Source organism: Pteropus medius, unplaced genomic scaffold, assembly GCF_902729225.1.
Source record: "Pteropus medius unplaced genomic scaffold, Ma_sr-lr_union100, whole genome shotgun sequence".
Taxonomy (NCBI): domain Eukaryota; kingdom Metazoa; phylum Chordata; class Mammalia; order Chiroptera; family Pteropodidae; genus Pteropus; species Pteropus medius.
In genome coordinates, this window is record NW_024349803.1 from 11,129,605 (window position 1) to 11,273,783 (window position 144,179).

A 144,179-nucleotide genomic window follows, 5' to 3' on the forward strand; every position below is an offset into this window, starting at 1 on the left:
GGTATAAGGTTAAGCCAAAGGGCGTGGTGGGTGGGGTGAACTGGGCACCGAGTGGAGAATGATAAATACTTTAGGATCTCAATTATGTGAAAAACAATTAACTGGGAGCGGGGTGGCGTTGGGGGAGACTGAAAGGAAAAATCCCATAAAGTCGATTGCCTTTCTCTGCAATTTTCTGTTTGTACGATTTTCTATAGATTTAGTTCTACTTCTATAGTTGGATAAAACAACCAACCAACCAGCCACAACAATACATAGACGAGAACGTTCCTGGGATTGGTACTTCCAGACTGGGAGGGCCGGGCTGGCCCAGCCTTCTCTGCGCTCAGGGCCCAGGGGAGGGCCGGGCTCAGGGACTGTCAGGGGCACTGATGCTCTCCACTAAGCCGGAAAATGCGGAAAATGCGCTGCCCTGCCCCGGCGGGTGGGAACGCCCCAGCTCACCCTCACTGAGGGAGGAGTGTGGGGCTGAGGGTGGGGCTGGGGTGCCACTTTTCTAGCCAGGTCACTTCTCCATGTAGCCAGCTGAGCTGCCCATTGCTCATAGTTGGCCCCTGGAGGGAGGAGCAGGCCCACTGAGAGTGAGACCCCGCTGGCCAAGAGTTGATATTTCCCTTTATTCCCTCTGCAAAGCCAAACAAAGTCGGTGTTGCTGTGCTTTGAGTGGTAGGAAAAAGCATAGCCTCTGGGCTAGAGCAGTCTGAGTTCAGGTCCTGTTTATGTCCATCAGGATGGCTGGGGGATCGGGGAAACCTCCTGCATGGTCCAGGACACTTGGCAGGATCCAGAGCACTGGGCTTTGGAAAGGCCACCAAATCCAGGCCACAACTCTTCTGGACGCCTATCTGCTGTGGAGCTCAGGGTCCAAATGGCTTATACTCTAGGCAGGCCACTGGCTTGGTAGTGAGTGGACTGAGCCGGTACACAGAAGGCTGTGGCCCCCCTGCCAAATGAGCTCCAGAGAGGCCTGGCCACATTAGCACAATGATGAACCCCCCTCCGTTGAGCACTTGCCTTGCTGTGGCGGGCTCTGGCCCAGTACTACTCAGAGGTCCACACGGATGTCAGTGGATAACAGGCTGGAGCAGCCTCGGAGACCAGCCCCTCCCCCACCCCCCCAGCCTCGGGCTGTAGCCTTCCACCTGGGGCAATCAACCAGAAGCAGTGGGGCAGTGCCCGGAGGAGGAGCTGCCCCCGCCCCCAACTCCCAGGGAAAGCCACAGGGTGCTGAGGAAGGCCCCACAGGAGCCAGCAGGGTGACTACCTTCATGTGGTGGTATTGACAGTGAAGCTCCCAGGTGGAAGCCTGAGCTTTCCGAGGCCCTCCCTTCTCTGTTCCCATGAGTCCTGTGTTCTGCTCACTCCTGAGAGTCCTCCCCATCCACCCACAGACTCATGGGCCAAGGCAGTGTCTCTGACGCTGGAGCGTGCAGATGCACACACGGGTCTCACGCTGGCTCCTGCTCACCCTGGCTGCCTTGCTCTTGGTTCTGGAGTCTGACTCACACCCCTGGAGCAGTCTTGGGTTTCCTCTGCTGGATCTCATCAGGACTCCTCTCTCTCTGTGGTGGCTGGACCGGCCTGCCAAGCTGTGCTTGGCATGTGTATGGTCACAGGGGACAATTACAGAGTTACTTGGTGCTGGTTGTTTTAGTTTTCTGTTTTGTTTGTTTGTTACTGTTTCCTAATGCTTACTTAGATCAGACAGAGATGTGGTTATGCAAAAAAAAAAAAAGTAAGAAATTTTGGCTGTGAATAGCAAGAAAAAGTTCAATGCTGTGGATCGTCCACCTATTTTATCACAGTAGCTACTCTTTACTGAGCACTTACTGTGTGCTCTGCCCCTTCCTCATCGTATTTCCATGAATCCTCAGCACAACCCTCTGAAGTAGGTATTTTTGGATCATTCATTCATCCCACAACTCTCGAATGAGTTTTGCTATACTCCACACATTACCACCCCTGTTCTAAGTTGCAGTGACTGACAATCAGAGAGGTTAAGTAGCTTGCCTAAGCACTCGAGGCGAGCAGTGAAAAGGGGTGAGGGAGGACTGACCGGTGGAAGGGGGTCCAGATCTAGGGAGGGCACAGCACTGGTGCCAGGTAGAAGGCATAGCATAACAAGTGGAGGGGACAGTAATCGGCACGATCGCTACGGGCCAGGGCTTGGCTTGAATGCAGTGGAGAAGGGTGGGCGTTCTCCCGATCCCCACCAGTTTTATTGAGATGTAATTGAAATACAGCAGTGTATACGTTTAAGGTGTACAGCATAAGCCCTTGACTTACATATATTGTGAACTGATTACCACAGTAAGTTTAGTTTATGTTCATCATCTATAAGTACAAAAAAGAAAAAAAATATTTTTTTCTTTGTGACGATAACTGTTAAGATTTACTCTCTTGACAACTTTCAAATACACCACAGAGCAATATTGACTACATTCATTCTGTTGCATGTTACATCCCTAGTACCTAGTTATCTTGTAGGTCGAAGTTTGTACCTTTTGACCATTTTTATCCAGTTCCCCCTTCCCCTACCCACTGTCTCTGGTAACCACAAATCTGATCCCTTCTTCTGTGAGTTTGCTTTTTTCCTTTTTTTAAAGATTCCACATATAAATGAGATCATATAGTATTTGCCTTTCTCTGTCTGACCTTTTTCACTCAGCATAATGCCCTCATGATCCATCATGTTATTGCAAGCGGCAGGATTTCCTTCTTTTTGAGTGGCTGAATTCTTTCTCTCTCTCTCTCTCTCTCTCAGTCTCTCTCTCTCTCTCTCTCCCCCCGCCCCTCCCCCCGTGTGTGTGTGGGGGGGTGAAGTTGAGCACCTTTTCATGCACCCATTGGTCATTTGCATATCTTCTTTAGAAAAATTTCTATTTGAATGCTTTGGGTTATTTGGGGTATGTGTTCTTTGAGAGATTTCACTACTATAAGATGTTCCTGCTCAGAAGGAAAAGCAGTCTCAGGTCCCATGTGGAGAGTGGAAACTACCTGTATTGGATTTTTCACCCACCCACTCCCACATGGAAAATGATACCTGGTACTCCTTTCTAGTGAAATGCCCGTACTCTTCCAGTTAAGAGGTAGCATGGGATAGTGGCTAAGAGGTCAGCCTCTAGGTCAGAGGGAGTTGGGTTCTAGTCCTGGCTCAGCCACGTCTCTGTGCTATGACCTTAGGGATATTTAGATACTCTGCATCTTATTTTTCTCAGCTGTTCAAAGGAGATGATGAGAATTTCTATTTCATGCAATTGTCATGAAGATCAAGTGAGATGCAACCTTTATAAGTTCCGGTGCCCCTGTGGCTCAGACTTGGTGCAGTCAGATTCAAGGAAGCTCAGTCTAAGAGCCAACAGTTACTTCAAAAGTATTTCAACCTTCTTTGCATCTCTTGAAGAACACAGTAGATCCATTTTATAATGATTCTGAAAGTCACTCTCCTCTTTCCCTCAGTCCTCCTGTGACCTGCATCTGCTCCAAAAATCCTTATTTACCAAAGGGCTTTCTGTTCTCTCCTCAACTGATTAGATGAACCACCTCAGTGAAGGGAGCCTTCGAATGTTCCTGCCTTCGTCATTTTTTGCTCTGTTAAAGAAATCGTGTTTATAAAGCACTTAGCACAGAGCTCAATGTATTCTGTTATTCATGAGAAAAACTGAGAGAGCACATAGTGATTGTTCAAAAATTGGAGCTTAAAAATATAATCATCTAATACAAATAGCACTTTTTCTCCTAAAAATATTAAATAGCTGAAGACGGTTATTTAAATCTTGAAAAACTTAATAAAAAAGCTTTCCCCTAATGTTGTAGTTCCATAGATCTGCTTCCTGAAACCTTGTCTGTGGATCAGTGAGGGAAATTACCTCCCTGGTCTGCTCTGGCAGCTTCTCCAGTCCCCACCACCACTCCCCTGTTCCCTGAAACCACAGTGAGCACCACTGACGCTCCAGGGACAGTTGAGAACTCTGAAGCTGGAAGGGATTTCATGGCCCTGTGGCCTCCAGAATAAAAGGAGGGGCTGTGACAGCCACTTGGGTTTGTCAGAGTTGGCTGGAGTCTTAACGGAGAAGAATTGTATGAGGACAGAGGAGAGATGGACAAGACAGAATGCGAATTATTCATTCATTCATTCATTCATTCATTCATTCACTGGCTCTGCATTGAGCACCTCCAGGTAACTGATTGCAGCAGATTGTATTTTTCAAAGATAACCACTCCTTCTCTTACAGTGTGACTATCACTTTCTTCTGCTGAGAAGTGAGGACTTATATTTATTCTCTTTGAATTTGGATGTGTGTGTGACTACCTTGATCAACAGAGTGTGGCAGAAGTAATGCTACATAGTTTTTGATTTTAGGTTATAAAACAATACAGATTCCTCCTGTCTGTCTCTGTCTCTCTTCTGGGATGCGTGCCTTTGGCACCGGGCCACCATGTTGAGAGGAAGCCCAGGCCACATGGAGAGGCCCAGCTGGTCCTTCAGACAGTTCTAGACCCTAGCTGAGGCCCCAGATGCTGTGGACAAGATGTTCCTCCTGTGCTAAATGCCTAACCTCTGGCTGGAAACCTTGGAGGTAATAAGTAACTGGTGTTGTTTTGAGTCACTAAGTTCTGGGATAGTTTGTTATGCAGCAATGAAGAGCTAATACATAGGCCCTGTGGGGCAGCTGGGTCCACAGAAAGCAAGAGATTTCAAGGTCTCTGGGGAGATCTCTAAGTAAACAGATAATGATTCTGTTGTTTGATAAGGCTTCAATAGAGAAGCACTGAGGATGTGCGTCTAACTCCCTTGGGCTCAGAAGCACTTTTTGGCAGAGGTAACATTTCAGCTTGGTCTGGAAAGGCAAGTAAGAGTTAGCTAGAGGAGGATGGAAAATGGGGAAGAGTGTGGGCAGGGAGCACTCCAGGGAGAACCTAGACTGGTATCCAAATCCCTGGGAAGTGGCTGTCAGGCAGCTATGTCGCATTTCTTACTTAGCACGTGAACGGAGGGTCTCTCCAAGAACTGACCGTCATGAGGGGCCTCACAGCTGGCAAAGCTCCTCACATCTGTCCAAGGCAAGTGAAATTAAGACTGCAGCCCTGAAACCCTGTCCCCAGCCACCTCTGGGCCTGGGCAGAGTGTGGAGCCGTGGCCCCCTAGACAGCAGTGGGGAGTTCTCCTGGAGTGCGCCGTTCCTCCATGGGCTGGGCCAGCCTCTGAAGGGACTGGAAGCCAGCAGAGGGAGGGAGGGCCAGCAGCAGGAAGTCCCGAAATGGCTCCTCCTCAGAGGGGCAAGGTGTTTTTAATACACATCACAGCAGCGTCATTGCGTGTAGGCTGAGGCTGATTGGCTGGGGCAGTAAGACCAGGATCTGACTCCCTTCAGATGTTCTCCTTGTGTTCTGGCCACACCGTATGAACTACCCTTCTCTGAACATGGCTTCTCCCAGGTTCTTTGGTCTTGGCCTGGGCTCTTCCTTCTGCCAGGAATGCCCTTCCGGCCATTTTCACCTCATCCCTGGCCTCGGGTGTCCCCTCCTCCAGAAAGACCTCAGAGATACCCAGGGCTTCTCAGGACTCCACAGGCCCCTCTGTCACAGCCCTGAGGTATGGCGATGCTCTGACTTCTTTACCTGTGTGTCTCCCAGACGAGGCTTACAACAGTGGGGTCTTAGGGTAGATGGGCTTGTTGTAGGTAGTTTGGGTCTGCGCATCGTATAGGTATGTATGCTTGTGTGTGTCTGTGACTGGGTGTCCATGTGGATCTCATCCTGGATGTGTCCAGATGTGTCTTTTCTGATTGTGCATGTGTTTTATGTCTGTGTGGGGATGCTCCCTCTGGGCGGAGAGCAGCGGTTATAGCTAGCTGATCACCACCCTGTCAGGAGCCAGCCAACCACATTTTCATGGAGTCCCTTGCCTGCCAGACTCCCAGGACAGCCAGCCCAGCCCAGTGAGACACTCTGTGCTCTCCCTTCCAAGTTCCCACTTGTGGCACACACACAGCCCTCGACACTGCCTGCCCTCTGGCCCCCTTGCCTGGGTGGTGTGCATGTGGATGTGGCCAGCATGTCTTTGCTCTCCTTGTGCTCGGTAAGGAATGGATTATAATTCCTGGGCAGGCTGCATCTGCAACCAACTTGAAGGAAATAATTGCTGAGCGAGTTAAAAGAAAAAAAAATGGAACTTCAATCCAGCCAGCCATCCGTGTCATTAAATTAGGCTAATCTAAATCCTCAGAGCCTAATTTAGCAGCCTCCGAGGCCAACTGAAGTCTTACCCTACATGGCTCGCCGGAGCTCCCATTGCAAAGTCTCTGGCAGAGGTGAACTTCAGGGGACATGGTGGGCAGTGACCTCACAGCCTGAGGACACGCAGAGCCTGTGATGGATACCAGCTGCTCCTCAGGGACCTGACTCTGAGCTGAGTCTGGCAGGCCTGGTTCTTGTGCTGCCCCTGCCCCTTTCTAAGTCACCCAGCTGCCCCAGGCCTCATCTGCTTCCACCTGGCTCACAAGGCCTATTAGACACATGACGAGGGGAGCTGGGGTGAAGGTGAGGCTGCAATTCCTCCAAAGTTGCCCTAGAGTTGCTCCTCCAAGCTGTGTTTGTTGATGCCAACCAATGGGTGAATAGAAGAAACAATGAGATGAATCTGTGCCATAAATCCAACTTTTTAAAGAATCATTAATTCCTTTACCTATTCGGACATTTAGTGACTCATTAATTCATCCATTCTCACCTCCTTTATTCATTCTTAGATCCCTCACTCCCTCATTCTCTCTCTGATTTACTCATTAATTCACTATCCCATCCATTCAGTCCTCCCTCCCTCCCTCCCTTTCTCTATTCCTTCAGTTCCATGCTTTGGAAAATCGCCTGTTAGATGCTCGTCCCAGTGGCTGCCCAGAAATGAATAGAACTTGGGGCCTGCTTCTCTAAGGATTAGTGCACAGGCTGGGCTCCTGAACCTCTTCCTCCCTCCTTGCCTCTGGCTCCCCACTGCCCCCTTACTGGAGCACATTTCCTCTCTGCTCCCCTCCCTCAGGGAGCTGCTGGTGGGTCGGTGGGTGTGCTTTTGCCAGGGGCACTCAGGAGGAAAGGTGCTGAACTGACCTGATAAATGAACCAACAAGGATGTGTGGCCTGGCCCCCCTCCCCCTTTGATCAACAGCCTCTGAACCCCTGATGACATCCCATGGCATATTCCTCTATTAATCAGAAAAGCCTTGACAGATGTAAGCAATTTGTCTTTGGAGAGGACTGGAGGGGGACGAGGGGAGGGATCCCGCTCCAGCCCCGTCAGTGTGGAGAAGATGCCGAGGGTAGGTCTTGAAACAGGGGCTGAATTCATGCATACTAAGAAGGCAGGAGAACCCAGAGCCAGGCAGATCAGAAAGAGAAGTGTTTTCATTTCAAAGCATATTTCTTCCTTGATTGAATAGGGCCCCCCCACTACCACCACCCAACCAGGGTTGCTGGAATGAGGCTGGGATCCCGGGGTTAATCCCACCCAGACCCCTTCAGGGCTCAGATGCTTGAAGCAACAGGGGCTCAGAGAGTGGGGTTCAGGTATGGATTCTCTGACAAAAGAGCAGTCAGTGTTCTCAGTGCTCTGGAGCTGTTTCAGTTCTTGCCAGTGTTAATGGTGAAGCTCAGCTTAAAAACCACACAAAACACTGAATGAACCCGCCATACAGCAGATCCAGAGCTGGCACCAGAAATGCAGAGGGGTGATAATCTTACTCTTCAATACCCCCGCCTGGACCACCAGGCAGATAAATAACTCAGGAAGTGGCTGAGCAAAGGAGAGAGTGTACCAGAGACAGTGTGGTCACGGAGAGGGAGTCACCAACTCAACAAAAGGGGACGCTTCCCAGAAGAGGAGACATAAACTAGATCTTTGAGGATGCGTAGACACAATCATGTGGGAAAGGCCTCTCCTTCTTTGTCGGTTCAGAGAACCGCTCCTCCATCAAGACCCAGCTTGGGCCTCCTCCTCTGTCAGCCTCTTTTCCTCACTAATTTTTGAGGTCAGAAACTGTATGATTCATCTCTGTGTCTCAGTGCCCAGTCCAGGGCCCAACCAGTGCTCCCTGAAGTGAGTGGAACAGTTGCCGATGGTGGGAACAGCATGTGCAGAGGCATGAAGGCAGGCACGAATCAGCATGGGGGTGTACAGAGCACTGCAGCCTGTGTTTGTATCAGTGGAGCTATGTCTAAACAATGTCTGTATCAATCGGAAAACTGAAAACTGAATGGCATTTCTCTGTTTTCACTTGAATATCTGGCGCCATACAAAGGCAGCCTAAAGATTTGACTGCAACAGAGGAGTATACGCGATCTTATTTTCATTGTGGTTTTTTAAAAAAGAGTGTTCCATGAATCTGTTTAGATGCTTCAAACGTAGATTTTAAAACTTGCCCTTGCAAATTTCAGAGACGAGAGCCACAGCCAGTGTTTTGATCATTTTGCCTCCTTTGCCTTCCAATAAACACCTAACATACTTTGCCAAGCTTTCTGTGGTCAGGATTTACAGATCTGTGACTCACCCAAGTGAGCCAGGGAACATGAAAAGATGTCGCTGGGGAGAAATATGCAGAGAAGGATGGGAGAGGTCAGCACCTCCACCAAGCAGGACAGACTCCCACAGCTTTTCCTAATAAACAAGTTTCCAGGCCCTTTGAATTCTTCCGGAGAGGAGAGGAACGTTAGCATCCACAGGGAGAGGAGGGACATCATGGACAGAGACCACGTGGGTCTGGGGCCTCAGGGCGTTAAATGCTAGAGCAGGAAAAAGAGAGCTGGGAGGCAGGCTGGTGCTGGGATGGCGGCTGCCGGACAACCATCATTGAGCACCTGCTGTTTGCATCCCATGAAGGAGGGGAACTGCCTCGTCTAAGGTCATATGGCCAGTAAGTGGGGAGCTGAGATCAAAGCTGGCTTTGTTGGTTCCAGAGCGTCTCTTGTTCCGGATTCTGCTGTGATTTGGGCGGTGTGGGGTCTTTCAATAGGGCTGCGACCTGAGGCCGGGCCTGAGCTGCCTCATCATGCAGATTGCTGCTGGTTTGAACCTACCCAAGGATACTCACTGATACCGAGGCCCTCAAACTAGTTCCATAGGAGTTTGGGAGAAGAGGCGTTTAAACAGGATTTATTCCCTCCAGGCTTAGATCGTGCTCTCAATATCTCCAACCCCCAGGAAAAACCTTCTGCCAACCAGAACTGTGCCTGCATAAGTTCCATGTCCCACACCCACATTGTGTCTACCACCTTTCTGACCCCTCTGTGAGGCCCGTTCGGTGGCCACCCTCGCCATGCAGCCCTCCTTGGTTGTTCTGGCTTTCATTTATTTCCTAGTCTTTTGAGAGCCTGCTATTGATAATAAAAAGCTGTTCTGCGTGTCGAGTGCTTTCCATGTGCCTGCTCTGCGCTCAGCATTTTATATACATTATCTGGATGAATTCTCCCAACTCTGCTCAGAGGTGGGTCCTATTGTTTTCATTTCTCAAGATGAGACTGTGGAAACCCAAGGAGGTTAAGGAACTTGCCAGAGGCCACACAACTGGAAAATGACAGAGCAGCGATTTGAACCCTTTATCTATATGGCTGGAGGGCCGGTGTTTCCAATGGCTATGTTCTTCTGTCTGCAGGCTGCCTCCCAAAGGTCAGCATTCTTTCTCCTGTCCTGCCTCTGTCTCTGTTCCACGTAGCAGATCGCGACTCCCCAGGTGTGAGGGGACTGGCCTCTTCATTGTCTAGTGCCTTTTAAGCCTGGTTTTTCACTGTGTGTTGAAGGCATTTTAGCATGGTCAGACCTCAGCACGGGTTTCTGGAAGGTCACTCCATGCACGAGTGAGCCTGTGGTTATGTCCATCTGTATACACGTACGAGAGCACATATGAATGTGATTGTGCGTGTGAGCATGTGTGCGCATATAAGCGTGTTGATGGGGACAGGTGAGAGACAACAGAGAGATGAGTCGGAAGGAACTTGGGATGGGCAGAAAAGGTCTCTGGGAGATGCTATGTGCTAAGTATATGACATGTATGAATGTATGTAATTCTCAGACCTTGCAAGGAATACATTGTGACTGAGAAAACTGGCCCAGAGAGGTAAAGAGGCTTGTCAAGGCCACACAGCAGATCGATGAATATGGAAACACGAATCAGGACGGGGACGGGCCTGCCTTCCTATGAGTGGAGCTGAGAGCCCTCCTGGGCAGGGCAAGGTCAGTCGACCTGAACCCTGGGGATGAGTTTTAGAGGACCACAGAGAGGCCTTCCGTATTCAGAACCAAGAGGCCAAGCCTACGCTTAAGGGCATCAGCGAAACTGCAGGGTGGACCTGGGGACTGCTGGGTGTAAGCTGGTAGGGTGCCTCTGATCACGGAGGGCCCTTGTTTTCCCCAGAGCTGCCGTGGGGGATGTGTTAGCAATGTTGACAGAACTTTGGAGACCTTTGGATTGAATCTGGGAGGTCAAGGAGGGAGTCACCAAGGAGACTCCTGGGCAAGTGAACGTTCTCACCATACTCATCCTGTGGCTGAGTAAACTGCCCCTGTCCACTCCCCAGTCTGATTCTTACCCACCCACCATGGCTGAGTTCCAGGCCCACCTCCTCCAGGAAGCCTTTCTAGTCCAGCCTTGTTAATCATACCCTCAGAGTTTCCAGACAGGGCCTGTGTGCAGGATGATGTGCCCCAACCTGCTGCACTTGGTGAAAACACCACGGCCTGGAGGCCCTGCAAAAAACAGAGACTGGGTGAAATGGAGAGGGGAGGAAGGGAAAGAGCTGTTGTCATCTGATGAATAAGTCCCTCAGGAGGGAGCTATGGAAGGCTTTGCATTTGAAAATAAATCTAGTCAAAGAGCTGCAACTTAGCAGGTCCATGAAGAGTATGCGGATGCGATTATAACCAAGATGCTATTTTTAAAGTGCACCTCCACATATATTCTAAAATGGGTCAGCTGGCTTGCTTTCTCTGAAACCCCACCTACCCTCTGAGGCAAAGGCATGAGGTTGCGCTTCAGGGGCGGAGAGAGCAGGTGTAGCAGAGAAAGAAGATGGAGATTCCTAGGCAAGGGAAGGAGGAAATGCCTAGAGGAGTCCATCAGGCTGCAGGGCAAGGACAGCCTCTTCCAATATTAGAAGGGAGAAGGGGAAAGGAAGAAGGCAAGGGAAATGGTCGCACTATGTCATCCAGCTTCACCCATAAGCCCTCCCCCCATGAAAGCTGAGAGAAATGTAGTATAAGAAGGTACAGATAAATTTGAGGGTATTTCTGATTTCAAGGCTTATTTATAGTTTCCGTGGAGGTCGACTGAGAAAATTTTGATCCCTCTGAGAGAAACACTGCATCCAACATGGTGCCACTGCCCAGAAGACAGAGTCAGCAATAGCTGGACAGGCTACCACACAAACAGTGGGTGATCTTCTCTGGCTCCTCTAGAAGAATCTGGAGTTATCCATGAGCTCCGACTGACAGATGTGGGAAATAGAGAATGGAGCAGCAAAGGGGGTGAGGGTCACGGTGACCCCAGAGGGGAGGCCAGGCTTGGGGAGGCTGAACGGGGCCAAGCAGAGCATGTGGCAGTGACACAGGGCTTGCAGCATCACTGAGGTTGGCACCAGGGGCTGAGATTGGGGAGCCCGGTGGGCAGTGATTACAGTGAAAGAAAGACCATGAGTTCTCAGCCCGGGGCTCTATCAGAGGAGGTCCGGAGTGGGTCAGGAGAACAACTCCAGGACTTAACTCTTACTTCCTGAGACGCCTCCCTCCACCAAAAAAAGACATATAAGCTCCCCCCACAACTCTTAGAAGCTAATTTGGGAAGATGAAGGGTAAAAGGGAGAAAGACTGACTACCTGAAAGAGATTGGAATCCCTTTCATTGTTAAATGCAGTGCCCCCCACCCCACTTCCCTCCACTATCCCTCTAAAGCAGATCTATTCTAGAAAATAAAGAAAACCTCACTGTGGGCAGAGTCCAGTGCGTAACATGTTAAATTCTAGACTGTGAAACAAGGTTGATCTCAGGTTTGGCCGTAAATTTCTGCTGAGGGCATTGTATTCACATGTGAAGTTGTTCTTTTCTTGCTCTCTTAGAGAATTTACCATTCATCATTTTAAATCATTTTATCATTTACCATTTTAAATACCCAGAAACAGAGGCCTTTGAAGACAGTTATAACCCACTTCCTCACTGGGAAAGTTCTCGCTGTGCTCCTGTACCCGGCCGTTCCAATTCCTGTGGACTCTCTGGTATGTTTCCCATCTTCTGTGGGAGAGAGAGAGAGGAGACGCCAGGGATGGACTGTACGGCCAGCCCAGCATGGTTAGTGTCCCACAGGGAGGGTGCATGGCCACTGGAGTACCGATTGCTGCAAGGAGTGCCAGATAGAGCTTTGTAGATAGCCTGACGTGACATTTGCTATCTTAGCTTTTGGCCGTAACCACTTAACTAAGGGTGACTTAGAAAATATAGATACGTACCGGGAGGACTGAAGAAAGGTGTATCCAAAGTCAGTTGAGTGGCTCAGGGATGTCGCCAGGGAGCAAGGCTCTTTCTAGCTCTCTGCTTTCCTGTCCTCAGCATGTCAGCACTTTTGCCCCTCTGCACGCTGCCTCACAGTCACAATATAGCTGCCGTAGCTTCGGACATCACAGTCTCACACAACTGTATTCAAGTCTAGCTCATGTGCCTCTCTTTTCTGGTAGGAAAACTTCTGCCAGAAGTTTGACCAGGGAGGGCTCATGTGCCCACTCCCCAAACCAGTTTCTTTACTCACCTTTTCTAAGATCGAGGTATCTATTATCAGATACTCAGGGTTTTATTAGCAGGGGGAAAAAGTTGGGATGACTTTGCGCCAGGAAACCAACAGTGTTTGCCCATTGTTCAAGTGACACCAGGCAAGGAGAGAAAGCCAGGGCAAGAAGCCTCGTGTAGCAAAAACTAAGAGGAGACAACAAAGAGGATCAAAGTGAGTTGATGCTGAACCGCAGTGTAGATGATGATAATGGTGGTGATGTTGATGATGATGATGTCCATGAAGCTACAAGTTATGGAGCACTTACTCCTTGATCCTTACACTAGGTGGTACACACTTAATCCTCACAACAATCTTATTATTTCACTTAGAAGGGAAGAACTGAGGCTTATTCTCAGATGCCAGTGGGCGGTGGCCCTGAGTTCAGTATCCACCACCCTGGCTGCTGCTGTGCACTGTTGGGAGCATTTCAAAATAGCTGCTATGCATAGATTCTTTCTTCCCTCTTCCATCACATAGTCAACCCATATTTAATAGGGTCTCCTCTGTTAGACTCATCAAACATCTCACATTCTAAGATCCAGTAGAGAACATACAGTCAAGGTCTCTGCTGTCATGAAGCTGCATTCTAGTGGGAAGTCTCCAAGATCATCCAGAAAGTAGTCAATCAGTAGGAAAGATACTATGGTAAGGGTTAGTAGGGTGTTGTGGCAAGTTGATGTCTCCAGGAGTGGCTGAGGAGAGAGCCTCAGTTACGTGAGATGGTCTGGGAAGGGCTTTCTGAGGAGATGGCGTTTGGGCTGAAACTTCAATGGCGAGGGGCGTAGCTGTGTGACAATCTAGAGGAAGAGAATTCCAGGCAAAGGAACAGCAAGGATGCAGACTTGGGGTGTCATAGGCAGCATTTGAAAAACAAAAGAAAACCACTCTGGCTGGAGCCCGGTGGGGCTGGGACTGGAGTGTCTTGGAGAAGAGTCTGGATATTTTTCCAAGTGATGTGAAACGCAGTAGAGCATCTTCAGCAGGAGAATGCATAATCTGATTTATGCCTTTAGACAGGTACCCCGGTGCACAAAACACCCCCTTTTCTGTGATGCACAGTGACCCTCCCTGCACCATGGGTACCCGTCATGTCTCCCCAGGAAGACTGCATGTTCTTGCAGGTGAGAGCTAAACTCACTTCCTCTTGTACCTGCCCAGAGCTATCAGCAGTGAACTGGTGATGGAGATGCCAAATGTCATGAATAAATATTGAAAGTTCCTGTTTTTACCTGAAGGGACCTGAGAAGCAACCGTCCCAGGTGGGAAGTGGAGCACGAAGACATCTGCTGCTGAAGGGCTGGGCTCCACCACTCCACAGAGCAAAGCAGGCTCAGAAGAGACCATCTTTCTGTCCTAGGAGACAATTCTCCAGGTTGGTGGAGGTTCCTCTCAATCCAGGCTCTGGTACAAGTTTGGGAGCAGCCCTGGGTCTCATTAGGAGGAAGCTGTCAGATGATCTCAGCGTTGGGCAAATCGTTCCTTCAGTGAGATCTGATAGGTAGCAGACGTGTGTGCTGGGGGTGACCTGGTGAGCAGCTACCCCTCTGCCCCCGCCCGCCAGTCAGGGGGCTTCCCCCGCCCACTCAAGGTGCTCTCAGAACTCTGCTCTGAATACGCGAAACATGAGGCCATCCCCCTTAATCAGAGCTGACTTATGGGAAAATTAAACACAGAAGGCTATGCCAGATCCAGGAAGGTTCCTTCCCTGCCTTCCTAGAGGCCCAGTCTGGCTCCGAGCACCTTCGGGGAGAAAGACTGACCCTGCTGTCAGCCGGAGAGCTGTGACCCCAAGGTGGCAGTTGCATCCAGATGATATGTTCATATCGACTAGAACAGGGGGATAATAACAAAAGAAGAATAAAAGGGCGAAATCTTTTTGTTTGGAATGTTCTGTCTACTCTCCAAGTCCTCATGGCTGGATAGCATTGATTTTTCAAAAGTACTGAGTTGAAATTTCATTAAGTTTTTCCAGGTGCATCAGTTACAAATTATCTAACTCCTTCTGGAGCCATTAGAAGGAATGCGGGTCCTGCTGAAGGTGGTTTACAGTGGAGGGCCAAGGGGGCCAGTTCAGAGGGACTGTCAGGAGTCGGGGCACAGGAGACCTGGGAGAAGCATTCAGGAGATTGAACCCTGTGGAGCGGGGAGACTGAGCTGGGCTGTGACTCGACGTCACTGTCACCATATGGACTGAAGGACAGGCCAGGAGTCTCCTCTCTCAAGACACATTGAGCTTGCACGTGGGGCAGCAGGGCAATACAGAGCCAGGGACTTCTTCATACACCCGAATTTGCCCTGAAGCCCTTTGAAGGCTGCTGTGGGCTCCCTCTCCACTCAAAAGACCCTTTCTCATGAGGATTTAAAGCATATGTTTGGCCAAGGCTGTCAAAATGCATCATAGAGATGGTCCCAAACCAACCACTGAGTAGCCCCTCCCCCATCCTGATCAAAGCAGGGGAGGCAGACATCCTGTTGCCAGTGGATGCTGGAGCGGAGCACGGGAGAGCCAGCTGGGGCTGTAGGCTGACAGCCCCACTAGCCATGGGGTGCTGTCCATGAGCTGCTGACCAGTTAGGCACCTGGATGGGCCCTGTGCCCAAGGTGTCAGAGATGAGTCAGTGACTCCTCTTGTCCAAAGCCAGATCACAGTAGCTTGGGCCAAGTCAGGGAATCAGGATCTGGTGCCCTCACTGGCAGGACTAGCCACAGACAAGGGGGAAAGCCTGCCAGGCTGGGTGAGAAATTGGGAAGCATGGCTGGTGCTTATGCCCTAGAGGTGTGTGGAAAGCCAGAAGAGACTGTGGAAACCCCAGATCTGATGCTAACTCTAGTTACAATGGCTACCTCGCTTCAGCACCAGCCGTACACCTGGCACTGTGCTAGAGCTATGCCTAGCCTTGGGTGAGCCTCCTACCAGGCCTTGGGGTGTGCTAGTGTTACCTCGATGTGACAGATTACCCAACGGGTCTCAGAGAGACTGAGTGCTGTGCCCACATTGTGGCACAGTCAGGACTTGAACCCATGGCCGTATGAGCCCAGAGTTGGAACCCCTAATCCTGGGTGTACCGCTGCTCAGCGGTCAGACCAGATGTGTCCTCACAGAACAGAGGTGGTGGTCAGGGGCCTGGCAACTTGGGGTATAGGACTCTCTGGTGGGAGGCTGGCCCACCAGCTGCACATCCAGAGGAGTAGAGCTAATGGTGGGGTCTCTTGCTGGCGACCACCCAGGCCAGGCCTGCCTGGGGAACCACAAGGAGGTTTGGCAGGGCCAGGGAAGAACAACCCACATTCCCCATCTCATAGCTCTTCCCAACACCTTTGAATCTGGGGTGTGGCCCCCTTCTCTGGAAACATGAGAAAAAAGGACTCACGGAGGTCAAGTGAGTAGTAACTGGCTCATGGTCATTACAATGAAGAGACTAGTTTCAGAAGAAAACTTCTAATCTGTTAGCTGTTCCATCTGGGATGCTAATGGCCTTGCCTTGGAAAGACTTCAGCTGAAGAAGAGGCTGCCATCTAGGAGAGAGGCACAGTTATCCAGCTCCATGGACTCCACATTTTTGGTTTCCTGGTGGGAGCCTCTGGCTCAGACAACCCAGATGTTCCAGGCCATCCAAGACCCACGCATGGGTGCAGAGCTTAAATCTAGGACATCAGGCCACTCTGGCTGCCTTACCACCTTATCTGGGCTGCAGTGAGGGCCTAGCTCAGGAGCATGTACTGCGTCTCTCACATACCCTAGCCCCATAGCTGAGCTCCAGCTTGGCTTCCCCAGCGACCCTGGCTCTGTGCTTGAGGACCCACAGCAGGTACCCACCAGGAGCTCTGTAGTGCTGCCTGCCTAGCCCTCTGCCCCAGCTCCAGTGCTTAACACGTCAGACTTTTCAGGCTCTGCTCAGCCCTCCAGGACTGGCACTTGCTAAGTGTTTCCTCTTAAACCCCCAGCCAGGCATTGCCCTCAGAACCAGATTTTCCTGCATAAAAACTCCATCACTTACCAGCTGTATTACCTGGGCAAGTGACTTGATCTGTGGTAGTGCTTTTTAAGCTATTGCCTCTCAGCAACAAACCTGACCTTCTGCACTATTCTGTGGTGCTCTGGGACTTCACAAATCAGGTTTATGCCTGGCCAGTGACACCCCTTTAGGCTCTGCGAAGAGGGGAAACCAAGAGGGAGCCCGGAAGGCAGAAGGAGGGAAAAAGGACTTGCTCTTTCACATCTGCTCCCTGTTTCCATCAGCAGTGGGCCTGCACTTGAGCAGCAGCTACTAGTTCCAGTTGTCCATTCCTTCCACACTCCCAGAGCCAGCCCCATCATGTCCTCTCAGAGGTCTGGGTCCCAGCCTTGCAGGCCCCTTCTCGAAGTGTCTAGGTCTTTATAACCCCAAAGTCTCACCTTTGTTCCCCCAATGCTAGGGGTTATTACTGCCATTGAGCATCTTTTCGTGTGCTTTTTTGCCATCCTTATGTTTTCTTGGAAGTATCTGTTGAAATCACCTGCCCATGTTAAAAAATAGATTGTTTTCTTATTGCCCAGTTATAGGAGTTCTTTACATATCCCTTCTGTTACTACTTCTGCGATATCTGAGCGTTCCCATTGGCCTTTTCAGTTCTGCAATTCCTGGTTAACAATGCTTATATAAAACCGGCTCTGTCAAAACACGTTTTCCTTCTCCTGATTTGCACTTTAGTCTTCATTCATCCAGTAGGGACAATGACTCACACAGGTGGTCATGAGGACGGGGTGAGGAGACGCCTGTGACAGATGTCGTGGCCTGAGGCCTGGCACCCAGGGAAAACTCGGTTGGGGTGGCCGATGACTCAGCACTTTCAACGGAGCCCCATCTGTGAGGCCCCAGTGCACTGTTAAGAAGCAAAAAAGATTTCGATTTTATATACACTTATGAGTGAAATCGTATGCTTTTTTACTTTTTCCATCTGACTTATTTCACTTAGCATGATGTTCTCAAGATCCATTCATGTTGTCAAAAAAGGCAGTATTTCATCTTTTCTTATGGCTGAGTAGTATTCCATTAAATGTGTGTACCACATCTTCTTTATCCAATCATCTATCGAAAGACACTTTGGTTGTCTCCAAGTCTTGAATAATGCTTGAAGCACCATGAATAATGCTACAGTGAACATAGGGTACATATATCTTTACAAATAAATATTTTCAAAATTTTCAGTTAGTCTACAGCCATGCCACCCTGAACAAGCCTGATCTCGTCTGATCTCGGAATCTTAAGCAGGGTCGGGCCTGGTTAGTACTTGGATGGGAGACCATCTAGGAAGACCAGGTGCTGTAGGCATAAAAAATAAAAAACAAGGCATCGTAAGCTGACAAGGTCCTTGCAATCTGTGAGGTCAACCAAGGGTCGCCTTGCCTAAAAAAGTAAAATAAATAAAATAAAATAAAAATAAAAAATGTTCAGGTAGATATCCAGAAGAAGGATTGCTACAAATGAACAAACAAGACAAATAAAAACTCATAGACACAGACAACAGTATGGTGGTTACCAGAGGGAACGAGCGGGTGAGGAGGGAGGTAGAAAAGGGGGTCAAATTAACGGTGACAAAAGGAGATTCGACTTTGGGTGGTGAACATACAGTGCAATATACCAACGATGTATTATAGAATTGAACACTTGAAACCTATATAATTTCATTGACTAATGTTACCCCAATAAATTTAACAAAACTTTTTAAAAATCTAAAAAAGCCTGAAAAAAAGGCAAAAAAAAAAAAAAGCAGGTCATAGATTGGGAGAAACTAAATCAATAATATGTACACAAACAAGTGAAAAAATGAGCAAAAGATTTGAATGACTACTTCACAAAGAAGAAATCTGAGTGGCCAGTAGGTGCATGAAAAGATGCCGAATGTCGTTAGTCATAGAGAAATTAAAACTAAACAATAGTGAGATACTGCTATACCCCAACTAAAATGGCTAAAGTTAAAAAGACGGATGATCCCAAGTGTTGGTGAGGATATGGAGCAACAGGAATCCTCCTACTTTGCTGGTTGGTTGCAAAAAGATACACCCATTTTAGAAAACAGTCTGGCAGTTTCTTATAAACAACACTTACAAAATGATCCAGCAGGAGTCCCACTCACAGGTAGTTACCTGAGAGAAATGAAAACACATCTCTACAAAGTCTTATTTGCAAATGTTTATAGAAGCTTTATTCATAACAGCAAAAACCTAAAAACGACCCAAATGTCCATCAGTAGGTAAAGGAATAAATACCAAATGGGACATATGAATACAATGAAATACTAACCCAGCAGTGAAATCAATGAACAACTAACTAGTATACATGGTAACTTGGATGAACCTCAAAATCGTGCAGAAGGAAAGAAACCAGACACAGAAGATTATGTACTGTAGTATTCCATTTACATTATTCCCCTGGAAAAGACAAGTGGAATCTAAAAGGTAGAAAGCAGAGCGGGGTTGCTTAGAGCCAGAGGCAGAGGTAATATTGACTGGGAAGGGGCACAGAGACTTTAGAGGGGTGAGAGTGTTCTACACGTTCATCATGGTGATGGTTACACTGGTGTGTAAATTTGTCAGCACTCATCAAAACGTGCACTTAACAGATGCATTTTATTGTGTCTTGATTATACCTCTATAATGTTGTTTTCAAAAATATCCCTCAGACACGAAGCAGAGTCTTCACAAGACTGACATGAGGCAGTGACACATCAATAGAGAGAGGCCCCAAATGGATCCTCCTTCAAATGAAAGCCCCTCGCCTGTCCCTGTGCTGGGTATCACTGTACCTCTCTCCCCTTCATCCTGCTCTGTGTCCAGGAGGCTGACAAGACCAGAATGGGCTGCATGGACAGCCCCTTGCCCATTGCCTTGAGGTCAACCAAGGGTCCTGTTAGATTTTTTTTTTTGAGCGTTTAATTCTTTAATTCTTTAATGTCACCACATATTTAACCCCTGTTACCCCATCTCTTCCTTCTCTCCTCCATCCTCCCCGCCCCTACCCTCTGGCCTTCCTGTTAGATTTGGCCAGTGCCGGGCACCAGCAGGAGATCTGAGGAAGGAGAAAAGTTGGTGAGAGTATTTCTTCCTCTAGAGATCCTGCAGGGTTGCTGCAGGCTGCGCGTGCCCCTGCACTGAAGGTCACAGGCATGTCAAAGAAGCCATCTGGACCACTCTCCCTTCCAGGTTCTGGTAACCCTTCCATTGTCCCACCTTTCCAGAATCTGCACTGTCCCTGAGGCTGCACTATACCTGTGCACAATGCTTGAGTATTCCATCACTTACACATTATCTTAATTCGAGTGTGCCATCTCTTGCCTGCTGGGATCTTGACTGATAGAGCATGCAGTCTTTTTGTTGAAACAAAACAGAGCTCTGACACTGATTAAAAAAAAACCAGGGTTCAGGTGGAGGCGGTGGAAGCAGAGCCACACGACCCCTGCATTTCCCAGTAACGGGCAAGCGCTCATGCCATCACCTGTTGGAGCTGGCCACAGGGAGAACCAGTCCTCTGACGAAGCCTTGGCCCAGGTCTTCCCTTGGTTCCCTAAAGGAGCTAATAGTTTAGTTTGTTCTCTTTTAGATTCCATCCACATATAAGTGAAATCATACAATATTTGTCTTTCTCTCTCTGACTTATCTCAGCATAATACCCTCTAGGTCCATCCCTGTTGTTGCAAATGGCAAGATTTCATTCTTTTGTTGTCGTTGCTGGATAGTATTCTATTCTATTATATATGTATTCAATATCTTTATTTATTCATCTTCTGATGGACACCTAGGTGACTTCCACATCTTGGCTATTCCTAGTAGTGCTGCAGTGAACATGGGGGTTCATATATCTTTTTTGAATCAGCGTTTTTGTTTTCTTCAGATAAATACCTAAAAGGAATTGCTGGATCACATGGCAGCTCTATTTTTAATTTTTCGAGGCATCTCCATACTGTTTTCCACGGTGGCTGCGCTAATTTACAATCCCTCCATCAGTATATGAAGGCTCCCTTTTCTCCATTTCCTCACCAGCCCTTGTGATTTGCTGATTTATTCATGACGGCCATTCTGACAGGTGTGAGGTGATATCTCATTGTGGTTTTAATTTGCATTTCTTTGAGGATTAGTGATGGAAATACATCTTTTCATATGTCTCTGGGCCATCTGTTTGTTTTCTTCGGAGAAATAACTATTCAGGTTCTCTGCTCATTTATTAATTGGATTGTTTGGGGGTTTTTGGCATTCAGATGTATGAGTTCCTTATATATTTTGGAGATTAATGCTTTATTGGATGTACCATTGATGAATATTTTCTCCCATTCAGTAAGTCGTCTTTTCATTTTGTTGGTGGTTTCCTTCACTGTCTAAAGCCTTTTTAGTTTGATATAGCCCCATTTGTTTATTGTATTTGTTTCCTTTGCCTGAGGAGACATATCCAAAAAGATATTGCTACGAGCGATGTTTCAAAGACTTTACTTCCTATGTTTTCTTCTAGGAGTTTTATGGTTTCAGGTTTTACATTTAAGTCTTTAATCCACTTCAAGTTTATTTTTGTATATGGTGTGAGAAAGTGGCCCGACTTAATTTTTTGTATGTATCTGTCCAGTTTTCCCACCACTACTTATTGAAGAGACTGTCTTTACTCCATTGTATATCCTTGCCTCCTTTGTTGTAGATTAATTGACCATATAAGGAGGATTTATTTCTGGACTATTTCATTGATCTGTATGTTGTTTTTTATGCCAGTACCATAAAATTATTGTTCGATTATTGTAGCTTTGTAGTATAGTTTGATATCAGGGAGTGTGATACCTTCCATTTTGTTCTTTCTCAAAATATTTTTGGCAATTTGGGGTCTTTTGTGGTTCCATATAATTTTAGGATTAGTTGTGCTAATTCTGAGACGAATGCCATTGGTATTTTAATAGGGATTGCACTGAATCTGTATATTGCTTTAGGTAGTAAGAACATTTTAACAATATTATTTCTTCTAATCCATGAGCAAGGTATATCCTTCGATTTATTTGTATCTTCTTCAGTTTCTTTCTTCAGTGTCATAGTTTTCTGAGTACAGGTCTTTTACCTCTTTGGTTAAATTTATTCCTAGGTATTTTATGCTTTTTGATGCAGTTGTAATGGGATTGTATTCTTAATTTTCTACTTCTGATTTTTTTGTTATTGGTGTATAAAATGCAACAGATTTCTGTATATTCTGTATTCCACAACGTTATTGAATTCATTTATTCTAATAGTTTTTTTTGTGTAGTCTAGGGTTTTCTCAATATAGTATTATGTCATCTGCAAATAATGGCAGTTTTACTTCTTTCCTTCCAATTTGGATTCTTTTTATTTCTTTTTCTTAAGGACCAAAAGGATCTATTTCCTGGCACCCTTCAAAATGCCTAAATGAAGCTTTGGACCCACAGGTCCTCCCAAGCAGAAAGGAGAGGAGGCAGCTGGCCAGGCCATCTCCCTACCTGAGAACTCATGTCACTGGGCAGGGCACTCGTGCTTGGCATGGGGAGCCCATGCTTGTTCTGATTTCTTGGAGGGGTGTAGAGGACACGTGTTGGGCTGCCCAGATCTCTGAAATGCCTTCTGAGGGGTGTCCCAGGAACAGCACCGGTCCCTGGGCTCCCCTTGCAGCCGGAGGCCAAGGCTGACCTCATCTCATGAGTCTCCCTGCTGACCCCCCAAACACTCAATTGCACTCTCTGTAATTATTTTTGGAGTGTATAAAACACTGTATAGAGTTTACAGGATATATATAAAAAATGACAACGTTTATTCATTGCCAGGATCCTAGACGCCCCATGTGAGCAGTTCCCTTATCCCCTAAATCAAGACGTGTCAGAGCAGCGCTATGACATTTGGGAAAGATAATTCCTTAGTGTATGTGGGCATGGTGGGGGGAGCTGTTCTGTGCATTGTACACTGTTCAGCAATGTCCGTGACCAGGAGCACACTCCCCCACCCCCCACAGTCATGACGATGAGATACTTCTCCAGACATTGTCAAATATCCCCTGGGAGCGGGTGGGGGCGTGTGTGTCTGTGTGCAAAATCACCCCACTGGAGAACCTCTGCCATGGATGAAACCACCCTTCTGACTTGGTGACAGTCACCACGTTGACTTTTAGCGTTATAACACCCATGCACATATCTCTAAAGCAGCACAGTTCTGTTTTGTTTTAAAACTTGGTAAAAAAAAAATAGAATCCCACGTGTCCACTTGTGTCTGTGTTTGTGATATTCGTCCCTGCTACTGCATGTAGTTGCCTTGTGTGCATTTCATTGCTGTGTTGTATTCTACCTGTGAACGGGCCACATTCTAGCACTGATGGCCTTGGGGCTGGTTCCATGTGGGGCTGTAGTGAGCAGTGCCACTCTCCTGGCTCACCCATGCGTCTGTTTCTCCAGGGCATGTACTGGAAGTAGCATTTCTCCTGGGGGTCATAGGGAATGGACGTCTCCAGTGTCTCTGGAGTAGTTGTACTAGATTAACCTCTCGGGGCAGGGTACAGACATTCCTATTGTTACACATCTTTGCCAACATTTGAGGTGGCCAGCTTTCAAATAGTTGTCAACCAATGCATATGTACATTTCATATTATTCTCCAGACCCAGTTTGTCTGCACATCATTGAGAGCCTGCCCCCCATGCTATCATTGGTGCCCCAAGCTTCCCTCCATTCCAGCTCTCCCTGCCTGCATTGTATCTGCCTCATTTCTGTCCCTCCCTCTCAGGCGTGGGGGCCCCATAAAAGCAATGGTATGTCCTTCACCCTAATCTTACCAGAAGACTATGTTGGATGTGTGAGTGAATAATTCTGGGGATCAGTCCATTGGTGTTAGTCCCTTTGAAGATACAGAGATCCCACTGGAGAGGGGGCAGAGATTAAAGTAGATGGGGAGCCTTAGGAATTTCACAGCGAAAGACCATTTTGGTTGCTAAAGTTATTGTCAACCATCTTTCCAGAATACCTCCCAACTTGTACTTTCAAAGCATTTACAGTTGAAGCCCTTTCACCCAGATGATCCCTTGTAAAGTCTCCCGAGGGAGAAGGGTTGCCAGATAAAATATAAGGCATACAGTTGAGTTTGAATTTCAGATGAATATAAAATAAATTTTTTAGTATAACTATGTTCCAAGTATTGCATTTATCTGAAATTCAAATTCATCTGGGCATCCTGTATTGTCATTTGCTAAGTTTGGTAACTCTAAGAAGGAGGCCTGTGCTGGTATCAGCCCTATTCTACCTGCAGAGGAGTGGAGGCACTGGTAACTTGCATGGGGCATGGCTGGCACTGCCACAACATACTGATTCCAAGCCCGAAACCTTTCCACTCCACACAGCTGCCACCTCTGAGAGCTAATTGCCAAATGGATTTGGAACCTGACATCTGGGGCATGTGTCAAACCACAACAGAGCCTGTCTTCCCTTTCATCAAGCGTGGCCGAGGGGAGCTGCTGAAGCCCTTGAAGGGAGGGAGAGCCCTTACTTCAAAGGCCTTGTCCTGAGAATTCTAGTCCCACTCTTCCAGGTTTGCTTTTGGCTTCATTTCTTAGATTCACTTGGCTCTGGGGACTGAGGTTTTACTTGTATATAGTGAGAAGGTATTGCTTCTTTTTATCCACTGGGGGGAAAATACCACCTTCACTAAATGATGCGTGGTCCTTTTCCAAATTTTTTTTTATATCTATTCATAAGTCTTCATGGCAACACATCACATGCCTTCATGTACTGTTGTTCCAATATTACAGATGGAATAATCAGACACGAAGCACTTTGGGGGCTGGCCAGGGCACACAGAAGAGGGCTGGCTTCTCAGCCTCTTTTCTGGCTCAAAGGTCTTGCCAGGCTACCACGGGGAGGGGACAGTTATGTGACATGGGGAGTTGCTCCCAGATCTCAGAACATAAATCTCACTAAACCAGAACCCAGCAAACCAAGGCTCCCATCATCCCAGATTGTGCCTTCTTCCTTTTCCTTCTCTGTGAAAGAGGCAGGCTCAGGATGCATGGAAATAAACTTTGAACTTTCCTCCAAAGGGGTAGCCCCCATATCTGTCTTCAGGCCAGCCCAACCCCTCCTGATGTCTAGCCCTCCTGTCTCGCCCTTCTTCTGCGGTCGTTCTGTTGCTGAGATTCAGCATTAACATTCAATGGACAGTCTGTCCAAGGCCACCAGAAATGATGGGAACTGTGAATGCTGGTATTTCAGAAAGATTATCAGCTGCAAGAAGGGAAAGGAAAGAGATTTCAGGTGCTCCCTTTCTCCCTGACAGAAGAGCCCACTGCCCTAGGTCTCTGGTCAGCCAAGGTCTCCTGGCCAGACAGTTCCAAGGCTTGGCGATAAGGTTGCTGTGGAGGGAGATGCTCAGGAAGCAGGTCTCACCAGACTGTGCAGGAGGGGCTGCCGGCTGCAGCACCCTCTGCTCCTGGTGCATGGCAGAGGAGATAAAGCCTGGAGGCACATCGGCGCACCATGTGGCCCTGTGGTCTCTATGGCTTTCCCTCAGAAATGGCCCTGACCTCCATATATTCTGTTGCCCGTGTTGGGGGGTAGGGGGTGGGTGGGTGGTGGTGGTGATGGTGCCACCATGGCTTCTATAACCAGCTTCTCTCCTTGAGACAGGTCAGATAGTCCTCAGCTTGGTTCCTTGCCTCGCTGGGGAGCAGGAGGTGAAGAATCAGGGACAGTATCACAGTGTCAGTGCAGATGGGAATCTGTATGTGAGTAGCCCTGGGTCTTTGTCAAGTGCTGTGGCCTGGCCAGTTCTGTGTCTAGAGACAGAAAAGATTAAGTGAACCTCAACTCTTAAGTCCATTTCAATGGTCAGGAAAAGTTAGAGGAGGAACCAGTGCTTCCAAAATCACAGTTAAGAGCAGGATATATAATGCACACTGATCACAATAGCTGCGAGGCTGGCTTCACATCATTGCCATCTCACTGCTGCCAGAGGGATCTTCCAACGCCTGCCCTTGGGGAGAAGTTCCCTGATGGCTGGAGTGCTGGTTCAGATGCAGTGGCCAGGCACTCAAGTCCCCCTATCTGGCTCTGTCCTCTCCTTCCAGCCTGGGGGCCAGGCCCCACTCACCCCCCACTTTCCAATCCCTGTGCTCCTGTGAACCCGGTCCCCCTCCACCCTTAATCCTAACAGCCTGGCTCAAGGCCCATCCCTCCCTTCCACCCTCCTCTGGCCTCCTGGTCACGCTGCCCACACCCACCATTTCGCACAGGTCCCAAGGCTGTCCAAGTTTGTTATCGTTTTTTGATAACCACATCTCACAGGTGCCCGGAGCTACCCAGCGACAAAGCACTTCCACAAGACATACTCATGTATTCCTTGCTGCAACCCTGTAAGCAGGGGTTACAATCTCCACTTTGCACATGAGCCTTAGAGAAGTTACCTGCTGACTCTGATTCTAAATCACCTGGCTTGTGGAGGCTGAGCTTGCCTTCCAGGTCTGACGTTTCCTGACTCACTCCTGACTCAGGCTCTCTCCTCCACCCCACCCTGAAAGGTCCACAGCAAAAGCCTGCGAGCACCAGCAGGGTTCCTAAGTGCCAGAAGGGAGGAGAGTTGGCCCTCTGGCTCTACTAAACAGACCCTTTTAGAAACACAAGTCTCCCTAAAGACAGGGTTGCAGAGATTTATCACCAGGCTTCCAGAATCAGAAGGAGGGGTTCGCATGCCTGGAGAAAGAGGGGTTTGCATGCTTTGGGCATTTAGGAGGTAGAAAGGGTCTTTGCAGAATGGTCACCCTCCGTCCCAGGACCAGTGCTTCTGTCTGCTTCCCACTGCCTCCTCCATCCTGGGAGACCCCATGCCTCTGGTGGGAAGGAGGGAGAGGTGGAGGTTCTGTCTGTCTTCAGGGCCGATAGAAAAGGAACCAAGAGGCTACATGAAAAGGGAGGACATGCTGTGTCTTCAGGGAAAAGCCAAACATGGAAGTGGCTGCCCAAGCTCCCCCAAGGACCCTGAGGTGAAAGCTCCTCTAGGGCTGAGCTGCTTGGGAGGACTGAACGCCTGGGGTCTGGTTCCCAATAGTGGTCCCACAGCGCCACCTAGTGTCCTTGAAGAACACATGTCCCCTCACTCCACGGAGTTGAGAGCTGGACAGAACCCAGAGCGCCTCTTAAGGGCCAGATGAAAATCTAGAATACACAAATGAATGAAGAGCACTGGAACTGTCATACACTAGAAAATACATAAAATCTTTTCTTATTACTTAATTACCTTTAAGAGATAATTGTCGGGAATGCAAAATGGTATATCCACTTTGGAAGACAATTTGGCAGTTTTTTTCAAAACTAAATGTATTCTCACCATACTCTCCAGCAATTGTGCTAAATATTTAGCTAAATGAGTGAAAACTTACGTCCACACAAAAACATGGATTTTAATGTTTATAGCAGCTTTATTCATAATCAATGACAATTGGACGCAATTAGGATGTCTTTCAATGGCCGAATGGGTAAACAAATGGTGCTACATCCATACAATGGAATATTTTTCAGTGATTAAAAAATAATGAACTGTCAAGCTACAAAAAGACATAGAGGAGTGTTAAATGAGTATTACTAAGTGAAAGAAGCTAGTCTAAAAAGGCTGCATACTTTATGATCCCAACTCTATGACATTCTAGAAAAAGCAGTGGTTGCCAAGGGTTCAGGGGAGTAGGAAGGGATGAATGGGGGCAGAGGGCATTTTTATGGCAGTGAAACTATTCCAAATGATACTGTAATGGTGGATGATCACATTATGCATTTCTCAAAACCCATAAAACTGTATGACACAAAAATTGAACCCTAGTGTAAACTATGAACATTAGTTTTTTAAAAAATATATCAAGATTGGTGCATCAATGGTTACAAGCACAAAATGTTAATAATAGGAGAAAATAGGGGGAGTACATGGGAACTGTCTACTTTCTGCTCAATTTTCCTGTAAACTCCAAACTGCTCTAAAAAATAAAGTCTATTAAAATAAAGAAGATAATTGAGTGTTTAAACAAAAATAATAATCCATCGGGGGGGACATAACATATATATAAGTAAAATGTATGATAAAAATGCATAAGACCTGAGGGAAAAAAGTATACTATTATTAAGTTCTTTTATGTAAAAATAGTCCAATATCACTTGAAAGTATGCCGTGCTGTAGATATATACTATGCCAAAACAACCACTAGAACAAAACTATAAGAAGCCAAAAAAGGATATAAAATAGATTGTAAAAAATACTCAATTAATTTGGAAGAAAGCAGAAAAAGAGGAAAAAGTGACTATGAACAGTTTGGACAAGTAAAACCCAAACAGGTTTTAGCCTAGCATGTAAGGAGCTGAATCCTAACAAATAAAAAGCTAAACAAATGGAAAATCAACAATTCTTAGATTTGTCAGAGAAGTGAGGTCCCAGGGCAAACTGCTACCCACAAAATTGGAGAGACAGATAAGTGAATACACAGAACCACAACTTATAGGAGCAGAAATCTCTGTGGAAACCAGTATAGAGGTAGGAAAATCTGAACTGAAATTGACAAATTGCTGAAAACTCAGTGTGAACAAATGTATGAGGGTTAAAAATTCCAGAGGACCCAGTCATAGGAGAACTCCCGACTTTTGTGAGTTTTACGTCTAGGAGCTGTATGTACCAAGTTCTCACAGTGAAGATCAGAGAAAAATCCCCTGATGCTTCCTGCAGAGAAGCGGGAAAGTAACCATTTTCAGACATTCCAGAGTATGCTGTCCTTAATAAGGCCTGACTCAAGAGAAACTATTTTTGCCAGAGCCTAACCCGCTGGGCTTTTATCAGAGCCTAGGTGACGTAAGGCAAGGAAAATACCCAACTAGCCATCCTGTTACACCTAAGGGGGTAGTAGAGAAACTGAGAAATTCGTAGAGGCATAGGCTCATTAAAAGACTGAGCCCTAATCATTGGACTATAGAATGCTGCTTCTCCCTCCACAGCTCATCACCAAGTTACTAAAGGCCCATTTACTGCAATTCCTTTTACTCAGCATACCATGTCTATCTATCAAAAAAAAAAAAAAATTACATGGCATACTAAAGGGCAAAAACATAGTTTGAAGAGACAAACAAGCATCAGAACCAGACTCAGATATGGAAAGGATGATAGAATTATTAGAAGAGGAATTTAAAACAACTATGATTAAAATGCCAAGGGCTCGAATGGATAACTAGACAGCATGCAGGAGTAGATGGGCAGTGTAAGGAGATGGGAATTCTCAGAAGAAAAAAATACTAGAGATCAAAACATCTGTAGCAGAAATGAAGAATGCCTTTGATGAACTCAATAGACTGGACGTGGCTGAGAAAGAATCATCTGAGCTTGAGGACATGTCAATAGAAACTTCCAAAATGGAAAAGCACAGAGAACAAGGACTGGAAAAAACAGAACGTGATATCCAAGGACCGTGGGACAATTGCAAAAGGTGTAACATATATATATATAAAATGGAAATACCAGAAGCAGAAGAAAAAGAAAGAACTCAAGAAATATTCGAAGCACTAATGACTGAGAATTTCCCCAAATTAGTGTCAGACACCAAACCACAGATCCAGGAAGCTCATGGTACATCAAGCAGGATAAATGTCCAGTAATTTACATGTAGACATATCATACTCAAACTGTAGGAAATTAATCTTCTTTAAAGGTAATCTTGAAAGAAGCCAGAGGAAAAACACCTTACTAATAGAGAAGCAAAGGTAAGAATTACATCAGACTTCTCAGAAACCAAACAAGCAAGAAGAGAGTGAGCGACATATTTGAAGTGTTGAGAGAAAAAAATAATCATTAATCTAGAATTCTCTACTCTGAAAATTTATCCCTCAAAAGTGAAAATGAAATAAAGACTTTCTCAAAGAAACAATAATTGAGGGATTTATTTCGTCAGTAGATCTGCCTTGCAAGTTTCTTAAAAGGAGTTCTTCAGAGAGAAGGACAATGATATAGGTTAGAAACTTGGATCTATGTAAGAAATGAAGCGCTTTTGAGAAGGAGTAAGAGAAAGTAAAAGAAAAACTTATTTTTCTTATTCTTAATTGATCTAACAGGTAGTAGTTTATTCAAAATAATAGCAACAGTAGATTATGTATGCTTATGTATAAATGAAACGAATGACAGCAATAATACAAGGGATGGAAGAATTAAGATTATTTTCTTACTCGCACTACCTATGAAGTGGTATAATGTTATTTGAAAGTGGATTTAGATTAGTGTAAATGTATATTGAAAGCTCTAAGGCGGGCATTAAAAAAGGAAATATAACTGATAGGCTGAGAAAGGAGAGAAAATTGAATCACAAAATACTCAGTTAAAACCACAAAAGGCAGAAAAAGACTAGAAGACAAAAATAGAAACAAAGAACTAGGGCAACAGATAGAAAATAGTAATAAATGTGGTAGATATTAATCCAGCTATATCAATAATTGCTTTAAATGGCAGTGGTCAAAATATACCAATTAAAAGACAGAGATTGTCAGAGTGGATCAACCCAACTATATGTTGTCTAAGAAACCCACTTTATATATAAAGACACATATGGATTAAAAGTAAATGGATGGAGATAGATATACCATGGTAACACCAATCAAAACAAAGTGGGAGTAGCTCTGTCAACTTCAAAATGGACCATAGACCTAAATGCAAAATGTAAAACTATAAACCTTCAAGAAGAAAACATAGGAAAAGAAATCTTTGGGACCTTGGGTTAGGCAAAGCATGACCCATAAAAGAACACAGTGATAAATTGAACTTCATCAAAATTAAAAATTTCTCTTTAAAAAATATTGTTAAGAGAATACTAAGGCAAACCATAAACGGGGAGAAAATATTTGCAAACATTTTTAATATAGGACTTCAATAATAAGCAAACAACCAATTTCAAAAATGGCAAAAGATTTGAATTGACAACTTGTTAAAGAAGGTACGTGAATGCCAAATAAGCACGTGAAAAGGTGCTCAACTTAGTTGTCATGAGGCTGGTAAAAATAAAAATCCATAATGAGATACCACAGCACACCTATGAAAATGGCTAAAATTTTTTAAAAACCTGACCATATCAAGTGTTGCTGAGGATGCTGAGGGGAAAAAAACCTCTCATACACTGTGGAGGTGTTCATAGCAAAATGTTCATAGGAATTTTATTTGTAAGCTAATGATTAGAAACAACCCCAAAGCCCCTCAGTGGGTGAATGGATAACAAATTGTAGTATATCCATATAATGGAATATTATTCAGCGATATAAAGGAACAAACTACTGATACATGTGACAACATAGGTGAATCTTAAAGTAATTATGTTAGGTAAAGAAACCAGACAAAAAATCTTAGGCCTTTAAAAAAATAAAAGTCTATAAAATGCAAACTAATCTGTAGGGAAAGTAAGCAGTGGCTGTCTGGCAGAGGGAGCTGTTCGGGAAGAATGGGGGAGGATTACCAAGGGGCATGAGGAAACTTGGGGTGATGGACATGTTCATTATCTTGACTGTGGTGATGGTTATATGGTGTGTACATAGGGTAAAGCTACTTATCAAATTATATGCTTTAAATATGTGCTGTTTATCGTATGCCAGTGATAGCCAAATAAGGCTGTTTGCTTATTTATTGAAAAAACAAGCCAGCTCCACAGGAAAATCATCGAGGTCAAGGATATGCATATTGTCTTCTCATATTTTCCACAAACCTGTGCCAGGCCTCGGTATGCAGAAGGTGACCAAGAACCATTTGATTACTTTCATCTCTACAAGATACACCAGCATGTGAGGGAAACTCGCTGAGAAAGGATGTTTACTGGTGCCATTCGGCTGATGGGGAATGATTTACTGAGGTAGCCAAGCTCACAGAGGGTCAGGCAGAATCAGTCTGGTCACTCATTTCTCTCGTAGTTCAAGTCTGGTAGTTCAAGTCAATTCATTTCCATTAGAAATGTTTGCAGCCCTGGTTGGGTTTCATAGGAGACAGAATGAATGCCACACAGCCAGGGAACGAGATGAGATGAGACAAGAATGATGATGATGATGGTGACAATGACAGTAATAGTAATAATACCCTCTGCCATTTGATGGGCACTATGTGCCTGAGTGCTATTTGCTTCTTGTCTGTTAACCCTCGTCCCCGTCCTATGTGGAAGCTGTTATCATCTCATCTTAGAGAGGAGGAAACCAAGGTGGTTAGTAGTAAGGGCTCATACGTTAATAAATTGTGGAGTTAGAATTTGAACCCATGTCTATCTAATTTCCAAATCTTACTATTAAACTGCCCCCATTCCCAGGCCAATGTACATGTGTGAACACATGCATGTCCATCTGTACAAACACAAAACCACACAAATACACATACGCATGCTTACCATACATATACGTGTGTATACAGTATTCGAACATACATTTGTGCATACAAAATGGCCACCCGCACACACACATATACATATGCACACACACATACACATATGCACACACACACACCTCCAAGACTAACGTAAACATATGCTCACACATTTGCATGACACATGCAGCCAAACACGCACACATTGCATGTGCACATACACACAGGCACACACACTTAGGGTATCCTAAGAACATGCATTCTGCCCTTTCGGTTCTGGCTTCCCATTAGTAGTGACCAGAACATTCTGCCCAGGCTCCAGGAATCCGCAGGATACTGCAGTCATGAATCTAAAGTGAAATTATGCTCAGGCCCCTGATCTGGGGACAGCATGCAAGTCGGGGCAATCAGATGCATCACGTTTTCTCATGAAAGAAATTTCTGATGGGCTTACTAACCTTTGAAAATACCAGGTCTCAGTCCAAAGGACTTCCTGAGTCCAGATCAAACTGAAAAATAACCTTATAACAGACCACCCGGTTCTGAGCTGATGGGAATTACTTTCAACCCAGGCCAGCATATCCCTCAGACAAAATGTTCCACATACCAAACCTGACAGCAGCCAGCTCGCAGAAGCAGGAGAGCCAAGTGTCAGCTATTATAGATCATATCCACGATGGCTGTGACATGGGGTGATTGCTCTGGGCCTGCATCATTGTGGAGGCATCTGGGATGGCAGGAGCATCTGGGAGGAGCTGGCCTAAGTGCCTTCGACATTTATGTCCCTGTGCTATAGGGCAAAGAATCTGCTTATCATCACAGACGGATGTAGCCTTGGTCTCTGGCAATCATTTTGTTTCAAATCTTCAGTTTGGGGTTGGATTGTGGTTCAGTAGGTGCTGTCAGAAGAAAAGAGAGTGTCATGTGGAAAATTGGAGATAAACTGATACTCCAGGGTTGGAGGAACTGACTCACCCCCCCCCACCATCTCATGGTGGAGGACAGTCTCCCTGTCTACTCTCTTTTTGGGCCACATTCTGGGCTCAGAAGACAGTCGTTTCATTTCTGGAAGTCTCACTGTTTTTCCTCACGCCATGAAACACATGTAAACAGAGCTTTTCCACCATAACAGCTGCCAGGGACCCCAGAGTTTAGCCTTGTCTCTGTATGGGATACACTGGATGGCCATGGGTCAGACCCTTAACTTTGGAGCCTCATTTTCTGTATGTAGAAGATGGACTATCAGTGCCTGCCCTGTCTACCTCATCAATTTGCCATAAAAGCAACAGGAACTAATGAGAAGATAGTGCGCTCTGAGTCAGAGGGAAGGTGGCAGTGCTGAATCACATCTTTCCACGCCAGAAAATGTTGCTATTTTCCTCTAAAACGATCAGAAATAGCTTCCTGGCTTCCAGATCTTGGTTCCTCTTCTGCACTCCTGCAGACTGTCCCACCACTTGGTGGGCTTCTGTTCTAGCATCACAGCCATGTGCACAGCCCCCAGCAGCAGCTTAGAACTTCTTGCTCTTGGAGCTTCCAACATAACTCTACCTCTTTTCAGCCAGTGACTTTGCTTTCCATTGCTCAGAGGAAAGAGAGGCGGTGAGGCAGAAAAGTGCTCTGATTGCCTCAAAACTTATCCACACTCCATCCATCTTTAACTCCTTGCCTCCTAGTACAAAAGCCCCTTCCCATCAATGGCTGATGTCCCCACTTAGGGTTTCACTCCCTGCAGCTTCCTTTGGAACCTCTCATTATCACTTGTCCCTTCTCACTTTACTCTTTCTCTTGCTAGTTGTCCCTTCTTAGCACACAAAGAGGTTTTGGCCATAGAATTTGTGTCCGTAGGAACATGTCGGGGGTTTGGATTCTGAACAGGGGCAGGGGAAGAACACTCTAGGTGAGGACAAAAACGAAGCAAATGTTACTCTTGGGGAAGACTTCAAGACAGATTTTTGAAGGCTATATAGAATTTGCAAGGATGCTCTGAAGATTGAAAGGATTCTTGGATTGTCCAGACTGTCACCCTTCTCCCTGTCCTGCCTCTCTCCATCCCTCTCCCCGACTTCTATCCCCATACCCTTATCTTGAAGAATTTTTAAAAGCCCAGGAAAAATCCTAGTACCTTTAGGGAAACAATGAAAAGGTTAGACCCTGTAAAATCACTGACAGTTGGGTAATTGAAAGCTCACTAAACTTTTGTTTTACAAATAATAGGACCCATTCTTGCTCTACAGAGCTGGTGATCATTCTCCCAGATTTGACCTGATGAATCTTAGCAGTAGATGCAGCCAGGGTGTCTTAGGACTGTCAAGCAGAGGGCCAACTCTTCCCATTCCCCACCCAGGCCAATCAGCTTCTCTTACCAGGAACTTGACCTTGATGGAAAGCATGTAGTTAGAACAATGTCATTCTGAAAGCAGCTTCCTGGAGAAATTTTTCTTGAGTTCTTGTCTCTGGTGACTCTGGAGCTTCTATCCTTCAAGTCCTTCCTGTGGCTTGGCTGCTCAGCTTTCCCTTTAACCCTGAGACATTCAACATCCATCTCTGTTTCAACATCCATTCAATCACTTCCGTCTGTTTTTAGTCAGGAAAGATTTCTGTTGCTTACAAGAGAATCATAACTGATAAACACATAACTCTCTAAAACTGCCCCTCTGAAGACCTTTAGAAAGCCACTGACTTGCTGCCGCATGACTTTGCACCCCCTTCTGAAACACCAGGAATTGGATCCTGAAAGTACTTTATTTTCAAAGTCGGCAAGATAAGTACTATCATTATACCCATTTTGCAGGTAAGAAACTGAGGCTCTGAAAGATATGAGCATCTCCCTAAGGTTACAGCTGGAACCAGGAATCTTGGTTATTCCACGTAGTGAAACTTAGTGTAGCTGTTAATGAAAGGAAAGTGGGAGGATCTCTGGCCCAGAGAGCACCTTTCTCCATCTCTCTCTTTCTCAGACCTCATAGTCTGTCATCTCTGCTTCTGCTCCACTTTTATGCCTTGCTCTGCAGACCGGCTTTCTCTGCTCACTCTCAGTGAGCATATTGCTGAAAAAAAGCTGCTCCGAACATGACTCTTGTTATTCACTTGAACTTCTCCCACCAACTGTAGTTTCTCTGTTTCTTAGTTTGAAACATTGAGAGAAAATTTGTTTGGTGTCTGGACAGCTGGAGTAGAGTGAAAAATGTCCCCCGCCCCCCAAATATTTACCTCTTTATATGGAAACAGGGTCTTTGGAGAAAGTGGTTAAATTGAGGACTTTAAGATGCGGAGATTAGCCTGGGTTATCCAGGCGGGCCCTAATTGCAACCATATATGTTTGTATCAGAGCGAAGCGAAGGGGGATTGGGCATAGACAGAAGAGAAAGTGGTATGACGATGGTGCCAGAGATTGGAGTGATACAGCCATAAGCCAGGGAATGCTTGTGGGCACCAGAAGCTGGAAAAGATAAGGAACAGATTCTCCCCTAGAGCCTCTGAAGGGAGCAAAGATCTGCTGATAGTGATACTGACTTCAGATTACTGGCATCTAGAACTGTGAGAGAATAAATTCTTATTGTTTTCAGCCACCAAATTTGTTATAAATTGTTACAGTGGCTACAGGGAACTAATACAGCTGTTGATGGACTCATTCCTCCTGCATTAGGTAGCCACTCGTTGTCCAATCAGTTCTGTCCAGGGACTTGTTAATAAAAAAACACAGCTACTGACGCCTACCCTCTCAGCAATGGCTATGGGAATAGGTGGCTGATTCTCAGATAAAGGGCATGGCTGGGAGACACTTGCATGCATCCCACCACGCTCCCTGACACCGTGTATCCCATAGGTCTGAGAGGAAGTGCGAGAAGTGCAGGGCAGTAGTCATGCCTGAATGCAGCACCAAGGGTAGGGCTCTCAACTTCCTGACCCAAATAGAGAATGAGTTCATAAACGGTTCTTACTGGGCAGTGGAAGAAAGGTGGTGAGATTAGAAGATGAGCGTAGCCGTCCAGCTAATACGAACAGGTGTCTACTTAACACCTGTCTTTAGCCAGGCCTTGAGAAAAGTTCTTAGCACAGGCACTAACCTATATAGTCCAGGGGAGGACAAGACCTGCACCTCCTGGAGAGCTGGGAAGAAAATAACAGGGTCATTTCGTCATTCATCTAGTCATTTATTTGACAAATGTTTGCTGTGGACATAGATGTAACATATATAGTCGTCTTCATGGGGTGAGAAAAGTAAGTACAGATAAATGAGCAAAATAATCACAAATTAAAAAAAAAAAAGGCCGTGAAAGAAAGGAGTAAATTTCTGAGACAGAATAAATATATGAGTTTCTGGGGGATGATGGGCTGGTGGCCATCAGGGCTTAGAATCAGTTGTATTTGGGGGTGAGTGAGGTGTGTGAGAAGTTTTAAAAAAGTCGAATAGGCAGTTGGATTTAAACTTGGGGCTGGGAGAAAAGTTTTGGGCAGGAAACGGAAATTTGTTTAGAGCCATGGAAACAAAGGAAAGGCCCAGGAGAAAGAGCACATAGGGAAGACGGTTTAAGTTTTGCCTTTGGCTCTATGCATAGAGAAGAATATGAACTTTCTACGCGTGAACAAGCACTTTACAGAAACAATCTAAATAAGGCCCAGAAGTTGGCGTCGCTTCCTTCACCTCCACTCCCTCAACCGGACTACATTTCCCAGAATGCTGTACGAACCGCGCGAGACCGGGAATCGTTCCCAGACGCCTCTGGCGCAAGCGGTCAGGATAATTATGGCGACTTTCAGACCCTCTATGTCGCTGGGGAGCCGCCTGATTGGTTTTCGAGGCACGGAACGGGTCTGTTTCCAGGCCCGAATTCGGCCCCAGCTCAGCGACCTGCTCCAACAGCTTCCCGGATCCTGCGGGGCGGGAATGCCGTGCCGTCGGTTTGGTTCCAAGGCCGGTAAGTGACCTGCCAGAGGTCCGCTGGGGCGGTCTCCTGGGAAACCTATGCCTGCTTCTGGCTAGCGAGACCCACGCGGAGCCCCACCCCTACCTGTGCTCCTCCCGCTGCGCGCCCTTAACCCAGTCTCCTGTACCATCAGGGTCTGTCATCGCCGGCGTTTGTTCATTTGTTCATCCAGTTAACCAATAGTGCCTGAGCTCTGCTCTTTGCAAAGCGCGTGTTTGGTTTAGAGGATGCAGCAGACTAAGACTGACATGGATTTTTGCCTGAGAGGTCTCACGGCCCAGTGGAGAAGTGGCAGTCAGTGTGACCTAGGCTGTGATAGGAGAACGCACATTACACTGACACTCAAACTAGGTTGGAAGGGCAAGGAAGGACTCTTGGAAAATATGACCAAAATCGAGACCTGGTTAACCATGCTAGGGAGAAAACAAGCATTCCAAGTAGAGGAAACAGCATAAACAAGAGTACAGAAATGAGACTGAACACAAGTAATTTGGGAACCCATTTTGGAGGTAAGATTGATGAGAGTCGAAAATGATTTTGAATGTAGGAGAAATCATTGTTGCTTACCGAGTTTCTGGCTTGGACAGTTGAGTAGAGAGTAGTTCTATTTATACCAAGACAGAGAAGATTAATCGTAGGAACAGTTTTTAGGGGGGAGGGAGAGGAGGAGAGGTGAGGGAGAAAAGGCAGAAGAGATGGGAAAGGAAGCAGAGTAAAACAGCTGTTTTGGAGACATTAAATTTGAGGTTCCCTTTGAGATTCAAGTGAAGGTGTCCCATATGCACACGTGGTCACTGAATGGTAACAGGCTGAGGAAGAAATTGAGAGAGGAGTGCTGAGCACCTCTTTTGTGCCGGGCACTGTAAGAGACCCTGAGTGCCAGGGATGAGTACAAGAAAGGGTAATGGTCTTGGGAGGGCACATTGTCTAGCCGGGGACAGAGTGAAGTAAGCAGACCACCTTAGCTTTTTTTCCCTAAATAAGGTGAGTCATTGGTGAGTTTTAAGCACAAGGGTGACGTTGATTACATTAAAAAAAATTTTTTTTTTTTAGATTATTTTTCAGTTTTATTGAGATACAGTTGACATTTAACAGCATAATGATTTATATATATACACACATATATATTATGAAATTATTACCGTGACAAATTAGTTAACATCCATCCTCATATAGATGCAAAAAAAGAGAAATTCTTAATATTTACACTAATAACTTCCATATAAACCATATAGCAATATTAACTATAGTCATGTTGCATATTACATCCTTAGTACTTATTTATAACTGGAAGTTTGTGCCTTTGGCCACCTTCATTCAGTTCCCTCCCCCACTCTGGTAAGTACAAGTATGTTCTCTTTTTTTACGTATTTGGTTTGTTGTTTTTAGATACCACATATAAATAATACAGTATTTGGGTTCGTTTGACTTATTTCACTTAGTATTATGCCTTTAGAGTCCATCCATGTTGCAAACAGCAAGATTTCCTCTTTTTTATGGCTGAATAACATTCTATTACAAATATACCACACCTTCTTTATCCATTCATCCATCAATGGACACTAAAGTTGTTCTCATATCCTGGCTATTGTAAATAATACTGTTATGAACATGGGGGTGCAGATTTCTCTTTGACATAGTGTTTGTTTCCTTCATATATATATTCCCAGAGGCAGAATTTCTGGATCATATGGTAGTTCTGTTTTTAATTTTTTGAGGAGTTTCCATACTGCTTTGCGTAGTGGCTGTACCCATTTACAGTCACCAGCAGTGCACAAGCGTTCTTTTTTCTCTACATCCTTGCCAGCATTTGTTAATCTGTCTTTTTGGTACTACTAACCATTCTGACAACTCAGTGTCCCCCTATAAATCTCTGGTGTCCTCTGAGCTTCCTGGGATTGTATGTCTATTTCCTTTACCAGGTGAGGGAAATTTTCCATCATTATTTCTTCAAATAGCTCTTCAACGTTTTGTTTTCCTTTAGGTACCCCTATGACACAGATATTTTTACATTTAATTGTGTCCCATAGGCTCCTTAAATTATTGTTATAGTCTTGGCTTCTTTTTTCTTGCCATTTTGATTGAGTGTCCTTGGCTTCCCCATCTTCTATATCGGTGGTTCAATCCTCTTCTTTATCCACTTCATTGATTCCATCTGATATTCTCTTCATCTCAGATAATGTGTTCTTCATTTCTGACTGGTTCCCTTTTTTACAATTTCCATTTTATGTTTTATCTCTTTGTTAAAGTTCTCATTGAGTTCATCTACACTTCCTCTAAGTTCATTGAGCATCTTTATAACCAGTGTTTTGAACTCTGCATCTTTTAGATTGCTTGACCCCATTATTCCTGGATCTCTGTTCTGTTCTCTCATATGGTATCTGCTTTTTTGGCTGCCTTTCTGTGTCTGTTTCCCATTTTGGCTGCCTTTCTGTGTCTGTTTCTATGTACTAAGCAAAGCTCCTAAGTCTCCCAATCTTGTTATCGCGGCTTTGTGTAGGAGGTGTCCAGTCCTAAGAAGGGTTCAGCTGCAGGCCAAGTTTAGCTCCAGCCTGTGTTCCTCTGGGGCCACATGTTAAGATTGAGCAAGCAATCCACAGATGTGCTTAGAGTTGCCTCAAGAAACCACACCAGAAACCGAGGCCAGCTGCCACCAGTGTGAATCTTGGTACTGCCCCACAAGGAGCACCTGACTCGCCTAGGACAACCTGGATGTGGCTTGAGTAGGGCCATGAGTTGGGGGAGGTGGAGTTTCAGGGGATCCTCTGGGCGGAGTGACCTCTGTTATCCAGTTTGATGAGACTCAGCTATAGTGGCGTTGAATCCCCACCCTGGGAGGGGTGGAGGGCTCAACAGAGGAACAATGAATACCCCAGCACTTCTGCCCAGGAGAGAGCCTTGCCTCCAGCTCTCACTCTGACAACTCAGTGTCCCCCTATAAATCTCTGGTGTCCTCCATGCAGCTGACCCGGTGCTGGTGCTCAGAGTGAGCAGGTTTGTCACTGCAAAAGTCCGCTCGCTGACACGGCCCCTTTAAGAGGCATCTGCACCTGCCACAGCCTCTGTCTCACTCAGCCCCTCGGGACCGGGCAGCCTCAATTCTTCGCCCCCTCCTACCTTCTAGTTGCAGGTTGATTAATTATTTCTCTCCCTAGTTGTTGTGCTTCTGTTCATCTAGGTCCCAGGCAACTTTCTTTGCTGTATGCTCTGTGTTTCTGTCACAACTTTGATTTGGTTGCAAGTGAGACGAACACAGCCTCTATCACATGCACCATTTTTTTCCCATCTCCGTATGCGCAGAAGTGTTTTAGTTTGATTTTTTAGTTTGATTGCCAAGACCACTGTCAGGGTGCTTTTCCTGTACATTTTCTTCTAGGAGTTTTATGGTTTCTGGTCTTACATTTAAGTCTTTAATCTATTTCGAGTTAATTTTTGTGAGTGGTGTAAGATAGAGGTCTAGTTTCAGTCTTTTACATGTGAATGTTCTTTTTCCCATCACCACTTACTGAAGAGGTAGTGTTTTTTTTATTTCATATTCTTACCTCCCTTGTCAAATATTAGTTGACCATATTAGTTGGGTGGGTTTATTTTGGGGCTCACAGTTCTCCATTTGTCTGTGTGTCTGTTTTTATGCCAGTAACATACGGTTTTGATTACTATAGCTTTATAGTATAGCTCGAAATAGGAAGTGTGAGGCCTCCTGCTTTGTTCTTCTTTCTCAGGATTCCTTTGGCTATTCAGGATTTTTTTTGTGGTTCTATATACATTTTAGGATTATTTTTTCTATTGCATTGACTCTATAGATGGCTTTGGGTAGATGGACATTTTAACCATACCAATTCTTTCAATCCATGAACTCAGGAGACCTTTCCATTTATTTGTGTCTTTGATTTTGTCAGTGTTTTGTAGTTTTCAGGATAGAGATCATTCACCTCCTTGATAGTTTATTGTTTTTGATGCTGTTATAAATGGAATCTTTATTTCTTTTTCAAAAAGTTTATTGTTAGTGTATAGAAACATTACTGATTTTTTAACGTTTATTTTGTATCCTGCAACTTTACTGAATTGTTTGATTAGATGTAACATTTTTCGGTGGAGTTTTTAAGATTTTATCTATATAAAATCATGTCATATGCAAATAGAGACAGTTTTACTTCTTCCTTTCCAACCTGATGGCTTTTTCTTTTCTTCCCTAATTGCTCTGAACTTTTAGTACTATGTTGAATAGGAGTGGTGAGAGTGGGTACCCCTTTCTTGTTCCTAATCTTAAAGGAAAGGCTTCAACCTTCCATCATTGAGTATGATGATAGCTGTGGGTTTGTCATATATGGCCTTTATTATGTTGAAGTATGTTCCTTCTATACCAAATTTGTTAATTTTTTTTTGTGAATGGATGTTGAATTTTGTCCACTGCTTTCTCTGCATCCATTCAAGTGATCATATGATTTTTTTCTTTCATTCTATGAATGTGATGTATCACATCAATTATGTTGAACCATCCTTGCATCCCAAGAATAATACCCACTTGATCATGGTGAATGATCTTATAATGTGCTACTGAATTCAGTTTGCTAATATTTTACTGAGAATCAGATATTGCCCTGTAGTTTTCTTTTCTGTTGGTGTCTTTTTGGCTTTGGTATCAGGTTAATGCTGGCCTTATAAAATGAGTTAGGGAGTGTTTCCTCCTTGCTGATTTTTGGAAAGAATTTGAAAAGGATTGGTGTTAATGCTTTAAAAGTTTGGTAAAATTCACATGTAAAGCCATCTGGTCCTGGACTTTTCTTCATTGGGAGATTTTTGATTACTTATTCAAACTCCTGACTAGTAATTGGTCTATTCTGATTTTCTGTTTCTTCCTGATTTAGTCTTGGTAGGTCGTATGTTTCTAAGAATTTTTCCATTTCTTTTAGGTTGGCCAATTTGCTGGCATATAGTTGTTCATAGAAGCCTCATGATCCTTTGTATTTCTGTGGTATCAGTTGTAATGTCTCCTTTTTCATTTATAATTTTGTTGATTTGGGTTCTCTCTTTTCCTGGTTAGTCTAGCTAAAGGTTTGTCAATTTTGTTAATCTTTCCAAAGAACCAACTCTTTTTTTTGTTAATTATCTCTTCTATTGTTTAGATTATGTTTTTAAGAGATTATTCTGGTGGTCTGTGGAGAATGGTTTAAAGTGGAGTCAGAATGGAGTCAGGGAGGCTGGTTAGGAGGCTAAGGCAATATATAAGGATGGCTTTGATTAGGGTAGTGGAAGTGGAAGTGGAGGATTTAAGAAAGATTTATGAGGTATAACTGCCTGTTTGGTGTCAGTATTCTCTTTTGTAAAATGAGGATAATCATAGCGTTTATGGGGTTGTTGTGAGGATTAAATGTGCTAAGGATGTACTTAGCTCGGTAAGTCCTGGCACATGGTAAATATCTAACAAATGTTAGCTGTTATTACCATTATTACTGCTGCTGTTGGCTAGATGTGGAGGGTAAAGGAGAAGTCAAGAAGTAAGGTGTCCGGCCCACATGACCTATTGGATAGTGCTAAGATAAGAAATAGTAGGAAAAGCAGGTGTGAGGCAGGAGAAAGTTGATGGGGTCCGCTTTGGCAATGTTGAAGTGCATGTGAGATGTCCATTGGGTATTTGGATGGAAGATGATCTTGGCTGGAGATTCAGATTCGAGAGTTTCCAGCATATGGAATTAAAGTTATAGGAGACTAGGCGATCATCTATCGAGAATGTGAGAAGGGAGAAAAGAAGGATATAGGTCAGAATCCTGAGGGTCCCCAGCATTTACAGAACTAGCAGAGGAAGAGGTGGCTGGGAAGGAATGGCTTTTTTCCCTAACAGAAATGGAAATGGAGGTTAGGCAAACTGTGTGAGGCAGAACTGAGATCTGAGTTTCCTGTCCTATTGAAAGCTTTTCCATGATACTACGTGGCCAGTGATCCAGGCCTCTTTTTCCTAGCTGTAGACCCTCAGCCTAGAATGTCCTTCCCATTTTTCTCTACCCTCTTTAGGTTCTTCAAGCCATATTTGACCCTATCATACTCTACCATGCTCCCAGGCTATGTTTAGTTCCTTCTTTTATAGTCACTCACCCCCTCCCCCGCCAACACCCCCATGCCACCCTTGCGTGTAGTACTTATACTGAGGAGCACCATGATAGATTGGAATTGATTTAGGCTCTAGAATCAGATAAACCTTGATTTAAATCCTGGCTCTATCACTTAATAGTTAGGTCTTTAGGCAGGCTCCAGTATCCTCATTTATAAAATTGAGATATCAATACTTATTTTGTGGGTTGTAAGCATTCTTGAAAAATGTATATAATGCTGGCATATAGGAAACAACTCTGTAAAGGATAGCAACTATTACTATTAATTTTGTTACATTAATTTTTTCTTGTTGCTTCCTCCACTTGGAGTTCCTTTTTGGCAGAAACTGTGTCTTCATCATGAATGTTCAGTAAATTTTAAATGAAAGCATGAATGACTCTCATAGATATTAGCATTATGCATATTGAGGTAGACATTGTATTAATCACTTATTTTTAACTTTTCTATTTAGAAGTTTTGTTGGCTTGTCATTTTTACCATCTTATTTATTAAAATCTATTTTAACAGAATCTGGTAGCTCAGAGATCAAGAAACCTACATTTATGGATGAGGAAGTCCAAAACATACTCATCAAAATGACAGGCTTGAATTTGCAGAAGGTTTTTAAGCCAGCTATACAAGAACTGAAGCCACCAACCTATAAGCTAATGACCCAGGCACAGCTGGAAGAGGTATGAGAATGAAAGAATATTGGTAGAATACCTTTCTGTAAAGGGTTAAAGAACATTTCCACAGGCCCCTCTAGAAGCTGATGTTTGCTCTTCCACAGGCACTAAAGAGGGAGATCCAGCCACAGAACTGAGAAAAGAAATGTGAGCAGGCAAGCAGAGAGGAGCAGGGAGCATGGCCAAAATTAGTCAGACTGGGACACGTAGGTCAGGTCTGGGTGTCCAAGCAGAGCCTCCGCTGTTCCACACCCAGCTTGAGCAGCCTTCCTTTGGCCTGCTTCAGCTTCCTTCCTGGAGAAACAATACTTGTGAGCTGCTTTGAGGCTGAAACTTTGGGGAGATTATGAGATCCTTCTGAACAGCATCCTACTCCAAGCACCAGTATCTTCCTAGAGTCACTGGGTATTCAGTGCTTTGTGGAAAATGCTTTGATGTATATATATATATGTGAAGCTTTACTGCTTTCTTTCTAATTCAAAAGTAATTTATAATCATAGCAAAAAATTCAAATATCCAGTAGTATATCACATAAAGAGTGAAAGGTCCCCTTTCACCTCTCAGGTAACCACTGTTAAATGGTATGGCATGGAGCAGCGCGGTCAGTGGTTAAGAACATAGACTCTAATTGAGTTGTCTGGGTTCAGATCTCTGTTGCTACTTCCTAGCAATTTACTTAACATTTGTGTGCCTATGTTTTTTCTCCCATAAAATAATAGCATCTAGCTCATAAGGTAGTTATGGGCCAAATACATTCAGAGTATTTGAACAATATCTGGCACATAGCAGTCACCCAATAAATGAAATCCTTTATTCTGTTTCAAGGAGCTTTTGTAGACTGGATATGATTCAGAGCATTTCTTGGCTGTTTTGAGAATGGTTGAGCCTGTACCTGTTGCTCTCATTCATACCACAAGGCAAAGGCCGGAGCCCAGGAGCCCAAGTCTGGCTTTTCACTCACTAATTCATGGCTATGGCTTCTCTTTGCAGTCTTTAGGATTTCTGATTAGTATCTGCTTTTGTCAGATGATCCTTTGGTCTATAACACTGTGGCTTTCCTTAAGAAATGTTTTGTTTCCTTAGGCTACAAGACAGGCAGTTGAGGCAGCTAAAATACGATTAAAAATGCCACCGGTTCTTGAAGAGCGAGTGCCAATAAATGATGTGTTAGCTGAAGATAAGATTTTGGAAGGAACAGAAACAGCCAAATATGTGTTTACTGATATAACATATAGCATACCACACCGGGTGAGTATATGTCTAATTGCAAAATGATCTTTGTTTCAAATACTATGTGGAGATGGGACTGAGGGATGAGAGTCAACATCCTGTGACCAGGTGTCTGAATCTTCCCAACCAGAATTTCTGTGTTTGGATGACACCCTTCTGGAAGATACAGCTTAAGGAGAAAGAGAAATGCAGACCAGCCCCACATCATGTTACCATTTTCTCCTGCAGATTATGGACACAGTATATTCCAGACTGGCTACAAAGCAAAAAGTATGCTAAGACAGATCAAAGGATGTACAGACAGAAATATACCCCCAAACCACAAGTAGGCAAAAATCTTCAAGGCAATGGGAGAAGGGAGAGTCTTTCTGCCTAAGCTAGAATGACTTCCTTAGCTGATGCTCTTTGAGAAGATAGTGTTTCTTTCCTGTAATTTCTGATGATGCCAAAAACTCAGACTTCCCAAAAGATGTTCATTTTTCAGAATTTGCATTATGAATGGCAGATTTCCCCAGATGATTTTCAGACAGCACCACTTCTGTTGTAGTTTTTATTCTCTAGCTCCTCTTCCCTCCATTATTGGTTCCAAAGGAGCACTGGTACTTATAAAATATATCAGTTTCGTGTTGCAGCCTTTTCAAGTAGAGTAAAAAGAGAGCAATTTACAGTTTAGCCCACAAAATGCAGTAGAATATTACATAATGCTAGAATTGGGAAAAGAGCAACCCTGTATTAGTCTTTTTATCATAGATGATTATGGTTAGAAGATTCGATGTGAGCAGTGTACATGTCTGTACATCAACCACCTATATATCTGATGTATACACATCACATAGTTTCATTTTAGTTAGGATTTTTGCTTTGGGGTGCTTTAATATGCGTTTGCAGTGCTTTGAAAGCTAGTTTGTGGGAGCATTCTACAACCTGAAAGGGAAAAATGAAGTTGGAATTCAAATTACCAAAACGATTGCGTTATTTTGAGGAACGATTGTGTTATTTTGGCATCTCCTATTTTTTTTCTTTTGTAGTGCTTGATGAAAGTTTTAATTCTGTTATCCTCAAAACGTATTCACTTTTACGTTTCTGAAAAGATCCTCAAAACGTATTCACTTTTACATTTCTGAAAAGTTAAAAGTCAGTACCATCTGGTTAATCAGTTGTATATCAATTATCTGCTATGTGCAAAGCTCTGTTGTCACTCTGAGTGTTGCAAAAAATTATAATGCACAGTTTCTGCCATTTTCTAGTTCTGTAACAATGTTAAATATCTGAGAGGTGTTAAGAATCTTACACAGGATAAATTGCCAGTTGAGTGGTACAAAGAGTGGGTGGGATTCAGAGGAGGAAGTGACCCCATGGCCTGGGATTTGGCAGTTGGAAGAATGAAGAGACCAAAGCAGATGGGTCACTCAGTCTTTCTGACACATTTATGTTTCGTGCCAGTATGAGGAACCATAGAGGTGTGGAATTAAGACTGTACATTCTTGGATTTGTTCCTTATTTCCCCAGGACTTTAAATGTAGATCACAAAGTAGTAAAGACTACTTAGGGGAGACTGGCATGTTTCAGTTCAAAAAGGTTTTACAGCCCTTCTTTCCTCTGAAATGCATTTAGATGAGTCTCAGATCAGCTTTTTTTAGTTGAACCATTTTATGTATTGAACCCACTTTAAGACCATAGTTGGCACTTAGTAAATACTTTTATTTCAGATTTTTGAGTGTCAGAGGCACAGCAGTGATTAATGGAGGAAGTATCTTTGAGATTTAAAATTATACATACATATGATTAAATCATACATATGATTGCATTTGCGTTTCCCAGTTGTACTTTATATTGTTGATTGCAAATTATTCTTATAATGGTGTTTAATGGGATACTGGAACTAAAAATAAGTCCTCACAAACTCATCCTTGATTATGTTTTCTATTTTAGGAGCGTTTTATTGTCGTCAGAGAACCAAGTGGCACACTACGCAAAGCCTCTTGGGAAGAACGAGACCGGATGATACAAGTTTATTTCCCAAAAGAAGGTCGGAGAACTTTAACACCAATAATTTTCAAGGCAGAAAATCTTCAGGTAAGGTGACTTGGTTTTATAAAATCAGTAGTGATGGTTTCTTTGTTGAAACAGTTGGCTCTGGTCCTGCAGGCATTTTGCTTTGATAAACACAGATAGAAATTTCTAATAACTAGGTTATCTATCTCGTAGCTGGGATTTGAATTCATGTGTGACCGTTACAAAGCCAGTGTTATATCTGCATACCTCTTGATGGGCGCAGATGTGCCTTTTATGTAGATGGACAGGCCTGTATGTGGATGGGCAGGTTTGCCATGGTGTCAGGACAGGTCTAATTTCAACTCTGCTGTGTGGTTTTAGACCCTGTACAGCCAGGACCGGCATGTTGATGTCCTCAACCTTTGCGTTGCCCAGTTTGAGCCAGATTCTGCTGAATATATCAAAGTGAGTATATTTTTATAATTTCTAAAGTATGGTTGAATAAGATTTTTTAATGTAGCACAATAAGGTAGGTTGTAAGCTTTGATACAGGGGGCCGAGAAGGGAAATAACCTGAATACCTATTGAGGACCTGTATACCAGATAGATATTTTATGCTCACAATAACCCTTGAGTTATGGATGAGAGAATTTAAGCTTGGAGAGTTGAGTCAGTCGCTTGCTGAAAGCTGCACCGCTAATAAGTGGTAGAATTAGGACCCTAATTTGATGGCAAAGCCTGTTCTTTTTTTTCAATTTACCATACAGGAACAAAGTTACTTACTAAAATTTACCAAAATGCAGCATGTGTCTTACAATTCAATTTAATAAGTAATCATGTAGTAATTTCTGTGTGTAAGGGAGTATTGTGGATAGTATAGGTGATCATATGACTGGGATAGGGTGTGCTGTCTCAAAGCTTGCTGTCCAGAAATGATTGTGGTGAAGGGTACTATATAAGTATACAGATAATTATCACCTTTAGGTCCATATATTAGGTACTAAGAAGTTACCAGGTGCTCTCAGGAAAGGCTTTGTAGAGATCTTAAGAGTTCTAAAAGGTCAGGGAAAGTTGTGGCAGATGGAATTGGGTGAAGAGAGGTATTTCAGGTAGAATGGATAGTATGTACAGACAGGACACACAACAAAGTATGCTTGAGAAATGGCCAGTCACCTGGTTTGCTTATATATGCAACGTATATACAGGGGGTGGTTCGGGATTATACTAGAAGGGTAGATAGGGCCCTATCACAGGTGACCTCAGATGCTAGGCTGAAGAATCTGGACTTAAATAAGCAGGCCTTTGAAAGTCTTTGAACACTACCCTCCCTCATCAGAGTCCTCATTTAAGAAGATCAATTTGGTTGGAGAACTAAAAGAACATTAGTTAATGAAATGGAATGGAGTAGTCGGTGGCATAGGGTAGTTGACGAAATAGAGGGAATGGGGAGGAGTGAAAGAATATTCTTGATTCCCCCTCCAGGTACCAAGAAATGGTGGTCCATTATTTTCAGTGGTCTGTATATGATAGGTATTTGGCTGCTGAAAATTGATCTGGCTGTATTTGGTAAACTTTTTCCAGGCTGCCATATGCTTCTACAGTAGAGGATTGGTCTCAATCGTACCTACTGGTTAATGATAGTGGAGGAAGGTATAAGTAGATCTGGTTTTACTGACACTTTCTTGAACAGCACTCGTGCAAGTAAATGTTTATCTGATAATGCCACTTTTTATTTTTGTGTATTTGAAAAATTGCATTTTATGTGGATAGGTTCATCATCAGACCTATGAAGATATAGATAAACATGGAAAATATGACCTTTTACGTTCAACAAGACACTTTGGTGGAATGGCTTGGTATTTTGTAAATAAGAAAATGATAGATGGTTTACTGATTGACCAAATTCAGAGAGATTTGTAAGTATGATCTTTGTAATCATTATTATTACATTAAGTCTGTATTTAAGCTATGTTATTTTTCCATTGATGACAGCGTACTGTCCAGTGATAGCTTTTATTTACCTAAGTTTATTTATGCATTGTTCTTTCAGCATAACCCATTTTTCTCAGTCTTTGCTTTTGTGATGTGTGAGCAGAACTAGATTCTTTGAAAGGGTACGTGGCTTTGGCTCTGTATGGTATACCCAGGGTATTGACTTATCCCAGGCCTTGCCAGTGCTTCTGGGTATCAGTGAACCTTCCCGATATTCAAAGGGGATTAAATAGGAAATGTAAAGAAGTTGATGTAGCTCGGGGTGGGGATGGGGTGCTTGTTTTCTGGTAGGACTATTTCTAGGGTATTTTAGTAAAAGTCATCATTTATGAAAATATTCTTGTTTTTGATATTCCTTTTTGCAAGATTTTAAGGCATTGTGAAAAGGTTAGTTTTTTTCAAACTTGCATGAAACACAGAATGTCTGTTGTATTTTAGCATGTAGGCTGGTATGCTCCCAGCCTTTTAGCAGAAATAGTGTACTTTACAACTTGTGATAAAACTGAAAATTGTTTTTGAGTATCTTTTTATTAATTGGGTTAGAAAGGCCAAAATGACAAGGGGAAAAAACCAGCATGGTTGTAATAAGAAAGTCAACTTCCTACAGAAAGCCCTTGCTTGACTGACTCAGAAGCGTGAACTACAAGAGAGTTTTGTGATTATTGCCACCTTCAGACTGTAAATTTTGACTTGAGTATCCACCATATAATCTGAACCATTCTACAAAGGCAAGGCATTTGTAACTAGAAGGTCCCATGGGCATTGTTGAAGTATAGCCCATGTTTGGAAACAGAGCATCATTTCTCATAGAAGCAGCATTCCTATTGGTAGGTGATTTCCAGCCCGCCCACTTCACTAGCATGTAGTGTAACCCAATTCAGAGGGCAGGAATATACCTTCATCCCACATAAGAAGCGGGCTGGCTGGTGGTCATGAGGATGCTCGAAAGTGATTTGCTTTTAGGTGCATTAGCATTGACATCACCTGTGAATGAATTTTCTTCATTTCTCAAATGCAGTCATTCTGAAATTATTTTACTGTAAAAATTAATTTTTGAGGGGTAAGAAATTAGAGGAACACAGAAATGTATAACTTTGAAAAAGTTCTTTATTGAGGTGTACTAATATGTAATAATATAGTAATATTCAGTGGCATGTAAGCTTTACATCTGAAGCAGTTTATTTGCATACTGGGGGGTTAACTGAGTTAACCTTTCCTGCTCTGCTGAAGTAAAACTGTTCCTGCAATTGTGAACTGGACTGCTTGCTGCAAATCCCAGGTTAGACACGAGAGGGTGCACGTCCTCACTGGAGCCCAGGCCGGAATTGGGATTCTACAGACATTTCAGACTCAAATCCCACTGATGGTTTTGAATTGAGTCTTTTAAAATCTTTTGAAAATGTAAATTTATTTGCTCTTAATTTCAAGTGTGGGCTGGAAGTGAAGCTAAATTGTTGAGACGTAGGGAATATACTTTAGCGTGAATGTAACGAAGCCCTAAACGTGATTCCGATAAACAGAAACACAATTAAGCTCTTTATGGGGCCACATGCCTAAGCTCTAAAGGGAATCTTATCTTTTATTTGAGAAGATATTTTGTTGCCACATTGATTGGACTCTGTTAGATTATAACAAGCACAAGAGATTTACAAGGAACATTTTTGAATTTTTTTCCCCTAGAATGTTTTACCATATTGGGTCTGGTTTTTCTGTTCCCCCTAAAGGGATGACCTTTAGGACGGATAGGCCTTGGGATAAACCCAGAACATTCTCTAAAGTCACCATGGCTTGAGAAATTCTTTACCTACTCCCACGTCACCCCACTCTTTATCCCCTAGCTTAGGTAATAGAAAATTACGGAACATCTAAGAGCGATAGCTGAATAAAGGTGTCCTCACTCCTCCACCTGACAACTAGAAGTTGGTAGCTTACTAAGTGCATACAGAACCTCAAAAGCACAGTATTTTAGAAGGGTTATTTTTAAAATATTCCCTCAGCTTTGAGGTGGAAAATGGTAAGGAAGTGTTGACTATGTGAGAAGATAGTGATTAGTGGCTTGGGGAAGGGTAGGGAAGTTTTAATGTTGATTAAAATTGTAGGTTTCTAAAAATGTTTAAGTACAAACCAAAATTGAATTCTTATTCTGGTTTCATCATAGATAGTTGTGACACTAAAATTTGATTGCTGAAGTATAACCTGGCTTTCCTTCTGTCTGATGTTTGTAATTTCAAATTTGCTTCACTAAGATACTAATTTTTACAAATGGGTTCTGGTGAATAGACAGGTGGCCTGGAAGTCTTTCCTTGGACTCCTAGGAAGCTTCTTGTAGGGGCATGTAGCCTCTAGGCTTGATGAAGATTTGTTAGATGTCACTGCTAATACTTTAAAGGCAAGTGGCTTTGAACATACCCATGACCACCGGCCTCTGGCTTATGTAAGATGAAGGTATATTCCTGCCCTCTGAGTTGGATGACATTATTATCTGCTGGTGAGGTGGGCTGACCTGGAAATCACCTACCATTAGGAATGCTGTTTCTATGAGAAATGATGCTGTTTAAAAAATATAGCCATTTTTAGAATATATTCACTTTCATGAATTGGGCACTGCCTGTAGTGACTCCTGCCCTACCTACAACAGAGTTGGTATAAAGCCTAAATTAACCATCTACCTGAAAATGCATTTGAAAATATAAAACTGAAGACTTTAAAAAATTTTTTTCTGGCCCAAGGAAAGTTCAAAATGTAATTTAGTTTTAAGTTGGCACACCTTTTTGTAGGACTGTGAAGCAAATGAAGAGAATAGTAAACTCTTAACAGTAAACTCTTTCACTCTATAGAGTGGATGATGCCACCAGCTTGGTCCAGCTATATCACATCCTCCATCCAGATGGCCAGTCAGCTCAAGAGGCCAAGGAGCAGGCTGCTGAGGGATTACATTTAATTAAGGTAAAGGGACTTTTCCCACATTGGCTGTTGTGTGGTGATAACTGAGTTAAGAATTCTGAAGTGGGTCATATTTAATGGTACCTAAACAGATTTGTAGTCTTGAAACAGTGATTAGAGCCCCCTTATTTCTTCATCCTGGACAGTATAAAGAGATGCAGTGTGATGGAGGTAAGGGAGATGCAGCTGCAGCCCAAGAAGGTCAGATAGTGGGGCAGCAGCCCTCTTGTTCTTTGGAGTACTGGCATCTGAGGTGATCAAGTCACCAGCAGGGCATGGTGGAGGACTAGGTGGCACGTGTCGCCAGTGTGGCTTCCTGTCCTTCACTGTGGTCTCATCTTTGGTGTCCAGAAGGGGAGAGGGTGGTGCTTATATATTACCAAGCCTTAGTTGCATTGTTTTGAACTGCATAGCTCTCAAAACCATGGGCTCACACAGATTTCTCTGTAAATGTTGAGAGGAGAGATGACTTTCAGGAAGAGGAGATCATTGTATACTTTTCTACTGCTCAGAACAGATGTGGTTTTCTGGATTTATATATCTGCAAGGCAGTTATAAAGCTTTCTAAGGTTAAAAATGACAGTGATGACACCCTTGGAGGAGTAGAGAGAAACTATAGTGTTAATACCGATTTTCCATAAGCCAGATAAAACAAAATGCTTCTGGAGAAAATATTCTTTAAGGTATAAAATTAGTTTGCTAACTCTCATCTTCTGGATTTCTCTTGAACCTAGTGCTTTTCTCATTTTGATCTAGCAGGAGGTGCAAGTGTTAGGGATTAGTACTGCATGAACTATACTGGATGCTGTTCTTGTCCCTATAGTATATGCTTATTGCTTTATAATCAGAAAACTATTGTGAAATTTGGAAGACTTTTCAATTGGTACTTTTCTTTGCTACTACAGAAATGTTAATGATATCTCAAAACTAAAAACTTTATAAACAGTATATATTCTATTGCTTTAAAAAATTTTTTTTTTTCAAATTTAAACAGGTCTTTGCAAAAACAGAAGCACAGAAGGGAGCATATATAGAGTTAACACTGCAAGCATATCAAGAAGCATTTATTAGCCATTCTGCAACTTCCTGAAAAAATTTTTTAAATAAATTTCATTTTATGAAATGCTAACTAGCTTTCTCTGTTTGTTTAAAAATGTCAAAATTAAAAGGTACTGATTTGGAGTTCCCTATAAAAGTTTTTAAAGTTCCAAATAGTACCCCTAACAGAAATATAAAAAAAAAAAACTTATTACCCCACCCACTTTCCCAGGCTACAGGGGGATAATTGAGAAGTGTTATCTGAGAGTCTGGATATTAATTTTTCTAATCACATTAGGTAAATGCAGTGTGGGGGGCAGCGGGAGAACCTCTGTGTTACGAAATAGGCCAATCTGTAATTTACACAGAGCCCAGGTTTCAGGCCCAGATTCCAGAAACAGGTAGCTACTAGAACAAATCAGGGCAAGGCATAAGAACCCAAGCCACATAAATTGAAGGGAATAATGCAATGAGATCAAGAAAAAGTTCAGAGAATTACAGTATAAGTATTCAGTTCTAAGAGAAATGTGGTTGATGATATGTGAAAATTATGATTTAATGATGTAAAGAAAAGAACATGGGCTGATCTGTAGGGTGAGGTGTGGTTTTGGCTCAGCCTTCTAAAACTAGAAGCCTATTTTCATTGTTTGTTTACAAAGGAAACTTTGAAGTATCTTCATTAATTCAAAAGGCTTTATGAAATACGGTATAATGACAGTATGGAAAAAAAATCAAAGCCCACGTCTGTTTTAGTTAACAAGGAAGCATAGTGATTTAGATGCTGCACATAAAGTTCTGAGACAAGGAGGGTACTACATTCCAGTGAGCTACATTCCAGAGCATTTACATATAAAAATCTAAGGAGTTTTTCAGAGTCCAAAACACTGGTCAGAGTGATGATCAGTATCTGTCCATAATAATTATCTGTCTAGTCAAGTAAATGGGAAACATTACATTCAATCATCCAAAATATCTTCATCCAGGTTGATATCTGTTGTGTCAATATCTTCTAACTCCAAATTATCCAAATCTACTTCCAGTTCGAGTAAACTCTACAACGGAAGGGAAGAGGGTGAGTAATATAGTACTGTTTAAGAAAAGTTATCTCTGATTGATGATCCAAAGGAAACTAAAATAATATAGGCACACCTCGGAGACATTGTGGGCTCAGTTCCAGACCACTGCAATAAAGTGAACAGCTCAATAAAGCGAGTCACACCAATTTTTGGTTTCCCAGTACATATAAAAGTTGTGTTTAAACTATACTATAGTCTATTAAGTACACAATAGCATTATGTCTAAACGATGTATATACCTTAGTTAAAAAAAAATACTTTATTTGCTAAAAAATGCTAACCAGCATCTAAGCCGTCAGTGATGTTATCTTTTTGTCAGATGTGAGGGCGGGGTAGTCTTACTTCCAATTTGTAAAAAATGCAGTATCTGCAAAGCGCAGTAAAGTGAAGCATAATAAAATGAGGCATGTCTGTAACCAGTCAAAAAGGGTATCGTCCCATTTCAAATCCCCTGCTCTGAAACTGATTACACCCGTTTAAAATAGGCAGAGGCATGTGCATCCTGTAGATATTCATGGGGAGGAAGGGGTGAGGCTGGCATTCTAATGGGAAGTTTGGGAATGATGGTGGTACCTTTTCTTCTTTGTTGGCTGTTTGGGAGGCCATGATAACCGGGGTAGGAGACAGTTTCCCATCAAGTTCCTAAAAGCACAAGTGGGGATAAAGAAAAAGAAATTTGTTCAAGCAATCTGAAGTTTTCCCCATGGGAAGGCTGATCAGGATTAGGATATGGGAGATGGTACTTAAAATCAACAAATCTCAACCAGATTATCTCATGTAGTATTTTACTGACCTGTTGAGCTGCAGATTTTGAGGACTGAAAGCCTTTTGCCTCTTCCATAACATTTCTTTCTTCATTTGGCTATCAGATAATAAAACGAAATACTTTGAAGTCATAATTCATCTATGACTCTGGTCTAAATCCCAGATAAGAGCTCTTAATCCAATAATAAAGTATGTATTACAGTTCAAAAACTTAAGTTGTGAATACATTTTCACCCTGTAGTCATACTAAATGAGGCCTGGCACCTGGTCACTCACCGTGACAAGTGGGTATTGTTTGGCTGGCCACAGATCAGCATGTGTTTCCTTCACCCATTCTTCAACAACAAAGGCTTCTTTTAGTCCAGGAAAAAGGTTTTCATACTCTGTTGGATCAGCAAGGGATTCTGCTGCTTTCTGATTGACTTTTGAGAGATTTTCTCTCCAGAGTTTCACCACCCTAGTATAGATATCATGGAACAAATAGGAGACTGAATAAGTGAGCTGTTTTTATTTGAAACACTTCTTCCTTAAAATTAAAAGTCTGTACCTTGAAACCTGACTGGGTAAGTAAGTCCGGGCCAGGAAGGCAGCTTCTGGCAGTCGTCCAGTTCTAATCAAGAGCTCCAGGCAAGCATCAAGCCTAAAAATTAAAAAGGCACTGGTAACCGAGAATAAACACTATAACGCTGGCACTTAACACATTAAAGAAATGTGGATTTAGTGTTGCAAAGTCAGCATTCCCTCCCCAACTCCCACACGTACACCTCATTTCTGTCACTGAGCCATCAACTTGTCATCACCAGTATATTACATAATCAATAGGCTCCAGAAGAGTAAAGACAGCTTTTGTGACCATTTTCAATCTCCTTAACTGATTTTAACAAGTCCTAAGAACCTAAAGGGGCTTTTCAAGACAAGGCAGCATAGATGAGCGAACATCTTTTAAAGCCTTCAGGAGGTATGGGAATAGAAACAAGTTCACAAGTGGGAATATGGAGAGCAGTGTCTCTAACATGGACTGTACTGGACAATCCAGTGGTGTCCAGTAGGGAAATATCCAAGCATTTTTTTTTTTAATTTTTTTTTCTTTGTAAATTTAATACAAAGTGGGGAATGTGTTTTAGAATTCAGAATTTTTTGTATTTTAGAGAGGTAATACAGTACATATACTATACATCACCTAACACCATCAGCTTCAAATAGCAGTTAAGTATTAATAATCTACAATAACATAAATACTACATGTGATAAAGATATACCAACTGGCATAAAAGCAAGAGTACTTCAGAATCAGGTCAGGTTTTGCCATCAGGTTACAAAAAAACTATTTTCAGAATACTTTTGGGCTTTTGAATTACAGGTAAGGAATAGTGGACCTGTTCTTACAGATATATAAATTTATATATTATGTATAAATATAAAATATATAAATATTATAAATATGAAAAGGTATATAAGTAAATATAAACCATATATTGGGGTGTATATCCAAAGTTTATAATAAAGTGTGGGGTTTAAAAAGCATGTAGGACAAGGTTAATGAATACTTTTTGTTTTATAACATGGTCAATTAACGTTGAAATGATTTGGTCTGTACCACTAGACTTGTAAAAATATGACATTTTTATGCTTTACAGTTGGACTAAAAGCTAGAAGAAATGTATCCTCATCTCTCTCTATTCTTGCCACGAACAGATCAAAATTATCCAATTTGGGTAAAAATCTGTCATTCAGGTACCAACTGAAACACTGCAGATAGCCTCCTGCTGTAAGTGGTAGAGTCGAGAAATTTCTCCCCGTTGAGTCTCCCTCAGTTTTCCTCATTCATACCAAATGTGCCACTGGCATCTTTGCTGAAGGTGAATGAATGCCACCAAGGGTAGCACTGTCCTTTTGGAGTGCCCCACTAGCAACACCATTAGGCTAGGCATCAGTTCTCTCTCTAGGGTTCATTATTCACATTGCTCTTCAAAACCACCCCTCAAAGTCAGTGCAGCAATAAGTGCTTTTAATTACTATGCCCACCTCTTTTAGACCCTGGATTAATACTTACTTGCCCTGTAAAAAGTAGCTCATGAATGCCACATTATTCTTGCCATCTCTCTCCGCACCCTCTGCTAGCTTGTTCACCATACTAGCATTTCCAGAAGCAGTGGCCAATAGCAACAGACCGCCATAATCCTGGGCATGGTGCAGGCACTCCTGGGCCAGGCCGAACTGACATTTACTGATGGCAAGCTCGGCAAGTTGTTTCCATTTCTGTTCTGACTGTAAGAAAGAGTTGCCAAGTTAAAATGTCTTTGGAGATAAACATTTGAATTTCCAACATCAACATTATTCTCTTAACCTGAACATTACTGTGCTGACAATGGGGAATAGATATATGTTGAGCTGTGCTTGTTAAGCTCATTCTATCAATCAAAATAAAAAAGGAATGACAAAATCTATGAAGAAATGGAAATTATTCACATAAAATTAATTCAAACACAAATCAATTTTAATGATGCATGAATAATCAACTCATTTTTATTTTGTAATGACATAGTGAAACTGCAAGTAAAGCCATCTAATGGGAGTTTTAAGCTAATTAAGATTGCAATTTTAAGGAGTGATTTAATACCAGATTAGAAAATTGTTTCTTATGTCCTTAAATATTTAACAATAAATACTATCTGTCATTTGTAGAATACATTTCTTCACAAGACCAAAGAGAGGCAATAACCTCACCAAAATGAGTCACTAATTTGCATTTCAGAAAACTTTAACACAACTTATCCTAAACATACAGGAGAACCTGTTAACCTTTCTATCACTTATTATTACATACCTCTGCTTCCACTGCTAATTGGTATGCAATTTTTAGTTCTCCAAGCTGAAGAGCAAGTTCAAAGCGATGCTCAGGATCTGTGGATACTGTAAGAGCTTGCTGCTTGAAGCCCTAAACAGATTTAAAATTATATATATATGTGTGTATTCATGTTTATAAAAATGTGTGTAGTCTGTACATACAGAGTGCACACACATGCACACAGCAAATCCATTTCTCATTACTTAAATCAAAAGTAACAGATAACAAAATATTTCAATGAGAAGACAGAGAAAAATTGAGTCATTAAAATTAACTGATAAGAACTCCAGCAGACAAAATTCAGTCACATGATCCTGTTAAGCAGTGGAAGTTGACCAATGCTAGATAAACTCAAATAAAACAGCAACTAGTAAAATTAGAAATATAAAAGCAAATAGAAATGTCAAAAAGGATTTTAGAGAGATGACTGAACAACAGTCATTTCAAAAAAAGACAGTAGTGTAGACCTAGATGTCTGTAATCTCAGTAAATTGGGCCTTAAGAGATTATCTAGTTCAGTCCCTCAAAGAAAAGGAATTCAAATGTAAAACCTTCTATCATCTGTAGGTTACTTAGCAAACATTTGCTTTCAGGTCCTGACGTTGATGGGGTGTCATTACCTATGTCTTTATTGTTGGTCTCATTCCAGTATATTCATAAGTATTCCTTTCCATGTTCTACTACTCCAGAGTCATCAGAAACAGGCTTCTAAACCAACTACTGTAATTTCTAAATTAGCTTCTCTCCTAAGACAAATAGTAGTGGTGAAGTCTGCCCTGTGGGCAAGTTCTTACAGCTCTAGGGATGTGGTGTATTAAACAAAAAGCTCAGACTTCCTCACACTGAAGAATGCTCAGTTATGGGGTGGTCAGTGAGGAGAAGCTGGACAGTTTTCCAAGTTCTATCCAGGTAGATCTTCAGGATGGCTCTATCAACATGTTTAAAACAAATTTTAACTTTCCAGACAATACAGCTGCCCCTCCCCCCATTCGCCCATAAGTACAATGTAAACAAGGAATTCTGAATAATCTGCATTATTCCTTTTCTTCTCTAGCACTGATATAGACAGCACATTATCTAAGAGTGGAGGATGGACGATCTATGAAACTAGTCAGATACAGGCAAGGACAAAGCAGATGAAATTGGACTAAATACACTCTTTTCCCCCAAATCCCCACTGAAATGACACTAAAGAGATTCTTTTTTTAAGGCATAAACTCCTAAGAATACACAGAAAGGCAGAGGAGACAAGAGTAGAAAAATTTTGGAAGCTGGTGGAGTATAAACATTGAGTTGAAACACTAGAAAAAACTAATTCTAAATCAGGAGTGAAGACAGCATAGAAACAATCTGATTCACCCACCTCAGAATCCCCAAAGGTGTCTCGTGAAGGGTCATGCTAAAACAAACAAAACTGCCTGAAAGTCTGCATAAGAAACAGTGAGATGCCCCAGGTCCCCATTCATCTCCCTCACACCCCTCGGAACTCATAGAAGACAGGAGGTTTGTTCTTTGGAGAGGGTAACTAGAGGGCTTTCAGTTTGAGGGATACCTTGAAAACTTGAAGTACTGAGTATCAAAAGTAAAACAGATTATGAGAATGGATGTTGAGTCTAAATGAAATACTACATACTGAGACAAAGCTGTTTTCTACTCAGCCCCTAGAATGAAGGTGATTGGGGAGCTTCTCTGTAAACTAACCAGCCCAAGGGGTATGACTTAAAAATACCAAAATGTCAGTGAGGGCTATATGCCAGTTAGAATACTGCCTGGTGTACTGTTAAGTGCTCAGGAAATTCATTAAATGAACAGATGAAGAGTCATTAAATTCATCAGATGAAGACACTGACACTGAGGTTCCCCAATCAAATAAATAGCCCAGCCACATCACATATTTAAGTCCATACCCAACAAGTCCATCCACAAACTCAGACCTTTTGATCTGCTTCTTGGACCTCTACTCTTAAATGAGTGCCCAAGGATCATCAGATACCTGAGGAAAATCTCTAACAGGAAAAATAAGAGATCAAAATGAACCAATAACAGCGACTTGAAGGAAGCCTACCATGTGCAGGGGTCCCCAACCCCCAGGCCACAGACCAGTACCAGTCCATGGCTTCTTAGGAACCGGGCTGCACAGCAAGAGGTAAGCAGCAGGAAGGCAAGTGAGCAAGCTTCATCTGTATTTGCAGCCGCTCTCCAGCACTACAGCATCACCACCTCAGCTCTACCTCAGATCATCAGGCATTACATTCTCATAGGAGCACTGGTCCCTGGTGTCAAAAAGGTTGGGGACCGCTAACGGGGAAAAAGAAAACTTCAAAACAACAACAAAAAGCTATCATTCATCTCCTCAGAGAGAGAAGAGACACTTTCACCCATAAACAAGATTTAAAAAGTCCAGGAATAACAAAATGAGAAAACCAGTTCAGGAGGTCCAACATTTGAATAACAATTCTACAAAGAAAGACTACAGAAGACAAAGGAAGGAAATAATTAAAGAAATTAATTTTTAAAACTCTCAAAAATGAAGGACATGAGTTTCCAATTACAAGAGTTCATCAAATACCCAGTGGAATGAATTATAATTTACTCCTTTGAAGGCCCATCATGATATCTCAGAACAACAGGAACAAGATCTAAAGAAAGCTTCCAGAAAGAAAAGATAAATCAGGCACCAAGAATCAGGATTATAAATGGCTTTAGACTTCAATAATAACTAGAAGCTAGAAGGCAAAAAGGAAGATGTCTTTAAAACTCTGAGAGAAAATTACCTCCAACCTAGAATTCTATATTTGGTTAAATGGTCGAATAAGTTTTAGAACAATAGCACTTTCAGGTAATCAAGTTCACAAATTTATTTTCCATTAATAACCTTTTCCTTGGGAAACTACTGAAGGACAAGCTCCAGCAAAATGAGGGTATAAACCAGGAAGGAAGACAGGGGACACAGGGAACAACAGCTCCAACTCAAAAAAGAGGCAAAGGAGGAGCCTCAACATGATGGTAAATGGGGAATATCCATGATGAGAGCAAAAACACCAGTTCAGACTAAAGCAGATTAAACATATTAAAAGGAGAATTCAAGGAATTGGGAGAATACCAATAAGTTCATAAAAAAAAAAAAGACAATTATTAACTCCAGGAAAAACAAAAAACTATAGGAAAGTTATACACAACATGTGTCAGCTGTGAATGGTGTTTATATAGCCATAATAATGCAAACATCAAATACTGATCTAATCAAAATTGTGATATAACTATTGGGAGGATAAGGGAATAGGAAAGTGACAGATCTATGGTAAAAGCAGGTGGGTGAAAGAAAGGTAAATCTTCATCTCTGTCACAAGAAATGCCTAAGGCTGAGAAATAGCAATATAAGCATGTTATTTAGATGTGGAAATAAATTCCAAGAGAGTGAGCTAAAAGATTTAGAAGTAATTACCTTTATGGAGCAGAAATGAGAGAGAAGGATGGGCTGTTTTCTTAAGCCTTATAAAACTTTATACATCGTGCACATATAACTTTAATTAAAAAATACATTAAGAAAAAGGCATATCACTAATGGCAAATTTTATGTTATGTGTATTTTACCACACTAAAAATAATAAAGCCAGCTAAGATAGAAAAATGCAGCACAGAAATGAAAATATTGATAGAATGGAAAAGAAGTCAACAGAAAGGGAAAACTGATAATCACCTCCAAAATTTTCAAAGGGGTATCAAGGACATTAAGAAAGGAGAAGGAAGAACATAAGTGACTTGGATTTACAGGAGAAACTCCACTGCCATAAAGAAATCAATGGCAATTGAGAGAAAGTTTTTCAAATTCATAGCAATATTATTTCAAATTGCTGGTTTTAAAAGACGCACAAAAATAAACAACACACTCTTACCTGCTTTTCCAAAAAGTGTGCAACTCTGGTCCTCTGTTCTTTCGGAATGGTAGGAAGGACTTTATCAGCCATGCTGAAGTCCCTCCGCATGACAGCTGTCTGGTATTCCAGCACTGAAACTAGCAGTGAGTAGCTAACGATGTTCAGTTCTTTATCCCCCAGATAAAGCCTGTTGTCTTTAGGAATATAGCCCAGGAGATACATCGTCCTATATTAGGAACAAACTAATTTAGAAGTAAGCTCACATCAGTAGATAAATACTTCCTCCCTCTCTCTCTGTCTCCCTCTCTTCCTTCCCTCCCTCCCTCCAAGACAAAAGCAAAATGTTACTCAGCTACCTGTCCAAGTGGGCGATGGTGACTATTTCTCCTCCAACATAATAATTTAATCTGTTCACAGAACTTGTGTAAATGAAGCAATCGCCTACCCACAGCCCTGTTTTCACAATTTCCTGAATCTCACCAAGAACCTACAGAAAGAAAAGAAAGCCTATTACTACCTTGTTCAGCATTAGAAATCCTGTCAATAACATAAAATAATATAATTTAGGGTGTTAAGGTAGAATAAGGAATGCAAAGCAAAATCCGATTTCAAGAAAGAAAATCTATCCTTGGAATTTCTATCTTCTTTCTTCCTAAAGGACAGAATCCTGGATGAGTATTTGTAAAGTAGAATCTTGTGTCAAAGCTGTGATCTAAAAAGTGTTGATCTAAATTCCTAACACGCAAGAAACTGGCATAATAAAAGTATTTCATAAAATACTCCAGGACATCTCTTCAGTGGATGATTTATCTTTACCATTTGAGATCTCATTAACTCATTCTCACAAAATTGTCTTAAGACCAAAACACCTTCTAATTTCTTTACTGAAAGATAACAAGGTTAGTCTAAGGATTTCCTAAAATCAAAGCGCAAAGTTCTTTTAAACAAACTTTCAGACCTTGATCTTTGAGCCACAATTTTAATTTTCACATTTTACCCTAACTCCTTAAATGCTTAGTTTCCCCAAACCTAATTTATAATAAAATGTTAAAATGAGTGAAGTTGTTATAAGATCATGAATCACTTAAAAACAAAGCTGTAGTTGTGCTGAAGCATTTACCTCAAAGGCATCTTCAATGCCATCTTCAGTGACTCCCTCATGTGTTTCCTGTGCAGCCAAGACTTTTTCTGACAGATACTTAAGGATAAAAAATGACTCCTCGGTAGCAATACAGACTAGCTCTCCAGAGTCAGACCAGAAAATCTGTAAAATGACAAACAAAAACACAGACAAATGGTTTTGAATTTCTGAGTGGATACAATAAACTACATACACTTTGTTTCTTGTAAGATTTATCTTCTTATATTAAGATAATAAGTAGACACTTAACAGTATAGTGTACATATACATATATTTGAGAGGGTGGACAGGGAAGTGCTGTTCTATTTAGCCTAAAAATGGAGAGACCTAAGGGAGGAAGGAAGGAAAGGTGTTGATATACACCAGATGTGTGGTAAATTAGAGCAGCAGCCTATTCCCATTGCTTTAGTATGGTGTTTCTCACCCTTTTCTCCTCATTATCAACTCTCCCTCTTGAAATTTTAATAGTACTATATGTGTGTATATATGTTTATACATACATAATGCAATATACATACACATATGGGTGGGTGGGTGTGTGTGTTACATGTATATACTTAGGAATACTTATGCTTTATAGATAAAAAGAATATAAGCCTTTTCACTCCTCAGGAACCAATTTCTGCCCCTTTGCCTGCTGAGAAGACAGAACCAAGCCCTTCCAGAGGTAGATTTGTCTCCAAGGATAATTCCCTGAAAATGAAAGTTGTCAGAGAAGCAGGCAGTTCTAAAAGTAGAAAATTTTGTCCCTGAAGATGGTTACCTAAAGTTTAAATAGCCATTATCAGGTAAAGTATGAAGAAGCTTTCTGAACTGAGTGGGATCTTTTCAGCCCTTTCCGAGTCAAGAACTCCCTGTCTTGTCGGCAAACCATGCTTTTTTAACTTGGTCAGAAGCCATTTAAAATATGAAAAGCACTTGACATTTGTATAACTTTATTTTTCAAAATCTCCAACATCTACTGCCTCATTTTAATGCCACAATTCTGATTTTGTAAGCAATCCTGAGGTAAACAGCATAGTGTCCAACACAACAGAACAGGAACAGAAGGTTACAAGGACATTTCTTGGCATCAGGGACCCAGAGCTCATCACAAAGATGCACATTCCAAAAACAATGGAGGGAACTCACGTGTTTGGGCTGAATTTCAATTCTGCGTATGAGTTCTGTATTGTCCCAGTCGTAGAAAGCTAAGCCATTTACGGACCTGACTCCCAATAAGAAGCCTCCATAGATACCTAAAAATAACAAAAAGGTAACAAAAAGGTTTTTGTTTAGATGTCTTTTGAGCCATTACAAGGCTTCTAAAACTGTATCATATATAAATAACACTTACTTTCAGCTCCAAAATCTGGTTTAAATGATTTTTTTTCCTTAAAGTTCTTAAATATCTTTACAACACTGTTGCTTTCTCTTATTGCATATCTAGGGGGAAAAAACAGAAGGCAAATAGCATATTACATACTAAACCATAATTCCACCAAATGTTACAAGTATCTTCAAAATATCTGAGTAGTGAATTATGCAAAAATATAAATATTTGAAGATTTACTAATATAATTTTTTCCTAAGAGATCAGTGTACTCCTTATACAATAGGACAAATAATGAATGGGTTTCAAATTATTACTCAAATTTCTAGGGCTTACAAATTATTTTAGAAACTGTAAACTATCCATGTGAATCGATAAGTGAATGATTAAACCAACTAATATAATCATATAATGCAACCACTACACTGCACAAAAGGGAACCAATTACTGATCCATGCAACGACATGGATGAATCTCAAAAACACTATGCTGAGCAAAAGGACTGTGTGTATACTTTACAACTCTATATGAAACTCTAAAGAAGACAGATCTAATCTATGTGGTGACAAAAAAAGCAGATCAGTATTTGCTTAAGGCCAGGGAGTAACGGCAGAGTACTAACTGTTAAGGGAAACATGGGGATTTTTTTCAATTTTTTTATTTTTATTTTTTAATTATAGTTGGCATACGATATATTAGTTTCAGGTGCATAACATAGTGATTAGACTTACAAAGTGATCACCCTGATAAATCTAGTATCCACTTGACACCATGGTTATTATAATATTATTGACTATATTCCCTTTTATATATTTATATCCCATGACTATTTTGTAACTACCAATTTTGTACGTCTTAATCTCTTCCCATTTTTCACCCACCTCCCCCAGCCCCTCTCCCATTTGGCAACCATCAGAATATTCTGTGTATCCAAGAGTTTTTTGTTGTTGTTCTTTAGATTCCACAAGTGAAAACGTATGGCATTTGCCCCTCTCTGTCTGACTTACTCCACTCAGCGCAATACCTTCTAGGTCTATCCATGTTGTTGCAGGTGGCAAGATTTCATTCCTTTTTTATGGCTGAGTAATATTCCACTGTATATATGAACTACCTCTTGTTTATCCATTCATCCATTGATGGACACCCAGGTACCTTTTGTATCTTGGCTATTATAAATAATGCTATAATGAGCATATGGATTCACATGTCCCTTCGAAGTAGTGTTTTGGGTTTCTTCGGGTAAATACCTAGAAATATGGGGATTTTTTTTGAGGTGACAGAAATATTCTGTATCTTGATTGTGCTGATGGTTAAAGTTTATATACGCTGGTTCAAATTCATTGAAATGTACACTTAAAACAATGCATTTTATTTTGTATAAATTATACCTCAATAAAAGTAACTTAAAAACTAAGAAAAACTTTTATAAGTGGCGCATTAGTCAAAAGTGTTTAGTGACAACTTAAGAAAATTGCATTATTCGGGCATCTAACTTGAAAAGAAGGAGTAAAAGGAGGTGTGACTATTGCTGGATATTCAAGAGTATTTACTGACATGTTCTTTGCTCAAGACAGAAAAGACACTTAACAGGGTCTTGGCCAGATGAAGTTGAAAAAGGAAAACTATCAAACCAGAGGCAGAGGTATGCTGAGAGAGATTAAGGCAATTCATGAACTATGAACTATAACTTTGCTTAAGATGATAAGGTACCTTAGTATATGGAATTGTATATGAATGAGTGATCCAGGAAATTTATGGAAAGATCAAAACAATTCCTTACCTCTCAGTTAAACTTTGTGTTAAAAAACAAAACATGCATCTTAATACACAACACTAAGGCTTAAGTTACCCACTGTTGGGGCCAGGGGCAACAGAAAATACAGGAAAAATAAAACTAAGAAAACTGTGAAGATGTAACTCTGTTTGTGGTCTAAAAAAACAATGTCTACGACATGCATCAAACATGAATGGAAAGGAACCAATCAGTGACTATCTGCTATAAATTTAGAGTTAAATGTTTTTTCTTGTTTTTAATGAGAACATTTTATGAATATTCTGAATTCAGACAGAATTTGTTAAGAATGGGAGGTGTGTAACATCACAGAAAATGAGTTTTTTAAGATTCAATGAGGTTCTTATCAAGATGACATCAGACTTATAGCCTGTCTCCCAAGCAGCTCATAAAGGAGCATCAGCACCTCAGGACGCCAAGGGTCACACCAAGTCACCCGCCAAGGATCTGATTTGAGGACCTACTCTGCCTTGAGCTCATAAGCACCAGGCCCTTGCCATAGGCTGCCATCAAGAAAATGGGTGCTGAGTCCCCAGTTTAATAGAATTATTAGGTTAATCTGAGTGAGCTGGCTCAATCCAGAATATAGGAAGAGCAAAGGCAGCTCATGTGGCGCAGTTGTCTGACTCTAACCTTCCAACAGGCAGCTCTGATGAAAATTACTCTTTGACACGGAGAAGCACAGCATACATTGAGCCTCAAGAACTCTTTAACACAGTCTCATGCAGAACACCCATTTGCAAGAAGGGCAAGCTGGATATCGCTTAGCCAAAACTTACTCTGAAGAATCATGGGCCCATGCGAACTCCTGGGCAGACCCAAAGCTCTTGTTTCTCAATGCCATTGCTGTGTAGATGATATACTCGCCATCACCACACACCACAACAAACCTAGAAATTACAGAAGCCAGGGAGGGAAGTACACAGGACCAAGGACACGTTCGAGTTAAGAAACAATGATTCATAGTTACGGTAAAATATTTCTGATAACAAACATTATTTCAGTTGACTGTTACAACTGAACCTAATATCTCTTAACGTTATACGTCTCTTTGAATACAGAGCTAGATATAAATATTCTACCAACAAATCCTAAAGCAAATTATGAAGATGGGGTTATTGCTGGAAATGTTACTGCAGTGTCTTTCTTTTATAAAAAAAAAAGGAGATGGGGACAGGAAGATGAGAATGGCTGGAGATGTACATGGTAAGATTCCAATAATTCAAGTGCTATGTGCTGAGCACTAAGATGACTAGACTTCGCTCGTTACATTTATACCATAAGAAGGCACTATCTTGTTGGAAGACTATCTTCATTTTAAAGCTGATCATTCAAATGAATAAAAACATCTCACTCCAGTTTTCAATGACTGTTAAATTTATCAAAATTAACAAGATATTTTAGCTTATTTAAATGAGTAAAAATAGAATGCTGCAGTCAAAATTTTCTCAAGACATAAAACAAGTCTCTTTAAAAGCTCTAATTTAGAACACTGTATTGGCTGCTATTGGATTGCCAAAGGTGAAATGCAAAACTTAAGAGCAAAAAATGTTTTATGATACTAAGGGGAAAATATATAATGTGTTAATCTTCATAAAAATATTTTATTAGAAATAATTATGAACACCATTTACTGAACTAGACAGCATACTTGGTTTATATATTTTGTCTTTTTAACACTCAGGACAGCATTATAAAATGCCCGTATCTATTGTAAAATAATTTTTAAAGCTCTACAAGCTAAATTCATTATGCTAACGACTCTTCTCTCACAAGATGTTTTGGTCCTTTATAAATCTTAAGGGAGGAAAAGAATGGATGGTTCAAATTACAGTAAAGAAAAAGAATTATTGCCAATCCCAAAACTTGTTCTAAAATACATACCTCAGAGCCTCAGAGCCAGTTTTTTGTTGTTGTTGTTGTTGTTGTTTTTTAGGTGAGGCAACTCTTGGTTGACCTCACAGACTGCAAGGACCTTGTCGGCTTACAATCCCTTATTTTTATTTTTTTTACACCTATAGCACCTGGTCTTCCTAGGTGGTCTCCCATCCAAGTATTAACCAAACCTGACCCTGCTTAGCTTCCGAGATCAGACGGGATTGGGCTTGTTCAGGGTGGCATGGCCACAGATGCCAGCTTTTCTTAAGAGCAATGAGTCAGCAAATATTGAGAGAACACTTTCTAATTCTCAGGATAAGACATGATCCCTGCCCTCGAAGGAGCACAAGGACATGAAACCCAACATATCTGAAATAAGAGTAAACCAAAACCATCTAACTGTTCAAAATTGTGTGGTGGGACCAGGCCAAGAAGGCAAATATGGTTCACCTTGCATGCCAACAGCTGATCAACAGCTGGTATGGCTGCCTGCAGCAGTGCTGAGGATTACAAGGCCAAGGCAAAAGCTCAATGAGGAGTGCCCACCATAGGGCAGTAGTGTATATGCTATGGATATGCAAACCTACTCTAACACAAAAGCTCAGAAAGAGATTTCGGTGATGGCTTACCTCCCATTAGGATTGTGCTGAATAGTCTGAGGGTATATTTCACAACTGCCCATATCCTTTACTGCCAGTGGCAATCTTTCTCCATCTTTAATTTCAGCATCTCCCATTGCTTTTAGGTTGGCCTGTTGGACTTCTGAATGCTTGGCCCAAATTATCTTTCCATTGGCATCCATGGACATGGCAGGTTCCTCCCGACCAAGCTGAAAGAATGATAAATGGCTCTTAGCAATGAAAAGGCAAACAAAACAACAAAATAAACATTTTCTATTTTCATTTAATAAAGGGCTCCTTTCTTCTGCTTCAGACCTCCAGTGCTTAATCTCTTGTGCCTAATAAAAAAAGTGCCAGTTTAAAAAAACTGGTGACTTGGAAAATGACTATACTAAAACACAAGGAAAATTGCTTCCCGTGTCCATTTATTCAGAGACAGTATAACCAGAGATTACCTTAACAATGATACTCCCTTCATCATAGCCCAAAGCAACATTGTTGGACCCTCTCAGGCTGGCCACACACCACACCCTCTCCATTCCATAATTCAGTGTGCTTTCAAGGCGATATGTGCTTGAGTGCCATATACGCACGGTGCCTAAAAAGAAAAACATGAACACTCCCTTTTAATTTGAACATCCGACAATAAACTGTGTCAGGTGAACCAGCCACAAGGAAGTCTTTATATTCAAATAGAAAATACTTCCGGGCAGCTTAATTTTTTTATCTATAGTCCGTAAGTGATTTTATAAAGCAACATATATAAATTAGTACAAAATGTACAAAAAACTAAAATTAAGAAATGCAATTTTAAGTGTGAACTAATGACAGTATTCCTGGTGCTTTATACACGTGATTTCTTCTCATCCTTTTGCTATAATCCTTTAAGGTGGATATACACCTATCCCCATTTCATAATTTGCCCAAACCACACATCTGTGAAGAGGCAGAATCTGCATTTGATCCCAAGTTTTAAGACTCCAAAGCACAGGCTTTTTCTTTTTTTTCTCTAGGACTTTTCTGAGTATCCTCTTATTTAAATACTAGAGTTAAAACACATTAAAATGATGATGATGTCCCTTTACTCTTTTGTAGCTTAAGTATTTTACTCTAATACAAGTATTAAAAATCCACGGAAACCTCCAATTACAATGCACGGCACTACCTGACTTAAATATCCACTTAGTATTTATAAGCATAGGAATAAACATACACTTCCAACTTACCATCTTCTGAACCTGTGATGATGATTGGCAACTCAGGATGAAAACTGGCACAAGACACATTTTGGGCATGTCCCTCCAGTGTCTGTACACATGTTTTATTCTGTAATCAAGACACAGAAAACATTATTATTAGTGAAAAACAAGTAATATCCTTAATTTTCCCAGATATATTACAAAATGATAGTGGTTATGACAGTCTTAATAGTATTCAATACAGACATTTGTAAAATACAATTATCTTGTGTATGCATATTTCCTTATTATTTGATAGTACAGGCAAACGTAAATGTAAATATCACATTTAAAGAAGAACACGCGCACACACGCGCAAAAGACCTCTGGTTTTCATCTGAGTATTTCTCCCCAAATTCCTAGGATAATGTCTTTAATATTTTTATTCTGTATTTAAATACGAATTTGAATAAGTTCCTACGTAAAACTGGTTTTCTAGGTCTCGTTTTATTAACTACCTGGGGAAATTTTGATGTGAGAAACAAAAAAAGTAAACTATAACAAAATCTTGAAGATAATAAGCATAGTAACAAGAATTCATAACTAGGTTTATGAGTCTTTGTGGCAAAATGGCTGTACCGTGGCTATGTCATGGCATGATCTGCTAGTTTTCATATATAAATGGAAGTCTGCCAATGAGGATACCAGAGGATATAATAACTCATTTAAATTAAAATGTTAGAATTTCTAATCTCTACTTTAAAATGAAATATAAATATGATGGCATTTTATTTTTAAAATCTTGATAGGCATTTGTTTTCATCTTTATGGGGAATTCTGGGACTATAGTTTAGTTGCAAATACTGAGGCCTTAAGTTATTATGCTATGAACAGAGTTAAACAACCCGAGCTTTAATTATCCTATAAGAAACCATAAGAAGCATATTTAACATATGGCAAGTAAGGTTATAAAAGAACTGTACCTGATAGTCCCATATTTTAACCAGACGGTCATCTGCACCTGAAATGAGATATGGTTTGTCGCCACCACTGTAGTAATCGATGCAATTGACGCCTTTTTCATGTCCCTCCAAAGTGAAGTTAGGTGACGAAGAGCCCAGCTGCCATACCTTCAGAGAGCAACAGCACCTGCCAGTCAATATGAGGCCTTGCTTTTCAGAAGACAGTTCTACCCTACTTCTGACATAAATAAAATGAGAAAGCCCAAGAGAGAAGCTACAGAATGTTCATCTTTTTCACCCATTTGTTTCTGTTCTTTCTCACTTTACCTAAATTTCCAGAGGGCTGATTCACTATGGTACAATCTGAAAATGGCAATTTTCAGCCTTCTATGCCCAGAGATTGTGATTCAGTGGCTTTACGATGAAACTAGGAATCTGATTTTTAACAGACGCCCCAGGTGATCCAAGACTACACTTTGAGGAATGCTACTTTAAGAGCAGGAAAAAATTTTATGAGAGATTTAATATAAGACTAATGAAAGTTGATTTAGTAAGATATATTAAAAGGAGAACATTACTCCTTAATTAAAAAATTAAAAGTATGGAAAAGTACTCAAACATTACCACAGCACTGGTATTGAGCTTTATCTTTACAAATATTTAATGAATGCCTACTAAATGGAAGGCTCTGCAGGAAGCATAACGATGTGTAAACAAGTGTTTACCATTTGCTATATACAACAAAGACAAGACAATTCTTATCTTCAAAATATACCTAATTTAGTGAAAAAAGTTCAAAAATATTTCAAAGTTTTTGACCTATGTCCAAAGCAAGGACAATCCAGTGAAAGAAAAAAAGGTCAAAACCCTAAAATATTCAGACATATAACATTTAATAATAAACTGTCAGAGAAATAACATATAATATTTTATATAAATTAAAGGAAAATGAAATTGTTCTATAGCTATAAGCATATACATGTAAGCAAAGTTAGTGCAATATATAATTTTTAAATCTATGTATATAGAGATATTTTATATATTGCAATAGAAAAAGGAATAGGATTGCATTCACTGCAACATGTACTAAGCATCTAGTACAAGCAAAGCACTATGATGTTTGCTAATGAATGCCTATTTGAAGGAGGAGGGTGACAAATAGTTCCTGCTCCAAACATCAACATATCAGGGAATAAAGATTTCTCAAGACACATTATTATTCAGAAGCAAAAGCACGGAAGGAATGGGATGAGCGTAACTGGATGTGTCTAGAGGTGAAATGGATGTCTGAAGAAAGTAAATAATCGTGCTCAGCCTTGAAAGATAAGTAATTCTCCAGAAGAAAATAAAAAGGGAGAATAAAGAGTACTGCAGGCAGAGGGAACAGCTAAATAAAGTAAGGTTCTGTGAACATTCATGGTATCTCTAAAGAATGGGGAGTTATAGGAGCTACCTCCTAATATTAGCTGAGGTTTGTCTTGGGAACCTTTGTATTACACACTAAGGCATGTGGATTTTATCGTTAGGTTGGCAACTGATAAGAATCCATCTTTTAGAAAGATAATTGACAGTAATATGGAGAAATGGAGTAAGAGAAAGAAAATGGAAGCAGATGAAATGTAAATATAAAACAATAATAAGCAGAGGTCAACAACGAATACACTAAAAGGAGAGGAAATAGTAACCTAGAGAATTTATGGGCATTTTTCATATTCTGGGTGCGCAAAGGTTTAAAAGTCTTACAACATATTGCTTCCATATAGAAAAACACTCTTTCATTAAGAACACCAAGTTGCTACAATAGTTTTCTAAACAGATCTCTTCTGGGTCAAAGTCAGAAGTCCTATTTTAACTTCAAAATCAGCTTCTGAGAGAAACTTCTAAAATGAGAATAACTTAACTGGGTGGCCAGTAGTAAAATACCTAAAACAACTATATGTCACCAATAATCATAACTGACACAAATAGTGGACACCCTACCTTGATGGTCCTGTCCAAAGATGCACTGGCAAACTGATTGTTATCTTTGGGGTTGATCACAATCTGCATAACGTAATGGGTGTGTCCTTCAAACACTTGTGAGCAAGACCATTTTTTATCCCAGTCCCAGAGCTTGATAAGCATGTCATCTAGGCAAAAAGAAAGTATCGAGTTAGTTGCCATTCCTATTTCTTTCATTCTGAACTAAGAAGTCTCTGTCTTTTAAGGCAGCAAATCTAACACAAATCATACATTCCATGACTTACAGAAACAGAATCAAAATTGAACAGATTTTTCAAAATCCTTATTTATTCTAAGAATAAACTTATAGAAAAAATACTAATAGCAAATATAAAATTACTAATAGCAAATATAAAAATTTCATGGAAAATTTTAAGAAAGACGATGGGCTTTACAAAATGACAGAGTAATGCAAGTCTGATTAAGTATGAGTGAATAACAATGGCAATGACTATTTAGGGAATAGGCATTTCTAAGGTTGGTTGAAAAAAGTTTTAAATTATTTCTCAACTTTTAACTTAAAAAATTTTAAAGAGCTACTACCAATTTAGTGCAACTTGTATTTAATTGCCCTCCAAAAGGTCCACTGTTTTATACATAATACCAAGGAGCAAACCAGACTGATTATAAAGGTAAAACTGACTAGGATATATGGCAACTTGCTAAAAATTCATTCATCAGCATGTGAATTAGCTTTCTGTTCAGCAGATGTTTAAGCATCTAGACCTTCAAGTCTTCCCTGACAGGAATGAGAGCAACTGCTATATAAATCCTCAGCAGAGTTGCTATTTCATTAAAATATAAAAGCATAGCATCAATAGCAAGTTAATGGATTTAAATAGTTTAAAGCCTGCTTGGAATTAGAATTCTACTTGTAACAGCAGTAAAGAATTGCATGTATCACTGAATGAAAATGAATTACTCAAAGTGATGCACATGACCAAAAGAGGTCATCTCTTACCGCTGCTAGTTAGAATGAAAGGCTGGGTTGGATGAACGGCGATACAGCGAATGTAGTCTGAATGTGCTTCAAACATGTGAACTCTCTCCAGAGTATTGTAATTGAATACTCTAATCTGCATGTCATCCTAGAAATAAAAATGTAAAATCATCATTATTGTTATGAAGTGAACTGCATAAAAAAGTACACTAAAGGCTCAAGGTATAAAGTCCATGCTTTAAAACACTGCACTAATTAACAAAACAAATCAGGAATCAAAATTCTGCAACTCATTTACATAATCACCTCAGAAAATGGGATTAAAAGTTCATGTAATTACTTACCGCTCCCGTCACAACCCAATTCTTCCTTGCAACAAACTTTGCAGCTCGAACAGGAAGATCACACACTTCAAATGTTTTCACCAGTGTCTTTAAAATGTAACAAGAATATATGCTTTGAGTTATGAGAAAATAACTGAAAAATCTATTGTTATATTTAAAATATCCAAGTATTTAGATCACTTCTAATTTAAAAATATTCTCAGGCTAAAATATGAAAGTTCAACAGTCAAAAAAAATAGACCATGTTTTTCTTTAACAAATTCAAAATTAAAATACTTACAAAAGATAAAAGCAAATGTTCACGAGATGGAATTCCAGACCCTCTGGGCTCCAGCCCTTCTCTCCGTCTCTAGTCTCCTCTTTGCCTACTCCCAACCTTACCTTTGCTCCTGTTCCTTCAGCCTGAAAACCCGCCCACAGAACCTTATACTCCCCTTTCATAACTTAGCACCTTCATAATTATGTGTTTAATGTCAATCTTTCCTGAGAGCAGAAATCTTCACCACTATATTCCGAGAGCCTGAAACAGTGGCTGGAAAATAACCAGTGTATTATAAGTATTTGCTGAATGAATTAGCTCTTAAGTTTCTTCTTTTTAAAAATTAAACCCATAAACTCAAAATAAACTTATAAAAAAAAATGATTCTTTTGAACACTTCAACATATGCTTCCATACAAATGCTATTTATCTCTTTAAACTATGAGAACACAGTGATTTAGATGTATCTCCTAGCTGCTGAGAATGGAGTAATATACACAGCATAAAGGTAGAAAGCTAGAACACCCTCCTAGAAAAAGCAGGGATGAATGCATTTCTTTGTCCTCCCACTGTGATTCCTTGTTCTTTAAAATTCTAAAAATCAAACTATGATTTTTCAATCTCTCTTTTCATGCCACAGAGTAATAAAAACAGCACAATCTTACTGATTAACCATGTGCACTAAATAAAAAGAATAGGGACTGGTTCATTAGAACTGTTGAGCCTACTCTGGCTTGGGAAGATTCTTCAGACAAATACTGAATTAATGGGGACAAAGCTCCGACTATACAACCACTAACGGTTGACTGTGATAAGACACTGAAAGGCAGACAGAACATGCAATCTATGATAGAAATCCACAAAAACTCATATGGAGTCAACAAATCCAGGGATCTACTGAGCAATAAAAATAAAGCAGCTGTAGAACAAACAGTCATGGTGCAAGTCCACATTAAGTGCTGTGGATGATAAAAATGACATGAGAGATGGTCTCCACACTAGAAGCAAAACAATCTAAGGACAAGGAAATGATACACACTCAATATATAAACGGCCAATATAAGTTAGGAAAATAATGACAAACCTGTGTCTTGTACCTTATAGGTCCCATACACAATTTACCTAATTTGATTTAATCCTTTTGACAATCCTGTGATGTAGGGAAGGAAAAAGTATCATCTTCATTTTAGATAAGTAAATAGAGCCTCAACGTGAGCTTGCCCGTATCATTTAATTAGCAAGATATCTTCAAATTTTAACATACTAATTGTTAAACCATTGTAGCTACCACCTTAAAGAGTAATATAATATCTCCTTATTTGAAATTCAAGTACATCTGAATTTACTTCCAAAAACCTTGTTGCCTTTTTCAAAATTTTTGCTCTCAATATACATGAGTGGCAAGTAACTCCTGATGGCAATAAATGGGGGTGGGGGGTGGGGGTGGGAATCAGGGGGAAGCAAAAGTGGATCAACCATTTGCCAAAGACTTATTGAGCATCAACTAGAAACCGGACTGCCAGGTATGGCAGTTGGGGTAAGAATAGGAAATAAGATTAGAATAATTCCTTCCCCTACAAAACCTCCATTCTTGAAGGAAATAAGAAAATTAAACAAGGTAGTACCAACGAGATAAATTACGGAAGGGCAAGCAGAAAGCCTAACGGGAGGGCACAGAAGGGTACGAAAGAGAAAAACAAGACAAAACAGATGATCCAGGTGATGTTACAGTAAAAACTAGAGAAAGATAAGGGAAGTACATCTGGGCTTTAGAATATACCATAGTGTATATAAATAAGTAATGTGCTGTATATACACAGAAAATAAAAGTTTAAATGTTAAAAAAATATATACTACAGTAACTTGACAAAACTGAGAAATGGCTAAATGGAGCTGATAGAGGGGCTCTCTAGGAAGAATTAGAAAGTGTGGCAAGGGTGAGGGGAGGCATCAACATATTTGTTATATATATAAAATTAGAAAGGTTTTAAACATTTGGTTGGAGAAGTAGACAAAAAACAAACAAACAAACAAACAAAAAAACCCCACAATGCATGTTATCTGAATCCAGGCAAAAGAATTCACAGGGTAAACATGAAATTGCAGAGGGCAGAAATCTTGAAATAGTGATATAGTAATAAATGGAATGTTTATTATTCATTAGTTCAACAAATGATTAGTGAGCACTTACTACCATGTGTCAGGTAATGTTATAGGCACAGGGACACAACAGAGAACAAAGTGTTAATGTGTACGAAATGTCACTGATGGGGTCTTGGTGTAGTGTGCATCACTACTGTTTCATTATAGTGATATAGGGCTGTAATGATGTTTTTAGGTTTACTCCTGACCCTGGTTCTCTAAGCCTATTTTTACCATCTTAAATTCCTCAAAGTAAATTTTATTTGGATTTTAAGAACTTAACCTTGGATGTTTAGGATAATTCTGTATAAGCAGACATGTGTATGATATAGAGCTGACTTATATGATCTGTACTTTGAAAAAAATTAAGGATGATCAAGAAAGTCTGGAAAATATGAGATACACTAATTTGAAGAATACATTATTTACTCAGATGAAAGAGAAAATAAGCATTTAAAGCAAGTATTCCATAAAAATGCATATTCTCATGTGTAATCAAAAGCTGACTACAAATATTTCTCTGATAAAATCTATAACTTGTACAATTGATTGAAAGTTATCTGCATATAATTATATTGGGCACTTGGTTAAAAAAACAAAATTAAAAATCTCTTTCTTAAGACTGTTAGAATATTCACTAAATGGAAAATTAAGTACTATTAAATACTTTCGCTAAAGCAAGTGATCTTATATTGGTGTCAGTTTCCTTAATTAAAAAAAAAAGCTAATACTACTTACATCAGAATTTAACATTTCAACACTATATATAACAAGCCTAGAACAGTTTTTCCTGCAGCTATACCCTCATAACTGTTAGTTCTTCTTTACTGAAAACACGTGTACCAATCTGAGAAAGCAGTCTGCATATAGCTACTGGACTCTGTTATTTCTCTTCTCTCGTTCTAAGCACAGTCTAACAGTATTTCTAATGAAGTCCTTTAAAATTTTTACCTGTGTTTCATGATTCCAAACACACACACTACCATTGTAAAGACTCGCCAACATCCATGGCTCTGTAGGATGCAAATCCACACTCTTAACTCGATCAGATCGAGCAGTTAGCTTTCTCTTGATATCAAGTCGTAAAGGCTAAGAAGAAACAACATAAAACACAAACATGAAATTGCCAAATAAAATGTTTGAGATCTTAACTAAAAACAGTGCATTAACAGGGCTACAAAATAATTCAGTTTTTACTTGCTAAATTATAGACAGAATTTCGAGTCTAAACATTTGGATGGAGTAGACCAAAAAACAAACAACCCCTCGCCAAAAACAAAACCCAGAATGCATGTTATCTGCATTAAGGTAAAGGAATTCACAAGGTTAATTCCACCTCTTACTCACATATACAAAAAATACATTTTAAAAACCTAAATTTATAGCGGCAGTTGTCAAACTTTTGGTCTCAGGACCCCTTTACACTCTTAAAAAATTTTAAGGATCCTAAAAAGCTTTTGTTTATATGGGTTATATCTATTGATATTTACCATATTAAAAACTGAATTGAGACAACTTGTTTTTCAAATAACAAAAATAAACTCATTTCATGTTAACTTAAGTAACATGTTATGAAAAACAACTATACTTTCATGAAAAACAACTATATTTTCAAAAGAAATTTAGTGAGAAGAGTGGCAATGTTTTACATTTTTGCAAAACTTTAAATTCTGACTTAATAGAGGACAGTTGGTTTTTCACATCTGCTTTGGCTATCAATATGTTTTAGTTGATGTATAGGAAAAAGAAACATGACCTCACACAAAGATATATAGTTAGAAACATTTTAATATTTTTTTCAAAAGATTTTGGATATTTTCTTTGAATATCACACCAAAACGTAACAAGTGGTAGTTTCTTAAGGTTAGTTGCAATGTGAAATCTGAAACCATGTAAATGAATTTTTTATACTTTCATTACTTAAAATCCATCGGTCTATTCTGTATTTTTACTTATTTAATTCTTCAATTATAGTTACCATTCAATATTTTATATTAGTTTCAGGTGTACAGCATAATGGTTAGATATTTATATAATTTATGAAGTGATCCCCCTGATAAGTCTAGTACCTACCTCTGTTCTGTATTTTGAATAGATCTTTCACTCATGCATCATTTTGTAAAATCATGCATTGGTCGTTTTAAATATTTTGGTTCAATAGATTATGCAGATCTTCCAAATGTTGACACATTTCATCATACAGTATCAAAATCACACTCATTAAAATCACCATCGACCTCAACTGATAAGTTTTTAAGTACCAGAAACCTGTTTATGTCAGTAACAGTTTTCTAAAATTCTTTCACTGGAAAGCTCTAATTTTATAATCAGGAACAAATACTATCAAGACCAAATAACTTTTTCTTTTTTTAGACGTCTGCCAAACAATCGAGTCTGAAAGACCACAGTTTGTCAGCCATTGTTTCAAGTAAAGCTAGCAACTTAAACAGTAAGCAACAGAAGTGCTTTATCTGTAATTCCCATTTCATCAAATAGAATAATTAAAAGATGTATACTTGAGTGTTGAGAAGTGATAAAATTAATTTTTACTGCTGCATCAATGACATTCTTAATGAAACTGGCTTTAAAAAACTGTGTGATAATGAAGAATGTACTATACTATCAGTACGATGTGGAGACACTGCACCAGCAGTTTTGCCTTCCACTGCTTTTACAGCATCAGTGCAAATATCAACATAGTGAAAAGGGCCAACAGTGTTTTACTATTAGGAAAAGTTTTAATTTGTGGACCTCCTGAAAAAGCACGGGGGATTGTGGACCACACTTTGAGAACGCTTAGTTTACAGAATATCTAGTAAACATAAAATATCTAAATCACAACTCCTGCCCATATCATTTGTGTCACATCAGAAAATATTCTTAACAAGAGTTACTCATTAAGTCTTAGTAACCCTAAACTGTAATATTAATCAAAATAGTATAGTATTGGCATAAAAACAGACACACAGATCGATGGAACAGAATAGAGAGCCCAGAAATAAACCTACACTTATATATGGTCAATTGATTTATAACAAAGGAGCTAAGAACATATAATGGGGAAGGGCTAGTCTCTTCAATAAATGGTGTTGGGAAAACTGGACAGCCATATGCAAAACAATGAAACGCGACCCCTATCCTACACCATACACAAAAATTAACTCAAAAACCATAACACTAGAACATAGGAAAAAAGCTCCTTGACATCCATCTCAGAGATGATTTTTTGAATCTGACGCCAAAAGCAAAGGCAACAAAAGCAAAAATAAACAAGTGGGACTACATCAAACTAATAAGCTTCTGCACAGTAAAGGGAACCATTAACAAAATGAATAGGTGACCTACTGAATGGGAGAAAATAATTACAAATCATACATCCAATAAGGGGCTAATAGCCAGAACATATAAAGAACTCATAAAACTCAACGGCAAAAAAACAAAAAACAATCCAATTTTAAAACTGGCAGATCTGAATAGACATCTTTCTAGTAAAGACATATGGATGGATGGCCAACAGGTACATGAAAAGATGCTCAACATCACTAATCACAGGGAAATGCAAATCAAAACCAAAACATCTATCACCTCACACTTTTTAGAATGACTATTATCAAAATGACAAGAAATAAGTGTGGGTGAGGATATGGAGAAAAGGAAATCTTTGTGCACTCTTGGTGGGACTATAAATTGATGCAGCCACTATGGAAAACAGTGTGGAGTTTCCTCAAAAAATTAAAAATAGAACAGATGATCCGGCAATTACAATTTCAGGTATTTATCTAAAGAAAACAAAAACAGCAACTCAGAAAGATGCGTGCACTCCTATGTTCATAGCAGCACCGTTCACAGTAGCCAAGACATGGAAACGACCCAAGTGTCCATCAACAGATGAATGAATAAAGAAAATGTGACATATATTTTATTATCTATATATTAAATATATTTTATTATTTATACATTTATTATATGTATATATAAAATCAATGGAATATTATTTAACCATAAAAAGAACGAAACCTTGCCACTTGCAACGACATGGATGGATCTTGAAGATATTATGCAAAGTGAAATAAGTCAGACAGAAAGAGACAAATACTGTATATCACTTTTATGTGGAATCATAAAAACAGAACAAAACAAAACAACCCAAACACATACATCTGGTCATAGAACAGATTGGTGGATGCAAGAGGTAGGGGGTAAGTGTTTGATGAAGTGGGAATCAAAGGGTACAAATTTCCAGTTACAAGTCATTAGGATGTAATGTACAGCATGATGACTATAGTTAATAACACTGTGTTGCATATTTGAAAGTTGCTAAGAATAGATCTTAAAAGTTCTCATCACAAGAAAAACAAACTTTTAACTATATATATATTGTGACAGATGTTAACTACACTAACTGTGGTGATCATTTCACAATACACACAAATATCTAATCATTATCTATTGTACATCTGAAACTAATATAATATTATATGTCAATTATATCTCCATAAAAAAAATTGAGTTCTTTGAAGAAAAATAGTAGATTTATTTTGGTAATAATATTAGTAAAGGCTAGGCAATGTAATGTGCAATCAATACAAGTTATATCCATGTCCATGAAGGCCTCTAGAGTCAAAACAGGAGTTTTTATAATATTTTAATGGATTTAAGTTAAAGGAGCCTAATGGAAATTAGAACAATTTTAAACAAGAACTAAAATACTCTCTCAAACCAGAAAATACTAATAGTTTAATATAGCCTTTTTCAACCTGGATTCCTCATCTAAACCACAGAACAGATAATGATTTAAATAACTTATTTTCCCAATTCTCCCAAGGATACTACTCTAGGAGAAAGTTAATTCATTATATATGTGACGCCTTAGGGCAGTAGTCTTAATTCTCTCTCGTAAGTAAATTGAAGAAGATTGATTTAAAATATATTTCCCCTTTAACATGTCTTAAACGCAATCTACAAGTTTATCTGGCAAACTGAGTTACTGTCAAATCTTTATTTTTGTGATCTTCCATGATGATCATGAATGGAATAGAAATTTAAGGTTACTTTCAACACAAAATGAAGATCGCTAGATAATTTCAGCAGAGATTTCTTGAGACAAGCACCTCACAAGGCTTATTCATCTTTTTCCATCTCTATCAAATTTGGGTCACTGATTACTTGAAACCTTGTTCTTACTTCTATACATGCCTCCTTCACTTTTGGCAACAACCTATGACTCTTAATTTAGTTTAAAAATCACAGTTATTTGGCTCTTCATTACAATCACCACAAAAATGTTTCCACTATCATACCTTTCTCTGATCTCAAACTTTCTACTTTCAAACCATCAACTTCACATTCTTTGCTCATTCGGAGAAGCAGAACCTTTTACTTCATTTACTTTTAAATTATGCCCCATTAATTATCACAAATCTTAACTCCTTTTTCTGGTCTCTTCAGAATCAACAAACATGAAGTGTTTATTATTATGTGCCAGGAACCATGGTGGGGACTTTCACATAAGCCGGCACATCTTGTACTTCTAGTAAATGACGAAATTGCACGCTTAGAACCTATGTATATTTTGCCATAAAAATGTTTTTAATTGATTGCTAAGCAAAAGTGATACTCCAGGAAGATGAGTTAGGGGAATGAGCAACTCCAGTATACCTCTACCTTCCTGCAATGTACAAATCCCAGTTTCAAAACCACAGCCAAGAGCTCTTGCTATATTTCTCCCTACATTTAAGTGACAACCTTGAATGAGACATTGTACTAGGCACTCTGGAATACAGATACTCATAGTGTACTCTCAACTCTAAATGTCTCTATCTTCCCAAAGCTGGATTCATTTAGGACTCAGTCTAAATGCTACTGCCACCAATATGATCTGACTATTCCAGCCAGAAGCATCCTTTCCTATGAGATCCTGTTAAAATTAAATTTTAATTTTAACCTTTAACATTTGTGTACATGTCCATTTTTGCTTTCTAGAGTAGATGCTCCTTAAGGGCAGATTCATTGCTTATTCATGTTTTTATCTCCGCAGCACCATATATGTATGTATGTGTGTGTGTGTGTGTGTGTGTGTGTGTGTGTGTGTGTGTATATGTATATATATACGTCTATATACATGTATGTGTGTGTATATATATGTATACATATAGACGTATATAGACGTATATATATACACAAGCATATCTTGGAGATGTTGCAGTCTGGTTCCAAACCACCGCAATTAAGTGAGTCACACGAATTTCTTAGTTTCCCAGTGCATGTAAAAGTTACGTTTACAACAGTCTATTAAGCATGCAGTAGCATTATATCTAAAAAACAATGTACGTATCTTAATTATAAAATACTTTATTGCTAAAAATGCTAACCATCATCTAAGCGTTCAGTGTGTTGTAATGTTTTTTGCTGGCAGAGGGTCTTACCTTCAATTTGTAAAAAAAGTAGTATCTACATAGCACAATAAAGCAAAGTACAACGAAACAAAAGTATGCTTGTATTTGGATATGGGGTGTTTAAAGACAGCATAATCCAGGTATAGAAAATCATGCTAGATTCAAATTTCAGTTCCCCCATTCACTTCAAATGTGCAAAAGTGAACAGGTTTACTTCTCTCGGGTCTGACATAGGGAAAGGAGTAATAATACTATTACCCGTACCTCTTAAGTTTTATGAGAAATAAATTCAATTGTAAGCAGTTAGAACAGTGCCTGGTCTACTGTAACCAATCCATAAATATTACTTATAACTCACTTTCTCAGCTGCTGTGAGAATTTGGAGGCAAATGTTTTAGCAAAGTGAATGGCACACAATAAACACTCTATGATAAACAAGTGAATGAATTCACATTTTGTACCTTACACAAATTTTCAATGTGTTAAAGAGGAAATACTTCACTATAAAAACACACTCTTAAACGTAAAGGTGCAAAAGAAAACTAATTCCACAGATCCAGGGGCCTTTTCCAATAATGTCCATTACTGAAAGCACAGCAGACCCCAGACCAAAGCAGGCCGTTTGGTAATATAAAGTGGTAGAATTAAAAGACTTGAAGTCTTATTCAGGGGCTCTTAACTTGGAGTTCCAAGAAAGTTCACGGATGAGGATGGGGGGTGGGGGGGTGTCCATAATTTTATGCAATGCAGAGCTTCTCTCTCCATTTTTTCTGGGAGTATCCATAACTTTCCCGGTTTCCCCAAGGAATCAATTTTTGTTGTTCTAACTCTGCCTCAATTAGCCTGGACAAACTTAAAGTTGTTTTATTTTTAACTGCAAGATGAGGAACTTGGACTTATTAATTCCTAAGGTCTTTAAGCTCCAAAATCTTTGAACCTGTGCTTCATAACAATTTTTTTTTAAGGCAGGAGGTTGTTTAAATATAAAATACTAACTTTCTTACATTTTTTTCAGCAAAGATATTTTCACTCTATTGTCTTTTGATTTCTTATTATAATACTCTTGTGCAAAAGTATTTCAAGGCATTTTTGAGGGTGAGAGTGATAATTTTAAAATGTGCTGTCAGGACCTCCATTCTATCAGCCACTATATTTGCGAACGCATAATAGCAGGCCAGTTTTAAAAACAATTCTCTAACCCTTCTTTTCTCCCTAGAAACCTAAGCCAGAATCATAAAGTATTTGAAATTTCACTTTTGACTCCATATATACGTCAATTACTTTTTTTCGCTATGCTTCTCTGCTTAAGTTGTAGTTTGTGGTCAGTACACACCATACCAGGAATAAGTTCAACATGAGTGTAAGACCAGCTGTCACCATTTTAAGGGCAGAATGGAGTAGTTTTGCTAAATCCTTCTACGAGGTTCCTTTCTGGCCTCTTGTATTTTCCCTACACCACGGACCCCGCTGCAGACTTCAGGAGCTCTGTCAAATACTCAAGCACTGGAGGAATCAGGGACCCCGAGGTTCCTGGCATTGCCTCCCCCAAACCATCCCGGATTCCTGGGTCCCACCGTCTCCTCCATCACAGAACGCAAAATGGACCAGGACCCCCGCAAGGCCTGAGGTGGTGGCCGCACTGGGAGCCCAAGCCGCTTCTTATCGCAGCCCCCAGTCTAGAAGCCCCAGAAATTGGCTTCACCAAAGGGGGCTTCGCTCCCTTCTGCTGGGTCTGGACTTACCATGGCTTCTTCAGTCCGAGGCCAGACGCCTCACTTGCAAATGACAACGCACCCCCGAAGAGTCCCACCAACCCGCTGACCCGCCGACTGACTGACGTGGAACTTCCGGGAGGGGATTCTCGCGATAATGGGGACGAGGACGCGAGCGCCTGAGCAAACCAGACGTAGGACTGACGTCTCCCAAGCCCCTCCCCAGTTTCCTAGGCAACGTGGCCTTTCAAACTGCAAAGAGCCATTGCGGGGCGTTACCTCGGCCACCAAGGGCAGTGACCTGGGGCTGCTGAGCGTGGACGAGAACCTAGAAACCTGGAGACAAAAAAAATGAGAAAAATGAAATGCTTAATCCCCGCTGGACGCTAACGGCAGAGGACGCTCCGCTCATAGTGAAGTTGTGTCGCAGAGGCTGAGAAGCAGTGTCAGCCCTCCTCCGACTGGCAGAAGAGAGGGAGGAAGAGAGAGAAGAAGGCAGATCAAGGCTCTGAGACCACAGTACTCTGATGGGTTAGAGAACGAAGCCCAGAGAATTCTCTGCGGGCCCTGGCCCTGATTAAGATTGGAAAGATATGCGCTAGTCTCCAGGCTACGCTTCAGGCCTCTGAGGTCAGAGGGCTGTGAAGACCCTTCAGTTCTGGAGCGCCCCAGGAGATAGAACTACCCAATTGTGCATGATCACCTTTTATTGAGCATCGACAATTATTCATTCAACAAATATTTTTCTATGTTCTGCTCTTTACCACATGAAATCTGAATTATCTCCATTTTACTTATGAGGAAACTAAGACTCAAAGAACTTAAGTGTCCTGGCTGAGGCTGCATATTAAACGGTAGAGTCAGGATTCGATCTCAGATATGTCCTCAGAGTCTTGTGCTCTTTCTACTAATCAAAGTATCTCTTCATTAAGGTAGTTGAACTCTAGAATCAGGACCTGTGCTATTGCCTACAACCCTTCACCCTCTTACATTTCCACTTTTTTTTTTTTTTTAACAAATAAAACTTGCCCTCTGTCTACATATAAACGAGTACCTCTGGCCTGAAAGAAGCCTTGGAGTTTTTTCAGACCTCTAGATTTTCAGAAAGGCAGAAATATGTTTCTGTGTTGAAAGGGATATTCAGAGGAAGACAAGAACTCTGCATCAAGTATTTGGCTTTTAGTAGCTTTGCTGCTAATGTGACCTCTTTGTGGGCCTCAGTTTTCCTTATTAAAAAAAAAATATGTTGAATAATTTCTAAAGATCCTTTCTACCATTCTGTGTTTCTGTGATATTCAATAGTAGAAAGAAGAATGGGTCTGGAACTAAATTTTAGTACCAGTAGTGTGATATTATGATATGTAAATTGAGATGAATAATGAATACTTTGCTTACATTATGGAGCGATTCAGGATCACAAGAGCTGAAAATTTTACAAATATGAACTATACCTAATTTACTCGAATAGCAGAGCTTCCAGTATTTCTGATTCCTAGATACTCTTGCATTTGAACGAGTATGTTCAGACTTGGCACAGTACCAAATAATAGAAAATAAAATGATACATCATCTCTATTCTCAAGGAACTCAGTTGTGCATACTTAAATCCTTATATACCACTAGGTACCCAAGGATTTACCTAGCTAGTATTGAGAGGCTGAGTCCCCAAGCGTCACATTCACTTTGACTATATCTTTTCTCATTTTTTCCACTGCAGTTAGGGTAACATTGAGTTCTGTAGTTGTATACTATAAATTCATTCTTCTTTCAACCATTACATACTGAATTTGTATGTAATACAAATTGGAATTTATATCCAAAGCAATATACTAAGTGCTGCCTGAAAATTATACCTCTAAAAATTTAGTTTTGGATTTTGCTTGAAAGGAATTTTATTTTAACGAAGATTCTCAAATATGAACTAATACATAAAATAACATTAAATATATGTGTGTATATATTCCTGTGTGTTCAGCTGTGAGTTTAAAATAAAATTGGTTTAGAGGAGATTGGAAGTTTAGGAAAATAGCTCTGGGGAGGAAAAGAAATATGGACAAGCTTAGCAAATTGATAAAGAGTTTCCCAAGAGGTTGATTGCCATTGATCAACAGATCTTAAAGTCTTACCTGGTCAATTTCTAGGAGGACTGTTTAAACTCTGCCTTTTTTTCTTGCTCCTGGGAGAATTCCAAGTGGAAATTCAGCCAGCAGTACCTCTTTCAGTACTCAATATACACCCTTCCCTCACCATTTTTTCCCCCATCCCTTCGTAAGAAGTTAAGGAAGTGAAAATAATTCCTTGAGGAAAAGTCTACTTGGTATTTGAAAATACATGCCTCATCGCTTAGCAAAGTGGTAAGAGCCTGGTTTCTCTCTTCAAAGAGGTTACAATCGATAAGCGGGTAAGTTTTGCACAAATAACCGAATACCAGATAAAATATGAGTACCCTGAGAGAGAAGTACCAATAAAATCCTCTGAGGATAAAATATCTGGCCAGGGAGATAACAAGTTTCATAAAAAAGGCAGAACTTGAGCTGGACCTTTAAGTGAAGAATACGTGGTATATTTGAAGACCAGGAAAAGTCCAGTTGGCTTGGAGAATGGTATTCATTGAGAAGGGTAGTGATGGGGAAGGATGAGGCTAGATCTTAAAGATTTTTAAATAAGGAGGAATTGGACTTTGATTCAGTAAGCAATTGGGAACCATTGGGTTCATATATGCACCCTATAAGATATACCTTTTGTTTATATGTATGAAGAAATGGATTGGGACAGAGATGCTTTACAAGTTTTGGGGAAGTGAGTGTGGAAATAACAGTAACAATAACTTTTATTGAGTGCCCACTATGTGCCCAGTATTGGTACCCAGCAGCACTTTTCATGCTGTAGTTCATATAGTAATAGTTAAAAGAGGCATTTTCTCCAACTTATAGATGAGAAACTGAGGCCCAAATGGGTTAAGTAATATGCTCAATGCCACACTGTTTGAGAATGAGTGATAGACTGAGATCTGAACCTAAGTCTATCTCCAAAACGAATGGTCTTTTTACTGGACTGTGATTTCTTCCTTTTTCACTAAGAAGCTAGAATCAACAGGATACACAAATGATTTGAATTTTTGTGAGATAAGGTATTGGAGGGCATCCTAATGCTAACATTTTTGAATCTAATGAACCCAGGTGAACATCTTTAATTAAAAGAAAAAGTAGAGCCAGTAAATGACAAAAGGAAGGAACAATTAGAGTAAGACAGCTAGGAAAACTATGCCACAGAAGGAAAAGGGAGGCAGGACATAGCAGGGTTACTAGAATTCTTCTAGATGGCTTTGAAGAAGTTAAGGAGGCTTTGTATTTGGGGGAAGAAAACTGTTGCCATTGAATTAAATGGTTTTGAGGACACCAATAGTCTTCAAAACAGTTTCAGTGGAGTAATGCTAGGGGAAGCAGGTTTGCAAGGGATTAAGAAATGATTGAATGATGAAGTGAATATAAACTTGTACCAAATGATTGAATGATAAAGAAGTGAATATAAACTTTTACTAAAAGATAGGTGATAAAAAGGAAAACATCGATGTCTCACTGAGAATGGATTGATTGTTCCCATATTTAGGGCATAGTTGACATTCACTACTTCATGATAACACTCCAAATGGATATATGCAACTAAATGGACCTTTACAGTGTGAGTAGGAACTAATCAGACAAATATCAAGAGGGTGGGGCATTCTGAGAGGAGGGAAGTGAGAATTTGATTTTTCCAAAGAACTGAAAGTAGTTTAGCATGCCTGGCCAGATAATAAGAACGGGAGGATTGAGAAATGGACCTAGATAGATGAAGCTCAGATCCTGAAGGCCCACAATTGCCAGTTTAAGGAGTCTAGACTCTGTCCTGAGGCTCTGGGGAACCACTGAAGAACTTAAGTAGGGCAATCTTTATGCTTCATTACTGATTCATCACTGCATGTCAGTTATATTCCCCATTAAAGGAAATGTTAAGGTTATCAGCTAGCTTTCTGCATGCAGTGAATGAAAGTAAGAATTTCGACCCCACAATCATATACCAACAATCAACAGACTAAATTGAGCTAGAGAACCACCGAGCTGTCAGTCAAGAATGAAACTTGTGGTTGCCTGACGCTTAGAGGCAAAAGCTTGGACTGATTGTAAAAGCACTGATTGACTACAGCGTGCGATGAACTTCATATTATTATTGTCTATGAATTTAAAATTTGTTCATACAAATGTGAGTTTGATGTGGGATTCGGAGTGAAGGCAATGTTTGCTTAAAAGCATAAGAATCCAGAATTTTAGTCATGTTTTTGGTGTGGGTATAATTTTACCTTTCATAAAATTGTATTAACTTCATGTTGCTTTAATAAACATTTTTAGAGAAGGCAGAGTTTAAAATGAGTTTTGAATTAAACGAAGGCGGTGATTTTATAGATGGGAACTACGAAACATATAAATATGGCATTAGAGCTTTGGGAGTTTGTCGTTTAGTGACCTCCATAGTGTTCCACACACCCAGACATTCTATACCTGGCTCTTCACATTTGGGGTGCTAAGACCACTCATAGGAAATCATGACCAGCAGTCTTTGGAGACTTCTCTGTCCCAGGGTGTCTCACGGAGTGAACTCTCTGGATCTCAGTTTCGTTACCCTACAAAATAATGTCGGACAAAATAAACTCTAAAATCCCTTCCTATTCCAAGCTTCTTTAGAGTTTGTGATTCTATGTTCTTGTTAAATGAATGGCTGCAGGATATATTAACAGATATTTGTTTTTATTTCATTCATATGCCAACACAGTAGTTCCTCCCACATATTTCACAGCATACATTGCTCTTTTTCTCTGGGAGCCCCTTTAAATAAGCGAATTTTTGGTGAGGCTTCGTTATGCTTGGAATAATACTCTATGAACCTGAAGACTCTGTGCCTCAGGGCAAAGAGCCTGGCAGGTCTGAGGGGACCAGGAGCAGAGATCCAAGTGTGCATGGTATGCAGAGGTCCCTCGTGAACATTCTCTGACAACCAATGCTTAACCTTTCTAGAGAAAAGATTTTACAAAGTTTTACATAAGCAAGCTGATAGGTTTAGAGTGATTATGTTTCCTCAAGAATTATGTCCTTGTAAATGACAGTGCTGCATATAAATAAATGAATAATAATGACAAATAGCCTGGATATCTGGCATATAGCAGTTACCTTTAAATTAATTGAAAAAAAAATTTAATGTAAAAGTGAAATATCTGGAGTGACAAGGCATTGCACACTATAATTTCCATCAAATTGCCTTATTCCACTTTCTTCTAAAGAATTTGTCAGCTCAAGTTGATCTAAGGGCAATACTGAATTTGAATTCAAATATGATTCAAGCCCCAAGGTTTAAAAATGAAGTCCTTGGGCTCCGAGCTCATGATGTGTTTTTGTAACTGAAGATGATAGTCCAAATCATACTGAGCTGCACTACTACAGGGTTTTTCATCTGATGTCAAAGCAAATTCATATCGATAGTACTGGATTCATTCACTAGAATCCAATAAAGGCATGAGTTCTAGGAAGAATAAATTGTTTCTTTTGCTAAATATGTCCATAACTTGGCATATCTGACATTGACAATGAATACAGATACAACTTGATCCTGAAAAGATTTATATATAAAGTGAATATTAATTAATTGGATCAGATATACATATACACACATACATACACACATACATATATAGATAAAGTTAATATTTGAAAGAAGTGGAGGAGATTACAGGTGCTCTTATTTGTATTTTCTAACCTTTTCATTATAAACTTATACTGTGTAATAAAGAAAATAAATTATTTTACCCAAATATAACATGTAGCAAAGGAGTTTGTCATTTGAAGGAAGCCTATTTTGAATCTGACTGTAAAGCAAAAAAATACCTCTTATTTCTGCAGAAATGTGGATTTTTCACTCTATAAAGCTCATTTTAGGTGCAACAAAATGATACAGTCATATCCGGGGATGAACAGCTTGCCAAAAGAGAATATACAATATCTGTCTGAGTGTTCCAGGGGAACTAAGAGCCAGGTTTTCAGAAAGGAAGCGGTCCTATGGATTTTTGTTAAGGCATGTTCCTGTAGAACTAGACAAGAAAGCAGCTTTGTTGAAAGGTTTAAGTTTGCAGCGGGGAAAGGTGAGGCAGTGACCAGTGAACAGAGGAAGGATGAGAGCTGTTAAGGAGCTTGGTGGAAGAGCTGTAAGCAGGGCTCATAGTCAGTTGGTATTAATACTGCTATCATGAATATTAAAATACCAATTGTTAGATAGCTGCTGCTTTGAATGTCTCCATCCCCCTACCTGATTGTGTTCCTCCTCTGAACTTCTCCATATTCTAGCCACTAAAGGGGTAACAATTTACACCACAGGGAATCTCCAGGACCCTGATCTCATGCAACAGCCAACATCTTGTCTGATAGTGGAATCTTTTCTGGTGCAGAAATAAGAGGTATTTCTTTGCTTTATAGTCTGATTTAAAATAGGCTTCCTTCAAATGACAAGCTCCCTTGCTACTTAAGTGTAGGTGCCTTGGCGTTGTTCAATTTTCTATCAACCATGCCTGTTAGATAAGGATAGAGAACTGGTCTTTGATATATCAATATATGAGGAACCAATGGAAGGAAAAAGCAGGTGTTTTCCACCAAAAAGCTATATTCACAGTAGGGCAAATTATAAGGTAGGCTTTACAATTGGTCTTTGGAAGCCATTTCCAACCTCTCAGGTACTTCTTCCATTTCCACCAACTCTGTGTATTATTACAGGGCCTTGTTCTATAAGTTTGGTCTGATGAACTCATCACTTTAAAGTGCAATTAATCAACATGGGTTTTTCAAGCCCCTCCCAGAATGTCCAGAATTTTATAGGAGACTACAAGCCAAGAAAAGGGACCGTATTCATTTTTGAATTTGTGTGTATGTGTGTGTATGGCTGTGTATAGAACTCTAGGTTAACACTAATTTTCTCTGAGCACGATAAAGCTGTATCAGTCTACGTTTTCTGATTGACGGTTAAAAGTTCATTGTCAGTTGTGCCTTTGAAGATAATCTTTTTTTCTCTGGCTGCTTTAAGATTTTCTCTATGTCTTGGTATTCTGCAGTTTCATTATGAATTGTGTTGGCATGGGTTTCATTCTATTCTGCTTGGAATCAACTGAGTCGCTTAAATCTGTGAACAGGTGTCTTTCATCAGTTCTGAAAAAATATCAGTCTCTATCTTATTCTCTTTCATCTCTTCCTGGCATGCCAATGTTAGGACTTTGTATCATATTCTCCACATCTCCTGCATGCCTTTGTATATATTTTTTCCATTTTCTTCTTTTAATACTGCATTCTATATAAGGTCTTCTGCCCTAGCTTCCAGTTCATTATTTCTCCCTTATAGTGTCAATATATTGCAAATAAGGTAATTGAGTTTTTAATTTTAATTATTACTTTATTTAGTTTGGTTATTTTTCAGATACGGCATGTAACTTTTCATAGTCTCCTTATAGTTATTTTTAAGGTTGTCATTTATTTCCATAAACACATGAGCATAATTACTTTTAAACTTGGGTCTAATAGCTGAAATCTATGTGGGTCTATTTCTTCTTTGTGTTGTTTTACTGGTTTTTGTTCCCTTGATGCTTGGTTATCTTTGATTGGAGAACTGACTACTGTTCTTAAATTATTTGTGGGTAATCCTAGGCCTAGTTTGGATGTGCGCCCTTCTATAGGCTTTATTTTGGTTTGGCCAGGTACTTGGGAGCAAGAACAATTAAGATCTTGTCATACCAAATTCATGGCTTAAAAGTCTCTGGCCTAACCAGGCTAAGTATATCCACAGTATATACCCATAGGAGGGTGGTCTATGGCCACGACTTTTTGAAGACTTTTTTTTGTTCCTTTTCTGATTCTCCTGCCTTGCTCACTGCCTTCCTGCAGTCACCTTAGATTGAAGGGTAATAGAGGTAGATTTAGATCCATTTTATCCTTAATATACATGTGTATGAATTTGGGGAGAGTGTCCTGTAAGACTTCATTTTCAGTGGGCTCCAGGCCTTGACTTGTGCCATCATCCATTAGTGGCCACAGCGGTGCTGATAGATGCCTTTAGGGGTCTGATCATCCAGTGGTCTTCTTATCATTCTGGTAGGCTTTCATCCAGATTTTGACCAGGAAGTTCTTTACTGTGCTTTCAGATCTTTGATTATTTTAAGGTAGTGGTGTTTGTTTAAATCTATTTTAGCAGTATTTTTTATTGTTTTCACGAGTGTGTTGATCTGAATAACCCAGCCTGCTATTACCAGAAACTAGAACCCTTTAGGGATTTTATAATTATGTCTTAATAAAGGCATTCTGAGCATGAAAGACAGTCATAGTGATGAGTTTTTATGATCTAGAATGAAGGAAAGAGGTCTAGGCTGAATTAGCGAGAAGCTGCATGATGGAATGGTAGTATACACCAAAGCTACATTTTTAGAAGAGGTCAGACAGAGCCCTTCTCAGTGGTCCTAAAAATTGTCTATGGGTGATGTAGCAGGATAAAATTTTGACATATTTGTCAAGAATTTTCTTACATTTTTTCATATGCCTATTTTCTCCCAGAATCTCTCAGTCTTGAATCTGCAACAGCCTCTGTTCCATCAGCTGTCTCAAGTTCCCCTCCATTCTCTCCACCACTGCTGCCTCCCTCACCTGGATCAGAATATGAGGGAAAGGTCGGTGACCGGTATTTCCAGATTAGAGCAGGATCTTCTCCCAAGGCGGAGGAAAAGGCACGTGCACATATACTTTTTCATACAATTTTACGACTTAATGGGACCCATGTTAAAAGCACCAAGCCTATGATGTAGACAGACAATGCAATATTAAAGTCAATAACATTTTCTGATGACCTGTTATGCACCGGGAATCACATAGAGCTCTAGAGCTCTATAGAAAAGACACCATTTTTATCCTAAATGTGCTGGGCTTATTATAATAGAATAAAAAACATTGTCCTCACAAATATATCCAGGGTGATTAATATTGGAGGAGATTTTATAAAATCATTTTTCCTTCTTATAATTGAAAAACAAACAAACAAACAAACAAACAAACAAAACCTACCAAATTTAGGAAGTTTCGATGCACTGTAAATTTCAGTTGCGGCAAAAGAACAGGGGGCTAGGTATTAGTGTCCTGGAGCCACATAGCTAAACAGGTGAAGAATAAAGGACACAGTGCAGTGGTCACTCTGCAGGTGTCAGCAGCGCTTACACAAGAGGCCCCGCCTCCTGTACCCTGGACATGGAAGGCAATGTTCCCATAGGGATCTGGGGCCAATGGCAGTGGTAGCAGAGCATCTGCGAGATACCAAAGAGATACGCAGCTGCACAGTGCCACTTAAGAGTCCTAGATAAGGAGAAACATTAATCTTGCATTTGGCATTAGGGACGAAGGCAGAAAGACCAGAAATTTGCAGATAGCAGATCAGGGTAATCTTCCAACAGTCAAGATTAAAGGGAAGAGGTTTCTTAATGCAGTTAAAACATTTTCCATAGATCAAATATGTTCTCCACGTCTCATCCCCTACCACTCACATTTGCCATTTGCCGAGAAGCTAGTATGTACAATACAACCCTGAGTGAATTCACCAGTGAGCTAAGACGGTGTGAGTTCCTTGGCCTGTGACTGCACTGTGGAACTACACCATACATTCAAATTTACACAGATTCAGCTATTTGAGCTCAGAAATAAAGAAGTAGTTTAAATATTAGCAGTACCTTTTTCCTTCTCACAGAACAAACACAAACTAGAAGTGAATCTGCTGTTCCTTCAGAACACCTCAGTTCCTTTGTACCTCCCATAATGAGAACATGTTCTCTCACTGAATGAGATCCTGTGGTTTAAAAACAGATGATTTTCCTATCACATGCCCCCAAATGCAATCCATCTGTGTCATCTAGTATTACCCTGGGAGTCAATAATTAAAGGGAGGAAATGGCTATGTTGGATTTATTGAAAGGCAGTATGTCAGTCTCCAGCATGGCTCCTTCCTTAAGAAGGTTTTTAAGGGTTATTTTGTCATGACTTTGTATAATATGCTAAATGTAGACCCAAACCTTGCATTATAAATGTAAAATGTCTCTTTCTTTGTTGAGAAAGGGCTATTTAGACAATAAACTAGCTAATTTAGGGTGATAAATGGATAGTTTGCTGTGAAGAATTCAGTTTGGCTATTTCTATTAAATGACTTTTTATAGAAGACCTACTGTGTGCAAGGCATTGTGCTTTGCACGCATAGGTGCTGCTGTGGATTACAGTGAAGATTCCTGCTTTCCAATTGCTTTCACTGCCTGTGTTGAGCTCCATGAAGAAAACCAAGGACAAAAAGAGGACAGTGGGACACCATGTGCTTTAGGAGATTGAGGAAGGCTTCTTGGGGGAGGCGACATCAAAGAATGGGCCAGATTTCAGCTGATGCAGATAATAACAACAGTTGGCCATATACCACGGAGTTTGATGCTTTATCCAACAACCCTGAAAGCATCTCCATTTTATAGATGAGAAATCTGGTAATCACATAAATAACTTGCTCAAGGTCACAGTATGTGGTAGAGCTGGGCGTCAAACACAGATGGGTATTGTAAGGTGACAGCCCTATCTGTTATAAGGATAATGTTAACTCAGCTCCAGAACACTCAATAATCAATGAGCACTCAGTAAATGTTAGTCCCCTGCCCTTCTTTCTGTACTGTATCCCTCTGTAGCACTGAGCACAGCAGTAAATGTTTAATAAAAGGGCCAGAAAGAAGTGAGCTGGAGGATGGGCTTGAGGTGTATAGGGCAGGAAACTAGTACAAATCACTGGGGCCTGGCTGTCTGGAAGAGGACCCAGTACAAATACCATGTAAATATTTCTAGCTGGTCTATTACTGACGAGTTAAAAATACATTCTTCACCAGGATACCCAGACCCTACTATCTATAAATATTTGTTGATTGGTTTCCAGAACACACACACACACACACACATACACACATACACACACACACACACACACACACACACACACACACACACACACACAAATAATATATATAATATAGTGTGTATGTATAAATTTGGATACCTCTATCACATGGGAGTAGATATTTTTTTCTCTCATCTGCAGTGGGTATTGTTGTTTCAGTTGCCCAGTATATCAGTATACCCTTCCTATATGAGGAAACTCCCTATCCCCTGGCAGCTTGAGTTTAAGCATATCCATATGGCCTCCGTACAACCTGTAAGGTGCTCTTGTTTGAACTGAACTTGAGAGGCAGGTCAGCTAGTAATAATTTACAGTGGAATCCTATAGCATAGAGGGCATATCCAGAGCAATAAGTGTGGCAATGCCAATGGAGAGGATCCAGGGACAGTGGTAACCCATGGTACCTGTAGTGCCCATGGCACTGTGTGAGATCATGGCTAGGTCTTGTTCCCCAGTCAATATGCTTCTGATACATACCGAGATGTGGTGTGTTTTTTTTCTATCAGAAGTCTTGCCTGGCACAATATCCAGTAACCTGCTCACAAACAAAAGATGATGTGGTACTCTCAACTGTAGTTCTGAAACCTGAAAGCTCAAATGTCATGTTGATTTTAATAATAGCCAAAGCAAGTTTGGGATAGCAAATAACCATTCCACATTGGCCTTGGATTTGGTTAGTATTTATGAAAATGATGCTATTTACTTCATAGATATATGGTTGGCAAGAAAACAACCAGAATCAATCATCAAATCAGGCCTAGCCCTTTGTTATGTGTTGCTCAACTGGTTTCTTGGCTCACTTCTTATTTTATCTAAAGCCAGGTCAGACTGTTCAGGTGGAATGTTCGTAAAAACCAAAGCCTTAGTGTGAACATTTTCTTTAAGGTCAGGGTAATTTACAGTCTGCCCAGAGAAGCTTTTAGAGATTGTAGAATGTGACTGTAATCCACAATGCATTCTCATTACCCTTCCCTCCTATTAGAAATTGATTCTGGCATAGTTCCTTCAGTAGAAAGTGACTCTGTCAGCAATTGATGTTTTTTTTTTTTCTCCCCACACATTGGGATTCCCCAACCAAACTATTAAAGCATCTTTAATGTTCCTTTAGGAAAGGTTAAATACAGTTTTCACCAACATTTGGAATTTCATATCTGCTTGCTACTTCTACAGTGCTTGCTCCTTGAGCCATTAACAAACATGTGATGTGGAAGATCCATATGCCAAGTGACCCTGAAAGAAAATATAGCCAAACGAGGCACATAGCCCTGGCCATGGTCAGCCACATTTGTCTCCCTTTCTTCCTACCCCTATGGATCTCCCTTGCACTTTAAGAACAGGTAACACTGTCACCAAACTATTTCTGACAGCATGCAACTTGATGCTAGACAGGTAGGAGAACGTACCACCTCTTTCAACAGTTTAGTTGAAGCTGATAAAGAGGGTAGTCAGTTCACCTTTATATGTGGCCATTACAGTTCCTGTAACTTTCAGGGTGCTGAGTAGTGTGGTGGTTAATTTTATGTCAGCTTGATGGGATCATGGGATGCCCCCAGCTTTTGGTCTCAACATTATTTCTGGGGGTGTCTCTGATGGTGTTTCCAGATGAGATTAGCATTTGAAATGGACTGAGTAAAGCAGATTGCCTTCCTTAGTCTTGGTGGGCATCATCTAATCTATTAAGGGCCTGAGTAGAAAAAAAGAAAAAGATGAATGAAGGGAGAATTTACTTTCTGCCTGATTGAGCTGAGACATCAATCTTTTCCTGCTCTTGGAGTGAGGCTTCGAACATCAGCTCTCCTGGTTTTCAGGCCTTTAGACTTAAGTTGAATTATACCACTGGTTTTCTTGCATCTCCAGCTTGCAGATAGCAGATCATGGGCCTTCTTAGCCTCTGTTATGGCTCCATTATTCCTCATAATAAATTTCTTTATATTAGTTGTCTTTTAAAGAACCCTGACTAACACAGGTCGTGTCCTTTAATAGTACCCATAGTACTCACTTCCTGATATCACGCTTTTAAAAATGTGTTTAAATCCATGCCTCCTTTGGTTAAATATAAAAATTCTCTCATCCCGTATATTGAACATTATATCTTTCACAGATTTCCAGATTTCAAGTAGATGTTAAGTTTAATTTTATTTAAACTTATTATTCATTTTAAAGTTTCCAAATATGGAAGCATATTGAAGATGCCTTTTAAAAATGAAGTAGATCCTCTAGAGATTTGGGTCAGCCAGTATAGGGAAGAGGCTCCTGGTTAACAGTCATGGATTATGGCAAACCTGTAGAGTTGTGGACATAACAGCCATCTTCAAACTTCTCCTTATTGCTATCCACTTTAAACACTCACTAGCAGTTCTAGACTTCCTTGCAGTGAGGAATGGCTATGTGACATAGTTATTGTAGCAGTGATATACAAGTAAAAGTCTGCCGGTGGGGGTTCAGGAAAACTTCTGCTTTCCTAATAAAGAGGACAAGCATAGCTAGCTCTATCACTTTGTGTCTCCTTAACTTGTAGAAGTTCACCACCTCTAGCAATGTCAGTCTTTTCAATGTAAACTGTTAATAATTCCTAGCTCATGGATTGCTGCAAGTGTTACAAAGATACTATATTTGAAATGAGGATACCTTTTAAAAATATTAACCCAATTTTTTTGCACCTCACATTTCTCCTTACCCTTTGTGTTACAACTCCCCAACTCTCATTCCTTTTTTATGGTCACCTATTCTATGATATTACCCCAAGGATGAGATGTCCTTGTAGTCACTGAGTAGATGGGAATGATGAAAGAAAGGACTCAAGACATAGGCTAGAGAATTAAACAATTCAAGATGTTTTAAAATTTGCAAATATCAGTATATAAAGTCCACTTCCAAGAAAATGAAGTAGATGTGCTTCTCTCTATTCCTCTCCCTAAGTATAACAGACCAGGACCTCAGGACCCAAATGATGATACAATTATGAGTTCACTAGGTTCTCTTTTTTGTAGTATAAATGCCAAACTTGGAGCTGAAGAAGTCAGCAACCTGGAAACACCAATGACACCAATGGGCAGAAACAAAACAAAACAAAACAAAAAGCCCAAGTAAAAACACATTCTCACTAACCAATGGATCAAGAAGGGGGCAGCCTAGAAAGACAGAAAAGGTGTTAATCATTCTACTCCAGCCAAACACTGCAGAAAAAACTGCTTTCCCACTTTGCTCATGCCAGCAAAGACCGAATAGTCAGTCTACTTCTACCCTCTCTGAGCTGCGATGAGGTATCCAAATCCTCTTGGTGCTGTGGTAACAGAGAAGGCAAGTACAGAACCTTCATTCCTCCTGGGTGATAAGGAGGCCCACCCCTCCGCAGTGTCAAGAGGGACCACGTAGTGAGTAATGAGGTGCCTCGCCATCATTATGGTGTAGCATCAGAGAAGGCCTAGTAGAGAGGTGACAGTAAGGAGGTCACCCTCCCCTCCATTCCCATGATGTTAGTGGAGGCCTTGTGGGGAACAACAATGAGACCTTTCTACCCCTCCCAGCTTGGGAGGTGTTAGTGGAGTTCTAATGGGGAGCTGGAATGCCTACCTCCACCTAATATTCGCAAGGATTTCTGCCCCCTCTTCTACTCTCAGATGTCAGTGGACGCTGAGTAGGGAACCGGGACTTCTGTCTGCATTTGGCAATGATGAGATGCCCTCCCCTACCTTTATCACTAGACTAATGTCAGAAGAAGTTGGTTAAAACACAATTTAAATAAGACCGAGAGTCAAACATAATGCTCCAAATGTCCAGATCTCAATTGAAAATCACACATCATACCAAGAACCAGGAAGATTTCAAACTGAATGAAAAAAGACAATCAACAGATGTCAACACAAAGATGCCAGAAATGTTATAATTACCTAACAAAGATTTTAAAACAGCCATCATAAAATTGCTTCATGAGCAATTATGAATGTGCTTGCAATAAATGAAAAGTAAAAAGAAAGTCTCAGCAAAGAAACAAAAGATATAAAGAAGAACATTTGTGTCATTAGCGTCCCAGCAGGAGAGGAAAAAGAGGCTGAGGCTGAGAAGACATTCAAAGAAATAATGGCTAGAAACTTCTCAAATTGGCAAAAGGCATAAACTAACAGATTCAAGAAGCTTTGAGAACTCTAAACATGATAAACCCAAATAAATCCATACCAAGACTACATCATAGTCAAACTTTTGAAAACTAAAGACAAAGGAAAAAACTTGAAGCAGCAAGAGAGAAATTACACTTTACTTATAGGGGAAAAACCATTTGGATGACAGCAGATTTCTCATCAGGAACCTTAGAGGCAAAGGAAGTAACACAATATTTTTCATGTGCTGAAGGAAAGAAACTGTCAACCCAGAATCCTATCTTCAGGAAAAATAACCTTCAAGATTGAAGGGAAAAATCAAGACAGTCTCGCATGTAGGAAAATTAAGAAAATTTGTTACTAGCAGACCTATTCTAAAAGAATGGCTAAAGGAAGTTCTCTAAACAGAAAGGAAATAATAAGAAGGAAACTTGAAACATCAAGAAAGAAAAAAAAGAACATGGTGAACAAAAATATAGGTAAATACAATAGACTTTCCTTTTCCTCTTAAGTTTTCTGTATTATATTTGATAATTAAAGCAACATTATACCACCATCTGATATGGTTTTAAATGTATGTGGAGGAAATATTTAAGACAATTATTTCGTAGGAGGAACAGGATAAAAATTTGTAAAGGGAGATAAAGTTTCTACACTTGGACTGGCAAAATAATGATATCGGTAGACTGCGATGTTATGTACATATAGCATAATACCAACTACTAAAAAAGCTATACAAAGAGGTTTATACTAAAAAAACCCTATGAATAAACCAAAGTGAAATTCTGAAAAAAGTTCAGGTAACCTACAGGAAGGCAGGGAAAATGAAACAGAGAAGTGAAAACTGAACAAACAGAAAACAAAAAAATAATATGGCAAACTTAAATCTTAATAGATCAATAATTACATTAACTGTAAATAGTCTAAATACACTAATGAAAAGACAAGGATTGTCAGAGTGGATTAAAAACAGACCCAACTGTATGCTAACTACAAAAAGCTCACTTCAAATATAATGATATAGGCAGATTGAGAGTAAACGGATGAAATAAGATATATGTTATAGGATCATTAGGTAAAGCAGAAGTTATACTGTATCAGATAAAATAGCCTTTAGAGTGCAGAAAATTTCCAGAGACGCAGAGGGACATTATATAATGATAATAGGATCAATCCAGCAAAAAGACCCAGCAATCCCAAATGTGTATGCACCAAATAATAGAGCCACAAACCATGTGAAGTAGACACTGGTAGAACTAAAAGAATTAGACATATCCAAAATATAATTGAAGACTTCATTACTCCTCTCTCAATAATTGATAGAACAACTAGACAGAAAGTCGGCAAGGACAGAAGAACTCTATGAAGTCAATAACACCATCAACAAACAGGATCTAATCAATATATATAGACCATTCCAGAATGCCATTCTTATTAAAATGCCCACAGAACATATATCAAGATAGAACATATCTTAAGCCATAAGACAAAAATTTTAAACAAAAAATTTAAAAGAATTTGAAATACTACCAAGTGTGTTTTTTGACAGCAATTGAATCAAATTGGAAATCAATAACTGAAAGGTAAGAGGAAAATCTCCAAACACTTAAAAACGAAATGATACACATCTAAATAATCAATGGGTCACAGGGGAAGTCTCAAGAGAGAAAAAAAAAAACATTGAATGGAATAAAAATGAAAATAAAACAGATCAAAAATTGTGGGTCACCACTAAAGCAATACTGACAGGAAATTGATAGCACTAAATGCCCTCAATGGCAAAGAGAAAAAGTCTTAAATAAATAATCTAAGCTCCCACCTCAAGAACCTAGAAAAAGAACAAAATAAACCCCAAAAAGCAGTAAGAAAGAAATAATAAAGAGAAGAAATCAACTAATTGAAAACAGAAAAATAATAGAGAAAATCAATAAAACAAACTTGCTGGTTTTTTTTTTTGAAAAGATTAATAAAATAGACAAACCTCTAGCAAGACTGACAAAAGAAAAACACAGATTATCAATATCAGAAATGAACAGGGGCTATCACTACAGATTCTGCAGACATCAAAAGAATAATAAAAGAATACTACAAACAACTCTGCATAAATGTGACCACTTAGATGAAATGGACAGTTTCAAAAAAAAACCCCACAACTTTCCTAATATGAATTAGACAATTTGAGTAGCTTTACGACTATTAAGGGAATTGAGTTTGTCATTCTAAAACTCCTAAAGAAGTCTCCAGGCCCAAATGGTTTCACTAAAGAATTCTACCAGTTGTTTAAAGAAGAATTAACGCTAATTCTACCCAATCTTTTCCAGAAAAAAGAAAAGAGAACTTTCCGTTTCATTTTATAAAGCTAGTATTATCTTAATACCAAAACTAGACAAAGAATACAAAAAAGAAAAATAACATACTGACTGATATCCCTTATGAACTTAGTCGCAAAAATCCTCAACAAAATATTAGCACATATAGTTCAGCAATATATAAAAATAATTACACACCATGGCCAAGTGGGGTTTATTCCAAAGAGGCAAGGCTGGTTCAATATTTGAAAATCAATCAGTGCAACCCACATCAATGGGCAAAAAAAATCACATGATCATGTTGAATGCTGCTGGGTCCAGTAGAGCAAGGCTCTACCTTTCCTGAGCTTTTAGATATGTCCCTGGGAGAAGGACCACAGAAGCCCCAAATAGACTTGTGCAACTCAAGAGCTAAAAGAACTTGTGTCCCTTTTCTGGACAGATAGGTAAGGGGACCTCTCAGGCATCATGGACAAGGAATGTCAAATATATTACATAATTCACCCTCATTCTGCCTCAAAATTTATTATCCACCTAACAGACTAGGGACTCAGACTAGAATCTATTTTGAATTATAGAAAAATAAAAGTTACATTTCTCATACTGCTGAGCTGTGACCTGGGATTCATACCTATTAATAAGAATTGTGAATAAGAGTATATCTGCATAGAAGTGTGTGAATGAGTATGAGAATGTAAATGCAGCACGTTCAAAGGCCTGGAGATGAAGTGAGCTTGTGTGTTCTGGGAACTTTAGACCATTCATGGGAAAGTACACCAATTGGCTATACTTGTTAGATGAGATTCTCATCTATACTTCTTTTACACAGCGACATGTAGGTAAGTGCACCATGTTGTGATGCCTGGAAAAACAACTTTTTATGGAATGCCATACCCACCATCTGGGTAAAGGTGCTGCATATCTTTGGTTCTCCAGACCACCCCAGAGGGTACGCTGCCACTGACCATGAGGGGATGCTCTCCGTGTGTTTATGAGTGTGGGTGGGAAGACTTGCCTCTTTTTTCCCCAGGTGATGAGCAGTTGAAATAACAGCTCAGCTACTCTCCCACCCGTAAAACTCTGTAACGCTCTGCAGTCTTTTATGGACTATGACTCAGTTCATATTTTCAGACACATGGAATGATAGCATTTTAGACCAACAAGGTTCTTAGAGGGGATAACACCCTAAATTTACAAATGGGGAAACAGAAGTGCAAAGAGGGAAGGTCGCTTTGTCCAAGCGTGCCCAGCAAGGCAGCGACTGAGCCTCCAGCCATGTTTTGTGGCTTTCACCTGTTTCATGACCCTCTCAGTGTGGCCTCCTCCCAGGAAAGCACTACCTGGTCCTCAGCCCATCTAAATCCTGACCAGATTTCAATTCCCTTGCCCATATATCTGCTCAGTTGACCTCCCCCTTGGCAATTCTTGTCATTACTATTTGACAATTAAACAAGCATCGTCTTAACGCCTCATCTTCTAAGGTTGTTCTGTCAGCTTAACTATGTGTCTGTGTGTGTATATATACACATATATGCTATTACTTACCTTTTAAGTCTTTGTGCATTGTCTTATCCAATAGAACTATTTAATTCTTGAAGATGTACATCATATTGTGTGTGTGTTACCCCAACAATACCAAGCACAGTACCATGCATCAAGTGGGTACATAATAAATATTAGTTGATTTGATGCTGCTAGCACAAGCTCACTGTAGTATAACAAGTGACACAAAGGCAGTGTAATTAAATGTTAGTAACGTGAGTTCAGGAGTCAATAGGCCTGGTTTTGACAAGTTGTATGACCTTGAGTAAGTTGCTTAAGTTCTGAGCCTCAGTTTTCTTATCTGCAGCATGAGATCAGACTGACAAAGGATTGACTGTCTCTCTCTCTCTCTCCCTGCAAACTTTCTTTGCAACTGTTCTGTAAGTCAAAATTCATTTCAAAAGAAAAGTTTTTAAAAACATAGTTGTATACGTAAGTGAAGTATATATCACGTACTTATATATACGCATGGTCACAGTCATAAGCCTTCAGTTGATGGCAGCTATTACTACTACTGTCATGGACTGGAAATCATTGAAGGACTATTAACTCCATGGAGTTCTATGGCCTCAAACTAAACTGTCATTTCAACGCCTCACCGATGGGTTACAGGATCCAGGCAGGGGCATATGGGTGTGTCCCCATAATTCTCACCCATTCTTATCCCCACCCCATTCTTATCTCCAAAAAAATGGCAATGTGTATTTAATACACAAACTATACAAAATACACGTTTATTGTACACACAACACACATTTTCAGGGCACCTCCCCGCCCATTAAAAAACCCGGAACAGATATATTGCCCCACAGTTGTTAGCCATAGTCTCTCCTTGCATAAATACCTTCAACCACTAGGCGGTGCCTTAATTCTTCTCAGTGGCAGCATTTTTGCTAGTTAGCACCGGGGAGGCAGCTCTAAGTCTTAAAGTGAATTGTTCTTTCTCGACCTACTGCAGTGTGCAAATCATTTCCTCAGCTGATTCAGATGTATTATAATGTGCTGGGAAACCTGAGCATTCTCTTACCCTGTGGAGATTAATTTCCTTGAAATATTCATTGGATTAAATGTATTTAAACATGCATTGTTTAAAGCTCAGTGCTGCGAAATGCCATACTCAAGATATATATTATATATTAATTAACTTTAGTGTGTGAGAGGAAAGGAAAGGAAGGGAAAGGAGAGCAGAGAAAGGGAAAGACCTTATTTAGTTCCAGGCCAAGGGTGAGACTGATGGCAGCCAAATCGAATGCTTTCCACAAATCAGCTAATTCCTGGCTTCACTTATTACTGGAATTACGTAACCTTGGACAAAATACTTAACCTCTCTAAACCTCAGTTTCTTTATCTGTAAAATGGGAATGGTAATACCTCAAAAGTATGAACCTTACCTGTCTAATACATGGAAAGTACTGGATGTCGTGCCTAACGCAGACTAGGCACTCATATAAAACAAAATTCAGGTTATTTTTCCTTTTTTAGGCCCAGAGGTGGCCTAGGTCCTGGCTCTATGAAACTCTCCTTCCTTGCCCATGGCAAGGTATTCTCCCTTAGCTCTGGGAGAAGCATTAGGGCATGGGTGGGTATTAGGTGCACAGACTCAGGAGCCAAACTGCCCTGGTCCATGGCCCAGCTCCACCATATACCAGCGGCTCAACCTTGGTCAAGTTTCTTAAACTTTCAGTGCCTCAGTTTCCTCATCTGTAAAAGGGGATACTAATGGCTGAATGGGGACAGAAGTCTTGTCTCTCTTACTCACTACTTATCCCTAGTACCTAGCAGGTGCCTGAACATAGAACATGCTCAATAAGTATCTGTCGCATGATTGTTTGGATCTGTGAGAACACAAAACCTTAGTTGAAAGTAATGCATTTGAATGGTGGGATTTCAGATGTTTTGACAAGCTGGAGAGGAAAATGTTCAAGGCAGGGCACTCCAACCTGTGTCTCCCAAACCACAGTGGCTAGGGGATCTTCTACTTTACTTAAGTTTTGAAAACTTTTCCTTTTGAAACGAATTTTGATGTATAGAAAAGTTGCAAAGAAAGTGCTCATTTTTCTAATGTTAACACTTTACATAGCCATACTACAGTGATCAAAACTGTGAAATTAACATGATTTTATGAAGGTTACCATTAGTGCTATCGATTACTATGAATGAAACTACAGTTCTAATTCAAATTTTACCAGTTCTTCAACTAATGTGGAATTCACATTGCATTAAGTTGTCATGTCTCCTTCAATCTGTGACACTTCCTCAAGTCTTTCCTTGTCTTTTGTGACCTTGTCATTTTTAAAGAATACTGGTCAGTTATATTATAGAACATCTGTCAATTGGGTTTTATTGGATGTTTCTCACTATATTGAGGTTATAGACTTTTGGCAGGGATACACAGAGTGATGTGACCTCAGCATATGGCGTATGTATTAGGGAGTACATGATGTCAACGTCTTATTACTAGTGATAATTAACCTTGCTCATTTGGTTAAGGTGGTGTCTGCTGGGTTTCTCCACTGTAAAATTACTATTTCTCACTATAATTAATAAATATCTTGAGGGAGATACTTTGAGATATGCAAATATTCTGTTTCTCATCAAATTTTCTAACACTAATTTGAGCATCCATTGGTAGATTTTGCCTGTAATTCTTATTACTGTAGTGTTTTGCTTAATGGTATTTTTCATATTTCTCATTTCTTCAACATTTATTTATTTGAATTCTTCTGTAAGGAAGAACTACCCCTTATTTCTCATTTATTTATTTATGCAATTTAAAAATTTATATCAGTATAGAATTATGGATATTTATTTTACTTTATGGATTATAATCTTATATGTACTCTATTTATTTACTTCTCATATACATATATGTCTTGTGTATGTCTTTCTCGAGCCCTTTCATAAGGTCATATTTGGTAACCAAAGAGATCACCTGGGCATATTTCCCATTATCCTCTGGGGGAAAAGGTCCAAGGAGGCAGACTGCTGTTAGGAGTGGTTGGGCTTAGAAGCAAGGTCTCCTGAATGTCTGTCCTGCTTTCTGCCAAGGTAGCATACTGCCTCTCCATACTTAAAGTCTTGGTTTACCGAGAAATCCCACATAGCCCTCACACCTCTGATTTCCAGGGCTCAGCTAGTCACTGGGAGGATGGGAAGCTGGGAGGCAGGGCTCTCTCCACACTTCTGCCTGACATCTTCTGGAGCCAGGTGTCATGGATGATGGGCCTTCTCTGGTGGTCTCTGTGTCTTTCCACAATGCCTGACAGAGGTGTGGCGGTCTAGCTCAGGAGTAGAGAGCATTTGACTGCACAATCCCTGGCAGACAGTCAGGGAAGGTAAATCTTTAGGTTATTATTATTGTTATTGTTATATTACTGTAAAAGTAAGCATCTCACTTTTTAGCTGGCATGGTCAGCTAGAGATTTTTTTAAAAAGTGTAGCACAGCTTACTTCTTATTTACATAGTAATGGTTTGAAATTAAATGAAGCTTGTTAAAGGAACCAGAAAAATTTAAGTAGAAAATGGTTTCCTCTACAGAGAGAGAAGAATAAATGAATGATGCCACTAGAAAATATCAAAACATATCCAGAATGTGGAATATTTTACAAGAAAATTGGCCTTGACTCTTCACAAAGTCAGTGTCATAAAAACATAAAACAAAAGTGGTGAGGATTTTGTAGATTAAAAGACACTAAAGAGACATAACAACCGAATACGATGCGTTGATCCTTGATGGGATCCTGGTTTTCAAAAATCTATAAAAGTCAGTTTGGAGACAACTGAGGAGATATGAATTTGGATTGGATATTAGACGCTAGAGAATTATTCATTTTCTTAGGTGTGATAATGATATTATCATTATCACAGGAGAACATTCTTGTTCTTAGGAGATACATGCTGAAGTATTTAGGAGTGAAGTGTTCTGATGTCTGTAACTTACTCTCAAATAATTCTGAAAAAAATGTGTAGAGTAAATCAAATGTGGCGAAACGTTAGCAGTTGTTAGTAAATCCTGGTGTGTAATGTGATATAATGCCGCTTCTCTTTCGGTAGTCTGTATGTTTGAAATTTTTCAAAATAAAAAGTCTGAAGAAAAATTACACTAAAAATCTTGTTTTATATCCTCTCCTTATTGAGGAAACACACCCTTCCTTATATTCGCATAAACATGACAAAAGTCAGTTCATCCAACTGTAGCAATCATACCAGCAGGGGTTCAGGAACCCACATTAGCAGAATCACAAGCTATGAAGCCCTGGTCTGTAGAGAGATGGTCAGGGGTGGGGAGTAGATTTTTTGTCTCTTTATATCTGGGCTCAAATCCAAGCTCCTCTGCTGTTTCATCATTCAGTGACCTTGGCTAAGAAACTTAAAACTTCTGGACTTCAGTTTCCACAACTGTGAAATGAAGATAGTCACATGTTATTTGTTGCAAGAATCAAATGTTCCATTTGTACATGCCATCTAATATGGTATGGTAACACCAACATGTAAAGCAGTAGGCCCACCACGAACAGTAGCTGTTGCATTAGATACTAAGGGGCCACCTTGTGAGCCCTGCAGACTATGCAGTCCTTTTTGGGAATGCAGAGAATACGAAGATGATAGCTCAGGCCCTGGGGGGCTAGAAGTTGGCAGATGGAAGTAGGCTTGACGGCAAGGTGGGGCTGGCATGGGTCTGTCTTTAGGTACCTTTATATCATTTGAGCAAATGAGATAAAATATACAATCATTGTACCTTTGTAACTTTTGGGTTAAGACCATTAACTCATTAAATGTACACATTTAAAATATATGACAATATTTTAAAATTCTGTTTTGGCATAGTTGCTGCTGCTTCTCCTCCTCCTCCTCCTCCTCCTCCTCCTCCTCCTCCTCTTCCTCTTCCTTCTTTTATCAGAAGCCTCAAGAATAATAGGGTTAACAATTGGATATTTTTATGCAAAAACATGATCCTTGACCCATATGTGAGACTATATACAAAAATTATCTTGAAATGGATCACAGTTTTAAATGTAAGAGCCAACTAAGAAATTTCTGGAAGAAAATATAGAATAAAACTCTAGTGACCTTGGGTCAGGCAAAGGTTTCTTAAATAAGACACATAAAGCATAAATCATAAAGAAAAATCGATTAAAATGAACTTCATCAAAAGACATTGTCTTTAAGAGACGCCGTTAAGAAAATGAAACAGCAAGCCCCAGACTGGTAGAAAATGTTTGCAAAACATATATCTAATAAAGGATCTGTATCTAGAATACATAAAAGATTTCTTACAATAAGGAGAAGATAACACAATTTAAAAATGAGCAAAAGACTTGGACAGATGCTCACTAAAGAACATATACAGAAGGCAAATAAATACATGAAATGATGCTCAGCATCATTAGTCAAAAACACAATGAGATACCACCACACACTCACCAGATGACTAAGATTAAAAAGATAATACCAAGTGTTGGTGAGGAAATGGAGCAACTGAAACTTTCATACACTGCTGGTGTGAAGGCAAAATGGTAAAGCCACTTTGGAAAACAGTTTGGCAGTTTCTTATAAAGTTAAACATAAACTTAATATAATTCCTAGAAGTTTCATCTCTAAATTTTTACCTGAGAGGAGTGAAAGCAGATGTCTACACAGAAACTTGTATATGAATGTTCACAACAGCTTTATTCGTAATGGCCAAAATCTGAAAGCAATCCACACGCTCATCACCTGGTGAATTGATGAAAACTACTGCACGTCCATACAGTGCAATTCTATGTAGAAATAAAAAATAAACGAACATGTAAAATATGGGTAAATCTCAAAAATGTGGTAAGTGAAAGAAGTTAGACACATAATTAAATCATTCCACTTACATGGTATTCTGGCAACTCTAAACAGGGGTGTTCTGGGGAAAATAATCTAGTGGTGATGTAGAGGGCATTTGATCCGTGGCAATTCCCTGGATGATGTACCTGCTAGGAGGCCAGTGCTGTAACCCTGACTTGATCTTATCGGAGCCTGGGCTTAGCAGGGGTTGGGGGCGGTCTGAGAGAAGGAATGAACATCAAGGACATCATACCGAAGGCTTGGCTTCCCATCCTGGCTTTGCTAGGAATGAGCTGTGTGCCATTGGACAAATCACTTAACCTCTCTGGGCCTCAGTTTTCTCAGTAATATAGGGATGAAAATCTACTCCCAAGAAGAACGAGAGGTAAATTAGAGTTACGAGTAAATTAGATTTACAAGTAAAGTGTTCCATATCCAGGAAAAAAATGGAGCTCTTAGAGGATTAATTCCCTTCCCTGCTGGTTTCTTCCCCTTTGCCCCTCATTGAAGTGTGTCTTGCCCACTTCCCTCTGCTCCTGTAAGAAGCATAAGTACAAACCTAAGCTGGGTCAAAATGTGTCTCCTGGCCAACTTTTTCCCAGCACCAGCCCTCGGATAGGGTCTTTCTTTGGCACACCTTAGTTACCGACATCCTGTGTGACCTTGGGCAAGTCAACTTCCTTCTCTGGGTATCTTCTCTAGAATGGCCAGATGGTTGCTATGGACTCCAATTTCAGCTCCTTCACTCTAGGATTCTAGTCCAAGAGTGAAGAAATGACAGAACTCAAGAAGCAGCTGCATATGAAAGTCTAACTGAGATGACAGATCCTCTGAGGCCCTGACGCTGGGCCTGTGGTCCAGCTGTGAGTGGAAAGGGGACCTTCAGAAAGTCAGTGTTAGAGTCTAGAGAAGGACAGTGAGTTCAGAGTGGTTTGTGTTTTCCCTCCCACACAACCCCTACCCAGCAAAGTACTGTGTGATGTGTGGGGCCACTGTCCCTTCTCAGAGGGAAATTGTTTCTTAGGACGGGGTCCTTGAGTGTCCTAAATCAGAGACACAGACCTGCTCTCTTCCCTGGCATAGTAGATTCATCAATAGATTTCAACATATAATGGCACTTGGCAGTGTCTCATCTTCTTGAATTTCTAGTTTTCCTGTGACTTCCATCAGGCTTTGCTAACAAAGCAGTGAAAAAAAAAATCTGACTTCTCAGCTGCCTACCTTTGGTGATGGAGGGGAGGCTATGCATTTTGGTACACCTTTGCTGAGTGGTGAATCCAACATGGACTGGGCTCCTTCCTCATCTGTACTCCTCCTGGTGAGTAAGACATCCCATGTGAAAATAAACTGCTGTTCAGGCAGTTTTTCAGACCCTGGGACTCACCAGACACAGACAGGGGACGCCTTCCCAGATTTCTTCTGCCCTCTGTCAGGCCCCAAGAAGCAGGGCCTGGTCTCTGGTGTGAAAAATGAGGCACCAGCCCCCACTCTTGTGGCAGTGAGAGGCAAGCAAGCTCAGGATTCTTGGGAGTGTAGCTGGCCTTCATATGACCCTCAGCCCCCACTGGCCAGCAGCACCCACCATGTGGAAAGGGAATGGCAGAGCACCATGGTCAGTCTTGTGACTTTGTCCTCTGAGATTCTCCAAGTAGGATGCTGAGCAGCCTCAGAGAAAAGAGCCAAAGAAGAGGCATTCACCTCCCTGGGCTGAGGGTGATTGACCTATGTCAGATAAACCCCTTTCCTTCAAGCCGTGATACACAATAGCTTTCCAAATGACCAGCTGTATCAGCTCTGAATTCTAGCTAGACGAGTGTTTTGTTTTTGAAGAGCACAGATTTTCTAAAAAGACCATATAGTCACAGAGGCCTGAGTTCAGATCCTGGTTCTTCCCCTTTAGACAAGTGACTTAGCTTCTGTATGTGTCTTATTTTCTCATCTGTGGGAGACTGATAAACCCACCTGGAGGAATCATGGAGAGAAGTAACAAAAATGAATGCAAAACATCCAGAGCGGTGTTCTGTACATGGTGGATTCTCCATAAATGGTGATTATTCTTACAGTTGTTTGTAGGACCCCATGCACAGGAAAGGATCACATATACCAGACTGTTTGAGATGAAACAAATTTTATTTTACTAGACCAGCAGCTCTCATATTGTGGTACCTGACCAGAAATATCTGAGAACTGGTTAGAAATGCAAATTCTTGGACTTTACCCCAGATCTTCTGAATCAGCAGCTCTGAGGTGAGGCCCAGCAAGCTGTTTCCACAGGCCCATAGGTGATTCTGATGCACACTCAAGTTTGAGCACAATTGTACTCTTTTTTTTTTTTTTTGCAAATTTGAACTAAGAAAATTTAAAGTGGTGTCACACAATATATTAATTTGTCTCACTTTATACACCGAATTTGAAATGATGCAAATCTACCCAAATAAATATATCAACATGATTTACATTATTTCAAAGCTGGCGAGTGAATAAAGTTTGAACAGTACTTACACTATATTTACTTGGTAGTGCCTTTTTAGTCGGTTATCAATTAGGTTGCTTTTGACAGCAGTTAACAGAAGATCCTGACCGAAACCGGCTTGAGAAATAGGAAAAGGTATTAATTCATGTGACAAGAATTCCACAGGTGGGTGCATCTTGGAACAGTTCATCAGAGGCGCTTGGCTGCCCTGTGATTCTTTCTTTTCTCTATGCTTCCATGTGTTGGTTTATCTTTAGAGTAGGGTGGGGTAGAATGGCTGCAGCAGTTCTCGATGTCACACCCAGACTTGTCAACACTGCAAGGAAGAAGCCTATTTTTGTGCCTCTCTTTAGGAACTAGGAAGCCTTCCTGACAAAATCCTGGGAGGCTTCCCCTCAAATCTCATCAGTTGTTTCTAAACTACATGCCCATTTCTAAATCCGTGGTCAGGGAGATGGGAAGAATGGAAGTAATCTTTGGGAGTGTTTATGGGTTGAATTATTTCCCCAATCTCCCTGCCCCCAAATTTACATGTTGAAGTCCTAAACCCCAGCACTTCAGCATATGATCTTATTTGGAGATGGGGTCATTGTAGGTGTAGTTAGCTAAGATGGGCATCATAGTGGAGTAGGATAGACCCCTACTCCAATAAAACTCTTGTCCTTACAAAAAGGGGAAACTTGGGCATAGACCTGTACACACGGAGGACACCATGTGAAGACGAAGGCAGAGATTGGGGTGTTGTAGCAGAAGCCAAAGAATGCCAATGATTGCCAGCAAACCACCAGAAGCTAGGGGAGAGGCAGGGAATAGATTTTTCCTCATAGCCCTTAGAAGGAACCAACCTTACAGACATCTTGATCTTGGACTTTTAGCCTCCAGAATTATGAGACAATAAATTTCTTTTGTTTAAGCCATGCACTTTCTGGTACTTTGTTATGGCAGCTCTAGAAAACTAATACACAGGTGGACTAGATGTTGGGTAGTCAGTTGCCATGACCGCTCTACCTGCCATAGGTAATAAATGTTATACTAATATATCTATTATAATGTACACCTAAAATGTGAGAGAAACAGCATCATGAGAACGAAAGTGCCCAAGCTTCTGGGTTTAAGCTATATCTTTGACCAACCATGTGACCTAGGGCACATCACTTCAGCTCTCTGAATCACTAAATTGTAAAGCCCATCGCTGGACTTGAGATGGAATATCAATAATTGGTGTGGAAGTGTTCAAAGTTATTCTCCTCTCCCAGCCCATGAAAGAGAACCTCTCCTCCCCATTAACTTTCTACCTGGTTCCATTTTATCCCAACCTCAATCCTTCACCACCCGCCCTCCACACCTGGAGAATTTGACTTTGTTTCTGCAGAACTAATTGGGTGGAGAAGGACAAGACAATAGAGGAGAAAAAAGGAAGAGAGTAAGATATTGGTCCCTGGGGAAGGAGGTTCATGTACAGAATAAAAAGTTTAGAGAAAAAAAAAAAAGAGATGAGGGAAAAAATATTGAGAAGGCTGGAGGTAGAAAGGCATAATTTTGAGGGCCTTTTGGCTAGTGAGGGCTTCAGAAAGAGTAGAGTATAAGAGAATCAGGAAGGAGAGAAAATAGATTTCTGAAGTTTGCTGGGGGTTGTGGATTGGATCCACCTTTATATTTTCCAACAGTCTCTAGTAAAGAATGTAATTCCTGAGTTCTAGAGAGAGAATGAAGTTGGATCACAAACTCACCTTCCTGGAATACTTAATGAAAGAATCACAAAATTAAAACCGACCTCCTCTGGCCAAAAAAACAAAAAAGAAAAAAACACACAAACCCAAAAGCTCAGCAGCAGCCAATCAAGGAAGGGGCTACAACTTCGTGGCATAAAGTTCAAAGAATTTTGAGAATTTATGCCCCAATCTGGAGTAAGAGGTTCCAAAGCAGGGCTTCTAACCTAAATAAAAGATACTTATTTAGTCAAATTAGAATTTCAGATAAACAATGGGTAATTCTTTAGTGTATGCCCTATGCAACATTTAAGAATATGTATGCTAAAAATTATTTGTTGTTTATCTGAAATTCAAATTTAACTGGGAGTCCTGGTATTATTATTATTATCATTATTATTATTATTATCATCATCATCATCATTATATCTGGCAACAGTAGACTGAGGTTATGAGTAGATATTCTGTAGGAAATTAAAAAACAAATCAAAAATGCCTCAAGCTGAAGCTTCTGACTACCCTAGAAAGGTCTCCCTGGAGGTAATAGGTAATAGGACTTACCATTCCTTGGGCTTCCTTCCAAGTGTGGGTAGTGCTCTAACTAACACCTTAAAGGAGCTGCCTGTGGCTTTCATGAAACCTCAGCAGAGAGAGTCGAAGTCCTCTAGGTTTCATGTGATTTACACATGAGTCCTTCTCCATACTGTACCCTCAGGATATAAAAAATTTGAAAGACTTGCATTACCCCAGCCTCTAAAGCTTGGAGAAGAAAAAAAGATATTGGATATGCCAGGGCAGAGTCCACAAAGGAAGGTTTTTCAGAGCTACCTACAGTATAATGAGTAAAATACATCGCAAGTATGAAAGCGAGCGATTTGTAAAAGGCAGAGGATAGATGAAGAACCCTGCCTAGAAGAAAACCCAAGGCATAAAAAAAATTCCTTCTGGCCATTTTGAGACAGCTGTTTTTGTCTAGTTGGTTATTCACTAGATTTTTATAGCAATGAAAGAAAAAGAAAAGAAAGAGAAAGCCTTAGATCTTTCATTAACTCTCTATTTTTGGGAATTAATGCTTAAGGAGAAAATCAAAGAAGTGCCTAAAACAATAAAAAAATAATATATGTTCAGAGATATTGGTTCTACTGTTGTTTATAATAGTAAACACAAATGATTTGTATAGTCTGGAATTGGTTGAGTAGATGACAGAAATTCACACAGTGAAATATCACGCAGTGTTGAGAATAAAGGTTGGAATCGTCGTTTTTTATTTCTGAGTGAAAATAATTAGGTTATAGAACATCGTGTAAAGGAAGACCCCTTTGCGTTTACCTGCTTACCTGTGATTGTGTATGTTTATGAAAGTGCCCATGAGAGTGTTTTCCCAGGATGTCATCAATGGCTGCGTGATAGAATTTTTAATTTTTACCCTTCTCTGCACGTTTCTGTATTGAGTTGACATTTTTAAACATCATATATGCATTGATTTTATCTTTTTTAAAAAATCTTGTACCTCTTTCTGCCTTCCTCGAGCTCAGGGGACTTGCAAGATACCTGAAGCACTCTGAGATGAGGGTAGACCAGATGGAATGAGAGCAGGTCACGTTTGCTTTGTAAGGAGTGGCTGAACACCTTGCCTGGCCTCAGGACAGTTCTGCAGCCCCGAGCCTTTGGGAAGTCTCAGCAACAGCTGCTTGACCTGAAGTTTCCAACAACCAGCTGGGCAGGCAGCTGTTGGGACATTGGACTTGCGGCAAATGAATTGTTTTGGAAAAAAGAATGGGGCCATGGAAAAGTAAGAACCCAGGAACTTATTGGCCAGCCCATCTTGGGCAATTATTTCTCTTCTCTAGCCTCAGTTTCCCTGTCTATAAAATGGAGTCAATGAAACCTACGTTATGAGGTTATCGTAGAGATCAGATAAAATAATAGACGTGAAAGATACTCAATAAATGTCAGCTTCTCTCTTTAAAGTCTTTTCATTGTGCTGTTAAAATTAGAATTTGCATTTTATTGATGATTGGACCTTGGGTTGAAGGCAAATTCATTTGGAAATGTTTGGGGAAGATTAAAGGCCCTCCCTTCCCCTCAGTCTATACGCATACAGCTAGGCTTCAGCACATTTTAGGATTTCACTATTGGTGGGAGTCTTACAACTCAATTATATGTTTCCAGAGCTTGATTTCCCGGTGCATTATCTTATTTGATATGTGGGAAACAAGAGAATTCTACTATTATTTCTATGAATACAACATGATTAAACTGTTGTCAGGAAATCAGAATAAAAGGGAATGCTTTGCATTCAAAAGGCTTGCAATCAGCAATAAAAGGTCAGAATGGTGTCTGTCATCTGAGATAGAAATAGGGTTTCCATTTCCCCAGCAGGGTGACAGACACTTGGTTCCCAGCTTTTCATCTCTGGGTTTCAGCTCAGTTCAACAGTAGAGTCAGCCTGCTGCCCTGGGCTGAAACGTTAGTGGAGTATGTTTGATTACTTCTATTTTATTCAGAACAGCAATTTGGATTTAAAAAAAATAATGAAGAGGAGTGAGCCAGCCCTTCGTGGAGTCTTTGGAGGGACAGTCTGTCCTAGGGTATGATGGAAACATTCTCTCTGGAGTCGGCTTAACACAGGAACCCAGCAAAATGAGATAGCTCACCGGATCAGAGTTTTGGAAACAACGTTTAAAACAAAAAATATCCTGTGGCAATATCAAAGCAGTGAAGTCAAAGAGCTGGGTTCCAGTTCAGACAGAGCATGTGGCCGTGGAATCCAGAATTAGTGAGAGCGGGTAACACTTCTGCGCAGTCCAATTTCTCCCTTGGATCACATCTGTATTTCTATATTTCTGTATAACATCTGTATTTCTCACTAAAGTCAATGTTTAGAGAAGATGGATATACAAGTGAACCTAGACGTGGGCTTAGGCCTCGGGCTCCGGAATTTAAAAACACATGAAAGTCCATGTCGTAACTTTCCCTGACCAAGGAAATGTCTTCCATCAATATCTTGACCCTCACAAACAACCTCTGAATGGGAAGAGGGGAATGAGGGAGGGAGCTCCTAGGAGCTGCATTTTAGGTTGAACATGATTAAGAAGTTTCGATGCTGTCAACAACCATCAAATGGTCAAGCACTAAGAGCCAGGCTCTTCATAACTTCGGTCACTGGTAACCATGGGATTAGTGACTGACTGTGTGTGTGTGTGTGTGTGTGTGTGTGTATGTATGTGCGCATGTGTGTGTGCATGCACACACTGTAAGTGGAATAAGAGGACAGAAATAAAAGACTCTAAACAATTAATTACCCAACTAGCTGTCCATGCAATTTTGGAAATGTGACATTTAGTTAAAAATGCAATGATCGTTTTAAATTAAACTGCCTGTTTTGAAAGCATACTTGTGGTTCAGTCACCATGCCAACTGGTTCTCACAGTGGTGCCTTTGCTTTTGAGAGGCAGGCACAATAGTCTCCTTCATACCAAGCCTTACTCTGGCTTTCTTAATTAACAATGTTGAAACTAGGGAGGGAAACAGTTGTGGTCGGGAGCTAGGGGCTCGGCTAGACAAAATTTTCAATGATTTCTCAGGCTTGAGGGGGGACTGCCTGGCCTCTGCATCTGAGGATATGTTGCAGGGGGAGGGAGGGAGGGCAGGGAAGACTGGCTTGATTCTGGATGTTGTTGTGTAATCCGCTAAGGGTCTCTTTTCAAAGCAGGGTGGTGTATGGGCAAAAATGAACGACAAATGAATATGAGCAAAATCTGTTTCCAGAGATTCAAAAACATTACTGACCGAGGTCCAACTAGATTCTTATCATCATCTCCTACTGGCATCCAAGAAGTGAACAGAACCCGAAAACTCTTCTTTGTCCTCTTCATTTTCAAGTATCTGGTCTCACAGACTATCCTGCTTGTCTAGCCAGGACCCAGCTCCAGGACACACAAGAACTTCAGTTTTCTTTGGCATCCTTCTCTCTTGGCATCATGCCCACCCACTGCCAACCCAGAAGGAGACCACAACCTTCAGTACAATGGGGCCCATAGTTCCCACATGTATCATTTTTGCATCCCTAAGCTCAGAAAGAAGGGTGAGGGGAATCAGGATTTTGAAGGGCACTGGGACATCCTCCTAGATAGGCCTCTCTTGGGTGGCAGCTCAGATCCCAGAGCCCAGGGAGGGTTCTGCCCCCACTGAACATTTAACAAGTGCAAGCTTATCTGATGCAGTGTTTCTGAGAAAGCCCCACTGACCAACACTTCGCTCTCCTGCACTATGAATTCTGGTGTCCCTAATGGTCACATTATAGGACATGAGCCCGCACTTGCTTGCAAGTGAGGGGGTTTTGGATCTGGGTTTACTGCAGGCTCCGCTACTTTGCAGCCGGGGAAACTTGGACAGGTTACTTAAATGTTCTGAGCAGCAGGAAGCTTATCTATAAAATGTGGATAAAAATGGTACCTGCCCCACTGAGTTACTGTGAAGCCTAAATAAGCAAATATGTGAGAGGGGGCTAGCACTGAAGAGTGCTCAAAACTAGTAGCCTTTATTACTATGTATTTATCATTCCTTTCAAAAGGATGGTTTGGTGTCAAAGCTGGGCCTCCAGAGAGGATCCATCGACCCCTCAGCCTTGCACAGACCCAGGGGCCTAGAGGCCGAGGCACAGGCTGCCCGGGCCCACTTTGTGATCCACTCTGCACACGGCCTCCAGTAGGGTCTTTCTAAAAAGGCCTCTAAAGCATATCTCTTATACTACTTGAAGCCCTTTGATGGCTGCCACTGACCACGGGACATAGATAGGGATTCTTGCATGACAGAGGGTCCCTCTGAGTCATCTGGGACCTGGGCAGAGGCAAGGTGGGAAAGGGTCTAGGGACCTGCATGGGTCAAGGTCCAGTGTTCAATCCAGGTTCAGGGAAGACACACAAACAGATGTGAAACTGATTTGGGGCAAGCATTTCAGGACCTAAGGCAGCCGGGAGGAGGAGAGGGCCTGTGTGATAGCTGGACCTAAGAGTGACCATTGACCCTTGGGTGATGAGCGGACATTGACCTCTCTCTGTCCCACCACTGTATGGTGGCCTCATTCCCTAATGTGTGAGGTGAAGAGTGGCAGTACCTGGCTTCAGTGGCTGCCGTGAGAAAGAAGCTCTCACCACGGGCAATTAAGATGTTTTGGGTTGCAAGATATAGAAACTCCAATTCAAATAGTCTTGAAAAATAGGAATTTTTCTTTCTCACCATTCTAGAAGTCCAGAAGTAAGGCAGGCTCCAGGGGAGGGACTATAGGTGGCTCAATGATGTCATCAAGAATGTAAATTTTTCTTGTGTGCCCGCCCTGCCATCTTTGCTGTGGACATCATCGTAAGATGTTTTTCTTCAGAGTCTCAAGATAGCTGCCAGTGAAAATGGCAAATATCTGCTTCTTTGTGAGGTGGGGGAGGAACGCGAGAGACCTCTCTCCAACTATGAGATGTAACTCTTTCTCTTTAGCCTGCTCCAGCAATTTAGGGCATCCCAGACCAATAACGTGATTTCCTTCTGATGCTGGGTAGATCCTGGAACAAATCTGAGACAACTGGAAAGGCAGAAGAGGAGAATTGTGGGTTGGGCAGGCAAGTGACCTCTTCACGTGTCCTAACAAATACACACTTCACCGTACATGGAAAGTGTGCCCCGGTTTACAGGACTGTAACATCCCTGAGCTTCCTGGAGGCCCATGGTGACCTTGAGAAGTGGGTAAGGCTTAGACTACCTACTTGCCAGAAAAGGGCTCAGAGACTTTAAGAAATTAATTTAAGACCACACAGGCAGAGGCACAGCCACAAGTCTTTCTTTCCCTCCTCGTCCAATCAGAGCTTGTTTGTGGTCTAGGATCAGATGGAGGCCCAGAGGGCAAGAGTGAGGCCCATGGGTGATTAAGTTGTTTGTTCTATATAGATAAATATCTAACAATCCACTCAGGGACAACCCCACAACTACACATCCTAGAACTTCTGTGTGTGACTCCCCCCAATGAGGAGCCCTTAGCCATCAACCAACTGCTTCCTACCCACAGGTCTACTTTTTCAAGTTTTCCCTTTCTGCCTCTATGTGACCTTTGTCTGCAGATTCCCAATTATCAGCTAATGACAAAGTCTTCTCACCGTGGATGTGACAGGCAGGGGACTGGGAAAGGAAAAAGAGAGTTAGGACATTCCTGTGCAGAGAGTCTGCACAGACTCTCTTTTCCCCTAAGGCGTCATGGCAGGGAAGCCCATCTGAGCAGTTCTGGGTGGACTGGCCAGTTGGAATATCGACTCCATTAAGACAAACACATTGATTTGTCCATTGGAAGATGGAGTTCCTTCCAAGAATTTTCTCTGTTGATGTTTGGTACAAACAAAGAGGTCAGAAACAGGACTTCAGACAAGCTGGTTTCAAAGTAGCCAGGGGGCAGAGTCCATTTGTCTGCTGGCAGGGATTAACCCTTTTTCCTGGAAGGGTACAGGGAGATGAGGGGATATGACCTTTTTCTCTTCTTATTTTGATGGGAGAACCAGAGTCAAGGAATATCCTTTCCCCCTTCCTGCCCTTGACAAGACAGTTTCCCTTCCCGGGTGCCAGCAAGAGGTGTGGGCTCCTCTGGCCATTGATATGCCCACCCTCCAGGCCCATATGTTGAAGGTGGCATCGGAGTCCACCTGAGTGTCTCACTCTTTGGCAGGGCTTCTTCCTCCCTTTTCAAAGAGAGTCTTCCAAACCTGGGTGGGCCACACCAGGGATTTTAGGGCACTCTGTGGTTTTTCTGCCTTTCAGAAATCCTGGGTTTGCAAGATGCGTGAGCCCCAGGGTTGTCAGGAGAGCTCTGTAACATCTTCCCCTCCTTGTCCGTTGGTTAGGAGAACTGTGGCTGAGAGCCTGCTCTCCCTTAGCTAGGGTGACCAGGGGAAAATCAAGAGACCCCTTTGTGCCTCAGTTTTCTTATCTGTCCAGAGGTTTTTAATAATATCTGCCTTTTCTTCCTTGGTTGTATGAAGATTACACATGATAACAAGTATGACGATGACATGAAAACCGAAAGATGCTTCATAAATATAAGGTAGTCTTTTTAGTGACCCCCTAACCCAATGCTGTGCTTTGCAATTTCTCCCCATTTGGAAATAAGATCACGGGAGGGGGCAGAAAGACCTTCAAGGAGGTGGTTATTTTCCTTAGGCCCCATTGTCACTGGGAAGAGTTCTGGAGAGGAAGTCAAAAAAATCTGAATATGAGTCTCAGCTTCCTCCATCACTAACTAAATGATCTTAGCAAGTTATTGCTCTGGCTTCTAGAAGGGGGAGAGGTGTCAGATGACTGCTAAAGCTCGCTTGGCTCCAGTTCTGTGAAATGTATTAAACTCCTATAGTCAGAGATATAACCAGCTTTCCACCTTAGAGTCTTAACTTAAAAAAAAAAAAAAAGGCTTTATTGATGTGCAATTGGCACACGATAAACTAGGGCCCCCGACTGGTGGCCAAAGCAGGGTAAAGGGACGAGAGTCTCGATTCTGGTAGGTCTTCTATAGCCTCACGTTTTAAAGAAAATGTAGCCGCTCCCAGCTGACACCTTTGCAGTTCCCAGAGCCTCACCTGATTAGAGAGAACAGCACTTATTTTTCCTGGCTTCCCCGGTTCCCTTGACTGGAAGTGCATTAACATTCCCTAAAGGTCATATTGGGGCTAAGAAAGGGCCTGTAGGCTTATGATGGGGAGAGAAGGAACTTTGAGAGGGTGATCACTGAACAATATTAACTAAATCTTTGGAATCCCGACTCTTTCTGCAAAAGAGCAGGTTTTGTCGAACTCTTTCCACGTTCCCTGGGAGAGCCAAGACAGAAAGGGGTGGGATGAGCCGAGCAGTGGTAACGCCGCAAAACTGGTCTGTGAAGGAACCTAACAGGCTACTACAGCTGTTCTCAAGTCTCGGAAGTTTGGGTGAAGCAGATTAAGGTTACAAAAAAAAAAAAGTCTTTCAATTTATTTTAGATCATCAGCCATGTGGTCAAATGCTCTGTATCCACTGAAAATAATGTTATAAAAGAATAATTAACGACACAAGAAAAGTCCCCACGAGACCTGCTTCTCACCCTCTGCACTATTGACATTGGGAGCCAGATGATTCTTTGTCCTGGGGGCTGTCCTGTGTGTTGCAGTGTGTTCAGCAGCATCCCTGACCTCCACCCATTAGCCGTCAGTAGCACACTCCCCACCCTCCGTTAGGAGACCAAGAATGTCTTCAACATTGCTGAATGTTCCCTAGGGGACAAAATAGTCTCTCTTTTTTTAAAAGTCGTTACGGGCTATTGTTTTGGCCACTGCGGTTAAGGACTTTACAGACAGGATCTCTCTTACCGAGGCTCATGGATTAGGAAGGCCTTTTGTTTTCCTCTCTTGTTATGGGAAACACATAAAGCAACAGGGCCTTCCGATTTCTCTAGTTAATTTGCAGGTTCTCCCTCTGCCTCCTACCTCACCCAGCCAGGAGGAGGAGCAGTGTTGGCAGGGAAAAGAGGTTAGAGTCCTGGCCCTGTCACTTCTTAGGAGTCTGCTTTTGGAATCCTTCTCACCATTTTTGAGCCTTATTTATAAAATGATGAGAATGATGCCTATCTTGCAAGGATGAGACTTAGAAAACACAGTTTGTGAGAGTGGGGACATGCCTGCTTCGTTTACCACTACTTCTTCTTCAATGCCCGGCCACTGGGCCTAGTTCATAGTAAATGATCAATAAATGTTCCCTGAATAAATAGATTGATGAAGAAAAATGGCTGGCATCTGTCACAGGCACTGGCACCAATATGTGCCCAATAAATACTTACTGGCTGATTGTGTTTGCGGTACAGACAGACAGAGAAAAGAGGCACCAGCAGGTGTTGGATGCTGTATAGAGCAGGACACAAACTAGACTCACCTCTGTTCTGGTAAAATTTGTGATCCAGGAGGATGGGAACAACAATTAAAGTGAATCACAGATCATCAAATAATTGCAAGTGTGAAAACTATAGCAAAGCGGAGGTTCAGAGTCACCTGTGAGCGTGTGTCACACACTCACATGTAAGCACACCCAGCCATGGGCAGCTGAGACTACCTGCCCAGGAGTTTAGCCTGAGGGATTGTGATCAGCCAAGTATCTGGGCTCTGGAGAAGTTTTAGAGAGATTTTCATTGCCTTTTAAGCTTAAAACAATGAACTTGAATCAAATAAAACATTTTCATTGAGCCTTTAAATACTTACTAGGTGTTAAAAGTAATTAAGGCTAATAAAATAGTCTGTTTTGTTCCAATTCAATAAGTGCTTCCTTTGATTAACTTCATTGTCCTTTAAGATTGGAATTAAGATTTGTCTGCATTTAGAAAAGGTCACATTTGCCTGAAGATGGAGGGATGACTGGAATAAGGCAGCCACTTGCACAGGGAGCACCAACAGGAGACTGGGTTCTGTGAGACTGTGCCCAAACCCTGGCCCTGCCATGTCTTGTCTGTTACCCTGGGCATGTTCCCCATCCCTGCTTGCCAAGCCTCAGTTTCCTTACGTGGAGTGGGGATGGTGCCAACGTGCAAGGCTGTGTTGAGGATTAAGAGAGTTGCAGTATATATGGAAAGCCCCTGGCACACCGTGTGGTACAAAGAGGGGTCAGCGTGACCCCTCCCCTCTTCCCTCTTCCTTTCACTTCAGAGAAGGCCTCTCCCAATCATAATCACTCTTTATGAAACAGACCCGGTGACAGTACTAGTGGGCCCTCCCTCATGCGTCCTTGCAATGGTCTGAGTCAGACTGGGAGCTCCTGGAGGGCAGGGGCCGAGGACCACTCACTTGAGTGCCCATCAGTGCCCATTTGCTGTCAGATACCCACCCCTCCCTTGTTCTGCAGGGAACTACATTCCCCAGGCTCTCTGGCAGCAGGCTTCGGTTAATTTCTGCCAGTGGGAGCACTGACTGGAAATTGGAAAATGAGAAGAAAGGAGAAGCCAGGGTGTTTATCTTTCTCATCCTCCCTCTTATGTTCTGGGGTGTTTTTTGGCGATGGCTGTGTCTCCTCTGATAGCCCCTCCCACCAGAGTCCAGCCCTGCCTGGCTACCCTGGCCTCCGACAATATCACTTTCTTCTTTGTATCCCTCTGTGTCTCCGGGGTGGTATCGGCAGCTTCCTGCTGTTGCTAAGCTCCCAGCCGCTTCGCCATCTCCATCTTCTGTGTAAGCAGTTCCCTGTACTGAATTCCCTCCATGTGAAATGCCTCGCACGGCTGTTTCCCTGACAGGAGCAAACTGACACATTCCTTGTCTCCAGCCTCTGATCACAGTAAGAACTCACTGAGCTCTTATTTGCTGAGTGCATTTTCTGTTATAACATTCAAGAAAAGGTAAAATTTGTTCGCCTTTTCCAGGCCTTCCCCTTGGTACCCCTTGCTTTCCATAACAATCCAGAAGCAATCCAGAAGCATGAGGAGCAACTAACGTGAGGGCCAGCCACAGAAAATCTATAACAAATCTTTAAAGTTTCTAAAAATTCTGTCTAGTTCATTACTATTTCGTTTTCTCAAGCCCCAGCTTCTAATTGGATCCATCTACATAACAAGTGTAATCAGTGAGCCAAAATTACATATCCCCAACCTTTGTCCTTCTAATTAATCACAAATCACGAGCATAAAGAGCTGGTTCAAGTGGAAGGAAGGGCTCCAGGAGGCCAGCTCTGTCCATCAGTTCTGTCAGGCTCTGCATGGAGGCAGGACCTAACTCCCAACCAAGGAGACTGCAAACAAGTTACTTCCAATGACGTCTTGTCTGCAATGGAATTCGTCTTGAAGAAGACTTACGGTAAATGCTAATATAAGAAAAATACAACCTGATTTCAAATAATTAGGAGGAAATGGCATTTGTGGTCTCTGGATCATGCCAGGGGTTTGGAGCCTGCTGAGGGACATGTGAATGTCCAAGAACAGGGAGGGCCACCCTGTTCCTGACAGTGTCCCCTCTAGAGACAGACCCGCCTGGGTTCAAATTCTGCCTCCATTACTTATCAGCACTGGGGTCTGGGTGAGTGCTTGACTCGGTCTGAACCTCAGTTTCCTCATCCGTAAAATGGCTCCTCCATCATAGTCCTGGAAAGAGCTTCAGGTTCAGGACACAGAGGAGGCCCTTAACAAAGGGCCTATTATCTTCTCCTTGAACATCCATCAAGGACCCAGTAAGTGCACCCAGTAAGTGCACTTGCTTTGTTGATTTTACTAGTCTTATTTAAATAAACCTTCTTGAGCTTTGGGGGAGGTAGGTACAAACCTAGAGAGAGTCCCTGGGGTGAGTCTCGGGGGGCTGCTGCCCTGGCTGTGGTCTGTACGCCCTGGTCAGTCAGGACAGTTCACTTCTCCTCCTCTCTCCATGCGCTCGTGGTCAGCGGGGCTTCTGTCCCAAGTCTCTCTTCTTCCTCTTCCTTCTCCCCGCTCTTCCCCCGCTTCCATTCTTCCCTCCTATTCTGCCCTTTTCTTCTCCTCTTCTTTTCTTTCTTCTTCTCCCCTCCTTTCCCCTCCTTTCTCCTCCTCTTGTCTCTTCTCCTTTCCCTCTCCACCCCTTTCACCCCTGGTGACATCATCACTTCGTGGACTCTGAAAGGTCTGAGGCAGCTTGGCATCCCCTTCCCGGCCCAGCTCCTGCCCCAGCTCAGGCTGCTCTCCCTCCTCAGCCAGGGGAGGTAACAGAAAGGGGGTAACATTTAGCCATTGGAGGGGGGCAGTGAGCGAAGGTGAGAGGGCATGCTGGCCTTTGCAATCATTGCTCTGTCACCTCATGTGCAATAGGCCTAACCCAAACCCACATCTTCCCTCTGGAATCCCCCTATCCCCTTCCAGTGCTAAGCCATGTTGAGGATCATCCTTCTCTCTCTTCTCCAAGCTCACAACCTTCTTCTTTGCCCACCGCCTCTGTGAGCTTCATGCAACCATTGCCTAGCACAGGACTCCTTCAAACACTGCTCATGGTTTTCCCTTCCTTCCCGCGGCCACTCCCCGGCCCCCACATGGGTCTCTCACTGCTTCTCCCCTGAACAGTTACTACAACAGCCTCTGAACAGGTGGACCTGAGCTCCTCTTCCCACCTTCGCCTGTCCTGCCAACAATGGCTGGAGCATTTTTCCTGGTCCATGTGTTAGATGACATCACTCTATGCTCAGAAGCCTTCACTGGCTCCCATGAACCTCTGGCTGAGGCCCAGCAAAGTATTCATAACCTACGCTGGTCTGAGATAGCTGCCTTCCCAGAGGCTGGCCTCCCCTCTTCCATCGTGGGAGGGCACTGCACTCCCACCTTTCCCCAACCCTCTTTGCCTTTTTCTGCCTCGTGCCTTCTCTACTGTCTCCCACTGCCATCCTCCAGGGACTGAACGCTTCCTATCATGAAGCTCCTCCGGAGAGGGTGACATCACTTTACTTACAGGGCACACACACGCCGGGGCCCTGATATAGCATCAGAAAGATTTGTGGGTGGTTCATGTGACATTTGGTCACCTGTGGAGATGGATGGGGCTTTTGCTTGAGTGCATGCGTGCATGTGGGTGAATGTGTGTTTAAAATGAATCATGCTTTCACCGAACGATGTAGGGGTTGTCAGTGTGCTTGCCGGGCTCCTGCCAGCCACTCACTTGGGGAGCTTGTGACAACATGGATTCCTGGACACCACCCATGATCTCGGAGCCAGAATCTTGAAGTGAGAGGGAGTAAGAATCTGTGGTGGTCTTCAAATTTGAGGAGGACTACAGTAAGGGATCACCGTGTTAAAGCTTTTAGAGAGCAGAGAGTTTGAGTGAAGGGAATCACTGCCTCATCATGTATGTACGTGTAAATATGTGGGATTGGGGTGGAGGATGTGTATATAAGCAGGTCCTCACTTCACGTCATCCATGGGTTCTTGGAGTCTGCGACTTTAAGTGAAATGACATCTATGGAAATCTATTTCATCCTAGGCTAATTGTTAAAAACGAAAGTTCCTGTGGCATATTTCTGGTCATAAAAACATTGCTGAACTTCTAAACAGAGACTCAAAACACTTCTAATATTAAACATTGAAATAGATGTGAGCTATACATACATTCTAGAGAGATTAATAAAAGCAAGTAAGGTTATTTTCCAACCTTCTTATTCTAGTTCAGGGACTCAGGAGAGTGCAGGCTATCCTGGACAGGACACCCTCCCATGGCAGGGCACTCTCACACCCACACCCACCCACACGCAGACGGGGACAATGGAGACATGCCACTTCACCTCATGTGCACATCTTTGGGACGTGAGAGGAAACTGTTGTACCCAAAGAATACCCAACGTGGGAGAATGTGCAAACTCCACACAGACAGTGACCCCAGCTGGAAACTGATATTTTTTCTCATTAACACTATCTGAGGACCTGCTGTATACGTATGTGTACATGTTACATATGTATGTGTGTGTACATATATACATGAACACATACACAAATATATATATATACATGGTAGCCACTGTTATTTGGTCACTGTGTTAAGATCTTATTCAGTCCTCGTTACCCACTATGAAGCAGGTTCTCTATTCCTCATTTTCCAGATGGTGAAGTGGCAGCTCAGAGAGTGGAAATAACCGCACACTGTCAAACAGCTGGAGAGTGTGGGGGTGGGATTTGAACTAAAGGCTGACTCCAAAGTCCATGCTCAAGTCACTCTGCAATGCTGCCCATTTGTGAGCTGGGACTTTCATGCGACAGATTTTCTTTAATTTTCAAGATCAAGCCCTGGTTTACAGCTAACCTCACCCTCTCTCATGATAGCCCCTGGAGACTGGGGTTCTGAGGGTCTGAGAGTTTTACCCACCAGCTCCACCCCTCTTCAGTATAAGCCTCAGATGGGTTTTAAAAGTTGACCCCTTTCACTCTGTTTCCAAACAGCCTTGTCAGTGCTGGGGTGAAGCATTCCTGTCATAGTTTGGTTTTGAAATCAGCCGAGGGAACAAAAATGGGAGGCAAGCGACTTGCCTTATCAGCCACAGTGAGTGCAGGACTGGCCCAAAATATTTGCCCTGGCTTTAAAATGGGTACCTCAGATTTGACCTCTCCTATGTTCAGATGCATCTTCGTTGAAAAAGAATGATCAATAGAATGAATATAGCCACTAATAGTCTTTTATACTATATGTAAATGAATTCATCCAGTGACTCTTCATTTGTGGAAATTCCATGTGGAAAATTGGAGTTTTAAATCATATCGTTTGTTCTCTGTAATTGGAAAAGTGCTAAGTACACGTAAGGAACAAGTAGTGTTCCCCAAACACCCTGCAGACATGAAATGCTCCTGGGTAAAGGAGGATCCAGGGTTAAGGCTGGGCTTTGCTGCAAGGCTTTCAGAGCCATGAAGACTAATTCTCACTGTGAATTTCTGAGAAAGGGATATAGTTCTCAGCATTTCCCAAGTACATTTGACTATGAACCTTTTCACAGAATCTTGAGGAGCTAATAGCCCCTAGGGTACATTTTATGAAACCTAGGATCAAAAATTACTAGAAAATATCACCCCTACATGTGCAGAATACTCATAGCTAGTCCCCAGAGGGCATTCAGACATGATCTCCTTCAACAGGGTTTTCTCAAGGGACAAAGAAGAGGGTTATTTGGAATTGTGGTTGGCAACGGCAAGACCAGGGGAGCATTGATAGGGGGACATGAGGTTCCTGGAGAAGCTCCAGGAAAACTGGAGACAAAGGTCCTACTTCACCAGGCCCTCCACTTGCTCCCTGGTCTACCCCAGGAGATGTGCCTACATCTCCTTAGGAGGCTTCCCTCTTCCCCAGAGCCCATGGGAAGACCCCCTCCCCCCGACACACACACACCTTCCCCGGGTCCCTAGTCAGCACATGGCCCCAGCCAGGCACTTTCCTGGCTTTCCTTCCTCAGGATCATAGTTGTCGGGGAGCACAGCTTGCCAGGAGACCCACGTCATGGCTCCCTGTGCACAAGTGCTTGAGCCAAGGCTGGTCCTGGGCCACATGACCAGATTACATCTTTCCTTTCCACCCCTGATCCTATTTAGAATTCTCAGGATCAATAAATGATCTGATTATTCAAATCACACCAGAGTGTGCTAATACCACGTACTACCCCTCCTGGTAGTCTACTTTTCAAGGGCAATGTTTGCCTAATGGTAGGATTCTAGGCCCTGCTGCCAAAGGATGAAAGAGATGGCTTTGACCTGTAGTGCCTTTCCAGGACCCCATGAGTGATCCTTCATGAACCCATCCTATTAACTACTCTGCTTTTCCGGGTGCATTATTGTATTTGTGTATCCGGCAAGAAAATACATGCTGCTCAGAGTTATGAACCTAATGTTTCAGAAGAACCAGGAGGCCTTACAGGTACTGACCTATTGCTACTTATTCACTTGTCTGGACCCCTGGAACTGTGGGGGAGTAACTCCACATAATGACCAGAGCTAGCAGGAACTGAGCCCTTACCAGGTCCCATTCCAAGCACTTTGTATGTATTAACTTGCTTAATCCTCATAATGACAAGTGGAAGAGATGCTATTTTGTCTTCTCCACTTTATAGAAGAGAAAAACAAGGATAGAGAGGCCAAATGATGTGCCTATGGTCAACCAGCTAAGAAGTAGAGAGGCAGGACCCGAACTCAGGCCGTCTGGTGGTTCTTGGTAACCCCACCACAAGGATACCAGTCTGCCCAGGGCTGAGGGCAGAGGGCTGGACCAAGAGCAACTGGTACTGCAGACCTGCAGAGGCCTTTAGAAGTATCTCTGTCCATGCCGCTCAGATGAAGTACAAACTGGAAGGCATTTGCATCTTAAAACAGAATCTTGGAGAAATGAATGTGTTATCCAAAGGAATGAGTCTCAAATGGGCAATATTCGAGAATTTGTAGGGAATGCTGTGTTGGCCAGAGAATGTTTCCAGGTAAAAATAACCCTCTCCCCCAAAACAAACTAATAAAAACAAACAAACCAAGCTAAACTAAACTAAAAAATAAACGACAACAAAAGCCACCCAGAAAACCACCCTGTAGGCAATTACCAATTCTGTTTATAGAGAAAACTGATAGTTTTAGAAATAAAGGGAGAGAGCTATAAAGGGTTTCAAAGTATAGGAGGGATTTTTGTGTTTTCATTTAATACCAGGTTTCAAAGAAGGAAGAATATGTCTGTCACCGTTACACACTCTGTTTAAAACCCATCCAGATGTCTTAATGGGAGTAGGAGGGTCCCCATGGCTGCTTCCCAAAGCCAGTAAAGAACTCCTCACTGAGAGTGTGGAGCACATGCTCGGCAGGTCCCCTCGCAGCCATCACTTCTTTTTGAACACTTGACGGCACACCTGGTCGCTGCACGTCAGCTCCTGCAACATCAGAGAGTGAGTGAGGGATGACAGGCCTTCCTTCTGCCCAGCCCCTGGCCCTCTTGGGGCGGGGGAAGCTGGAATAAGAGAAGATGCTTAGTCATTTTGGGAAAGTGTATCTCACAGATCCAATCAGCTGGCATGCCCTGCAGGTAGCGGTAATTTGATTTTGACACTTGTATTGCGCTTGAACAACTATAAAAATGAAAAATGCAACAAAATTACCCTCCTGGGCAGGATTTCTCCTACTTTCGTGATTAAAGTAACATCGCCTAATTTATAAAAGGCAGTGAAGTCATGAAGAAGAGAAAGATCTAATAGGGAGAAGTATTTAGAAGGTAAGGGCTGATAAGCTGTCCCTCTGCTTTGTGGGCTTTCTGGACTCTGGTGATTAGCGCCTTGGTTGGTGGTGGCACAGGCGACAACAGGGTGTGGGTGGCAGAAGGGCTCCCCCAGGTCTGCCTGTGCCAACAAGATGCTGTCCCTAGGCTTTGTCGGCACCTCATGACCCGTTGAGAGTGGAGAGAAAAATATGAGTGTGGGGACAACCATGAAATCATTGTAGTTGATGACGAACCCGTTGTCTTAGCCACAGGGGCCACTGGGGATTGTACTATAATTAAACAAACAAACAAACAACAACGTAATTCAAACCAGAGCAGGTAAGAAAAATCATCAATGGAAACACAGCGAGTGCCTCCCATATGTCACCAGTTGACATTACCTGCGACATAAAGATCTCAGAGGAGAAAAGCATGGCTCTGAAGGGCACCATGGTGACCTGAATACTGACATTGGAGCCAGGTATCTGGCTGACTCCATAGGTGAGTGAATGAATGAATCAAAAGCCATTCATTGAAGGAGCCATTCATTTAACAAATGAGTGACTGAACACATGAAGGAGTGAAAGATTTTTCATTATTTCAATGCTGGACCCATAAATTGCCTTGAAGATTGAAGAATGAAAAGTTAAACTGTCTAGACAGATATAATTTATCTAAAGAGATCAGCAATTGTTCTTACTGCTCTGTTCTAAATAACCTAAAATGTGTTGGGATCAGGTGGACACAGCTTATGATGAGAGGCCAATGCCCATGGTCTACAGGCAGTTCCCAGGCCCAGCTCGCCCCTGTTCATCCTACCCATACCCCAACTCCTTTTTTCCTAGGCCTACATAACTGTGAGGAGGCCTGGCCTCACCCTCCTCTGGGCCATCTTAATTCTGTGCCTCACATTTCTCCCCAGCTGGTCTTTTACAGGTTCCCTGCATTTCTCCTTAGATCTTGGTTCCCTAACTCAGCATTTTGAACTTTCATTTTAATTGGAGCCATCCACAGAAACAGCCGTACAGATTTCTGCCTGAAGTCTCCTGAGCCAGATGTGAATGGTTTTTTGACCACATGTATTTGGCTTGAGCTCAGGGGAGGAGTGCAGGGCCATCTTACTTGTCAAAGCCCCTGGCAAGGTGAATGGGCAGTTTGTATGAGCACAGTGGAAGGAAGCTGGACAGACTCTGGGACTTACCAGGTATAGCTTGTCATCCTCAACCCACTGCCTCCAGCCACGGTTCTCCTTCTCCCCCTTCTGCACACACACGAGGACATCACCTTCCCAGGTGACCAGCGACTGCAATGACAGGTTCACAGACATATGAGATGTGGTCTTGATTGGAACTGGACAAGCCTAAACCCACTGCAGTAGTTCCTGCAGCCATTCCTGGCCCCCCACTTGCTCAATGGGCAGAGCCCTCAGCCTCAGCCAAGCCACGATCCTTCCGGTCTCATTTTCCACATGCACCCTCCATTCCAGCCAAACCAGCTTATCGAGGCTGGCTCTATTGTCTTTTAAAGCGTTCTACTCCTCTATTTTATCGTATGGTACAGATAGCATTTCAAATCAGAGGAGGAAAAGATAATGAATTTGACTACATAACAATATAAAATTTCTAGAAGGGAAAAATACCTAAAAGTCAACAGATGAATAACAACCGAGAAAAATAACTGTAATATATATCAGACAAAGGCCTGATTCTCTTATATATAAAGGGCTCCTATAAATCATTAAGAAAAAGATCATTAACCTAAAAGGAAATTCAACAAGGATGTGAGCCAATAGCTTATAAGGGAAAACACACAGACACACAACCCTAGCAGATGGCTTTTAAACATAAGATACTCAACCTCACTCAATAAGAGAAAGGCAAATGAAGGTTGTTTGTTTTTTAGATATAATTCATCATATGGTCAAAGATCAAAGAGTGGTAACACACTGCAGAGAAGCAGGCACTCTCCTATATGGCTGGTGGATATATTGATTAGTATTAATCTTATTGTGGGGCAATTTTATGTTACCTTTCAAAATATAACATGGTGTGTACTCTTTGATCTAGGAATTCTATTTCTGGGAATTTTTCCTACAGGAATCATCTTGTTAGGACTGCCCACTGTAGGGCAATAATAAAGTCATAGAAGTGCCCTAACTCACAGGGGCCACACGGATGGCTCCAGTGCCAGCCTTGTCATCTAGAACCAGGAGGGTAGACCTGCTCCTGGGTTTCCTCCAGGCAGCAATGCCTACTGGTTAGAATCACAGAGGTGGCAGCAGAGATGCAGAACTCATGCTAGATGACCAGCAGGTTGGAGAAGACACAAACCTACTGAATCTCAAGAGGCAGGAACCCCCGTGCACGTATTTGCAAATTACACACCCCCAAACTCCACTTGTCCTCCCTTTACCTCTCCCAGCACCTGCATGGGACGATCTTGTGTATGTACCCCCTGAGATGATGACGTCATTCCCATTTAGGCAGTCCTTCCTCAGGGACGACCCTCATGCTAGGTGATTTTCTTTCAAGTGTGTGCAAACCATATTATGCCTCTATGAACAATATTAGCTAAGGAGCAGATATTTACTTTTCTCTATATTTTGTAAACCCAGTTGGTGATAAACTGAGGTGTTTTTTAATTCACTGTCCTTACACATTCAGGTTTTTTTTGTTTTGTTTTGTTTTTTGTACAAATCTGTTTTTTTTACAGATTGTTAAGTGTATCTATTTTGAAAATAACATTTGACCTTGATCATATTCTAAATTTTATGTACAATTTTATTTCTCTTTATTTCACTCCTCAACACATCACTGCATTATTTGTTACAGCAAAGGACTAGAAGCCTCATAAATTTTGTCAGGGAGCATCTGGTTAAATATGATGTGGTTCATCCCTGCTATGCAGCCCTTAAAGGAGGCAGTTCTATACTTACAGAGAAGAGCAGTCACCATAGTGCATAAAGTTTTTTAAAAAGCTAGGAGCGGGGCCATGTGCATAAAACAAGAGGGGAATGTGTATGCATGCATGTGTTTGTACAGGCTCTCTGCCAGGATGTCAAAGAACCCTTAACAGTGATTTTCCTTGGAGAGAAAACTGAGAGGCTGGGGCCAGGATAGGAAAAAAATTTTGTTTTTTACTGTTTAAATTCTAACCATCGGCATGTATTAATATTCCCCAAGTTAATTTAACTACAAAATTCTACATGTTTTCTAAGGGAAATATGTCTCTTCTTTCTCAGGGTTATCCAAAGCTTCACATCTTCGAATGTCTTAGAGAAGCTTAATTCACAGGATGCTCTCCTAGCTCTTCCGGAAGGGAGATGTTGGCTGGAATATTCCAGAGTTCCCTCCCAGATAGATGAGAAATTAATATTCATATGTCATTGCCCATCATCAGTCTTGGACTCAGTCTCCTCCCAAATAGATGGGAAAGGACTCATGTTTCCTATTTGGGCAAAGACTGTGTCTTCTAATCCCTTCCGTTCATATTGTCTTACATATAATGGACACCTAATACATGTTAATTGAATTAGCGTCTGTCTCTCTGCATTAGACAATAAGCTCCATAAACAAAGAGGCCATGTCAGCTGTGCATTTCTTCAACCCCAGACTTGGCACAGTCAGCAGCGCATAGGAGGTGCTTGGTAAGCCTTGTTGAGTATATCCATGGTAGACTTTGTTAAAACTGAGTCTCGAGGTAAACCCACATAGGGGAATAAACGAGCGCGTGTATTCTTTCTTGATGATAGTTCTTGACAACTCAACCACCCCGCCTCCTTGCCTTGGTTTCTATGGAACAACTGGAATGCACACATATCCATCTATATGGACACTGGAATGGGCCTACGCTGAGATTTCCCCTATCACAATGTCCAAAGTTAAGGTCATTTAAAACAACCCTTTATGGTAAATTAGATACAAGTACTGTATCTAAATTTATAGAAGTTGATAACTATACTGTGGTTATATGAGGATATTCTTAGGGAATGCATACTGAATTGTTTAGGAGCAGCATGGCAGATGGTTCAGAAAAAAAATGTATATCAGAGAGAGAGACAGAGAGAGAAAGGGAGAGGGTATGGAGGGAGGGAGAGAGAAAGCATATACAAAAGATAAAGCAAATGGAGCAAGATGGTAACAATAGGTAACTCTTGGTAAAGAGTGTATAGGTGTTCTTCGTTATGTTCTTGAAATTTTTCTGTAGATTTGAATCACTCCCAACTAAGTTTTTGAAACAAGGAAAATAGCTCTTTACATTAAGAGACACTAACACATTTAAACTCTTCCCAGCATCTCCGCCCCCATGTAAGAGTTATTTCTTCAGCATCTACCTACCTTTCAGGCAAACCCTGAGGTAGGAGCCTCCTGGAGGAAGTTTTCTCCTGGGCTCTCTAGGGACATCATGACAACATTAGTGGGTTTAACTGCCATTGTCTTTACCTGCTGTTCCTTGCCCTGTCTGCCCCAATTGCTTGTTTTAAAATTGAGAAATAATTCACATACAATACAATTCATCCTTCTAAAGTATACAATTTAACCATTTTTAAATATATTCACAAGGTTGTAAAAGCATCACCACTATCTAAATACAAAACATTTTCATTGCTTCCCCCCCCAAACCCTGCACCTATTAGCAGTCATTCCCTGGCAACAAATTTCTGTCTATAGATTTGCCTATTCTGGATATTTCTGTCTATGGATTTGCCTATTCTGGACATTTCATTTAAGTCAGATAGTAGATGACCTTTTGTGTCTGACTTCTCTCGCCTAGCATGATGTTTTCCGAGTTCATCCATGTTGTAATATGGATCAGTACTTCATTTCTTTTTATGCCTGCATAATATTCCATTGCTTGAATATCAATTACTTCTTTTAAATATAATATTATTTGAGGTAACTTGTAAATTTTTGAAAAGAGCTTCAAATTCTCTTAAAAACTAATCAGGGTAGGCGGTGAGGAAGATATGGCCTGCAGGAAGGAAGAAAGGGTCCCTGAGCCCCTCAGAGAAGAGTTGACCCCATGATCAATGTGGTTTATTACTGCTGCTCCAGGATGGCAAAGAACTCGGCATTTTAGGGCCCTATTGAGCCTCTGCTGCAATCTCCCCGCTCCAAACATACCTCACCTCCCAAATCTTCCTGATGAATGGGAGATTTTTAGAGGGACTCAGGAGGGTAACCAAAGAGAAGTGGAGCCCTGGAGAATAAGAGCGTGAGTACTACACAGACACACACACATGAATGCACACACATGCACACAGACACACGGCTTGTGGCTACATTCAGGTGTGCCATCAAATGTGGGCAACAGAAATTAATCAGAGAGATAGATCCACCCATTCTCTGTCACTCCTTTCCAGCTGAAGGGTTCCAGTCAAGTTATAGGAAGTAGGTAGTCCTCAGGGCACTTGCTTTGTGTTTAGCCCTTTGCTGGAGATCGAGCAAACTCTGTCCTGGGTACTTCTCAGCCCCTACTAGTGAGTGAGTGAGTGAGTGAGTGAGTGAGTGAGTGAGTGAGTGAACGAGCGAGTGAGCGAGCGAGTGAGTGAGCGAGTGTGTGTGTGTGTGTGTTAGTCCCAACTTGTTCCTGTGGGCAAAGCAGAGACAAGAAGTGGAAAAAGGGGTTCTCTCTCTTCAGGCAAGGAAAAAAAGAGTGGAAAGTGGAGAGACAGAAGAAGAGTGGGTGTTAACAGACAGAATCCTTTAAGGGACAGAAAGGCTAAAAGGATATGATTTATTTCAGGAAGAATGAGTTCTCTACTATCAAAGGTGATAAAAGAACAAGTCAGAGAGAAGAGGCTTGTTTTTCAGTAGCCCACACCCCAAATGGAAAGACCAGGGAAAATGAATCTTTTCTGAACTGATTAGGTTAGAACAGCAGAGTGATGCAAAAATTCTGATCAAATTTTCCTATCAGTTCTGCTGTCTGATGAATTAGCCTTCCAACCACACAGTTCAGAAAAGCCCTGTCCATCCATCAACCTCGCAGGGAGGGATTCACAAGGGGCCATTCCAGGGCTCGGAAGCTTAGGCTCTCATGCCAAGATGGCTCTGATGGAAGCATTTCCAAGGTGCTTTTCATTTTCTACTTTTCTTTAGCAAGGAGCACTAAATATAATTCAACTTTGACATGATTGGCTGAGACTATCAATGCTGCAGGATAACTTGAGAAATAAAATGTGTCCTGCTCTCTTGGCTTTAGAGTCAGTACCAGAGAATGATGACAACTTTTCCTCCCGAGCCCAGGAAAGAAGCCAGAGCTCATGTCCCTTGCTATAGGGGAGAGCCGAAACCTCTGACTTTGACAGAGCTCCTGGAAGCACTAGAGAAGAGTAGAACTCCGGGGAGAGTAGGGCTCATGGTGAATGGGGGAGGGCAGGGCGGAGGGCCCTGTATCTTTTTGGCACTTTGAGAGACTGGCCCTCTGCTGGTAGTGAGAGCATGGGCACACTGGGAGCCTGGGCAGAGGTCCTGGTGACGGAATTGGCACACAGGAGGTTGGTGCTAAGAATATTCACGCTGCCCACCCTCGTATAAACTCCATGGGCACGGACAGTGAGCGGTCAATGGCAACCATACTAGATGACAAACTGGAAATCCTTTCCTGGACAGTGTGTTCCATGGGGTTCTTGTATGATGCTAAGATTGGGGTGAGGAAATCCTTAAATTTGACTGAGATTTGATTTCCCCCCATTCCTGTTAGTGGGGACAACCAGGTGTAATTGGATTTGGAAAACCAAAGACATGTGCCCTGAGTGTGAGTGTGAACACTGCAATAATTGGTCACTAGGCAGTAATACCACATGGTGATCCTGGAGGAGAGGGGACTTGTTACTCCTGCTTTCGCCATCACCACCCCACTTCTCCCTGCTGCTACCACTCTGCCTTATTCACGAACTGCTCCTCTTGGTGACGGCTTGCCTCTTCTGTAGACTCTAGTTCTTTGGCTTTGAAATAATTCCCCATTTACGCACTCAGAGTAGTCTGCTCACTTTCAGGGTTCTACCTAAGCCCACACAATGCAAGCAGCTGTAAGTCTGGTCTTCTGATGCATGGAAGATTTTTTTTTTTTTATTATTATGTCCTGTGAGTGAAGGTGATATTGAAGCAGAAGTCACACACTTACCAGAGATTTCTCTAAGTTAGTAGAACTGGAGAAACCCTGACTTCATTTTATATATCGAATTTTTTGTTTGCTTTGCATTGCATTTTTCTAAAAATAAATCAGTTGGGATCATCTAAAATTGAGATATTTCATATAAAAACATATGAATTGTCAATATCTCTTTAAAAGAAAAAAAATCTAAGAACATGAGGCCTCAGTCCTTCATTGTAATGCATGGCTGGTGCTGAGCAGGGCTGCCCTACTAATGAAGCTATGCCATCCAACTCACAGAGTCACCATCCTCTGCCATGATAGTCTACCTTGCCCTGTTCTCCTCGCCTTCCAGGTTCATGTCAGTATATGAGTTGACTTCCTACCCCAGATCCTGGAAAGGCCAGCATCCTTTAATCTCTCTTTTGCTTATAGGCTTAGTGCAGAAGCCAGCTTGCTTCTTCCTACATAAAATAATAATACTTATTGCTAGCATTATTAAGCCTATTCTGGTCCCCCCCTTTCCAGGCTGTTTCTGTCATTTTCTTCGTAGCGAAGCCAAATGGCCACTCCCCGCAGAGTATATAAGTAAAAAATACCTGCCCAGGTTAGTACCTTAACGTTCCGGTTGTCCAGGCCCTTGGTGTACTCCTCAAACTCCACTCCAACAGTGAAATCCAAGTTATAGTTGCGGAATGTGCTGTTGGTTTTTGTCTTGAAGTGATCGTCGTTTTGATCAATGGTCTTTGTCTGATTTAGACGTACTGCAATCTTGCGGGTGGCAAAATCGATATCTGTTGGCAAAGCGAGTTGAAGAGGTTCTGATGTGCTCAGTTAGACTAATTCATTTTTTTTTTAAACAAGGCCAAGCAATCAAGACCAGAGACACAGATTAGGGCAGGCTACCTTTCTTTGCTTAAGTGGAAAACAAAAGTTGTCTTACACATGGCCAGTTTGGGCATCTCAGTCAATTGTTAGGAAACATGGGGTAGTGCATGTCTCATCAGGAGCCATGATAGGAGCGGGGTGTAGCAGGTGGGGCTCATTCTTGAGCTGTAACTCTCCAATTCGTGCTTGTGCACACATATATACACACAGCACACCCATGAATCCACACCCCTCCACCATAGCAGCTCCATTCTGTCTGACATATTGAATTTCTTTTTTAAGAGTTTGCTAAACAAGAGACTTCATGGGTAAAAGAAAAAGGATTGTTTAAAAATAACCAGTCTAGATCATGGGTAATGAGGGAATTTTGTTAATGTCCACAGCAGGAAAGCATACGTACAAACTTCCATTTTTAAAGCAGGTTGGGGGCTTACCTAGCTCGGATGTTCTCCCTCAGTCATGGCCCTCAGTACAGTTTCAAGCATATTCTGGTTACTTAATAAACACTTGCTTAGAGTCTCTTTTGTTGTTTTTAAGGAAAAGATGGATAATTGTTTATATTTTTATTATGAAAAATTTCAAACAAACCAAAGGAGAGTACAAGGAACTCCATACACCCATCACCCAGATTCAACAATTATCAAGATTTTGCCTCATTTATTCCATCTACGGCTTTTCTATGTCTTCATATTTTAAAGGAAATCTTGTTTATCTCTTACAGAGTAAGTAAAAGGGAGCATACCTTTTGACAGGGTGTTTCATTTCCTAATCTTTGCATTTTATAGTAAGAAGCTAAGTGCTGAGCCTACATCCTTGCATACCCTTTGGTCATGCATAAAATGTCACCCAAGCCAAAAAGTTGCTGTCCTGTGGAATAGATCTAGAAGTAGAGGATAATTCTGGAACTGCTAAATTTCTATCTTTGCTATGAACATCATTAAGCCCTTAGTCTCTTGCCAAATCATATTTGACTTCCTTTATGCCTGTAAATTCTCCATATATCTTTGGATACCAATCTGAATCTTTAATTTTTTTTTGAAAGTCCACCTGGAAGATTTCAAAAGCAATGAGATTGATTCCATTTTATCCCAAGGGCAATAATAACCTCAAGAGTAAGAGCAGTTCAGATTCGTTGAGGGCTGTTTTCCTGAGAGTTCCAGCCCCATCTCTATGACAGGTAGGTGATTAAACCTCACACTCTGTGCTGTCTGCTGGGGGATAAATACTATTGTGTCCACAGGAGAGACCAGCAGCTACCAACAGTTCAGGGAGCTTGTGTCAGTTTGGAGAATTAACATCTCTGCTGGCTGGGCATCCACCCCTTCTGCTGCCCATCTGCAGTAGCCAAGCATGACCTCCCTCCCTCTCTCTCCCCATTTCCCTTCTGACTCATTTTCTTCTGAATCCCTCTTTGATAAATATGATTCTCCTTCTCCCAAAGAACCAAGGAGAAGCCCGAGCTGGCTGTTTGGACAATGACAGGATTACGTCTGCATGGATGAGGGCCCTGGCTGGTCTCTTGGACCCTAAATGGTATAAAGTCAGCTTTTATTATAAGAGAATAATTTTAAATAACATCAAGCAGCCCAAGAGGTAAAAAAATTTACATACTTGCATCCTAAGTTGAAACAAAATTATGTTAGAGTTGGCCCAAACTGGTACATGAATGCTAGTGCCTTGCTCAGCTACTGTTCCTCACTACTGGTTGAGAAACTTCCACGTCTAAGAATTCCCCAGTGAGTCCCAAAGCTGGCTGCTCCTCAGGATCACCTGGGAAGATATAAAAACTACAGACTGCTGGGTCCTATCCCAGACCCCAAATCTCTGGATAGTTTCAGACCTTGGACTTCTTCATAGAGACCTGTTCGGAGAAAGACTTCTATGGTTTAAAAAATCTGAAAGCTACTGTCTAAGCATCTACTCGTGTCATAGGCGGTGAAATGGAGGCCTAGAGAGGTTAAGCGACTAGTCTAAACATACCCGGCTGAAACAGCAACCACAACGGTTTGGTAATTGGACGGCTGTGTAGAAGAATCAAATTGGGAGGATGAAACATTGGTTTTGAGCTTGCATGACCAAGGCGAGAGGTGAGAGTCAAGGAAGTCCACGACCGTACTAGTTTTAGGGGGGAAACATACTAGCTGGGTTTTAGGTAATGTGAGTCAAGGGGCCATGCTGCGTGGACCCTTGCTCCTATTTAGGGTGATGATGAAGACACGCCTTCGAACCAATCAGGAATGGTGCCCCATGGTGGAACCTCCCTGGAGAAACCTCCCTCACTTCATTCTCCCAACAAACCCATGAGATAAGTATATTATCTCCATTTTACCGAGAAGGAAACTGGCTCAAAGAAGCTGTGTCACTTGCCCTTGGTTAGATAGTGAGGAAGCAATGGAGGTAGGACTTGAACCCAGGACGATCTGTCTCCAGGACCAGCACTGTGCTCCACAAGCTCTGGGCTGGCCTGTCTCTTCAGGTCAGACCTTCTTAGTTTGTGCACTTTCTATGGCTCCCTGAGATACCAGTAACTTCTAACTCTTCCTTACGTTTCCCCTGGAGCCACAAGGACTTCTGGATCCAGCTGGAAGAGACCTCCCTGTTTGGAATGGTTTATCTGCCCCAAACCTCAAGCCTACTGTCCCCACCAGACAGCAATCGTTTTCTGGGCTCAGGGCTCTTTAAGGAGTCTGAGTTGAAGCAGTCACACTCTAACCCCTACATGTTCTCTGACAGCTCAATTAGCTTCAGCTCTGAAGCTCATGGGCATGTCTCTGACACACAGCCTGCAGGCCACATAGGTGACCCTTTATACTATGAACACTTCTAGGCATCTCAGCCAGCAGTCACAGAGACCACGGTGCCCCACTGTGTTTGCCATAGGGCTCAGATACATATAATATTTGGCAATCAAAAAGAAAAACATCCTGTCATCAACGAAGGTTGGAAAATGAGAAATTAAAACCAAGAGAGGCTAGTTTCTGTACTGAAGCACGTCACGGAGCCTTTAATCTAGGAAAGATGCTTTGTGACTCCAACTAGAGGATGCAAGATGTAGCCTTTCCCAACCTCTTGTGGCTATAGAACTGCTTTGTGGTAGGGAATCCAGCTGGCTGCATGATCCACAGAACATAACATGAAAAGGACTGACCAAACCCCTTCTGAGGCATTTATCTCAGTCACCTGGGTCCTCAGTTATGGAAAAGTCTGTTCAATTTTTCTCCCTTTGAGGCAACTGCTGGACTGTTTGGAAGGGAGAAGGCTAGACAGGACCAAGTGGTCAAGGATTTCTGACTTAGATGAATCCTTCCTTAAAATTGCTAAAAGCCACTAAAGAATATCTTCCCTATTCTAGTCAATATAAATGCATGCTTGCAGTAGGCGGAGGGCTAACATGTCACACTCCAACTCATGTTTCTCTCCTCCTCTCAGAAAAATGTCAGCTTATGTACATGTGTCTAACTTCAGTCACATGGCTAGATACATGTGTCCAGATCTAGAAGCAGCAGAGAGCAGTGTCTGTAAGTGGAGCTATTGTGAACTGCCTCAGGTTATTTTGAGGATTAAGTTTGATAGTGTGTCTGAAGAGCTCTGCCTAGTGGCTGGTGGCTTGGGGGAATGGCGCCATAAATGGCAGCTGCTGGCATCATCGTAATCACCATTACTAAGTCCCCTGAGCTCACAGGCCTGTTTGCTTGGAGTCCTTCGCATTTTTCCAGATACACCCTGTATGTTTGCTTCTGAATCCCTGCCTCTGTGCTCCCAGCTCTCCAGATCTCATAAGGCCCAGCCCCAGTTTCGCCTGCTCCAGCCTGTTCTGCTTTTTCTTGCTTCCTTCCTCGCCTGCTATCCAGGGCATGCTATTGTATGCCCCAGGGGACACGGCCTGGTATTTTCACTTGATCTTAGTCAAAAGGCCACGCAGTGATTACTGCCTGGTATTTTCCTCTGATTTTTTCTTGGGGTTGATTCTTTCTTCCAAAGTCTCACCTCTTTGAGGACAGGGACACTGCTGTTGCCTTGCTCTGTGTCACCACCTAACACGGCCCAGGGCCGGGCACAAAGTAGATGCTCAAGAAACACTTATGGATTGGTTAATGGGGGAACATGTTCTAGGACAGTAGTTCTCAAAGTGAGGTCCCTGGGCTGGCAACATGACAGTACCTGGGACCTCTTAGAAATGTAAGCTCTGGGGCTCACCCTAGACCTATGGGGGATTGGGCCCTGCTTGTTTTTACAAGCCTTCCAAGTGATTCTGTGTACGCTACAGTTTAAATTACTGGTACAAATGAATGAATGTGAGGGTCGGATCCAGGTCTAAATCCTGGCCCTGATTTCCCAGTTATTGTCACTTTCCCTTTTTGAGCCTCAGTTTTCTCACAATAAAACGGGGAGAAAGGGGCTCATTTTATAGTCATTTAATGTAAGAATTCACTTAAAATGATGATAAAATGCTTTCCACAGTGCCAAAGAGCCTGTGGGTTTTTGATGCACATTGCCCTCCATGCCTTGGTCTTTTCTATTCAGATCAAAACCAATGAGTAGATTGGCATTTAGTCTGGAGTGAAATATTTGGGTCACATTTATATGTCGCCACAGCCATCTGCTGTCCAAGGGCCCTGGATTCTGAAGAAACAGTCAGGATGGTGGCTGATCTACTCCCTCCTTCACATAGCCCTGGCCTGTCTCACAGGCATTTCCCTAGCTGCTTCACGCCCCGGTTTGGCCAGTGGGTAGAACCGACTTTAGCTCCCACTCTGGCCCTCCGTGCTAAGTCCATGCATGCTGTGCTATGCCCTGCTGCTGGAATCAGTTAGGAGATGGGAAAGAAAACCACGGGTCACGTATTACCCAGATACAACAAAGAAGGGGTCTCCAGCAGGCGAAACAACAAAGGAAGAATAGGGAATTAGAAGTTTAGAATTGAAGTGTTCCTCAGCGAGCAAGTCTATTTTCTCTCCCCAGATGTGGAAATTGAGGCCGAGAAACATTAAGTGGTGAGTTCAGAGCTAGGCTGGAGCTCCTGGAAATTTGTCTACAAATACCTTCCACTGATCATTCACAACTAAGGCTTCCCTAACAAAAATTATTATTTGTCCTTGGTTGCTTAGAAAGGTAGATCACAGCTAAAAATGCCTATTGCTGAAGGAACTGGTTTGTCCTGGAAACACCATCCCTAGTCAATCTTTCTGATCAGTGCCGGAGGAATCGTGTTAGGGGCTCAATGTAAACGGAATCGAGCATACTTCTCCAGATTGAAAAATGGTGTGGCCTCTTGGCCACCCTTTAGCGTTTACACAGGCTAGTTAATCATATCGCCTCTGCTCCACATGAGGGAAGGGAGCCAAATGTTTTGTTGGCAGATTCGTGATATTTCTAGTCAAAAAAAAAAAAAAGTTTACCTTCAGCTGTAAAATACACATACATACACACACACACACACATATAGATTGCAAAAACACTTCCTCTTTGTAGTTTGCAGAGAAAATTATTTTCTTGATATAGTATTTTAACACCAGGGCTATCGAATATATTTTATCTGCTTTTCTGGATTAAAGGTAGCTTCGAGCCTGATTTATAGCCAGGTAAAATGAATTTCTATCTCAGAGGAAAAGGTTCAAAGGCAAGCTATTTTTGAATAATATATATGGCTTGTAGCTGCTGCAGAAGGAAAAAAAAAAACAACACTGAAATGACTTTATTAAAAGCATACTTTTCATAACTGCATTTTGAACAATGCAAGCCATAAAGTTGAAATATGAGTATGCTATTCAACATTCAAATGCTTTGTAATGTGCTTGTGAAAAAAGCTAAAGTTGCAGGCTAAAAGGGCAGGTGCTCTTTGTAAATTAAAGAGCAGAGATGCACACATATTCATCATATGAAATCTGAGACCCGTTCCAAGTACAGCTTCAATGGGCTTCAAACCTGGACTCCTTAATTCTCAAATTATCAGCACTCTTAGGCAATTGTGAAAAGCAGAGTGGAAGAGCAATCTTCTCTATTTCTCCATGTCATTTCTTCCTCCAGATAACATATTTAGCCAGGAATGGGCCTGGTCCCCTCCCTCCCTCCTCTTCTCGCTCCCTCATGGACATCTCCAAATAGGTTTAAATTTTTCCTCTGGTCCGCAGAGGCAGGCTGGAGACGCTGGGGTGCCTCCCTGCTCCCCTTGCACTAATCCCCCTCATCACTCATAGTCTAATATTTACCACTGGAATCAGGGTGGAGGTACTGCCAG

The 144,179-nt window shown here is 41.3% G+C and overlaps 3 protein-coding genes, 1 non-coding gene and 1 pseudogene across 4 annotated transcripts in view; 2 read left to right on the forward strand and 3 right to left on the reverse strand.

Moving 5' to 3' along the window:
- Window positions 1-17,992: 17,992 nt before the first annotated feature.
- LOC120582664 (5S ribosomal RNA) lies at window positions 17,993-18,112 on the forward strand. The gene has a single exon (XR_005647607.1). It is a non-coding gene; the product is annotated as a 5S ribosomal RNA (ribosomal RNA).
- Window positions 18,113-36,809: 18,697 nt separating this feature from the next.
- On the forward strand, window positions 36,810-53,139 carry MRPS22 (mitochondrial ribosomal protein S22). The gene is made up of 8 exons (XM_039837291.1): window positions 36,810-37,065; window positions 43,693-43,856; window positions 44,934-45,098; window positions 47,013-47,156; window positions 47,457-47,540; window positions 48,846-48,991; window positions 51,905-52,013; window positions 53,005-53,139. Exons 1-8 carry the CDS (start codon window positions 36,825-36,827, stop codon window positions 53,098-53,100), a joined length of 1,149 nt encoding a protein of 382 aa, XP_039693225.1. The 5' UTR covers window positions 36,810-36,824; the 3' UTR covers window positions 53,101-53,139.
- Window positions 53,140-53,583: 444 nt separating this feature from the next.
- Window positions 53,584-84,475, reverse strand: COPB2 (coat protein complex I subunit beta 2). The gene is made up of 22 exons (XM_039837290.1): window positions 84,322-84,475; window positions 77,136-77,273; window positions 73,784-73,870; window positions 73,461-73,587; window positions 72,479-72,627; window positions 70,520-70,666; window positions 69,585-69,684; window positions 68,814-68,956; window positions 68,368-68,567; window positions 66,640-66,750; window positions 64,093-64,181; window positions 63,888-63,994; window positions 62,736-62,879; window positions 61,972-62,102; window positions 61,634-61,841; window positions 57,717-57,827; window positions 56,943-57,157; window positions 55,437-55,529; window positions 55,166-55,346; window positions 54,918-54,986; window positions 54,698-54,766; window positions 53,584-54,100 (listed from the first exon to the last, which is right to left on the reverse strand). The coding sequence occupies exons 1-22, from the start codon at window positions 84,322-84,324 to the stop codon at window positions 54,005-54,007; spliced, it is 2,718 nt and encodes a 905-aa protein (XP_039693224.1). The 5' UTR covers window positions 84,325-84,475; the 3' UTR covers window positions 53,584-54,004.
- LOC120582556 (uncharacterized) lies at window positions 67,873-67,991 on the reverse strand (annotated as a pseudogene).
- A 44,946-nt stretch (window positions 84,476-129,421) lies between the features above and the next one.
- The window catches only part of RBP2 (retinol binding protein 2), a 17,863-nt gene continuing 3,105 nt past the window's right edge, over window positions 129,422-144,179 (reverse strand). Inside the window, exons 2-4 of the mRNA XM_039836833.1 lie at window positions 137,669-137,847; window positions 131,157-131,258; window positions 129,422-129,632 (exon numbers count right to left, since the gene is read on the reverse strand). Of these exons, the coding sequence (XP_039692767.1) occupies window positions 129,582-129,632; window positions 131,157-131,258; window positions 137,669-137,847 (332 nt within the window). The 3' untranslated portion in view covers window positions 129,422-129,581. The remainder of the gene's footprint in view (window positions 129,633-131,156; window positions 131,259-137,668; window positions 137,848-144,179) is intronic.

Coding starts and splice junctions, on each gene's coding strand:
- MRPS22 (XM_039837291.1), top strand. CDS start 36,825: ATGCTGTACGAACCGCGCGAGACCGGGAATCGTTCCCAGACGCCTCTG. Junction 43,857..44,933: donor CCCAGGCACAGCTGGAAGAG/GTATGAGAATGA, acceptor TTGTTTCCTTAG/GCTACAAGACAGGCAGTTGA. Junction 45,099..47,012: donor CATATAGCATACCACACCGG/GTGAGTATATGT, acceptor TTTCTATTTTAG/GAGCGTTTTATTGTCGTCAG.
- COPB2 (XM_039837290.1), bottom strand. Junction 63,995..64,092: donor ACCAGATTTTGGAGCTGAAA/GTAAGTGTTATT, acceptor TGTTATTTTTAG/GTATCTATGGAGGCTTCTTA. Junction 57,828..61,633: donor CACACTTTTTGGAAAAGCAG/GTAAGAGTGTGT, acceptor AAATCTGTTTAG/GGCTTCAAGCAGCAAGCTCT.